This window comes from Mus musculus, chromosome 4 (genome assembly GCF_000001635.26).
Source record: "Mus musculus strain C57BL/6J chromosome 4, GRCm38.p6 C57BL/6J".
Taxonomy (NCBI): Eukaryota; Metazoa; Chordata; class Mammalia; order Rodentia; family Muridae; genus Mus; species Mus musculus.
In genome coordinates, this window is record NC_000070.6 from 138,547,374 (window position 1) to 138,669,269 (window position 121,896).

The following is a 121,896-nucleotide window of genomic DNA, read 5'->3' on the forward strand; positions in this document are numbered from 1 at the left end:
AGTCATGTATTTTTTCCCCCAGACAAACATTTATGTTCAGATTTAATTTTTTATAGTTTTGGGATTCCTGGGCATAGATACAGGCTAGGTCAGAGCAGAGCTGCATTGAGGAGGTGGTGGGTGCACAGAGGACTTGGGGTCCTGCCAGTGCATTCCACGGAGGATGGCAGCCTTCACAAAAGGCTGGCTGATGTTCCTGGCTTCTGGCAAAGGGTCATGATCTAAACCGGAGTTTCTGAGATGCCCTGTTGACCCTTTACCTCATGCTCAGAAGGGAGGTAGTTCTGTTGACCCCGCCCCGCCCCATGCTCAGAAGGGAGGTAGTTCTGTTGACCCCGCCCCCGCCCCATGCTCAGAAGGGAGGTAGTTCTGTTGACCCCGCCCCCGCCCCATGCTCAGAAGGAAGGTAGTTCTGTTGACCCCGCCCCATGCTGAGAAGGATGGTAGTTTCCGGAGGCATCACTGTCTCTAAGAACCTGCCTGGCAGTCAGGTCATCTAGTTCCCCCAAATCTCAGCAGGTGTGCCATTTATCAGGTAGGGCCTGCTGAGGCCCAGCAAAGGTGCTGGACGGCTTTCTGAGTTCCTCTGTTTTGAGGGCAACTCCGCTCTTTGCATAATGTCAGTCGCTTTGCACATTTTTTTTTTTTTTGGTTCCAGGTCATATAATTCTATCCCCTGAGCATAAATAATGAACAGCGATTGCTGGTACCGCGGTCGCCATGGCAACATCATCCCAAATTTCATCCTAGAGGGGCTAAGAGAGGCCTGTGGTGAGGGTGGGGGCTGGCCTGGATGGGACTGGAGTCCACTAGGCTTAGGACGTTGGGATTATATTATCCGGATGCCCTTAAGGAAGCCCCGGGGCTCAGCTCAGAGCTGAAGTGTCACCAGTGACTCTCGGCTCTGTCGCTGGGCTGATGCTCCCATATGAAGAGAGGCAGGATCCAGGCTGCTGTTGCTCCTTTTTTAACCTGAAGATATGAGGCAGAGCTGAGTCCTGTGCAGGCTGAGCCATCTGACAGGGGGAGAGCGGCTGCAGAGAAATTGTGTCAGGCTCATTTGAAGTTCCAGGCAGGGAGCAGGAGTGTGGAGGCTGCAAGCGGTGGGTGACGGACGGGTTTGTTCCCAGCCGTCACAGAAAAGTATCTGGCAAGGAGCTGGACTAGAATGGGGACCAGAGGTGGGAGGGGCTAAGACTCCTGTGCTCCTAGGCAGGACCAATCTCTGACCCTGCCCCAGGCATCTCAGAAGAGCTCTGTGCTAACAGGGTCTCACCTGTTGCTAGGAAGGACACCCGTTAGCTGCTCTAGGCTGGGAGGACAAAGCTGGGACAGGAAGTGTCCTGTATGCAGGATGCTGGGGGTGGGTGGGAGGGGGCAGAGGCTCTTTCTATTTTTTTCTCTCCGTTTTTTTAGAGAGGACTCTGTGAATCAGCATGTCTTCTCTTTTCTTTTGCGTTTTGTCTCTTCTTTCTCTCCTCATGCTCCATCTTGATTCTTCCTACCCATGAATGTCTCCCCTCTTCTCCCTCCACTCTTCCTGTGGCCTCCCTCTCTCCTCTCCTTTCTCTTGCCCCCATCAGCTGACCAGATAGATGCACAGCAGTTCTCCCTGTCACGTGCCACAAAGCCAATCTTAATTAAAATTAATTAATTAGTTAAAAAAACCCACAGGGCTCCTTCTACCTCCCAGCCACCATCTGGGCCTACCCCGATTTGTCCATAATCTAAACATCAACCCAAGGGAAAATTACAGGAAAAAAAATTCATTTGCTCAAAATACCCAGAGCTAAGCAGACACGCATTTAGGCCAACACTTCCCACACTGGCTAGTGTTCTCCAAGGCCTGAGTTGGGAGAGGCCACTGAGCTGAGCTGCAGGAGGCACAGACACCGGAACCTGCCTGAGCAGGTTCATATCTCTGTTTTGTAGCACACTGGACATGTGACTCTGGGCAAGTCTTTTGTTATCCTGTGCTTCAGTTTTCCTTCCTGCAAAATGGGAACGGTGATAGTACCTACTTTTTAGGAGAGTGACGGTGCCTAGCCCTTAAGGAAGGTTCACTACATGTTATCTATTCCTACAAATAATCCATGGGAGGAAGATTGGGAACAGTGAATACTTCCTACCCTTATTTATTTATTTATTTATTTATTTATTTATTTATTTATTTATTTATTTATTTATTTATTTAGTCGAGACAGGGTTTCTCTGTATAGCCCTGGTTGTCCTGGAACTCACTTCAGGCTGGCCTCGAACTCAGAAATCCGCCTGCCTCTGTATCCCAAGTGCTGGGATCAAAGGCGTGCGCCACCACCGCCCAGCCGCTTCCTACCCATTTCTTAGAAATAATAAACACACACAGCAGCACATCATAGGGCTCGGAGGTCCTACGGGCAAAGATCCATTTGGCTAAGTTTACCTCAATCCTAAGACTTACTTTGGCTGCAGGTACCCCTGTTTCTTCTTTGTTCACACCTGTCACAGGGCATTCCTGTTGCGGAGGCCATAGTTTGAGATAGTTGTTCATTTGTTTGAGAACCTGGTGCATGAGACCAATGGAGAAAGCAGTTTTGACTCACTAGACGTACTTGGGACCAAATAGACTCTGTGCCAGATTTCCCCTTTCTGACCACAGGGCGCCCACGGAGGTCACAGCTAGGCTCAGAGAAAGGAAACGGGAACGGTGTTCTAAAGGTCACGCTGTCACCTAGAGGGAGACTCAAGAGTGTTCTGTAGTAGCCGGGCGTGGTGGCTCACGCCTTTAATCCCAGCACTTGGGAGGCAGAGGCATTGTGGATTTCTGAGTTCGAGGCCAGCCTGGTCTACAGAGTGAGTTCCAGGACAGCCAGAGCTACACAGAGAAACCCTGTCTCAGAAAAACCAAAAAAAAAAAAAAAAAAAAAAAAAAAAAAAAGAGTGTTCTGTAGGATTTCCAGGCCAAGGCTAACCCACCTTATCACTCTTCTCTCCTTTGTTATTAAATAAACACAATTCCCTCCCTTCCTTCAAGACTTCGGCTCAGAAAGGGATATGAGAAACCCCTACCTTTCCCTGCCTGTTGGTTTACTTTCTAAATAATTGAATTAATTAATTTTTTTTCTGAGATAAGGTCCCATGTCTGCCAGATGGCCTCCAATGCACTGTATAGCTGAAGATGGCTTTGAACTCCTGTCTCTTCCTCTCTGGTACTAGAGTGACAGTGTGTGCCGCCATGCCCAGTTTACGTGGTTCTGAGGATCAAGTCTGACACCTCTTGTGCATAGTAGGCAACCACTGTACCAACAGATCTATGTACCCCGTCCTATTTTTATTTTTTAAGGCCCCCCCTAAGTTGCCAGTGATGGATTGCCCCTACAGCCAAGGCCTTCCCTCTGTCCGTGGTGCTGAAACACCACAGTTCCCTAGGTAGGGGCCTCCAACCCCAGATCTCACTGAAACCGTTATGATAGAATATTCTGGGTCTTTGGAGGAGGGGCATTCCACTTAATAATATGTCTCCAAGACTTCAAGTCTCACACTATGATCAGAATCCTTGGGGTTCAGTGCTTGTCTCTGTATGTTGAAAGATCTTTTAGGGGTTATGGTTTAAAACTCCACTACCTTGATTGGTGTCTGTGCTGCCCATCTCCACCGCCATGGATCACCGTTTGCCAGTGACATTTATTTCATATGAGTGGCTAAAAGCACAGATCTGTGGGCTGTTTCCTTAGTTTTACAATCGCAGTGCCTTATTCACATCCTGGGAACGCTTGGTCCCATGCGTGTGGTCCTCTGAGGCCCGCAGGAGCTAAGGGAGGCAGCCTTGCTCCGTTGCTCTCCTTGGCCTCCAGGCCTAGTGATTGGCAGCTGGAATGTCCTAATTTTTCTCATGCGTTCCTGGTCCCCATTGTGCACCGTGTGTGTTCTAGAAGGTGCTAGGTTGGTATTGATCATATGCTCTTCTTCCCCCTGGGACAAGAGGGAAATACTCTTCCATGGAGAAATTTATAGTGAGCAGTCTACTACTAAGGATACCATAAGATGGGGCCAGCGGGATTCAAGGCCTGGGAGGAATCTGCCCATCTCTAATGCTGCGGAGAGCAGTGGATTTCTTTTACCCATCGGTCCTGTCTCAGCCTATGATTTGATATCCCAGCACAGGTACCTTTGAGGCCATGAGGAAGTATAGAGAAGTGGTTACAGATCCAAGCGTTGGAACCAGGCTGGGTTCAAACTGTGCCTCTGCCTTTTGCTAGCACTGTGCGGTGGATGGAATAGGAATGGCCCCCACAGTTTCAAGTTTTGAATGCTTTATCTATAACTGGTGGAGCTGTTTGGGGAAGGATTAGGAGGTGTTTTTTTGGAGTAGGTGTGCCACTAAGGTTCTAAAAATCCACATCAGGCTCAGGCTTTCTCTTCCTGACTCAGACTTTTGGATGATGTATAAGCTCCCAGCTGCTGCTCCGGCACGGTGCCTGCCCGTGTGCTGCCATGCCCCCACCTTCTGAAACTGTAAGATCCCAAATGAAATGCTTTCTTTTTCAAGTTGTCTCTGACATGGTATCTCTTGGCAGCAATAGAAAAGTCACCAAGATTCTCTGTGAGCTTGGAGAACCGTGTCAACTTTCTGTGCCCCAGTTGTCTGATGCATTTAATGAAGACAGCACTTTTCATGCCCCAAAAGGCTGACGTATAAGAAAGGTTATGGGGAGAAATGGTGTCTAAGGGGCTCAGGGTGCAGAAGCTTAGGGTTGGTTGTAGTTTTTGATGGGAGTTTGACTCTGTTCCCTACCACAGCTAGGAGCTTTGTTCCCCTATAGCCTCAGAAACCAAGTAAGAAAGGTGACAGAAAATGTTAAGCCACCAACCATCATAGCTGATAGGATCATCTAAGTGAACTTGTACATGAAACTCCTGGAGTCCTGCAAACTTTCACTGCATTTCATGAGAATGAAAACTGGGTTCTAAGAATGAGCTGAGAAACAGGCGTCTGATGGAGGGAGGGCAGGGCTGGACCAGAAAAGGGCATTGCTCACTGCCCTATTTATGGCACCTCCCCTGGGAACCTCTATAGTGCAGCTCAGTAAAGAAGGCCAGGAAGCTATCCTAGGGCCAGAGAAGGTGTCCACATCTGGATCTCTCTGGTCTCTCATATAGGGACATGGTCCAACATGGGTTTTGGAGTTGGCCTGAAAGAGTTGAAATGCCTCTGATAGGAAGACAGAGGCCCAATGTGTTCAAAAGACTTTGCTCAAGGCCACAGGGTGCATTGGCTGCACAACTAGGGTGTGCTTTTCATTGCATCATAGAGCTTGCTAGGTGCTTGCTACCAGTCCATCACTGGCATTAAAAAAAATAAAAGAAGAAAAAAAGACAAGGGGAGAGCAGGGTGACTAGGAAATGGATTGGATGGTTTCTGAGGGCTCAGGGTGCAGATGCTCCACGGTGGCCATAAATAACAATGGAATTTTAACCCTGCCCCCTTTCACTGTTATGCCCCCTAGAGCCTCAGTTTCCCCATCATGCAGTGAGGTGAATAAGAAACCCCATTTCTGTCAGACAATCATGGCGATATCTACAGTGACAAGACTCCAGTGCTGGGTCCCTTCCCAGGCCTAAGCGGCTGAGTGAGAAAGTGCAGAGGTCACAGGGAGGCGGGCAGATGAGATGCAGAACTGGAATGCAGGCTTCCAGTGGTGGTGGTGGGTGCTCCTGTAGGGCAGTGAGTTCCCCGTCACTGGAGGTAAACAAGTCCCTTGTGAGGGTATTGCTCAGAGGATGTGAGGATCTGCAGGAGAAACAGGCCAGCACCTGGATGTCCAACAATGGCCACCCTTCCTGTTTCAATACCCTGGCACCAGCTCACTGGGGGCCTCTGTTTTCCAAAGCAGTAGGCAGCCTGCCTAGTAATTACTTTTGGACTTATTAAGCATAATTATCCCCTAATCACACACAACCAGTAATTACTGTGGCTGTTACCAGGGGGCCTACCCATGCAATGCTGCCTGTAGCATTGGGGTCCAAGTCCCAGCTGGGGCCTGAGGTGGAGTTGGGGCTCCATGCCTTGAGGTTGGGGGGTATCAACAGAGATGCTTCGTTTCAGATCTCCAATCTAGCCCTCTACAGCCAAGGCACCAGGCTGGTGAAGGAATGGCTCACACGCAGCCTCAGAACTATCTCTAGCTCCAACCAGTCCGAATCTGTGCCTGCCCGGCTCACACTGGGCACTTGCCCATGCCACCTGGCCCTTGCCCAGTATGATTCCCCCCACCCCCGCCGCCGGGGAGTCTTTCTCTCTCATTACCCCCTCTCTCCAACCTCATTCTTCTTCTCTCTCTTTCCTTCAAATTTGCAAAATGGGGCTATACTGTGATGCCATCTGGGGAATGTTCCAGAGAGAGGGAACACCCAGTTCTGGAGTGCTAGTGTGGGAACCGGTTTGGCATGATTGAGGAACAGGGAGGATGCTAGGGGGGACTGGAGCTGGAGAGGGAGGTCAGGGTTAGAGGGAGGAGGGGCTGGATTTCCGGGGCCTGGCAGGCCATTCTAAGGACAGTGGCTCTCCCACTGCACTGACCCTCTGAGAGGAATTGTGGGCTCCAGGTCTCTTGTTTTTATAGCTTCACAGAGTGCCCAGGAGGGGTCAAGGTGGGAGCAGGGAGTCCAGGAAGAGCTGTTGTGACTGAAAGTGCTTGGCTAACACCAGGTGACAGAGAAGGAGAGGGGTGGATTCTGGAAGCTTCTCCAAGGCAGAGGCGGCCAGGTGATTGATCTGATGGGCTATGGACATGACGGAAGTCATCAGGAACGATTCTAAGTTGGACATCAGGGGTAGGAAAGTGAAAGCTGTCCACTCACTGAACCCAGAAGTCCCGGGAGGAGGGAGGGGTTTGTGTGTGGGGGGGGCAGGAGCTGTTCATAGCTTGCAAGGGAGGTGTTCCTCCTCATGTCAGAGGAGCTAGATCTGGCTGGAGGGGTCCATGGGAGCCTCTCAAGCCATGGCATTTAAAGCAAGGAAACCTTTGATAGCAATCTGATAGCAAGAGATGTGAGCAGCCAAAAGCCCTGAAGGCTGAGCCCTAAGCCTCCTTGTGTGAATACTGCCTGGGCAGATGTCAGTCTATAGAGAGGAGGAGGGGGAGGGAGAGGGGGAGGGTGAGAAGGGGAGGGGAAGACGGGGATGGGGGGAGGGGGAGGGAGATGGGGATGCACAGGCTAGTCAAGAAGGGAAATTCATCCTTGTCTCCTCCACATCTTCCTTCCACACTCCCTTGCGTCAGTTCATTCTATCTCCCCACCCCCACCCACTCCCACAATTCCCGAGACAAGGTCTCACTATGTAGCTCTGGCTGTCATGAAACTTACTATGTAGACCAGGCCTGCCTTTGCCTCCTGAGTAGCGAGATTAAAGACATGAACCACTACATCCGACCCATTCCGTACTTTTTCTTCTTTAGCTCTGTTTTTCTCTTTTGGCGTCAGTGACCGTCTCTGCTTAACCCCCAGCCGTAGGTCTCAGGCTTCCAGGGTTCGGGGATCCCCACGGGCCTGTGCCATTCTCTGGGAAGTGGAGGCGTCACCACCGGCCTGCGAGTCCTCGTGCCTCCTGCCCGCATAATGCGCTCTAATATTTATTTACATGCCTTTCTGACTATTATTTATTAAGGTGTCGCTGCCAACTGTGCGCAGGCTAATTACTCTTAATGTGCCCCCTTCTGGTTCCCACAGCGACAACAACAACGTCTTCCTGGCTGCAGAGCCAGCGCTGGGAAGCCAAGGACTGAGCCAGGGGACTGCTCAGGACAGTGTGCAGGAGCGCTCAGAGGGCAAAGTCCGGGTGCAATCCACAGGGTGGGGACCCGGACAACACTGGATGGGAGTCTTGAAGCTAGTACTCCTGTCTGGGGTGCAGTTTGGGAGAGGGGCTGCTAGTAAGCTTGGGGTGGGGTCTAGATCTCCAGTCGGGGACTTTGGAATCAGGAATGAATCAGGTCGGGGGGGGGGGGTCCAGTAAGGGCGGAGCTTCTGAGAATCAAGAGGTGGACCAAAGAATCAGAATGATGCCCTGTAGGGTTAGGGGGAGGAGACTTAGGGAGTCAGGAAGAAATGTGGGGGAACCAGGGCTGGGGACCTCAGCACCTTGGGGGTGACACTGGGGGGGATATCGTGGGGATGTGGAGGGTTCCCCCCTCATTAGTTCAAAGCTGGAGGGAATAACGTTCAGACAGCAGTGCTTGGGTCTGTGGGCGGACAGAGGGACAGCATCGCATCGCATCGCATCGCATCGCATCCCCACCCTTCATCCCAGGGGCAGGCGGCTGCGCTTCCCTGCTCCACCCCCTCCACCCACGTAGGCGGCTGCCTCTGCGTTAGTTAGTTTCTCCTCTGCTTTCGTTTCTCCCAGCGTCAGCAGTGGCGCTGGAGCCGGAAGGAACTATTTAATTGGCAGGATTCTGAGTTAAAGACAGCTGTGGGTTCTCTGGGTTCCAAGAGCGCACCGGGGTGGGGACAGGAGGAGGGGGAAAGAGATTGAGAAAGAAACCCCTGGCTTGCAGAGTCTTTAGAAGAACGGTTCCCAACTTTCCTGACACTGCGACCCTTTACTGCAGCTCCTCGTGTTGGGGTGACCCCCAGTCATCAAATTATTTTTCATTACCACTTCAAAACTGTCGTTTTGCTGATGTTAGGAATCGTAATGTGCTTATTTGTGTTTTCCGATGGTTTTAGGCGACTCCTGTGAAGGGGTTGTTCAACCCCCAAAAGGGTCACCATCTATATGTTGAGAACCACTGCTCTAGAGAGAGGAGAAAGAACAGGGATGGGTGACCGACTGGAAGAGAGGAGCAGATGAAGAGGGCAGCTTGGATTGATGGAGGCAGCGGGAGACTCTGGAGTGACAGGCTTGGCCAGGCTGGCCCCTGCCCAGATCTTGTCCCTCTGGGTGAAGGCCCTCGTGTGTCTTCTTTTCTAGGGCCACCTGTCTCCCTGCAGGTTAGAAGAGGACATAGCCTGGGAGTATCTATCCATTTAGTTAAATTACTGGGCCTGTGGTTTAAGGTGTCTACTGGTTTCCAGGCCTTATCCGTTTTACGCTGAAGTCTCTGCCTGAGCTGGGACCTACATATTTATAACACCCAGCGAACTGTGTCCCCACTCCACTCAATAAAGACTGGTCAAAAGGTTTCTGTGCAGGGCCTCTGGGACCTTCTCCTCACCATCCCAGGTCAAGTCCTGGCCAGGGAGGTGTGTTTTTTAGGATGGACCAACAAAGGCCCTGTGAAGGATCTGTCTGGTTAGAGTCAGATGCTGGCTGGCCTAGAAGCCTTTATATTCTTCCCTCCAGGGGCAAACCTCTGGAGAATAGTAGTTGAATTCCATTCAGCTTCTTGCCTAAGGTGAGGATGCCAAGAACCCAGCACCTAGCTGCACTCCAAGCTTTCTGGAATGAAAGCTGCTTGGTTAGCAGTTGCCAGAACACATGAACGCCATTTGCTTTCCACGACCTGGTTCCTCGGAGCACAGTTCTTCATCCCTAGCCCAGATGCATTCAGGTTGGACTCCGGATCCTTAAAGCTGGGGACTATGGTCCAAGGAGGGAAGGCCTGTCCTCAGGAGAGATGACACAACCTTGGGAAGGGTGAGGTGAGGTTGGGAAAGTATTCATTACCCGCTCAATGAGAGCTCAAGGGTCTGGGATCAGGATGTTGAACTCAAGTCAGAGGGCAGGCTTGAGTCCGTCGTCTTCTTTTAAAACATGGGGAAACTGAGGCTCAGAGAGAGGAAGGGACCTGACTTGGGGCATGAAGTCTGTGTCCCTGAAATGCTTCATACAATGACCCCAATGACCTTTGACAGGTAAGAACTGCACCTCATATCTTACTGTGGCATTGTAAGGATTTCAGGGTCAAATTCCTGGTTCCAGCAGTTCCAACAGACAGGGCTCAGCCACGATACACCAGCCAACAAGGAGAGGTGAGAAACAGAGAGATTTAGTCAACGCATATTGAGAAGAGGGGCCGGTAAAGGAAGAGATAAAGGAATCCAGGGATCCCAAGTTCACTGTAAAGGTACCGATGAGAACTCTGGGTTCAAATAGAGGAAGACTTGGGGCAAGGTTAAGAGGTATGCATAATTAAACACACAATTAAGTGATCATGGTCAAGGTGTGGTCTTACCCATAATTCTTTGAGTCCTGTAAGGAGATCTGAAGAGATGTTGTCACATCTTTGTCGTAGAAGAGAGGCCTAGGGTTTAGCTTTTTAAGCTGGTCTGCTCCAGGGTGTAGTCTCTCCATTACAGATGCTTGCTCTTAACTTGGGGTGGTGGGCTGTATCCTGCTTGAAAGACATTGCTGTTTCTTACAGGCTCGAGTAAGGAGTCAATGCTTTTGGACCAAACCAGTTTTGAAGAGTCTGTTATAATATTGGGGGTGGGGGTGGGGCTTTCCACAATTTCGGGACTGACAAGATGTCTCTGTGTACCCCAGCCTTTCTTCCACCAACTACCAGTTCTTGATTTCCCCCCTGGATCTTTCCACCCCGAGCATCTAGCTTCTGCTGTGGCTCCTCTGAAACACCACACTTGTCTGCGCGCGTGCATGCACACCCTCCCTGACCCTCCAACAGTGTCACCAGAGGGTATCCTTGGTTCTTGGACTCCATGGGGATAGTTGTTTGAGAGGATTTGAGTACCTTTGGTCCAGCCTCATCCTTCCTTGGGACCTGTCTTAGTCAGGGTTTCTATTTCTGCACAAACATCATGACACAAAGCAAGTTGGGGAGGAAAGGGTCTATTCAGCTTACACTTCCACATTGCTGTTGATCACCAAAGGAAGTCAGGACTGGAACTCAAGCAGGTCAGGAAGCAGGAGCTGATGCAGAGGCCGTGGAGGGATGTTCTTTACTGGCCTGCTTTCCCTAGCTTGCTCAGTTTCCTCTCTTACAGAAACCAAGACTATCAGCCCAGGGATGGCACCACCCACCATGGGTCCTCCCACCTTGATTGAGAAAATGCCCCACAGCCAAATCTCATGGAGGCATTTCCCCAACTGAAGCTCCCTTCTCTGCGATAACTCCAGCTGTGTCAAGTTGACACAAAACCAGTCAGTACAGGGCCTCAGTGTCTCCAGCTCTAAAGTGCAGTGGCATGGGCACCTGTGCATCTCCTCCAATGCTGGCAGCTTAAGGCTGCCCCTGTGGGAGCAGCTAGGTGCCAAGTTCCCTGGGCCAGGGCCTGTCTGCTGCTTCCTTTGCTTGGAGGCCTCAATGGGAGCAAGTACTGAGCCCCAGGAAGCAGCCTGGCTAGAGCCAAGAGGAAGATCTGCTCCGGATTCTCCTGTGTCCTGAACCTCCTGGTCCCAGATGCCTCCTTCTTAGGGGCTAGGAAATTGTTGGGCTCTGTCTGCCTTCCAGGGACGGTGTAGGGATCAGGCTACTTGTGACTGTGCCTGCGGTCCCAGTAGCTGATCAGGAACAGATTTCCTCTAATTAAACTTGGGAGGAAACAAAAAAAGCTTAAGCTGAGTACAAAAGATGCCTTTTCTAAAAATCCCCGCAACCTCGGCTCATGTAGCTGAGCGGAGGAGTGCTCATGTGGACGCTGTGGGGTCTTGGAGGATGAGCAACCTCGGGTCATTTAGCTGAGCCACCAACACACAGGAGGTAAGGAACGAACATATTGAAGGACACGGAGGACCCAGGGTTGGGCAGACCGGGGTTTGAATCCTTCCCACACATATTTCTAGCTGGGTGACCCTGGACATCTTTAAACTTAAGAGTCCTTATGTGTAATACCAAAATGATACTTCCTAGGGTCCCAGAGGAGCAAAGGGGATGAGAGTGGGGCCGTGCCTGCCCTTCTGACATTTACAGTCCTCCAAAGCTTGATTATTGTTCTTTTAAATTTTTTTTTCTGAAGAAAAAGATGATTTGGTTGACCTTGCACTTGGTCATTAAACAGCTCTGCCTTAGCATCCTGCCCCCTGGCTCTTCCTTCACAGCACCTCACTGAGATGCCCTATCGCCTTTGTGCTGGGCTCTGGTTTGCTGTGATAAACACTATGACCAAAAACACCTTGAGGAGGGAGGGGTTATCTGGCTCACAGGTTGCAGTCTATAGTCAGGGGAAGACAGGGCAGGAGTTCAAGGCAAAAATCTCTCTGAAGCCAGGAGCTGAAGCAGAGATCAGGGCGGAGCTCTGCCCACTGACGTTCCCACATGGCTTGCTCAGTTTGCTTTCTTAGACTACCCAGGACTACCTGCCCAGAGATGGCACTGCCCAAGATGGTCTGGGTCATTCCACATCTATTGTTATTCAAGAAAATGCTCTACAGGCTGGGCTGATGGGGCATTTTTTTAACTGAGGGTCCCTTTCTCAGATGACACTTGCTTTTGTCACGTTGACACACAAAACCAGACACATACTTAACTAGGATACTTCTGTGTATATTGACTTGATTTTGTGTTGTTTGTTCATCTCTCTTTCCTAGAATATCTGCCCCACCGGAGACAGTAGACAGGTTCAAGACTGCTCTCCTCAGTTCCTACGCTAACACCATCTCTTTTTTTCTTTTTTTTTTGGGGGGGGGGAGAGGGGTTCATGTATGTAGTATGTATGCACACACACATTCACACACACTCAGATGCACACACATTCACACATACACTCATACTCACATACACTCACATGCACAGAATTCACATGCACATGCACACACACTCACACATATGCACACACTCACTCATACTCACACACACATGCTCACACACTCACACATGCACACACATTCACATACACACTCACATACATACAATGCACACACTCACTCACACTCACATACACGTGCTCACACACATGCACACACACACACTCACATACAATGCACACACTCACATACAATGCACACACTCACACACACTCACACATGCACACACACTCACATACAATGCACACACTCACTCACACTCACATACACGTGCTCACACACATGCACACACTCACTCACACCCATTCACACTCATGCACACACATCCATACACTCACACACGCTTATAAAATAATAATATTAACACATTTAAAAGGGAGCAACTTAGCTAAAGTGAAGTCATCTGGCTGGGCCCTGACTCAGAGTCTTTGTTAAAAAAAGCGTGCTGGAGATAGGAACCTCTGGGGAGGCTGCACAGCAGTTGCCTGTACTGAACACTCATGCGTGGTGCTTTGCTGTGACAGCCTAGCATGGCAGTGCAGGCAGGGACTTCATTTTGCTTCTAGGTTTAGTAGGTGACATGGCTTGTCAATAGAGGGAAAGATCTCGGGTATGACACATAAGAAGTGACCAGAAAGTGGGACCCCCAGTCCAGATGAGAGATCTTGCCTGTGAGGTTGAGTCCAGACTTTCCCTCTTGAGGCAGAGGGAGCCTAGAGGATGCTTGAGTCTTCCCTGGTTGCAGTGTGGAGGCTGGATATGAAGCCATCATCTGCAGGCAGGGAGAACAGCTGGCATAGCACAGCAGGGATCTGAGCAGAGTCTGGGGTGACGGTGTGGATATGTCAGGGAAGAGTGAAGGGTGGTACGCATGAGAAGCCAAGGTTTCTATTCTCATTCATTCACTCATTCATTTACTCATTCTCTCATTCGCTTTATATCCCGATTGCAGCCTCTCCTCCAATCCCACACTCTCACCTCCATCCTCCCTTGCCCGGCACATCGAGGTGCATCAGGACTAAGCTCATCTTCCTGCACTAAGTCCAGCTAGGGGAGAGGGATCCAAAGACAGGCAACAGAGTCCGAGTCAGGCTTCATCCAACAGCGGATGGAAACAGATGCAAAGATGCACAGCCAGACATTAGGCCGAGTTCAGAGAGTCCTGTGGAAGAGTCGGGAGAAGGATTAGGAGCCCGCAGGCTTAAGGACGACACAAGACCTACAGGGACAACTCACCTGGCCCATGGGGGCTCACAGAGACTGAGACACCAAGCAAAGGTCTCCACTCTTAAAATTCCATCTGTCCCTTCCGTTTCTCGCCCTGAATTTGGTGATGTTTGGTATATCTAACTTTTTATACTCAGTATGCAAAGATCATGGGGCTTGAGTCATTTCAGGTCCCTTCTGGAGTGAATGACAGAAAGGATGGTCCTAACCTGATCACTGACTGAAGCCAGTGCTTACACGGGTGCTATGGGAGTGGGAGAAGCTTTGCCTTGAAGGATGTCATAGCCAATGAAGGAGACAGAGCTCTATTTGAGAACCCCTGTCTGATGAAGGACATAAAATCCCTGCCCGTGAAAGGCCTCCAATCTGATGGGGGCAGGGTGGTATGCAGCAGTACACACACACACACACACACACACACACACACACACACACACACACACACACACACAGAGAGAGAGAGAGAGAGAGAGAGAGTTAGAGTTGGGAGCTCCTAGTCTAATGGAAGACATAGACCACTCCCCCTCACCACTAATAAAATAGGAAGTTACTATTGAGAGGACGTCTGGGCAGTTTGTCTGAAAGAAGTAGGCATTGCCTGAGGTTGTGGGGAGTGGTGCAAATATTTTGGAGGAGAGGAGGAGGAATGGGCCAAGCAGGCAAGGACCACATAGTTACTTTCTCCTGCAAAGGTCAGCCAGCCTGGGGTCTGAACACACAGCTCTGTACATGGCGCCTGTCAGCCGGCTTCTGGGCTGCTACAAAGTGCTTGGTTTTAGCAGAGAGGAGAGAGGTGGTTGACAGGAACAGCCTGGGTCGTGGGGCACCATCCTTACGCTTGCTCCTCAGTTCCCATACCCAGGCTGTGTACAGCCCTGGTCTGGGAAGGCAGTGCACACCCACAGCGCCCTCTGCTGGATGTCAGGATGGCACTGCCAACTTGAGTGCAGAAGAGATCTGGTAAACAGCTCCTGCTTTCCAGCAGGGAGTTCCAGGTTCAGAAGTCACCCAGGCCGGGGTGGGGGTGGGGTGGGGTGGGGGGGTGGGGATGGGGGGTAGTGGGGTGACACAGGGAAGGTGTCAACGCCTGGCAGAACGTGTATCTACCCGCTGGATCTGAGGTCTGAGGCTTTTCTGGGACCAGTTTGTCTTAGGATGGCTGAGAAAGCTATAGCAAACAGCTTCCCTACTGTCGGCTGAGCCGGGTTTTAAAGTGGGGTCTGGCCCACCTTCTAGGTATCTGGGATAGGAAAGGGCCCTTTGCATCACATATCACTAAGATGATCCAGGGCTCATTGTGCAATAGAGCATGTGCGTCCCTTTCTTCTTCCAAGACCCTAGACCTGGGCTGGACGTTGGGTGTGCTCCGGCTGGATGCTCCCAGGGTCACAGTGAGTGAGTGCAGCTGGGGCTTCCAGCAGAATGATGGAGTTTGACAGGGTGGGGCTGGAGTCCTCTTGGTAGACCAGGATGAGGGGACCTGAGAGCTCACGGGGAGCTCAGGCTATGGTGTGATAGGCAACAGTGCCCTGCAGGGTACAGGCTGTTATCATGCCCAGAATCCCGGGTGTGGTCAGTTCCTGTCTTACGGAGATGCTGGAGTTAGCCCAGGAGTCCCTTTTAATCTTTAGTGCATCCTTACCAGTGTGAGGGACAAGGAGGTCCTCACCGCCATCCTGGCCTGGCCTTTACAGGAGGGTCAGTAGAACATGAGGGGGAAGTGCCATCAGGGTGTCACCGACTGCTTTAGCTCAGCCTGTTGGCATTCCTGTGGGAACTGATAGTGCTTCATTGCGATGTTTGGGGGCTGGTGGGAAATTCCTAATTTAGTCAACCACTTCCCCTGCAGTCTGCTAAGGGCTTGTATTGATCACGTTTCCTGTTGCTGTGACCAAAATTCCTGACAAGAAGCAGCTTAAGGGGGTGGGGTTCTTTCTGTCTTACAGTTCAAGGGAGTGCAATTGAACATGGCAGGGGAGTTGTCAGCAGGTCACATGACATTACATCTGTAACCAGGAAGCAGAGGCTCGTGGAAGGTGGTACTTAGCTTACTCACTGTCTTTCATGCAGCCTGGGACATCAGTCCGTGGGGTGTCCTACCTGAAGTGAAGGCGAGTCTCATACTTAAGCTAAGCCAATCTAGAGAACCCCTCATAGACATGCCCAGAGATGCATTTCCTAGGTGGTTCCAGTTCAGGTCACATTGACAATCAATATTGACCACTGTGGGGGTCACCAGTTTGGGGGAAAAGGTGAGTTGCTTTGTGATGTCCAAACGAGCCCCATACTTGTTTGGGGGAGACAAGTTTGGAAGCTGTGGCCTGTTGAATAAACACATTTTATGGATGCTGTTTAATTAAACACAGTTCAGCATCCTAATTTTAAACTATGTCCCATAGGAAGAGAAGGTATTCTATTCTTTGTAAGTTAGAAAGTCTCAGTTGTTAACATCCTTCCTGGTCACTCTCTGTTACAGAAGGCTTGGGATAGCAGGCAACACAGATGAACTCTGCTAGGAGACCATGCGCACATCTGGCTCGGGTCCTCCACTGGATAGTGCCAACATCTGTGTTGGTTTGACTGGCGGCTTTCTCAGGCTGTCGGGCCAGCTCCATGGGTGCACTTGTGATGGCCTGGGCGGAATTGGTACCCCGGGGGTAGTCCCTAGCTAATGCCTGAGTGGCGCTGGTACTCACGTGACCTGTTTCTTTTAAACTTGAGGTTTTTATCACTCTGGGTCCCAGAATTCCTGGTAGGAACTGTGACCAACTTCTCAGGTTTAAAACCTCCCCACGACCTCTCAGTCCCCAGCAAACCAAGACCGTCGGTCATCTTAGGAGAAAGCCTTGCCAAGTCAGGGGCAGCTTACTAAGGAAGGTGAACTGGTCCCTGTCCTGCTAGTTTGGCCTCTGAGAACAAAAGGACCGGACACAAGTCAAATCTTGTCACACCAACAGTTTTATGAGCCAAAAGCCTGGAGAAGAACAGAGCTACCATGACAAAGCAGCCACCCTTTGAAAATATATCCACACACAATTCCGTGGTAGGCACAGCTAGGTGATGGAATTAGACAGCCGGGCCCCAGGACTTCTGCAACATCAATGTAAATGACTACACCAGGCAAGGCGCTAATGTATTTTCCAAGAAGCAGGAAGTGTCTAGGCACTGTGAGGTCATGGGGGCGAGCAGAGAAAGACACAGGGCATCACGTGATAGGTAGGCACTTGAGGCTCTGTCTGACAAGGACAAGCACCGGCCATGCCACTTGAGTCAAAGCCATTTGGGCAAATAGTTGGAACTACACCGGGTGTTACCGCATGGATGCATGGAGACAGCAACTTTGCCTTAGAAGTGGCTGTAAGCCCAGGAGAGCTGGCCCAGGGTCTGAGAGGATTGCAGTGCCCACAGGGGACATCTCACACAGGCATTGCTGCATGGGGAGGCAGTGCTGGTGTGAGGAGAGTCACCAGGCCAAGGCAGAGGTGGACACAGGGGTCAGGACACTCCCCAGTCATGAACTGGATTGGTTGGGCACCAAGTCCCTGGCCTGGGGACAGATCTCTGTGAATCAGCTTGCCCAGCTGCAGGATGCTGGACATGTCCTGTCCCAAGTGTATTCAGCCCCAAGTATCTTCAGTGGCACTGTAGAGAGAGCGGTGTTAGAATGCAGGCCTCTTCCTTGCTGCTGCTGTTCCCAGTTCCTGCTGGGTGGAGGGTTGAGGAGTGGGATAAAATCTTCTCCCAAGGGCAGTAGCAATGAACGAATGCCCTCCCTCTCCCACCTCAGGGCACCGAAGATTTAGAATGCACTGTTGCCTGGATTACTGTGAGATATTACAATATGTTAGAGTTGAAACAGGACTTAGAACCCCACATGACAAGTGTGGGGGGTGTTGTCAGGCAGATTCCAGCCAGGCAGGAGAATGGGGTAGGCAATCTCTAGGGAGAAGGCCACTGCGGTCAGATGGAACAGGCCCTTTCCCACACTCTCTCCTTGTATAAGGGGTCCTGCCAAGGGCAGTGACCAGCAGAGAAATTTTGTCTTTCAAAGATATCAGTGGGGTGCAAGCAAGATTTAGAGGAAACTTCTAGAAACCTTTATTGGCGGGTGAACCAGCAAGCGGGATGGTGGTGGGGTGGTGGCTTGCTTTCTCACTCATCTGAGTGAGCAGACAAAAATCACCAGGAGTTGGTTGGTATTGGGTGTGGTTGATCTACTCCTCAGCCATAACCAGGCAGCTCGGGTCATGGAGGACACTCATTTGGCTTCAGACTTGGGATTGACTGGAAGCCAAGGCCGCATATCTACAAGTGCAGTGTGAGCCAAGGCTGGGCCTTACAGACGGGGTTCACCTATGGCAGGAGGCAGAGCCAGAGAGCATCCTGTTGTAGGCATTCCCTTGCTCCACAGGAAACAGAACCCATGGTGGCCAGCTCTCCTTACACCATCAAGAATGTGTCAGAAATCTGCAGATCAGTGCCTCCAAAACTCAGAGGGTGTTAGCCTGAGGCAATGCCCATGGAAGGCCAGACCATGGGGCTGGAGAACGGTCAGTCAAGATAAACCCAGCCCTGGATGAAGGAGTGCCAGAGGGAGTCACGGAAACTCTTCCATGACTGCTCGCTAAACTCCAAAGGGACAGGGACAGTCACCGGTGTGCTCACAGGGACTACTTCACAGGCTTTACATACAAGCACCCCATAAAGGCTATCTAGATGTTAGTGCTAACTCAGGGAAATGCCCAAAGACAAGTAGTTTTTAACTGGATACCTTTAAGAGAGCTGCATACTGGTAACCTCCTTGGAAACTGGTGATACCATTAACTGGTTAGCATTCTGATCGGCATACATCTGTTTTCTGGGAGGTGTGGGGGGGGGGCGATGTTCCCAGTATGTTTATCACACTGAAAATTTCTGTGGGTGAGCAACAGGCTGGAAGTACACACCTAAAAGAATCCTACCATTCTACAAAGGTAAGAGGGCCTTGGAGGAAGACAGCAATTTTCTGGAAGTCACAGAGTAGAACGGTGGCTGGGTTGGGACCACCCCATAGGCTCCTTAATCTTGGTTCATGTTTTTACTATTGAAGGCAGTGAAGATGCTGGCCAGACAGTCTCAATGGTCATTTCTTCACACAGCAGGGACATTGCTGTCCCTTTGACATGGCCTTGAAAGTAAAGCTGGCTTATCGAACTAAACGGGGTGGATTCAAGTTTGCCTAGATCACTGGGTCAACAGTACACCCCTTGAAGACCTTTGTACCGGTTTTGTTTCTATACACGTGCCCACTACCTATGGCTCCTGTGTTTTCCTTAAGGCCCTACCTTTTGGTCGTCTGCTTGGCGAGCCAGGCAGTGAGTTACCGAAGCTGCAAGTCATCCCAACACCACTGGAACAATTCTACAAATGTTTCTTGTCCAGACACTCCCTCTCCCAGTCCTCGGGTTACTGAAAGCCAAGGGATGTATTTCTTGATACTATGGTGCTCGGGCAGGGGGGTGAGTCCAGGGCTACAGGGATCAACAATCACTTATGCATCAAATACACTGCTGAGCTCTGGCAGCTGACGCGTGGGCAGATTTTTCTAGGGATTGCATAGTGCTAACTCCGCAGTGGGTGAGAGATTGACTGCCCTGAGCCATGACCATTGTCCTGTCCAGGATCAAGCTCATGGGCAGGTGCTGTTTAGACAGTCCAACTTGCTCAGTAACAGAGGAAGAGAGGGGGCTGGGATACAAACACAACATGCTCAAAACCACACAGCACAGAAGTACAGTGAATCCATGCTTACCAAGAGACATGTTAGCAGAAGAACGCTCACTAACTCTAGAACGCTGAGAGAAGGGAACCCCTCACTGCTCGAGGGAACATCAAGACAGGGGCCCAAGTCCTTATGTTCTGATTCATGGCCTGGTCATTTTTCCACTCATAATGACCAGGCATAGACACTACCCTTGCCACCCCGAGGAAGCTTGGGCTGCTGGCTGGGTAGCAAAAGTAGTGGGGGTTTTGATGGGGCAGAGGAGTTAGCAAGTCTTTCCCTTTATCTCCTTGGGACCTTGGGCAAGACAATCTAAATTCCTGTCCCATCTTAGTGACACTGATATTAAGCCAATACCCAAGAATTCCGTCCCATTTGATGTCAGGGTCTGCACGGTGGTTTCTTTCCAGAGGGTGAGTGGCATTAAGTGAAGTAGGGAAGGGACTTTGCCTCTTTAAAAGGGACCCTCTGGGGAGTTGCTGCGGTGTAGTTGGAGGGCCCAGGGCAGAACACGAGGGCTGGGAGTAGAGCATCCCTATCCTGTTAGGTCTGCTTCTTGTCTCTTCCCTTAGATGGTGTTTTGGGGAAGTACCCACCTCCCACCATCCTACTCCAGCTCCCAGGACAGACTGCCTATCCCTTAGAATCTCTGTAGAGCAGTGCACTGGCTCAGAGCCCGTAAGACTCCCATGGGTTGCTTTAACCAAGATTTGTCTCACCCGAAAGGAAATGCTGTAGGGTTTCATATCAGGGTCTCAGGGACTACTTTTGGGAATAAGATATGAGAAGCTAAGACCTTAGGTGTAAGGGATTTATGGGGTCCATAGCTTCTGTCTAGGGATCCGGGCTAGTGTCCTTGGTGAGTTCCAGACACACTTTGCGGGGAAGTGTGAGGGGAGAGAGGCAATGCCTAGGCAGTTTGACACTAGTCTGGGGGTATCATAAAGAGGAGCGTTTAGATTGGGTAGCCCCTCCCCCACCCTCAGCTCCTACTTTGAAATTTCAAGATTCTTTTATTCCCTTCCATGTCCGGACACACTGCAGCCAAATCTGTTTTTCTGCTGTAGAGAAGTTTTCTGTCTGCCAGACAATGTGGTGTGGTCACCTGGCGCTAGAGACTCCACTATCCCAGAATGCAATGCACACAGATGTGCCCCTCTAACCCCTCAATACAAATGGAGGGAGTCACTTTATCCAACAACAGGTGTGTAAGTTACTTACGGCTGGCATTGACTCTGTGAGCTTGTCCATTCTGGACTAATTCTGCAGACTATAGCTACCATCTTCTGTTTTGGCTGGAAGGGAATCTCTCCCCTGTGGTCCTGCTCACATCTTAGACAGGAAGCCAGACTTCATATCATGCATGTGTTCTCAACTACTAGGAGGGATCTCTTGCAAAGTCTTGGGAACAATGGTTCTCTGATTGGCTTGCTAGTGGGATTTGGAGCCTCTAGGCTGTTACCATGGAGACGCAAACCTATCCCACAATGCATAGACAGAGGAGGTCTCTTGGTGCCTGGAGCAAGCTTGTGGTTCTTGTCTTTTATGGGTTTTCTTGTCTACCTTTTTTCCCCCCTGGACTGGGACATTGCTGTCCCTAGTACATGCCGACATGATCTTTCTCCAGGGAAACACTCCTCTCTCCCTCTCTCTCTCTCTCTCTCTCTCTCTCTCTCTCTCTCTCTCTCTCTCTCTCTCTCTCTCTCTCTGTCTGTGTGTGTGTGTTTCTCTGACCATGCCCCAGGAGCAGCAGGACCTGGAGTTTTTTGAAGACCTGGATGGGAAGAATATTAGGTCTATTAAAAAAAATCTACCTCATCCTCTTGTCTTGAAGAAGGGGAAATTGAGGCCCTGATGGGGCAGTGACTGATCTAAAGTTAGTAGGTGGTAGCAAGGCTGGGATTAAATTTAGGCCCACCCACTGCCAGTCCAAGGCACTTTCTAGCAATACCCTATTGGCTACGGCTTTCAAAAAGTTCCCCTAGCAACTCAAACAGCCCATCATCACCCTCCCCATCCCTTACACATAATTGGGGTTGTAACAGAGCATATTGAACTCTAATTTCTCATCCCAGTGTCGCAGAAGCACAAAGAGTTGGCGAGCAGTGTTCTTGAGAGTGCTCAAGGTGCGGCCCTCAGGAACTTTCTGCTTCTCCACCCAGGAGCTGGCCTTGGCAGCCACCAGCTCCCACTCAATGATGTAGTTAGCTGAGCTGTGTTCCAGCCACGCCAGCGCCACCACCGTGGCCCACAGCTTTCCCATGTGCTCCAGCATTGCATTGGACTCCTGGTCTGAGCTCTCTTCAGACTTTAGGGAGATGCCGTCACAGGATGGGGGTGAAGAGGAGAGACTGGTGCAGTCCTGTGGACTCTGGGTCTTCAGATCCTGTCGGCGGGTGACGAGGGACATTCGGAGGCAGGAGAAGGGTGAGGTCCACTTGAGTTTCTCCATGGGGATTTGGATGGTCGTGCAGAAGGCTTCATTGAGCAAAAAGGCTCCCGAGGCCAGCTGCAGAGACACCTGAGGGCAGGGACACATCTTAGTGAACCTCAAACTTCTCGGCCCATGGAGTGCGGGGCCACACGAGATCCAGGTCCACATAGTGTGCTCATTCATCTCATCCTGCCCGCTCTGCCCATCTGGGGTATTTCAAGATACCCCAAGTCAATGGGGCACGCCCTCACTATATTCTCCAGTGTCGAGGGATAATCACTCTCTAAGCCAAATGCACTCACTACCCTGCCTCTAACCTGCCTCTTCCCCTGTGCGGGCCCTGCTTGGCCACTGGGATTTTTCAGGCCTGTCCATCAGACTCTGGCCTGCTCACCCCTGTCTCTGCCTGACCTCCTCACACACACCCCGTCCCCTCTCTCTTTCCTCTTCCGCACCTCTTCCTCTACCTCGCACGCACTCAGAGGAAACTCCCTCCACAAAGTCCAGATTCCACATGCTCTGAAGGACCAGGTCAGTTTCCCAGTCCAGGGTGTGATTCATAAAGCCTTTCACCACCTGGCCCCAATTTCCTGTGCTCTCACCCCATGACCCCTTTCTCCAGACGCCAAGCTGCGTCCTCTCTAGGCCTTTGGCCATGACGCCTGAAGATTCAGGTCTTGGCTCAGCCTCTGCCTTCTTCCGGAAGTCATATACCATTCTGTCAACACTCGGGCCTCAGGGTCACACCACCAAAGCAAGCCTCTCCTCTCACTGTTGCCAAGGGGTAGGATTGCCGGGTTCCTTGTCTGGCTTCTATTGGATGCTTTATCCGAAGAACTACGTTTATCTAATTCAAGGTCATCTCCTCTGCACTGAGCCCGACTCACTCAACCCTGGTGGAGAGACTCTAAGTCTAAGTGCTTGGCTGCCCTGGATAGCTGGGGATTCCAAATGACGTCACGCACGTACCGGGGTGTGAGCAGATAGAGATAATGAGGGGATGTACCCAGACAGCGCCTCTCTTTCATGGTCCTATGAAGCCCAATCTCAGGAACCCCCTAGATGTGGCAGGACCTGCATGCCTTGGTCCTTGGCTCCAAGCAGTGGGCTGTAGAAACAGGCTTCTGTCCCCATCATAGCATACTGGGTCACCTACAGAGCTGCTTATGAAACCAGGGCACGTCCTTGGGATATTACTCTAACTTACCTGGGAAGCACATCACGGCTTGCTTTTATGAACTGAAAACAGACGCATGGGTATTGTAGGACAGTTCCAAGGCAAGGATAGCGAGTGTAGAGGAGTTTCTTGTGACTAATACCCACACTGCAAGTGGGGACACCTGGTAGCTCCCTCTGCCTTGGTGGCCACTTGGGTGGGGTGGGGGGAGTTCTAGAAAGCTCAGGAGAGTTTTGGGTGCTGAGATCCTTCCCTGGGAAGAGGAGAGGGCATGGGCAGGGGCTGAGCTGGGGGGAGGGGGGCTGAGTTCTGGAGCTCACCAGTGGTATGTAGTCAGAGCTCTGGCTGCCTGGGGTTGCCTCTGAAGCCTTGGGCAACGATTTGCTGAGAAAGCCTTTGGTAGCTCGGGTCAGCAGCCTGGATTTGTTGAGATTCAACCTGTGCATACAGAAACAGGTTCTCTGGTTATCCCAGCCCTCTTGGGCCTTCTCAGAAGTCACTGAAAGGTGGACCCAGCAGATGGTGTTCTTCAATCGCCTCACTTGACAGACAGGGAAATGGAGGCCTGGAGACACCTTGAGGTGGCCATCCCTAACTCGTCTCTTAGCAACAATGGGGCAATGAATGGGTCAGCGTTTTCCTGGGCTGTCTATGGATACCATGCCCTTCTGAGTCCAGTGATGGAAAGACTCCTAAGATAGTTGTGACCGTTAGTACTGTGGGCTTGTCAGGATCTAGCATCAATGAAGAGACAACTCTCTGGGCTGACCAAGGAGAGATCTACCCTGAACGTGGGTGGTACCATCCCATTGCCTGGAGCCCTGGACCAAATGGAAGACGAAAGATGAGCACCAGCATCCATCTCTCTCTGCTTCCTGGCTGCAGGTGCCGTGTGACTAGCTGCCTCATGTGTCTGCCTTGGGGCCTTCCTGCTGTGACAGACTACACCCTCAAACCAAATAAACCCTCTGTAAGTTGCTTTTTAACAGAAAAGAAAAAAGGGAAAAGTAACTATTTATTGGCTTTCCCAGGGGTGTTTATGTTTAAAGAGACCTTGGAAAATGTGGGGCATAGTTTGGCTGCTTGAGACCCGTCACACTATGGTATCTCTAGGCCACAGGGCTTTTTAGCATCCCCGAGGTGAGACTGGCCCTGTCTCTGACATCAGGAAAAGGAAAGAAAGTATCTTGTTCTCAGAGGGAAACTCTACTTACTTAGATCCAAAGAGAGTCTCAGTGGCCTTCATGGAGGATGGAGCGCTGGCGGACAGGTTTTGAGGGGGACCTGGAGAGTCACAGAATGATGGAGTGAGAGACTGGATAGGGGCCCTGTCCACTGAGTCACCTCCCAGCTGGGAAAGCTGGATCTGAGTGGGGCGGGAGCTTCACTATGTATAGAAGGCACCAGGATGTGAACTGGTTGCTAAGCAGCTACGTCCCAGGTACAGTGGGTCAGGTGACACAGGTAAGGGGCAGGCGAGCCTCTAAGGTTCTTTCAGGGGGCCCTGGCATCTTCTGGGAGGTGATTGAAGGGGCTGTGACAGTTTCACATCAACCACCCCATTTCCAGATTCGACACTGAGTTGACAACCCTGCCAGAGGATTCCATGCTAAGAGTGATGGGGCGGTGCCCCCCTTCCCCTCCGCTAGAAATAGGGGGTCCCGCTCTATAAAAACCCGCTAAGTGGACCTTGGAAAAAAAGTTCCCTCTTTTAGGCCTCAACTTCTTCATCTTTAAACTGGGGACAGTCCTTGCCATCTCTCGCTAGCTGTTCTGAGACATCAGTGAAGGTCTGGGCACTGATGTCTCTGTTGGTACTGAGACACCTACACCCCCTCCCCACCCCCACCCCCCACCCCCCGTCTCACATTCCACTATCATAATAAGAGTCAGCCCCAGCAGGCTGCTTACCTTCTGCCGTGGTTTGCTTCTCATGGCCGGGGGATGGGGTTTTATTGAAGGTTGAAGTAGGGCTGTCTTGTAGGGCTGTAACAGAGGATGCCAGTGGGGCCTGGGCACCCCTTACCCTTCTCGGCATGCTACCATGCTGGGTTCAAAGTCCTAACACCTCTACTCACTAAGCCATGGGTCCTTGGTAATGTTACCTATCAGACTCTAGTGTACATTGGAGTTAAAGACACATGCCTTACAGAGTCAGTGAGATACTACTCAGATAATGCTTAGTGCTTCACCAAGTACTCACCAAGTACTTAAAGCATGTGCTAAGTGAGACCTCGAACTGCAGACCCCACAGGGAATATGAGGCAAATGAGGGAGAGCTTTGGGATGGGAGTCAGGGTCTGGGTACAGTGGGCACCTCCTCCCCTGGTCTGCGCTCCCTGGGATGTTCATTCCAGGCTTTCAGGAGGCTCCAGTACATGGCCCCAACTTGTTAGAAAGCTTTGAGTCTCAGTATTCCAGTCTGTAAAATAGACTTGATAAGCATGGTTCACAACCATGATCGTAGTTTGAATGAGATGTGTCCCCAGAGACTCGTGGAGTTGAACACTGGGTCCCAGATTGTGGGACAGTTTAGAGGAGATTTTGGAACCTTTAGGCATCAAGTCTATTGGAGGAACTATGTCACTGGGGGGCGGGGCTTCAGGCTTTGTATTCTCACCCTACTTCCTGTTCTCTTTCTTTCTGCATCCTGTGTGTGGGATGAAAGTGTGACCACCCAGCTTCCTGTGCCCATCATGAGAATACCTGGAAAACCCTGCTCTTGTCACCATGATGGATGCCATCCATCTGGAACCACCAACCACAACGAATCCTGTCCTCCCTAAGTGGCTATCCTCAGGCTATCTTATCACAGGAACAGAAATGTCTAACCAAGGCAAGGTTGCATCAAGATGGTGACCATTGGGATTGTCAGTCTGGCGGCGGGACGGTGTGACATAAGGGAGGGTCTAAGTTACAGTAAGGAGGCTCAAATACAAACACATTCAGTCTTTTTCTCCCCAGGCGAGGGGACTGGGCTCATTGCCACAGTCCTCAGCATGAGGACGAACTAGAGACAGCAAGACTGAACGAGGTAACCAGGGCATAAACACAGGCTAAGTTAACCTCACAGTTCACTGCCAGACACCGAGTTCATCATATGCTGGCTGCATGATCTTGTGTGAGTCACTTGACTTCTCTGGGGCTGATTCCTCTTTTTTATTTTATTTTATTTTATTTTATTTTATTTTATTTTATTTTTGGCCAATGTACTGGCTGGTTTTGTGTGTCAACTTGACACAAGCTGGCGGTCATCACAGAGAAAGGAGCCTCCACTGAGGAAACCCCTCCATGAGATCCAGCTGTAAGTCATTTCCTCAATTAGTGATCAGTGGGGGAGGCCCCCAGACCATGGTGGGTGGTGCCATCCCTAGGCTGGTAGTCCTGAGTTCTATAAGAAAGCAGGCTGAGCAAGCCAAGGGAAGCAAGCCAGTAAGCAGCACCTGTCCATGGCCTCTGCATCAGCTCCTGCCTCCAGGTTCCTGCCCTGTGTGAGTTCCTGTCCTGACTTCCTTTGGTGATGAACAGCAACGTGGAAGAGTAAGCTGAATAAACCCTTTCCTCCCCAACTTGCTTCTTGGTCACGATGTTTTATGCAGGAATAGAAACCCTGTCTAAGACAGTCAAAGAAAGTCTCCTAAGAGTGAGGCATTCTGAGTAGTGAGGACAGAGCTGAGCACAAGGACACCTCTCAGCACGGGCCACTGGCAGCCTTTGCTAGGGAACAGAGAGGGATACAGTAAGAGCTGAGGAGCCAAAGGTATGGGGCATGAAGAGAGCATGATAGGAAGTCAGGGGCTCGTGATTACAGTGGAAACCACAGCCTGCCAAGGGCTGAGTCCCAGAGAAGGAACAGTTAGACTGGAAAGTCCCTGTAAACTCAGTGGCTGGGCTCAGCAGGTCCCCCCTGTGGCATGGGGCACAGAGAGACCAAGACATTGTCCTTAATTATGAAGAGCAGCTCTGGGCATCCAGTATTCTCATCTTTTTTTTTTTTTAACTAACTCTCCCCTCTGAGGAAGCATTCTGACAGTGTGGGTGGCTGACTAGGATCAGGGCATGGCCTCTGGTGTCCTCCCCATGTTCAGTAGAGAGCAGGAGGGTTGTAAGGAAGGGGTTGGGATGACTACGGGCGATCTATGGAGAGCCAGAACGACTGGCATGGATGAAAGATGCAGAACGGCCAGTGCTGCATGTCAATCAGCTCAAGGTCACACAAAGGTCATGCCACAGCTCTCTGAGCACCAGGCAGTCAGGTGCAGGCTGGAAGGGCGGGGCTGGCAAACACAGAAAGCAGCAGATGGTGGGACCCCGGGCAGCTGGAATGGCTTCCTTGGTCATCACTTTCTCCTGCTCATTAGGTTTCTCAAAACTTGGTGTCTGGGAGAAGCCAGAGGCTGGAGGGCAGGCAGCTGAGTGTGACGGGTGTGTGTGTGTGTATGTGTGTGTGTGTGTGTGTGTGCTGCAAAGCCAGGCAGAGAGGCTCTGCGCAAAGCCATGTGCTGGAGTTATGCCAGTCCCAGAGGCCTGCCCTTGCCCTCCCCTTGCTTAGGGGTCTAAGACTGCAGACTCAGAGAGCAGCCCGGAGGCCTCAGAAGCAGGGGTGCCCGGGCTCCTGAGCCACCATGAGATGGCATTTACCTAGAGTCTGGAATTTGCTGTCTCCTGCGGCTGAGGAGTGTTCTCTGAGCATAGACTGGGGCCTTCCCAGGCCAGCCGAAGAGCCCCCCCACTGTCGAGTCAGGTTCCGGAAGCTGAGCATGGCACCTTCGTGGAGGACAAGGAAGGACAGGGGATCAGGTGGGTGTGAACCTGTTGGCTCCTGCCCTTTCCCCAATGCCATCAGCCATGAAGGAATGGCTCTTCTGTCTTTCAATTAACCTAAGGCAGCCAAGCATGGCATAACATAAAGACTATGAAGTTTTGGGCCAGGAGGAGCTGAGTTTGAGCTCTGGCCCCATCCTTCATTAGGTGGATGGGATGTGAAACCACCACCCCCAGCCTCAGTTTCCCAATCTGGAGAATGGGGATACTGGTAAATATAACTGCTGTCATACGGTGAAGTGTCCCATGTTCCAGCCCCCTCCTCCTACACAGGTCTGTGAAGCTCCAGACATTGCCAATGGATGGCAGAGAAAGGAAGCTAACTCCCCAAAGAGGGTTGAGGAGGCCTCATTCTCAGAGGACACTAGTCTCTGAGTTGTTCCTGAAATATAAGAGCAGTGTTGTTGGGAAGATGGCATAGTCAGTGAAGTGTGTAAGGATTTGAGTTTGACTCCCAGAGTCCACACGAAAAGGCTTGGTGTGGTAACACACTTTTTTTTAAAAAAGATTTATTTATTTCAGGTATATGAGTACACTGTAGGTGTAATCAAACACACTAGAAGAGGGCATTGGACCCCATTACAGATGGTTGTGAGCCACCATGTGGTTGCTGGGAATTGAACTCAGGACCTCTGGAAGAGCAGTCAGTGCTCTTAACCACTGAGCCATCTCTCTAGTCCGGTGACATAATCCTAATGCAGGGAGGCAGAGGCAGGAGGATGCCTGGGACCCACCATCCATCCATCCATCCAGCCTACCCACTGAGCTTCCAGCCAACAAGCCTGCCTCAAACAAACTGCACTTGAGAAACAACACCTGAGGTTGATCTCTGGCCTCCATACGTGGCCACATACACATGTATGTTACACACACACACCTACAAATCCACAAATAAAAACAAAATAATCGTCTCAGTGGGGAATACATCTGGAAAAGCCACAGCCCAGAGTCCCTTCTCCCAGCCTCTTGATGTGAATTAACACTTTAAGGGCTCTGAGACTTTCTGCATTGGGGAAAGTGTCTAGCTTTATTTAACTGAGGGTCCTTGAATGCACTTCCTGACTTGATAGTTTCTATTTTTTGCACTAGACAGCTATTTACAGGCCAAAACATGAGTGGTTTGTTCCCTAGCACACGTACAAGGAGCGCTGGCGCTTTAGAATTTGGAGTAAGAAGTGGTCCGGGGTCCTCGGTCTCTCACTCTGCACGCTACATGCCAGCCAGATGGATAGAGATGGGTGAAGGGAGATGGAAATGGAGAGGGAGATAGAGAAGGGGAGGGGAGGGGGAGGGGAGGGAGAGGGAGAGAGAGAGAACAGCTTCCCTGAAACAGGAGTGAGGTCACAGCAGGGCCATGGCCTCTGGTCCAGTGCCACTGGTCTGAACTGGAAATGGATGTGGGAATGAGGGATTATTTTGGTAACATGGACAAGGAGACTGGAAGGGTGAGGACGGGCATGCTTGGCTTGTAAACATTTTCCTGGAGGTTTGGTGAGAAAGAAGGAGAAGGAGGAGGAGAGGGGGAGGGGGAGGGGAGAGGGAGATTTGAGGATGTAGCTTAGTGGTAGAATGCCCAGCAAGCCAAGGCCCTGGGCACTAGCAAACAAACAAAGCAAAACAAACCACCAGCCAACCAAGGACAACGTCTTGTAAGTGGCAAGAAAGTATAATTCAGAAAAGAAAAACCTTAGACTTAAAGACAAAGCCGAAAACCATGAAAAGTGTGCCCTATATCTGTGGTTCTCAACCTGTGGGTTGTGACCCCTTGGGGTTGAATGACCTTTTCACAGGGGCTATCAGATATCTTGCTATCAGATATTTACATTACAGTCCATAACAGTAGCAAAATCACAATTGTGAAGTAAAAAAATATATAATTTTGTGACTGGGGTCGCCACACCACGAGGAACTGTATTAAAGGGCCACAGCATTAGGAAGGTTGCTGTCCTACACGGATACACACAGGCACCACAGACAGACACATGGACATCACGGATGACACACATGGACACAGACACCATACACACACACACAGCTTGCCCCTGGGCCAATGTGAAAGTCAGAGAACACAAGAGTCGCTTCTCTCCTAAACCAAGTGGGTTCCAGGGATCAAACTGAGCCCCTTGGGCTTGCCAGCAGGCGCCTTTACCTGCTGTGCCATCTTGCCAGTCCCAAGTTGCAATAGATATAAATACAAATATAAATATAAATAGTATGGAAGAGTGAGTGAGAATGCAGGGTTTGGACCAGGCTACTGGGATTAAAAGCTTAGCTCCTCCAGTCCTGCTGAGTGACCTCAAGCCTCATCATGAAACATCCTCTGCCTCTGTTTCCCATCTGTAAAATGGGGCAGTAACGAAGTTACTTGGCAGAACTGTTTCGAGGGTTGGATGATCTAACATATGCTTTGTGGACCAAGCATAAAACATAAGAGGCAAAGCCAGTTCTAGGGACTGACCCCAGGCTTCCCACACGCCAGGCAAGCACTCCACTGTTATATCCCTGACTCTCCTATTAACTTTTATTTTTGAGACAAGGCCTTGCTAAGTTGCCCAGGCTAGCCTTGAAAACGGAGGATGTAGCTCAAGTAGCCTTGGACCGGCGACCCATGTACCTCCATCGTCTGAGTAGCCAGGGTGACAGGCCTGTGCCACCAGGCTGGGCCTGGTGGATGATGGGATATCCCTGCAGTGGAATACAGTATGTGATCAAAAAGAGCGTTTAAGTATTTCTTCAGGAATAGACTATTTTTCACAGCTTTAATTTGAAAACCATAGTATGTATCGGTGTGTTCCAGCTGAGGTAACTGCACGTGTCACATGATTCCCCTCCTTGTAGACAACCCATCCAAGAGAAGTCAGGATGGGCACAGCAGGGAGGTACAAGCTCTCCTCCTGGGTGACTGTCACTCTGACGCATCTGTCTTAGGTTGCATCATTCTAGACATTTTGGGGCTCTTTACAAAGAACTGGATCGTTTATCGTCTCTCCGGGGGAGAACAAAATACACTGAAGGCATCTTGCTCCCCTCTTCCTCTGTGGCTGAGCCGCCCGCCCGTTGGGAGCCTGCTCTTTCCTGTATCTCAGCTCCTCCCCAAGCCCGCGGGCTGGAGTGTGCCTCTCCCTACACTCACGCATGCGCCTTACCAGAGTTGGGGTACTTGACGACCGTGGGCAGGTACTGCCTCTTGTTTATGTCCACAGGCACAAAGGCCGTGTATTTGCTGATCACGCTGCAGGCCTTGCTGGTGTGCACGGCGTTCACCTGGTATCGGCGATTGGACCCTGTGGGAGGAAGAGCAAGGGTCACGGTCTGGGATCAGAAAGTCTTGCTTGGCGTGGAGACCCTGGAAGCTGAAAGGAGAGCTGGATTAGCAGTCCATCTTTGGGGTCAAGTAGGTCTTGAAATTGGTGGCCTGCCAATGGGCTAATTAAAGACAAAAAAACAAAACAAAACACCACCATCACCACCACCAAAACAAAAAACACCATTTCACAAGATAAAGGGTGTGTTAACATAAAAACTTAAGTCATTATCTTAGAGTAAAAGATAGCTAATTCCTTTAAATAGCATGTTTATTTAAACGGCGTCCTATGTTGTCTATACTGTGTATTTGAATCTTGCAGGTGACTGGCGGGAACCTTGTGACAGGGCTTCATGGGTTCCCTGACTCATGGGACCTTCCACATGGCTGAGAAGATTGGAAAGCCGTGATCTGGGAGATGGCTTCGTGGGCAAGAGCACTTGCTAAGAAAGCGCTGAGTTGTGTCCCCAGCAGAGAAGGAGCTGAGCATGGCTGTGGCCACCTGGAATCCAGGGCTGGAGATGCAGGGAGCTGAGAGACAGGAGGACCCAGGGTGCTTGCCGGCCAGCCAGCCTCGCCAAAAAGCCCCAGGCTTCAGGCTCCGTGAGAGACTCTTCTCCCAAGGGAGCAAGTTAGAGAATGAGAGGGACACACCCTGAATCTTCCTCCGGCTTCTCTGTACACCTATCTACCCCCACCTCCACAACTGGCACAACCCACCCAAAACACACACACACAATGTATGCACACAGACACACACAGAGACATACACACACAGACACACAGTCAGACAGTCTCTCTCTCTCTCCTCTCTCTCTCTCTCTCTCTCTCTCTCTCTCTCTCTCTCTCTCTCTCTCTCCTTCCTCCCTTTCAGATTGAACATTAGAGAGAAGGACTCAATGCTTGGTCACACAGCAAGTTAGTCAGAACCTGAGATTAGGGCTCAGGATGACCTGACCTGTAAGTTCACGCCCTTTCTACCAAACAGTGAGCCCTCTTGATGGCTTGCTGCCTTCTGAGGGCTGTTCAGGGAATCAGGGCAATAAAAGGGGGAGGAGTATTCATGGAAGAAAAGAAGATCATGCGTTACCCCCCAAGTACAAATAAAATATGAACCACATAGTATGCAAATTAAGCATAAACTTAGAACAAAGGAATCCCGTACTTATTGCCACTTATCTCTGTTCTCCAAGTGTGTCCTATTGAGATTTCACTAGTCACGTTCTGGGAAAGGCTGCCCCAGTTCCTGAACTAAATTAGCTCACGACCCATCCCTGCTATACAGGGCTTGGAATTCAAGCGTTTCTGAACAGGACTTATTTAATTAGCTGTGTAATTGTTTGATTAATGCTGGCCTCTCTTAGCCAGTGTCAGGTGCCCCGGGAAAGGATGTGCTCACTTTATTCTATGCTAACCAACCCTCCGGAGGCGTCTGTGGGGCCAAACACCTAGCCTGGCCCCCCGCTGACTGTGGGGGAGTCATTGGGGCTGATGAGAATGGGCAGGATCTAGGCTAGGTCTAGGGGCCCTCTGGGAAGGTTCAACCTCAGAGGATCTCCTATCATTGTTGACCCTCCAGAACCAGATATGAGTCACCCAGAGAAATGCTGGGTATGAGGGAGCATGGGGGTGGGCAAGTGTGGTAGGAGAGGAGGAGGTAGGAAGAGAGGAGGATGGGTCATCTGAAGAGTGGGAGAGATGGACAAATCCAGGGCCGAGGAAGGGAGGGCACCTCAAGTTGAGGATTCAGGCCCAAGCTCCATTTAATATGGGGTGAGACACAGTGGAATGTAGGCTCAGGAAACAGCTAGTGGTACAGAGACTTGACTTCAGCAGAGGTGTGGTAAGGAGGCGAGCTGTGCATAGTGTGGAGCTAGTTGGCGAGGCTAACCTAGGGCTAACCTTAGGTTACTGAGACAGAGCAAGGACTTTGAGGGCTTTGGGTGTGGGTGAGAGTCTGAAAATTAGGGAAGGGATCTTGGGCAGTAGATGTGGCACTAGGTCTCTGGAGGGTGGGTCTTAGGGTGTGGGCGGGGCTTTGGAATGGGTTGGCCTTGGTCAGTGAGAAGGGCACCGTGCTGCCAAAGGGAATCCTGCCACCCTGATCCTGGTGGCTCACCCAGCTCGATCTCGTCCTCGCGCTCTGCCAGATGCTCGAATTCTCGGATGATGGCGCGGGCCGCCAGGTGGTGGAAAGTCTCACTCCACATGTCAGCGTTCTGTGTGTCCCCCCTCTTCAGGGCTGGAGGCTCCAGCTCGAAGCTCACTTCCCACTGCATGCGTTGGTTGGCGCACAGGCCTTTGACCAAAGCCTTGCCCACCACAGGGCTTGGAGTGGCAGTCCTGCAGGGATTGGCTTGCTCCTCGGACTCAGCCATGGGCTCCAAGTCTAAGGATGTCTCCCGTTCAAAGGTTGAAGGACAATGGGCTGGCTCTATGGCTGGAAGAACAAGAGGGCTGAACCTGAGCCCAAACAGGCAGCCATTTGCAGAGAATGTCATCCCTCCCCTGGGGGCAGTCATTTCTAGAAAACACAAAGGCCATCCAGCTTTAAAGACCGATCCTTCCTAATGCGCTAACGCACAGGTGGCTTGGGCTTGTCCCAGAGAGGGACAAATCCACCTTTCTGGAAGCCTGTCCCTGAGGGGATGAACAGATGGGGTGGGCACAGGAAGGTTCTCAGAGCAAGAGTTTCACAAAGACACAGAGACAGGCACTGGTACTCTGTCTCTGTCATCTGAAATTGGGCCACAGCCTTCCTGTCCCCTTGGATCGTGGGCCTTGGTCACTTACCCAGATCTTCAGAGCTTTGGCTGTTAGGGGCAGACGTCCGGCTGGCACCACAATCCAGCTCTCTCACAGGGCCCCAGGCCTGGGGCTTCTGGTCAAAGAAGCGCATGAGCTGGCAGCCTTGAGGCAGTAGGGAAGGCCTGCGGGCTCCTGGGCCATGAAGTTTGGGGCCCTGGCTCAGGTTATGGCCTTCGTTAAGTAGGGTCTATGGAGGAAAGCAAAGGGCAGGGGAAGGGAGGGAGGAGGGAGAATGTAAGAGGAGGAGGGACGAATGAGGGGTAGAAAGAGGAGGAAGAGGAGGAGGAGGAGGGGGAGGATGGCAAGGAAGGGAAAGGGGGATGAGGATGGGATGAAGAGGAAGAAGGGAGAATGGGGGAGGGGATAAGTAGGATGGGAATGAAGAGGAAGGGAAGAGGAGAGGAGGGAGGGAGGAGAAGAGGAGGGGAAGGGAGGAGGGAGGAGGAAAAAGAGAAGGAGGGAAGAAGAAGAGAATTAGGAGGATGGAAGAAGGAGGAGGGGGAAACAAGGGGAGGTGAAGCTCATGATGGCAAGAACCTCCTTCTGCTCCACCCCCCACAGCTCCCTCCTCTCTCTCTCTCTCTCTCTCTCTCTCTCTCTCTCTCTCTCTCTCTCGCCTCTCTCTTTGTCTCTCTCTCTGTGTCTCTCTGTCTCTGTCTCCCTCTGTCTCTCTGTCTGTCTCTGTCTCTGTTTGTCTCTGTCTCTCTGTCTGTCTCTGTCTGTCTGTCTGTCTGTCTGTCTGTCTGTCTCTCTCTCTCTCTCTCTCTCTCTCTCCTTCACAGCACTTTCCAGGTCAGGCCTCTCAGGGACCCAGGGACCCTTGACTTAGTCCCCACCACCCTTGAGAAACAGAAACCAGAAAAATTCCAGGCCACGGGTCAACTGCAAGGCACAGAGAGCCATGTACCTTGGATAATTCCAGACCTACTTTCTTTTCTGGCAGAAAGCTTAAACCCTTTTTTGTGTGCAGTTAAAATTACCAGCCCTTCCCCTTATGTCTCCCCATATGGTGTGCTTAAAAGGTCTTTCCCACCCCCAAGAAAATCTTCTAGAAGTTTTGTTATTTTTGTTTGTGTGTTTTAAGGCTTTGATTCATATGCAATCTATTTTCCTGTGAGGAGATAGGAACCAGCTTTAACTTTGATTTCCCAAATGCCACAGACCTCAGTGCTGTTTATGGAATGCAGCGGGGCTCCCTGTAGCTTATCGGTTCGATACAAGATCCTTACAGAGCTAGCATGTGTGTTTGGCTTTGTTTGTGGACTTTACAGTCTGTTTTGATAATTTCATCTATCTGTTCTTGGGCTTGTTATAAACAAACATCCGAAAGCCAAGGGGTAGATGGGAAATATCCTTGCAACATGTATGATGGAGTTCTTTTTTTTTTTTTTTTTTTTTTTTTTTTTAAAGAAAATGCTCTTGGAATTCAGGATCCTCTGAGTCCCACTCAACCACTGATTTCTGCAAAAACACATGCTTGTTTAGATGTTTTTCTTTCTTTTTTTTGTACCATGTGTGTTTGTGGGCAATGCAGTGCACAGAGGACTCACACGGAAGGAGTTCTTCCACATTGTGTGATTCAGGGATTGTGATGGAGCACCAGGCCAGGCTCCTTAAATGCCACACAACTGCAGCCCAGGGCTGGGTAACAGACCATGACTGCCCTGATTTGCGTGGCAGAAGCCACAAGACTGGGTGGTACTACCATGCTGACTCACACAAAGGTCTAGCATCGTTTACCTGCCTACCCAGACTGCCTTCCTCCTCATGACACAAACTACATCCCCAGAGCTACACACAGGGGATATTTCTTCTGAGCACAGAAAGACATCTCATCCCCCCGTCTTATGTGACTCACTGCCCTAAGCTGCAGGTGGTACCCTAGCTACTGCCCAGCTCACTAGCACTCTCCAGGTGTACTCAATAAACAATTGTTCTTCTTCTGGCCTTGAAAAGAAAAGGAAAAAGAACTCTCTCGCATGTAATTGGAGAGAAAAGACAAAATTAGAATAGTGGGGGCCTTCATCCACAAGCAGTTTTTATTGAACACATCAGTTAGCCAAGTGGAAATGTTCAGAGCCATGGTAGTTAAGACAAGTCACATTTTTTTTCCTTATTAGAGACAGGTAAATATCTAAATGTGTGACGATGCTCAGTGTGTTCAGGTCTCTTATGTCGGCACAGACTGGGGCAGTGGGCTGTGTCCCACAGATTGAAGTCCATGAACTGAGATAATGATCTTACTCTTACAAATTTAACCCTGGGGGAACCACAGGGTTACAGGGTCTGTGTTGTATCTGTTACAAAGTAACACATGCAAGCTGTGCGTATTTGTCACGATATGGATAATCAGAGTAGAAATCTGGAAACAGTGGGGTGACGTGGCACATGCCTTTAGTCCCGGCACTTAGGATCAAGGGAAGCAGATCTGAGTTGCTAAGCCAGTTTGGTCTATGCATCAAGTTCCAGGCCAGCCAGGGGTGCACAGAGAGAGCCTGATGTTAAATAAAAGATTTGGAACCTACATCTCCATCAGTAGGAGAGAGTGAAGAGGTTGCGGTATATCCATGTAACGGAGTATTACACAGCCCCGAAAAGAAGGATCTCCTCATACCTCTGTGGGAAGATACCTGAGGAAAAAAATCACCTTAAACTTATGACAGATCTCAATGTCAGCCACAGACAACTGTTCATCAGGAACAGACTGTGATTTCACTGTATATAAAATTGAATTCAAAAGGCATTAAGAGGGCCAGTGAGGTGTCCCAGTTAGTAAAGGGGCTTGGCGCCAACCCTGACATCGTGAGTTTGGTTCCTTGGACCCACATGATGGAAAGAGAGAACTGACTCCCAGGGATTGTCCTTGAACCTCGGCATGCACGCCTACTTGCTCACCCAGTCATATACACAGAGGAAACAAACGAGATAAAAATGTATTTAAAAAATAACGTTAAGATGATATGCTGGAGGATAATTTGCATAAGCAACTATTAACATATGCAAGTGTTCTGTGTATACGTGCATGCGCATGGTATTTCTAGAAAGACGTCCTCAGAATTAGGTGGGCGTTGGGGTAGCGGAGGGAGACTTCATTTGTACTTTATACCCAACTGAACTGTTTGAAGGATTTAATTCCAAATGCCAAGTATGTATTACTTTTGTGATGGACCATTAAGCTAAAATGAATTTCCTGTTTCTTAGACCGCACACACGTCCTGGTAGGGAATGACGTAACCGCTTACCAGGTGGAATGAAATTTGGGGATATCAGTAAACCTTGGGGGCCTTTTTATGCTATTAAGTATGTATTAGTATGTATTGGGGGTATGCCTCTTCATAAAAGGGATAGTATCTTCCTGTCTCTAGGCCAAGGATGCAGGGCATGGAAGAAGGGAGACTGGCCACTTTTAAAGGTGCCTTTGAGGGGGCAGGTGCCCAGCTACAACTCCCTGACCCTTCCACCCACAAGAGACTGAGATATTCTCTACTGACATCACCATCACCCACACAGGGTCAGAGAGAAATGGACTCTGCTACAGTTTCCATGGCAACAGAGGCTCCTGCACACTAGCCTTTCACCCAACCATTCTCTGGGGAATCTACACACACACACACACACACAGAGAGAGAGAGAGAGAGAGAGGGAGGGAGAGAGAGAGAGAGAGAGAGAGAGAGAGAGAGAGAGAGAGAGAGAGAGAGAACTGATGGGGGCAGGAGAGGAGGAAGAGCTAAGGAGGGAGTTTGAAAGAAAAGCAGCTAGCCTGCCTGTGGCACTCAGCGGGCTCAGCTGCCATTGAGGAGCCTTTGCTACAGCCAGACATTGGGCCGGGACTGCATCCCACACCCATGGTTGCCTCCTCCCACCTGAAGTCAGCTCCCACTCCATATCTGCTGGTGGATGGTGGCTCACCCATCTACATACAATTCTCCTCATTTTGTAGATGAGGCAGTTGAGGTTTAGAGAGGTTCTGAAATGAGGAAGAGTAGACTTGATGCCAAGACTAACATGTCTTAAGTACACCAGGGGTCCCTGGAAAAGCCCAGTGGAGAGCCCCCAGGGGCCAGGTGGTATGTGGGCTCATTTATACGTGGAGAATGGGAGGCATGACGAGGTGGTAGGAAGTGGGCAGGCACACCGGAGAACATGGAAAAGCTGCTTTGACCCACATACTCAGAACAAATCTACATGGTTTCTGTCATTTAGCACAGTGATGTGGTTTAACATAGTGGTCTCAACTGGGTGGTGTTTATTTCCCGACCCTGGAGACATTCTATCATGCCTGAGACCAACCCCCATGGCAGAGCCTTGATAGCAACAATCCCGAGGTTATGGAGGGCTGACCTAGCAGGACACTGCTGACCTTTCCTATGGTGGCTCTGACTCCTGTTTCCTTGGCCTTGAGTGACTGTCCAGCCATGGAAGGAGCATCCGTGTGGTGGAGAAAAAGTAAGGTCCCAGAGGGTAAGGGCTTCCTGGGTCAAATCCACAGGCTGGCTGTGTGGTTCTGGGTAAGTTCTTTGACCTTCAGTTGGTATATCTGTAGCAAGTGAGGGTGGCTGGTCTCCAATCATCCTCCTCTCCCAGGTACCATGAAGCCTAATGACAAGGGTCTATACAGGTACCCTGTCCCAAGGGGGAAGTGCTGTGTGCAGGGACTGGGCAAGCTCGGTGCCCAGCGAGCATCATGATTGGAAAAGCATCATTAGGATTTGGCAGAAGAGGTGCAGCTCAGGATAGAGGGGTGTGTTACTAAGCCAGTGATGATGCAGCCTGAGGGATCATCAATAAACATGCTTCAAATGAAAACTAACACCACCCAGAGGCTTGACATCAGACGAAGCTGTGCACTGCGCTCTACCTGATTCTCAGTGCTCTCATGAGACAAACACCTGTCCTTGTCGTTGTGTGTGGTCATAGCCAAGCGGAGCTCCTCCCAGCTCCCCCGACCCTACCCTTCCTAGGTACCTGCAGATCAGTCTGCCACTTCTGGCTCTCCCAGTCGCTCTCACTGGCAAGGTCTTGCACCTTGGCTTTTCGCAGTGGGTATCTCCTGGCAGTCCCGGTGGGGTCGCTGGCTGTGGTAGCCCTTGGGCAAGTCTTGTGGCTGGAGATCTGGTTAGTGCTGTATGCTCTCCGCCGCCGGGAGACATCCAGACCTGGGCAAGGGTAGTCAGGAGGGAGTTGTCAGGGTCGAGGGTAGTGGGGAACGAAAGGGGCTTAAATGCCCTCTTCCTGCTTTGAGATGTCTTTTTTTCCTTTTTAAAAAACTAGATATTTTCTTCATTTACATGCTATCCTGAAAGTCCCTTATACCCTCCCCAACCCTGCTCCCCAACCCACCCACTCCTGCTTCCTGGCCCTGGCATTCCCCTGTACTGGAGCATATGATCTTTGCAAAACCGAGGGCCTCTCCTCCCATTGATGGCCAGCTAGGCCATCCTCTGCTACATATGCAACTAGATACATAGTTCTTGGGGGTACTGGTTAGTTCATATTGTTGATCCTCCTATAGGGTTGCAGACCCCTTTAGCTCCTTGGGTACTTTCTCTAGCTTCTTCATTAGGGGTCCTGTGTTCCATCCAATAGATGACTGTGAGCATCCACTTCTGTATTTGCCAGGCTGCTTTGAGATGTCTTACATTCCTGTTTTCTTAAAGAAATGTGTGCAGATGCCTCCCTTAGCATCCAAAGCCTTGCCAGGTCTGGCCATAGTTTATCTTCTCAACAACTGTTCTTCCTATCCTCCCCAGTGTGTGTGTGTGTGTGTGTGTGTGTGTGTATGTGTGTGTGTGTGTGTGTGTGTGTGTGTGTGTGTGTGTGTGTGTGTAGATAGGACCTAAAGTTGACATCAGGGATCTTCCTCAATTGTTTTCCACTCAACTACTTTTAAATGGGTTCTGGGGATTCAAACTCTGGTCAGTCCTCTTGCCTGTGTGGTGAGCAATTGATTTGTGGTGAGAAATTGATTCATGGAGCCACTCCCTGAGGCCAAATTGTTGTTGTTGTTGTTATTTCATGTTGAATTTATTCAACATGACGGAATGCTTCATGGATTTGCCTGTCACCTCTATGCAGGGGCTGTGCTAATCTCTTCCGAATCATTCCAACTTTATATGTGAGCTGCTGAATCGAGGCAGGATCTCTCACTGACGGGAGCTCACTCATAAGCTAGATCAGCTTGACGGGCAAGCCCTTGGCATCCCCCTGTCTCTGCCTCTCAGCACTGGGGGGGGGGTGCTAGGGAGCCAAACTCAGATTCTCAACAAGCACTTTACCCACTGACTCATCTCCCAGCCCTTCCCACCCCCTTTTAGAGGCACAGTGTGATTGGAGGACACTGGAATTAGGTAAGTAGCAGATGACCAGTGCCTTCTATGTGCCACGCCTTCACAACTTTGCCTGAGTACTTCTGTAACCAGGAACACCTTCTCCCTTCCCACAACCTTCAGACCATCCTCAGTTGTCTGTGGATCTTGAGCAGATATTTTTTTTTGACTGAAGGGGTCCCTGCTGTGGTCTTTGTTGCTCTGCTCTATCAGAGTTAAGGCCAGTTGTGCCTCTGTGACTAAAGCAAGCTTTTTTTTGGAGGGGGGGCAGGAGCTGTCCTAACTCCCCCCCCCCACACACATACTATGTTCCTTGTCAAACAGCCAGTACATGTTCTCTGAGAATAGCACCACACTCCACAAAAGGCAGCTAGGTCTAGGCTGATCAACTCTTTAGCATCCAGGATCTTAGCCAGTTGCTGAGATCCCAGTCTCTGTCTCCTTGTCTGTACAGTGGGCACCATCACATCCACACCCACAGCTGTTAACTGGTCCCAGAGATTGTCTTCATCAAGTGCTTAGAGCACAGTCAGTGCTCAGTATAAAGCAGCCATCATTATGGCCTCCGTGGCAAAGGGGACAGAACAGGAAGCAGAAGACCAACCGTGATGGGTGGGGGAGTCTCCATTGCATGGATGGGCATCTTTGGTCTGCCCCTGGTTGACGTTCTTGGCACAGTTTCCACTGCCTGGGCTGAGTCCCTCGTCCTGTGAGGGGTAGAAGACGGAGCTGCTGGACTCCTGAGTGTGCAGCATGCCATACTTTCGCCTTTTGTCCTGGCAAGGGGAGAAGGATGAGAGAAGGATGAGAGAGAAGTTAGACTCAGCAAGGACTTCTACGGACAGCAAAGGGCGTTCGGTGAGGCTGGGGTATGAGGCCACCTCTGGGAGTCCATCAGTGTAAAGACGGAGTGCCTCCTTGTTTATTTGGAGAATTGAGGCTGACTTCTGAGCAAGAGATGGTGAACATGGAGCTGGACATTGTGGCTCACATCTGTGATCCCAGAACTATGCAACTGTGGTACAAGGCTAGCCTGGGCTACACAGCAAGTTCTGGGACAGCCTGGGCTACAAAGTACAGTTCTGTCTCAACAACACAACACGAAAGCAAAAGTGTGTGGGGGTGGGGTGGGGGGAGGGGGAGAGGGAGAGAGAATTTCTTCTTATATAGTACAGTGCTATTTAAAAGCACTGACTTCATTCACTGCAAATTTTTAGAAATGTATCTCTAAATGACATTCTTGTCTCCTAATAGATAATCTATGTGTCCTTTGATTCTATTCCTCATAACACACACACACACACACACACACACACACACACACACACACACAGCACACCTTTGGAGGGCATGATTTATTTTATAAAGAAATCAGACCATGCACACTTGTTAGCATCTTGAATTTTGTACTTAAAACATTCTGCCCGCTGACCTCCTCAACATCTGGCTTTCTAATATTCCACTTTTGTGCCATGGCTTTTTGTCTTTATTGCCATAAAATCTGTGGTCGTAAATCCATTACACTGCTATTACATCTCTGGGGCAGCATCCCAGGAGGGACATTTCTGGATCAAAAGATCTGAGTATTTCTAATTTTACAAGATATTTCTAGATGGCCTTCCAGGCAGGTGATGGCAAGTCCCTCTGCCACTAACGGCACAGGAAGGTGCTGCTTACCCAACACCTGCCAGTAGCAGGAGAAAACATGGCCAGTCTCACTTTGAAAAAAATGGTGCATGCATGTATGCACATGTTTGTAAGTCTGTTCACATACACGAGGATGCACATGTGTCGGGGTGAGTGTGTGGAAGTGGAAGGCAACCTTGGGGCCATCCTCAGCAGCACTTGACACTGTCTATCCCTTTGAGACAGGGTCTCTCAGTGTCCTAGTCTGTCAGTAGGCTCAAGTGCCTGATCAGCAAGCCTCAGGGTCTGATCCTCCTGCCTTCACCTCCCCAGTGCTGGGATTAAAAGTGGGTGCCACCATGCTTCCTCAATATGTGGGTTCTGGGGCAGAATGGTTCCGCATACTTGTGAGGCAGGCACTTCTCCTGCCTGAACTATTTCACCAGCCCGAGAGAACGAACTGATGACCTGCTTGGGTCCTTCCTATGGGAATGCGTGTTTTCCGGGGATCCAAGTACATTTAAAAATTAAATAAAACATGATCATTAAAAAGGTGGCCAGTATTTTGTTCAGAAATTTCTCTGCATAGTTGAATAGCCCACTTTCCATAACACATTTGTATTAACAGTTAAAAATCCTGGACACCTGGTATAGCATTCCAATTATTCCTAGAAACCCGTTCAATGCATGGGCCTGGCCTGTGTTCCAGTACAGAAATGTTTCAGTGTGATGAAGGGAACCTGTCCGGTCCAGTCAAGAAACCCCAGGCCGCTGGATATACTCTCCTGTGCTCCTTTTGACTTAACTAGGAGTTCAGTCATGGTTGCTCTCACTCATGCCTTCCCTTTTTCATTTCATTTTATTTTTTTAATGCCTGTTTGTTATTACAAGCAAGAGGGTATGTATGTTCCTGTGTGGGGGGATGCACATAGCAGGTGACATGCATGCACATGTGCACACATGCATGAGAAGGCCCAGAGGACAAGTGCATACCATTGTACCTGGCATTTCTACCCTGGGATAGAACTCAGGTCCTCATGCTAACTCCGTAAGCACTCTACTAACTGGGCCACGCCCCCGGCTCCAGGGCCACGTCCCCGGCTTCTGTCTTTTGATGTACTTAGTCACTTTAGACATTGAGTTTGTAACTCCTTAAAAACCAGACCATAAAAGGAGCGAACGCTTCCTAAAGAGGGACTGAAAGGATGTCCTGAGGGTGCAGGTGGGGCAAGGAGACAGCTCTACAGACAATTCTCATGTACCCAGGGTACTCACAGATCTGGAATTGGAAATGTACAAGGAGGCATCACACACAATGCCATATCCCATCAGCCGTTCCCCAGGGAAAAGGGAGCTGGTGCTGACAGGAGAGATCAGGGCCTCCGTGGTCTCGGGAAAGACCCACTCCACAGTCACGTCACTCAGCACTGGCGCCATGGCCTTCTTCAAGGATTTGACCATCTGTTGGAGAGGGTCAAACAGAACACAGAGTAGACAGATATGTGAGGAAGATGTGGACAGCTGAGGAGATAAAGGATGAGCTTGAGAGGAGGAAGGCACAGCAGGCTTGGGGTAGCTGATCCAGCAGTAGACACCCCTCCTTAGACTCTTAGACTGGATCTTCTCCATTGTCTCTGAGCTTTTATAAAGGAGAAAAGCATTTTATAAAGGCTCAATGGCCCAGCGCAGAGCTCAGATCCAGGGTGAGTGACACTTCAACTTCCCCTTCTGGCCTATGTGAGCTGCTGCTTCTGCAGTACTGGGGGACACTGGAGGCCCTTCTATGTACCTTTGGTTGCAGCCGTTCCCCCTCCATCAGGAACTCTGCGCTGCCCTTGGATACAGATGCCAGCCCTTTGACCAGTCGGTAGCAGACCGTGGGTCCAATTCCAAAGCTATAGCACCTGAGAGACAGGGACAGAGGTGACTCTGTATCATTGTCCCCAGTGGGATAAGAGACAGAGCATGGTCCAGCAGAGGCAGCTTGAAGATGGCCCTGCTTTCAGGCAAAAGGCTAGGGAGGAGGAACTATCATGGGGACAGGGACACACACACACACACACACACACACACACACACACACACACACACACACACACTACAATCAACTCCCAGGGAGCACTATCAGCAGGTTTCCCAAAGCTGCATTTGGACACGCATGCAGAGCTGTGGACAGCTCCTCCTCATCTTGTGAGAGGTTAAAAAATACAAACTTGGGGAGCATCCTGGAAACAAGGCATTCTGGGAACTGTAGGCGCTATCCTCTCCCTCTGGCACAGTGCACAGTTTGTTCTGGTTGGGATTCCCTTAACCTCAGGTAGCCTAGGAGAACTGGACCCGAGACAGACCTGCAGGCTGGGCTGACCTGGTAGAAGAGGCGTGATTCCGTACCAGCTCCAGAACCTTCCCTGTGTTGTTCACGGACCCATCCGTGATCAGGAAGAGGAGCCGTGGGTGACCCCGGCGCAGTGGCTGCCGCAGGACCCACTTGAGGGGGGAGAGCATGTTGGTGCCTCCCATATCAGCCTGCATTCTCTGGATGCAGTCACATGCCATGGTCAAGTTCTCCTGCAGGAAAGAACCACAGTAGGGTAGACAGGTCCTAGGTGGCACGGTGTCTCTAAGTGCCTCCACTCCACCCCAACCCCAAGGTGAACTCTGATCTCTGGCTTGTAGTTCAGCCACACCCCTGTCCACCCAAGGGGAGAAGAGTCAGCCACTTGCTGTAACTTATCCCCAACCAATGTCTAAAATGTCACCATTTGCAGAATAATGATAATAATATCCTTTCTGGATTTTTCTTCAGAAACATAAGCACCTCCGAAAAAGGTGGGGTTTTGAGCTCTTAACTCCTCAGCACAAATAAGCAGGCGACAGGGAGGGGAAAACACAGTTCTGGGCACCCTCAGACATGAACAGTGAGTCTGACTGTGGAACGGACGCCCGTGGCACTTTGAGAAGCAGCTCGCTTTCCCAGCTTGTGCTGTAGACCCTCTCCCTCCTAGGCTGGCCTTGTGGTGCCTGGCTCCCCGAGTATTACTGGTACCAGGTAGATGGTATTGCAATAGGAGTTGATTTCCTCTGGACACAATCTCCCGTCCGTGGCTCAGGAAGACTTTCTTTCTATATCAGTGCTTGGAGGGGACTTGGAAGGGATGGTCAGTCCTGAAGGTGGGGGCGTGGCTTAGTGTGGTGGAGTACTCACCTAGCAGAAAGGAGAGCCCTAGGTTCCATTCCCACATAAACCGGGTGTGGTGGAGTACACCTGTCATCCTCTCTGGAGGAGGAGGCTATAGGATTAGTACTTCAAGCTCATTAGTACTTCACTCAAGAGAGTGTGAGTCAGCCTAGGCTACACAAGACCATATCTTAAAAAATATAGCAATCAATGATAACATTGATAGCAATTGATAATAATCAATGTTGTCAACATCCAGTCTTATGATGAATATGTCGCTTTGAATGCATGCCCAGGAGACAGGCAAAGATGCATGGGAAATTTATAAGCAAAAAATGACTAATTAGAAAAACATGGGGAAGGGGCTGGAGAGATGGCTCAGAAGTTAAGAGCACTAACTGCTCTTCCGAAGGTCCTGAGTTCAATTCTCAGCAACCACATGGTGGCTCACAACCATCTGTAATGGGATCTGATGCCCTCTTCTGGTGTGTCTGAAGACAGCTACAGTGTACTTACATATAATAATAAATAAATCTTTAAAAAGAAAAACATGGGGACCATGGAAAGGCCAGTCTCCAGGCTTCTTAAATAAATCCCACTCTGTGTCGTGGGCGAGGCAGTCATTAAAATGATGTCACAGATGGACATTTTCCATCATGAAAACATCTTCAAGAAAGACTAGCAAAGTAAGTCACGTACAGTATGGAAGACCTAATCTCAACCTGAAATGTGTGTAAATGCACAGAAGGTGATCAAAAAAAGATTCAAGTTTTTTTTTCCTTTTGATTATCTAGATCTAAAAATTAACAATCAATGGTCAACAATCTTATTCTTACTTGTTTGAGACAGAGCGTCATATATCCCAGGCTGGCCTTGAACTCCTGCTCCTCCTGCTTGCACCTTCCCAGTGCGGGGAATTGCAGACATGTGCTGCCACCCCTGGCTTAATGTGGATGTCTCTTTTGTTTTAAAAACCCATCCAATTGCTTTTAGTAGTAAGTAGCCAATCATGTCCCTCCTTCCCTCCCACTCTCCTGCCCTCTCTTCTGTTTCTCCTTTCCCCTCTTCTCAGCTCTGGGTAGAATGGCCCAGGTTGGTTGCTTTTGTTCCTAATAGCAGCTAAGCTTTAGCCTTGTAAGTACCCCACAGTCATCCGCAGCCACTTGGTCACTTAAGTGTTCTGTCTGTCACCATCCACTTCTGTAACTCAGCCTTGCATGAACCCACAGTCTTCAAGAGATAGAGGCTGTGGTGTGGGTGGCAGGTCATGAACATGTGTCCTCTATCCTCTGTCCCTGCTCTCCATCCCCCACGTCCTTGCGGACTCTATTGTAAGGGGCAGAGGATTTCTGAGGGCCTCAGTAACCTCGGTCTTGCTTCAGTTTGCTGCCCCAGCTGTGATTCCGGTTCTCCCTGGGTAGGCAGCATCTGACGATCCCCAGGATAACCTCAGATGCTGTGCCTGTCTCCTTCCTCTGTCCGACACTGCCCATCACCCACCCAGGCTCAGACTTTCTCTCTCCTTACCTCATTGTAGATCCGACTGGAAGCAAAGACTGCCTTAAATGTGGATCCAAAACCAATGATGTTGAAGAAGCACGCTGGCATGAGGCTCTTGAGGGCCACCAGCATGGCCTCCTGCCAGGCAAGAGAGGGATGGATTCTCAGGACTCAGACAGGGGCTCTGTCACTCTGTCACCACACACCAGTGCCAGCATGGAGCCACCTATCTGCCACCCTATGTGCACCTAGCACTCCTACCTCATGTATCATAAAGTCTGCCATCCCAGAGGCTGGCCCATCAAAGTGATGAGCACGCGCCTCTTTATTCAGCTACTCTGCAATGGCCTCAGAGTTCCATCACCTCTTGCTGGCTTTCAGAGGTGAGGAGAACAGAGTCTGCCCATTCCTCTCTGCCAAAGCAAACTTGACATTGAAGGGAGATCACATGGTTGATCCAGTGGTATCTGGCTTTCACCCAAGTCCCCTGCCTTAGCATCATCCTGCCTTTAACCAGTGATGGATCCCATGGAGGTCTCTTTGGCTCATTTTTATTCGATGCAAATGATGTACTTCAAGTGTGTTGCCTTCCTAATTGGCCTCCAGCAAGCAGGTCCATTGGTATGCCCATTCTACAGATGGGAAGATGGACATACAGAGTAGGCAAATGATTGGTGGAAGAGCATCCAGTTAGTAAACGCGGCATCCAGGGTTCAATCATGCCTCTTGACCTCCTGAGTCTGTGAGATCTTTATCATCTGTAGCTATGCACTATCAGAAGACCTTGATACAAGTGCTAAGAGACAGCTGTGGGGCTGGAAAGGAGTAAGGGTGTTTTCTCTGCATGCGAGGGCCAGAGTTCAAATCCAAACAATAATCCGAGCATGGCTGTGGGTACCTGTCACCCTAGCATTGGTGGGTGGAGAGAGGTGGATCGTGAGAAATGGCTGGCTGGAGAGCCTAGCTGAAAAGGTGAGCTTCCAGTTCAGGGAGAGATGCTGTATTAAAGGCGTCAGTCGAGAATGGATAGAGGGAGGCACCCAGGATCCTGCTCTGGTATCTCCATGCATGAGTATAGGTGCATGAGCTTGCATTTCACATAAATGCAACACACACACACACAGACACACACACACAAACACAGACACACACAGACACACACACAAACACAGACACACACACACAGACACGCACACACACAGACACACACACAGACACACACACACAGACACACACACACAGACACATGCACACACACATGCACACACACAGACACACACACAGAGATGCACACACAGACATGCACACACACAGACACACAGACACACACACACACACACACATAGACACTCAGACACACACACACGAAAAAAGAAAGAGAAAGAGAGAGAGAGGGAGAGAGAGGGAGAGAGAGGGAGAGAGGGAGAGAGAGAGGGAGAGAGGGAGAGAGAGAGAGAGAGAGAGAGAGAGAGAGAGAGAGAGAGAGAGAGAGAGAGAGAGAGAGAGAGAGAGAGAGAGAGAGAAAGAGAGAGAGCTCAGCACTGGGGAGTTGAAGGCAGGGTAATTTCTAGCTCATGCCCAGGTTGGGCTATACAGAGACTCTCATGCCAGCCTGGGCTGTGTATCTCAACTCTATACCAAAATACAAAGGAAGCAAGCAAGCAAGGGTGGGCAGGAAAAGCAACAGTGATGACCAGTATGGTGATCAGTGCCCAGAAGCTTCGATGTGCTCACCATAGTATTAAGTCCCTCCAATTAATATTCACATTCAATCTAGAGTGTGACGTCTAGCACAGTGATACCCAGTGATGATAAGTCTGTCTGAGTAGAAACCCCACCTTCCCATTCTTCACTTGACATTGGGTCTGTCTGAGCCTCAGCCTGGCACAGAGGAAACAGTGGGTGGTTGCTATTACCAGCCCAATGACTCTGTAGTAGCACTAATGTGTCTGTCTTGAAGGGAAGGGGATGGAGGCCCAGGAAAGCTGAGGTATTATTCGGGGTTATCAAACCTGGATGTCTGAGTTTGGCTTTCACGAAGACAGCTTTGGGTCTGGCTGGATGGCACCTGAGGCCAATCCCCTAGGTCCTACATGGTGGAAGGAGAGAACTGACCCCCACAAGCTGTCCTCTGACATCCATACACAACCCAGGATGACCACAAAAATATAAATAAAATATAATAAAAAGAAAAAAATCCCCCTAATACATCTCTTTGTTTGCTTTGGCTATGTCTTGGTGCAGAGGCAGAGATGAAAGGTCGCCCCTTAGCCCCCATATGGTATATCCATATTCCCCATCTTCTGGCATCTCAGCATGGTTCCATGGAAACAGGCCATAATACTCTAGGATATAGACGCGAACAGTTGTCAGTTGGTTTTAGCAGTTGCTACACCACACAGATACCATAGCCCTGCAGCACTGTTCCTCTTCTGTCTCCCTCTGCAAACACACACATTAAATGCTTCCACTAATGTCCCATGGCCTCTCTGCACTGCCTGTGTCAATACATTTTGTGTCTCTACAGTGGCAGTCAATATCTGCTTTTTTTATTAGCCACTAATGTATATTCCTGCTGGCAGGAGACTCTGCTGATCCGGACAGATTGTCTTGACTCTCACCTATTAGAATCTGAAAGCCCTGCTTTTGGCAGCAAGCGGTGGCTGAAGAATGGGACCAGCTGCCGGAAATTAAATTGCCTGACCTTTCCCCTTTGGCGTGGGCTGTTTGCATTTCCCTCCCTCCTAAGACTTGCTTTCCCCAAAACTTCTACCCACTGGACCATAATGAATGACTCAAACATCCCGTGCCCAACCACCCTTGGCAAGGCTTTCCCGGAGTAATTTCTGTGCCTTCCTCTGAAAGGGTCATGCTTAGCCGAATGGATTGCGCCAGCCTTGAGACGTTTGTGAAGGGATGACCTTGAGCCCAGTGAGTAGAGCTAGGAAAAAGCAAGGGGAGATTCCACAGGGAAAGGGGTCTGAAGAATGGGCCAGACAAACGCACGGTCAGAGAATTCTGAAGCTCTGAAGGTGGGGGAGGGCTGCCGTCCACAAAGGGGATTTTTTTTTTTTTTTGCTCCTAAACAATTTCATTTTAATGATGATAACTTCCTGGAGTGCTTTCATGAGGAGGACACAGAGACATAGTCCAGGCTTAGCAGGAGTGGGGTGGGGGTGTTGGGAAATAGACAGGATCAGTTATTGATGTCCACCTGGGCTAAGGAGAAGGAAGCAGAGGGCCACGTAGCATACAACACGTGACACACATCACGTGACATACATTTGGCCTCCCTGAATCAACCCTTTCTTCTCTCTTCATAGAAAAGATGAATGAAGTCCAGCATTGAGAATCGGTTTGTCCAAAACCACATAGCAATTGTGACAGAATCGATTCCGGACCCTGGGATTGCTCCTTCAACAATGGCATGTAGTAGAAATGACATACTCAAACAAGAGAGCTTTTTAAAACCAGAGGGCATGTCCCGCTCCTCATAAGCCGTGCATGCGAACTGAGCAGAGATCTGGAAGGCTCGGGGGCCCCTCCGCCAGCCCTGAGAACCTGGGAAAAGCACATCACTTCTTAAGGACTCAATTTCTTTAGCCCAGAAAGGAGGGACAGGGTATGAAATTCTCTCCCAAAGTGCTTTAGGTTTATAATGCTGGGCCACTCTTAGGTGACCATGAGGGTATCTCAGTGTGGCTGCAGAACAGAATACAGAAAACCAGAGGATCAGGAAGGATACTGCGGCAGCACTCCAGCACCATGGACAGCTCCCCACCCGCCTCCACCTCTGGCGGCCCACAGGTAGAAGGTAACCACCCTCATGTCTCACATCCATTCGTGTCAAATGCTTTCAGAGGATATTGGCTTTCATCTATGATGCCTCTGCCGCTTTTCAAGACTAGGAGGGACTAAAAGGCTGGCCTCCTTGATTCCACTCAAGTCCCGCCCCCTTGCTGAGTCTGTTGCCCTGGAAACAAGAGCTTGCTTCATGGGTACAATAAAGGGGAAGGATAGCCTCGGGTGACAGGAGAGCCCAATCTTTTCTTGTCCCCTCCTCAGCTACAGTCTATTACTCAGTCCAGTAAATAGAATGAGGAGTTTTATGCAGAAGTACAGAGATAGGCCACATGAGGACAGATGACGACAAGACAGTCCTCTCTCTTAATGAGTTCATAACTCCAGATGGGGAGACAGACACCCGCAGAATCACAATAAAAGGGAACACTGTATGATTCCATAACAAGATAGTGATTTCCTGACAGGGAAGAGGGGTTTCATGGGCTTTGTGGTGGGTGAGGAGGGCTCTACCATTCTTCTGCAGTTTTATTTAATTTAATTAATTTACTTATACAGACACGCACAGACACACACACACACACACACACACACACACACACACACACACACATTTTTTTGGTGGAGCTTCCAACACAGAGAAAACAAACCAAACTCTCTGACTGGTTATCAAGTTGGTACGCTACACTAGACTGTGAAGTTTGTGAGTCTAGTGTCACTGGACTGTGAATATGTCAATATCTTGGTTTGTTTTTTGTTTTTGTTTTTGTTTTTGTTTTTGTTTTTTCTTTTTCTAAGAAGACTGCATTCAGGGCTCTGCTGCACCATTAGTCATTTGGGAAAAAGAATAACTAAATTAAAAAAAATTTAATGTGTGTGCATGTGCGCACATGTGCGCATACATGCATATGTGTGATATGTGTGTGTGAATCTGTCTGTGTGTGTATATATATATGTATGTATGTGAATCTCTGTGTGTATTTATGTGTGTATATATGTATGTATATATGGATGTATTACATGTGGTCTGTGTGTATGTGTGTGTGTGTGAATCTGTTTGTGTATTATGTATGTATGTATGTATGTATGTATGTATGTATGTATATGTGTGAATCTGTGTGTATTTATGTGTGTACATATGTATGTATGTATATATGTATGTATGTATTATGTGTGGTCTGTGTGTATGTGTGTATATATGTGTGTGTGATGTGTGTGTGAATGTGTGTGTATGTGTACATGCACATGTGTGCAAATGCTCATGAAAGGCAGATGTTCTTGGGCCCTGCTCTCTGGCACTCCCAATCTTAGTTTTTGAGACAAGGTTTATCATTAAACTGAAGCTGGCTTACTAGGCTGACTGGCCAGTGGGTCACAGAGGTCCACCAGCCTCTGCCTCCCAGTGCAGAGATGACAAGTGGGCACCACCACACCTGGAAATTTCTTTTTAAACATGAATTCTGGGAATCTAATTCATGTCCTTGCAAGCACTGACTTAGCTACCTACCCAGAGCAAGCTTAATCATTTCTATTGGGTTCTACTAATATGTAGCAGAGGCTACATCTAGTGACTCTATGATGTCAGATGAGAGAATGGTCAGGCAACCACTGGTTTGATTGCAGATTATGTGTGACCTTGGGTAGGTTACTACAAGTCTGGAGAACCATTTTCTCATGTGGAAACAGTGACAATAGGAATGATTGTTTAGAATAACTGGATTAAACACCAAGCCACACTTTGAGGGTCTAGCACAGTAGCCTGCGTGTTCTAGGCTCACAGAACATGGATGACCCTTCCCCCCTGCCCCTGTCCACCTCCCCACTCAGGCCTTAGGAGAGTGCTTCTTCTAGAACAGGTTTGCAGTACAAGTTTGCAGAGAATGAAGGGCCTCACACCTTGAAAAGACACAGCATCTCTGCCTCTGCTCTCATCACTTCAAGGGGTTTATTTTGGGAGCAAATTGAGTTTAGGTGTCTCTGCTTAAACTGATTTTGAACAAGTGGCCTTTTGGAACAGAAAGTTCTCTGGAAGCCAGGCAGAGGAAAGCACAGCTGAGGTACTTAAGCCCTGACTCGGGGGGGGGGGGCAGGGGGCGGGAGTAGAGTCCCACACACAGTACCTTGATGCACTGGATGTTGGTCTTGCTCATGCTGTTACTCCTATCAATGAGGAAGATAAACTCCCCGTGGGCTTTCCTCGGGTTGGGCTGCACAGACTGGAGGTCAGGACAGAAGTTGAGCATGATGACTGAGTGGTGGGGAATGTCTTTGTGGAGACGCTTCCGGATGACTTCTGTCTGGAGGAGAAGGGAACACTCTTGGATTTGGTGTAGTATAACTTTCCTCCTAACTAAAACATTTCTTTCTATGGGAGAGAGGCTCCTCAAGACTCAGGATGCAAATTAAGCTTACAAGGTTCGGGAAGTCAACACAAGTTACAAGTCTCAGGGAACTCCTGAAACCTACAGGATTCACAAGGCCTCTGCCTGGGGGTTTTAGAAGAAGTATTAACTGCTGGGAGAGGAGACTCTTTAACATGCCCAAGTTGTATAGGGAGCTCCCAGGATGCAGCTTGTGTGAGTCATTGTGCATGCTCAGTTGGGCTGTTCAGTGAGGCAGCTTGCCTTTGAGTCAACCATGCTCCTATAACTCAGTAGTTTACTAGTTGACACTTGAGGTTGAATTACTTTAGTTCATTGTTGGTGGCCTATCTAGGGTGCACAAAAGGTTCCTTGGACTCATGTTAGCCCTTGACCCCCACCACTCACCAAGCACCAAGCACTCACAAAGCTAGATCCAACTTACAGTCTATGCCAAAACCTTCCAGGCTGGCTGTCCCTGGCTCCAGTCACAGGTTGTAACAGTAAGCATAGCTTTTGCACATTTCTGAGTTTGAACCCCATTTCTGATGCCATCCAACTGTGTGATATCAGGTAAGTGCTTCCTCTGGGTATCCCCTCACATGTACAGTGGGATGAAAACATTCACCTCTTACAGTGGTTGTGAGGATGAGCTATATATTAGCACATAAGGGGGGGGGAACCCGCTAACAGAATAATGACCTTTCAAGCTCACACTGGGATTAAGCCCCATCTCTGGTTCACCTTGGTAGAGAGCTTGGCTGTCCCTGCTTTCTGGATCTCTCCCATGGATAAATTTCTTCTTCTCCTTCACATTTTTTATGTTTGGAAAGCTTTCCCCATCCAGAATATACTTGCTTGATATTCTTATCCATGAAATGAGGACATGACACCTTGTGGAATCGCCATGAAGATAGACCACCACCGATAAGACTCTGGCTGCCTGGCAGACGGAATGCCATTGCTGTTGCCGTGACTGCCGTGGCTGCCATGGGGGATTCAGGCACCTCACATGCTGAATACAGCATATGCTGTGATTTTATCCAGCATACTAGCTACTGCACTGCACCCCATCTTCTTGCATCTCCAAGGATCTCCGTGGTGCTCAGTTAGGACACGGATCAGTAAAGGAGGCACAGGAGCTTCAGTCTATCTGTTTGGATTTATCTTTGTATGTATCTCCTTGTGTGTGTGAATGTGGAGGTCAGAGGTCAGCTTTGGGTGTCTTCTGCAACTCACCTCCACCTTAGATTTTGAGACAGAGTCTCTCAACTTGGATATCACCAGACTATACCCATACCTATCAGATACATACATACACACATTACACACATGCATATATCATATATCAATATATATAATATATATGCCCATACCTATCAGACACACACACGTGTGTGTCTATACCTATCAGATATGGGCATATCTAGGATCACAAACCTGTGACCTCTGTGTGCCTGGCTTTTATGTCAGTGCTGGTGATGGGACGTGCACGTCAGACACTTCACTGGACCCTTCGTTAGCCCAGCCTCTACTCTTATTTACCTTTAAATTGTTGCATCATTATTATCGTTGTGTGTGCGTATTCACACAAGGCTGTGCTTGTGGAGGTCAGAGGCTAGCTTGTAGAAACCAGCTTTTACCTTCCATCATGTTGGCTTGGGAGATTACTCTCAGCTTGTCCGGCAAGCGCCCTTACCCTTTGGCCTTCTTTATTTTTATGCTTGGGGTTGGCGGTCTGCCCTGAGACCACATGCCGCTGCAGGCTCCTCTCTCTGACTCTCCACTCAGCCCACGCTGAATTGGATCAATTTCCTTCATCCCCACTCCCTCCACCCAAGGCTGTATCCACACAGATGTGTCTGTGTCTCAATCTCACATTCCCCTTCTCCATCCCGACAGTGGGCATCAGCTTTCACCACCCGCCATAGTCCCAGCAGTTGTCTACAATGTTTATCTCTTCCAGACCCCTCCCAGCCCCTTCTTCAGCACAGACTCCCCTTACCTGACAGACTTCTCAACTTGATCTCCTTTGCTCTCTCTGTGGCACTACCCAAGTTGGGGGTGGGGTCTTCTCTGACCACACCTCCACAGTCACCTTTGGCTGGCCTCACTTTTCTTTCCTGTGGCCCATGTACACACAGCAGCTGGCAACAGCTGCCCCGGGGCCCCATGCTCTAAGCTGTACTTTATGAAGCCCTGGGAGTCTGTGCACCACTGGGCTCTGAACGTTGAGGTCTTATCCCGCTATTCTTGCTCACACTTCCTCTGGCACCTGTGTTCTCTCTGCCCACTCTTCTCCCCGGGGGACTTCTGCCGCCTGGGTTTTGTTCTTAGATGAGCATTTGCCTGGCACCTGTCTAAAGAGCACCCTGCTGACATGTTACTGGGTCCTGTTTCTCCTATGGTACCAACCCCTCTCACAGCCAATGTGTTCACTTGTTGGTCTTCCTGTTCTGAGGGATAAAAGTCCAGGGCTTTTCCTCTAGTACTGGGAAAGAGCCTGGTATCTGTTGGACAATTAGTGTTTGTTAAATGAATAAAGGAAACACTGGACCACTCCTTCTCCCTCTCTCTGTGTCTCTGTCTCCATCACCCCTCCCCTCCCCCCTCCAACCCCTGCCCCGCACTGTGTGTGTGCCTTGTCTGCTTCTGATCTCTGAGCGAATCAGTTTGGTTAGTTTGTTTCAGTCTCTGTCTCTCTTTAGACTTCTACCTTCACACGGGTGTTCTGCCCTTTCTTTGCTAAATAAACTATGGACAGCTCATTGCCCGTCCTTTCTGGGTGTGTTCTGCCCTTTCTTTGCTAAATAAGCTATGGACAGCTCATTGCCCGTCCTTTCTGGTGATGCTCACCCTCTGGTGCCCTGCCCTGACTTCTTTCTCACCTGTGGATCCTCCGCTCCCTCTCACTCAGGGCTCCTTTGCCAAAAGGCCACTGCCCAGAGCTTGGCTTTTTGAATGACAGAGCCCAAAGCAGGACCAGCCACTTCTGTCAGCTGCGGGAACTTCTTCCAGCAACCTGATTTTGCCTTTTAGGGGGAACGGAGTGGGTGCTTGTCTCTGGATTCCCTGACAGCTCCTCAAGCTGCCATTATCCAATTACAATGAACTCATCAGTCCTGAGCAGCTGCCTCTTGATCACGGCCCTTCTCAGAACTCTGGAGAATACGGGCTATCTGCATAACTAACCCAAGGTGGTAAATTAATTCTCATTTGCCACAGAGGTCCCAGAGCTAATTGATTTAAGGTCTGGCAGCTAGGACAGCCATCTCCAGGCCTTGGGGGTGGGGGGTGAGGCTTACCCTCTCCACACCATCATTTGTTCTGGGAACTTGATGGCACCTCTGGCATGCTGTGCCTGTCCTTATCCTTGAAACCTAACTCAGCTTCCCTTTCTAGCAAATTCATCTGGATGACAAATGTCTTGCCTTGCCTTGTCTTCTCTATCTTCTCTGTCCTTCTCTATGTCTGTCTGTCTGTCTCTCATCTTAATGACTACACCAAGTCCCCTATGTCTCCACCAGCAGGGATTTCCCCTGGGGTCCCACAGTGGGGTTGATGCAAGCAGTCAGGTCACCCGTTTCCCTGTCCACTTCCCTTCTCCATCCCTTGTACCGTCAAGGGCATCCAGAAGGCGAGGATCAGCTAAGCACAGTTGCACCACAGCACCCCGTTCCAGGAGTGTTACCAGTCCTCTAGCCCCGGAAGTCCCAGTGTTAACTCTAGAGGCAACACTGGGCACTAGACCTCAGACTCCTCATCAGAAAATGAGTCAGTAGAAAGAGAAGTGCCGCCATGGCATTCAGGATATGCACCATGTGTGGAGGGAGATCACAGGGCTCAGTGTGTGGTTGTGGGTTCAGCACTCCACCTCCTGCAGCCAGTGAGTGCCTCCTTGCCCTTCCATGCAGGGCTTGGGGAATGTAGTGGGAAAAACCTTTCACTCGATTTCCTGCCCCTTCCTTTATCCATTTTGTAAGAGACACCCAAATGTAGTGAGGACCCCAGACAGAGAAAGAACAAGGAGCATACTTAGCAGAGGGAGAGGCTGTAGGGACAGAGTGACCTGGAGAAAGGCCAAGGCGGCATTTGTAGTTAGCTCAAACCCCACCGGGCCCACGGATATTGGGGGATACCAGCAGAAGCTGACCCAGCAGGGGGACAAGCGAGGTGACTGCAGCATCAAATCTACTCCCTCCCCCGTGTGGTGTCCAGGACCCCAGAAGGAAACACTTCTCACTCCTTCTCTAGGCTCTGCCACCAGTTTAGGATGTGACCTCAGGGGAGTCATGTCCTCCACTTTGGGCTAAGTGCCCTCAATGGTTCAGTGAGACTAAGTTCCCGTTGCCACCCTGATCGGCCACCCGTGACTCACCTTCCGCTCCGCGCTGTTGTCCTTCTTTGTCCCCCGAATGAAATCTGCTTTTCCCTTCAAGTGCTGGTCATATTCCCCCAGGGTCATGTCCCCTTTCTCCACCAGGACGTGTGGCATGTGAGGCTCTGCACAGATGAGATCAATGCTCAGCACGTGTCTGGGTGTGAGGGGCGTAGCAGGGGCTGCAGTCTAGGGGTGCTTTCTTCACGGGTGGGGGTGGGTTCCTAATTGGAGAAGAGGGTGACATCTCTGAATGTGAAGCAGCAGGGGTCAGGGAGGCTGAGGGAGCCTAGCGCCACCATCTTTGCACAGGCCTCAGTTTACCCTTATGTAATGGGTACATTATATAAATGGACTGGGGCTGAGCCAAATGCCTGAGGAATCTTTTCAGGGCCAGACATTCTGTGATTTTTTGAGGAGGCAACAGATGACTCCCTGAGGGTGAACTGTTATGAAGCTCCACAGCTTCTCCTCAGGCAGCCTAGGGGTTCAAGGTCTCCCAGGCAGTTGACACCCGGGGCTAGGAATTTGGCTCTGCCAAATAGATAGTTTCCCTGAGGGCAAGTCTCTGATCCCTTCCTGCCCTCCCCCATCTCCCACATGCCCCAACTCTTGCACTGACTAAGACACCTTCCAGAAGGGCAGGGGAACCCCACGTGGGACACCGTACCGCTAGGGTGGAGAAGAATCTCCACTGGCCGGTCAAAGGTATGTTTTTTGGCCAACGTGATGATGATGCTCTTGGCGGAGTGTGCCGATGGGGCTGCGTCTGCTCGGATTTCATGAGTGGGACTCTCCACCCCTGAGTGGTACAAAAGATGGGACAGAGGATGAACAGACTTAGGAGCGCAGGAGAGAAAGGAGATCAGAGCAGGCACAGGAGACTTAGCCTGGGGATGATTGATTGACAGGTCAGTCCTAACATGAACTTCTGTGTGTGAGCATGGTACCCTCTCAGCTCCCCTCAGTGTAGATTAGGTTGAAGATGGTGCCCGGTCGTCTTTCCTTTCCTGACCACAGGACCAATGGAATCACGGAGGGAGGCTTGCTCTTGGGGCACCCCGAATGCTAATAAGCAACAGGAAAGAGTTCAGTGCTCTATGGGTGGATATCTCTCGTGGGTGTTCTTTAGTGGCTTCTTGCATTGCAATAATCTCCCACTGATAAGAAACCAAGCCCTGTACCCTTGGAGAACCCAAGTTGTCTGGGAGGAGAGCCATCCCAGAGTTCTCAGTCCTCTCTGTTTGCATGTTAGAATTACCCAGAGAACTTTATAACATCCTGTAAGCAGGACGCACCCCGGATTCTTTGGGGTGGTAGCTAGGCTGCAGGGAGGGGTTTGAATATTCCCCAGGTGGGAACCAGAGCTTAGCTTTATAGCCATGGCCTTCTGAAGAAGGCTGGGCTACCTACCACTCTCCAGAAGGTATTTCCCCAGGGAAGTCAAGGGCAGGAGCTGGGTTAAGCTGACCTGGGAAGAGATGTATCTCAGGACAGCTTGCCCAGCCAGCTGAGTGGTTCAGCTTGACCTCTGACTTTTATCTGGTTAGGTGGTCTTCCTACGCTCTGCCCCCTCCCACATCTTTCAGGTGACTTCAGGCCCGGAGCCCTGTCTCTCTCTTCTGGCCTTCTTTCTCTCTCTGTGTGTGCCTGGGGCATCTCCCTCTTACCTGCGAGCAGACAGGGCCCACGGATTTCCAGCTGAAATTTGAATTCATATTCCATTGGGTTGGTCACCTTTGTGTCCAGGAGAGTGGCCAGACACAGCCTGTTATAGGAGTCCTTGGTCTGGGTGCCGAAGCAGTGTGGGTCTTTGCTAGAAAGGGTGTGGAGGAGAAGGGGGGAGGAAGCGTAAGGAGGAGGAAGAGAAAGAGGAGGGAGGAAGAGAAAGCCCAGATAGAGGCAAGCCGGCATGAGAAGACCTCAACTCTCAAACTGCTCTGTCTCCTCCCATCCCAGGGCCTTTGCCATCTTATTCATCTGGGGAGGACCTGGATACAGAAAGAAGCTATAACTACCTCCAAGGAGTACCCGGGATGGGTCAAGATGCAGGCATGGGTTCACACCCAGTGCCTCAACCATTCTCACCACAGACCCAAGAGGAGGACACCAGTGCCCAACACCCCCCTCCCACCCCACCCCCAGCTTCCCGAGAGGACCTGAGGCCCAGCAGGCAGAAGTGACTCACCCAAGGGCCTAGGGCTAGAATTTGGCAGAGCTGGCAGCTTGCCTGGTTTGCCTGGTTCTGGTACAAATGACTTGTAGTGTCACACTGCCTTGTGTCGGTGGTCTGTCACGCACCTCAGTGACCCGGTTTCTCCCCTCCCCCATTATGCCTGCATGGCTGTCACTCAGGGAGTTCTTGCTGTTAACACCATGGCAGACAGGGCGATCCATTGGTCTGTGCTCACTTCCCATACACTCACAAATACCACCGCTAATGTAAAATGTACATGCTGTGTCTTCTTTGGCCAGTGATGAGCAGAGTCAAACTGCTTTCCTGGCCTGTCCAGTTCCCTTTTCCCTGGCAGAGAACAGGAATCCTTTCCCTCCTATGGCCCAGCAAACACTGTATCAGCTGGCTTTCTAATTTTCCCTGTGTCAGATTTAGGCATCTGAGAGGGTCATGGGCAGAGGGGTGGTACAGATTGTCAAGAACATAGCCGTCATTTTTGCCAGCTGGAGTGAGGGGCTAGTTCACCAGGGCTCTCAGGTCTGTTACAGTCCAGAATGTCCTAGTGAGGTTCTGCCTTTTGAAATCACACTGTAGCCCCCATGGGCAGTGCTTGCAAACCGACACACGGGCTGGTGATACCTGTCTAGACCGGCATTTTCATAGCTTCCCCAGAAGCAGAGCATTCATATAGTCAATGTAAGCGTCTGGGCTCCATCCCCAGCAGCTCAGGAGGAAGAGTGGGAGGAGGGAGGAAGGAAAAAGGAGAAAGAATGAGGAGGAAGGGGAAGAGGAAGGGGAAGAGAGGATGAAGAAGAGGAGGGGGAAGAAAGGAGGAAGAAGAAGAGGAAGAAGAGGAGGGGGAGGAAGAGGAGGAAGAGGAGGAAGAAGGAAAAGGAGAAAGGATGAGGAAGAAAAGAAGAGGAGAAAGGAGGAGGGGAAGAGGATGAAAAAGAGGAGGAGAGAGAAGAGGAGGAAGGGGAAGAGGGGGAGAAAGAAGAGGAGGAGGAAAAGGAGGAGGAGGAAGAAGGAGGCAGAAAGAGGAAGAAGAACATAACTATTGCTACCCTAGTCTCTTCTAGATAAAACAGCAGCCCCTTTCATTCCGCCTTGCTATCCTAGCCTTGTAGTCTGTCACCTGCTGCCAGAGTCAGGTCCTCCATAGGGACCCCGTCCCCACTGTCAAGTTGTCAGTGAGGTCTGACCTGGTCTCTGGATCCCAGGTTTGGGAGCCCTTCCTCATCCTTTTAGCATAAAGGAGTTCTCCCCAACCACAATGCTTACCCTAGTAGTTATGTGTTTACACACATGCATAAGAAATCACAGGACTGTTGCATGGCAATAATGATCTCTTCAATTTTTGTTGTTGGTTTTGCGGCAGGGTGTCAACCTATGTAGTTCTGGCTTTTGGCGAACTCACAGTGCAGACCAAACTGGCCTTGAACTCACAAAGACCCATCTGTCTGCTTCTGCCTCCTGAGTACTGAGATTGAAGGTGAATGCCACCAACCTTGACTCCCTTCCAAGTTTCTAAACAGCAAGAATCAAGTTGTTTTGTCTCTTCTCTCCCTAACACTTGGTCATAGGTCTTACCACATAGTAAGTCAGAAAAAACCCTCTTAAATGTATTGAAAATTAACCCTTGGGAAGTCTAAAGCCTTGCACTTCTGCCAGAACCAAGATGGGGCTTTTCAGGGATATTTTTCTGGAACTCTGAAAGTAAGAAGGCCAAAAATCTTCCCCTGCCCATCTCTGTCACCTTCTTGCTGCCCCTGACCAGGTCCCAGTCTGGGTAGAGCCTCCTTACCCTTGTGGCTGTGGGCTGGAGGAGCCAAACCTGTGGGTACAGGATGGAGGCACGGTCGGGGCGCAGATGGCCGGCAGAAGAACCCTCACAGCCCCGCTGGGCAGTGTGGGGAGTTCGGAGGAGGTGCTGATGAAGACGGTGACATTCTCCATGGGGGCAATGGTCCCCAGGTTGACCACGAACAGAACCCGCTCCAGATCCTCATCCAAGGTCACCTTTCCTGGTGCGATGGGACTCTCCTCTTCCGGAAAGTTCCCTAAGTGCCAAGTTGGCTTTAGGTGCTGTTCAGACCTCATCTCTGACCCCCTCTAAACTTGATGTGGGCTAGCTTTGGGCAGCCTCCTTTTGCTGATGGGTCAACTGAGGCACAACATGGAGGGTTGCCTTGCCTAAGCTGCTCAGCCAGTTATTAGCTCACTGGCATGGATCTGTGCCCCCATGCATCTGATTGGAGGTTGTGGATGTCCATCAGGAGACCCAGAACCACAGAGCACTCCATTGGAGGATCACATGCCCACCCTGCAACTCCCCCCCCCCCGAGACCTCAGTTGAAGCACTCCGATTCTGCCCATTAACTTTGCTTTCATCTGAAAGGTTCATTTCTCCAAGTCCCATTGGGCTAGTCCTACCCATTCATCAACCCCCCCTCCATCCATCAACCCCCCCCACCTGGTTCCCAGTCAGACTCCCTTCCCATCCTCTGACATCATCAGGACCTTTCACAACAGACACATCAGAAGGCACTATCCTTGTGTACGTCTGGATGCTCAGGTTAACATCTTCAGCTTCCTCTGGATCCACAACAGCCAATGACCTGATTGCATCCTGTGCTTACATCATGGCCTACTTGGCATGGGCCAAGCCACTAACATGCTGTGTGGCCTTGAGTCTGCTACTGTCTCTCTCTGAGCTTCAGTTTCCTCACTAGCAGGAATCATTAGCTATGCTTCCAGAACTTACTATGGTTTAAGTTCTTGGTATGCATCTTTTCAGCTCTGTGTGGGTTTGATTGTTTATTGCATTTTACAGATGTGTGTGTGTGTGTGTGTGTGTGTGTGTGAGAGAGAGAGAGAGAGAGAGAGAGAGAGAGAAAGAGGGAGAGAGAGAGGCAGAGAGAGAGAGAGAGAGACAGAGAGAGAGAGCGTGTGCATCTGTACACAGGTGCATGTACCTGGGAGTGCAAGGCCAGAAGGATGCTGGGTGACTTTCTGTGATATTCTCTCTATATATTCTCCTCCCTCTCTGTCTCTGTCTCTGTCTCTGTCTCTGTCTGTCTCTCTCTATCTCTCTTTCTCTCTCTCTCCAGGCTTTCTGGCTGTGTCCTGGAACTCACTCTAAAGACCAAGCTTTCCCCAAACTCAGAGAGCCACCTGCCTCTTCCTCTCAGGTACTGGGATCAAAGGTGTGTGTCATCACACCTGGCTCTCCACTATTCTCTTGAGACCGGGTCTCTCACTGAGCTTGGAGCCTGATGATTTTTGGCTAAACTGGTTAATCAGCAAACCCTCAGGGAGACTCTGTCTCTGCCGCATCCAGTGCTGGGGTCTTAAGTGCAGACAATCGCACACAACTTTTTATTTGGGCTCTGGGGATCGTGCTATGCAAAAGCCTTCTTAATGGTGGGCCATGTCCCCAGTCCTCAGACAAGCTGTGCTTCTTATCCAAGCTCACACAACCTGTGAAAAACAGGATCAGAGCCAGCCCCTGGTGTGACCCATTCCACACAGCCTCTTAATCCTCATCACGTGCCCTGAAGAACAGCAGGCTGCTTTAGAGACCATGAAGCTGAGGTGTGAAGAAGTTCATGATTGATCGATGGATCGATCGATCGGCTCAAGGTCATACAATTCTATCTCAGGATCTCTGGCTGTAGTTCAGCACTCTCTAACATGCCCCAGGTTGCCTTGCTACTTGCCTGAGGCTCTCTGGCTCAGGTGGCCTCCAACCGGACCCCCCTCGCCATGGTCCTGGGGTCTTCTTACCTGTGACAGTGGCGGGTTGGATATCCAAGTGGCTTCTGTCCAGCTTGGCTTTGTCTCTGAGCTGTATGGTCACAACACGGTCAGCAATGACTGCTTCAAAGCCAACCACTGTGCTATACTCGTCTATTGGATACACGAAGAGACCTGGTGGAGAAGGGACCCAGCATCAAGTGGTGCTTAGCACCATCCTACAGGCCTTGGGCCTGCCAGGTGCCCCTGAGGAGACAGAGCAGAGCTGGGAAGGGGAGAGGCAGGTGGGGGCAGCAGCAGGCAGTGAAGGGTAGCTGTGTTCAGTCCCCACCAGCTCTCAGGCATGTGAGCTGGTGGGGCCAGAAAGTCTGGTTTTCAAGGTAAATAAAAACCAGAGCTGTCACATAGGCTGTGACAGTACACATCTGGGTGGTGAATTTGGTTCACAGCCACTGGTTTGCCACTGGGACCAACAAAGGGTGGGGCTGTGGGAAAGCTAGAGAAGGGTTCAAATCCAAGGGTTCAAATCCAAGCCTTTCTTGTTCCCGACTTTGCTACATTGGACAGGGCACTCATCTCTAAACCTTTAGTAACCCCATCTCCAGACAAGGCAAACAGAGCAAGTCTCATGCTGCCGTCTATTAAGCTATGCCCCACATACTGGCGCCACACATTTTGTGTCCCATTTGTCCTCTGTGGTGCTAAGGGTTGAACCCAGGGCCTTTCACAGGCTAAGCAAGTGATCTACCACCGGCTTACAATCTCACCCCTCTGCTTAGTTTTTATTTTGAGACAGGCTCGCGCTAAGTTGCCCAGGCTAGCCTCGAACTTGCTACATAGCCCAGCTAGACCTTGAATTTTCAATTCTATCTTAGCCTCTGGAGTAGCTGGGATTACCAGCTTGCACCAACAGGCCTGGCTATCTCTCTCTCTCTCTCTCTCTTTTTTAATAGAGCTGAACTTCTGCAGCATGAAGCATGAAGCGTGTGCTAGCCACTTGGAGGTCTTGCTGGCGTTTGTCTTTGAGCTCATTTGGGACAGAGCCTGGGATTCTGCGTTTCTCTTCAGCTTCTAAGGGGTGCTGAGCTTGGCTGTCTCGCGTCATCTCCCTCTACTATGGAAACTACACAGTGCTGGGACCGTGGTGAGACCTCCACAAACCGTGACTTCCTGTCCTCCAGAGACTCAGTTTCCTTATCTGTAAAATGGGCACCCTTGGCCCTTCTGAGGAAAGCTGAGGGGTTTTCTGAAAGCTTCTCAGTAACTTTGTCCCCAGGGTCCCTAGGTGGGCCCTGTTTGCAGTCTCCAACTCTAGTCTCCCTCACACAGAAGAGGGAGGCCAACTTTTCACCCAAATCCTTGAGGGAGGATAAAGTTCCCATGTGGGTTTCTATCAGGTAGTGTTGGCCCCCAGGGCAGCAGTGAAGTGGTGGTGGAGTTTGGGGACAGGGACAGGGAGAATGGGTTAGCCATTAGGAGACTCCATTGCTTCCGATAAGAAGGGATCCTGGTGGGATATGGTGGCATATGTCTGTAATCCCAGCACTTAGGAGGTGAGGCAGGAGGATTGCTGAGGGTTTGTGGTCAGCTAATACCAGAGCTCTAGAGCTATCTAGAGCTATCTAGTAATATACTGTCTACAAAACAAAACAAAACCAACCAACCAACCAACAAAATCCCCCTCCAACCAACCAATCAAATAAGCAAGCAAGCAAGCAAGCAAGCAAGCAAAGGTTTGAGAGAATTAACTCCTGGCTGACCTCTGTCAGTCTTTGCGTAGGGAAGGAGAGGTGTTCAGCAGCCATCCCTGTCTTTACCCTGACAACCCCCCAGTGAGGAGGAGTCTTATCTACATTCCCCACCCATGCAGCTCATCTTCAGGCGCGGCTACTCCTCTACCCCTCCCCCACAAAACCTGCATCTCCGCTCAAATCTCAGTTCTCCTTGCTTTCATCTCTCCTTCACTTTCAGACCTCTGGGTCAGACCTGGAAATCCCACTTTTTGGGCAAGGAAGCCGACACAGAGAGCCCCGTGTTAGCCAGCTAGTGAGGCACAGGAGGAGGCTCAGCGTAGAGGGGAATTACCCAGGAAGTCCACACAGGGGCCTTACCTTGAAAGGGCTGGGCCTCCAGGTTGCCGTAGGTGAGGGAGGCTGTCAGGCCCAGGGCATAGCCACTGACATAGGAGGTGACATCGGATTCCATGAGAGGCAGGGCTGCCCCTGTGAGGCAGTTCAGCAGGCCAGGCATTCTGGGACTTCTCTGCTCAGAGTCTGCAAGAGACAGGACAGGTGCTGAGGGGAGACCCATGGCCTCTCAAGCCTAATTTTCTCATTTGAACGCCTTAAAAACTGGTGTTCCATGCTCTTCATCACCTTGGGACTTCAGAGTTAGTATCTTGAGAGAAGGGGACGTGGTCACCTGACATTTCATGTCATAGATAGTAAAGCCATGAAGCCTTCTGGCATTCACCGACAGTCAGGGCCAGTGTGGAAGGGTCTGATCAAACAATGGAGACTTTATTGTCCCCCTACCCCCTCATGGTCTGTGCTTGGGTGGGAATGAGAGACTCAGTTCTCACCCCATCCCTGTAAATCCTTTGATCTCTGAGAGTCACATTTCTCTTCAAATGAAGGTACTGGGACAGGTCCCCCAGGTCCCCTTCCTCTGGCTGCAGAGGACCAGCTCACTACAGCCAACACTTGATTTGTGAGGGGTCTAAGTCACCAAAGAAACCAAAAAGACATCAGGAGGCTGCTGTCCTTCTGGGTGTGACTTTCTTGCCATGGCTAGGGCTGGGACTTCTCTGGGGAGAGCCCTTGAGTCTCTCCACCCACTTCCTTCTCTATCACCAGCTCCTAGGTCCCAAGGTACCATGTCCTTCTGTACCTTAGCTCTTCCTAGCTGAAGCCAGTGGTCAGCAGGCTAGCCCAGGGCCCCTGCCTAAGCCCTACCCCTCAGCAGTGCAGTTCAAGCATGCTTGGTGGGGCCTGCAGCTCTCCCTCCTCACCCCTGCATTTGCCACACTGCCCGGAAGTCTGGCCCCACTCCCATCTATTAAGAACTATTTATTACATGTATATGAGTACACTGTCGCTGTCTTCAGACTCACCAGAAGAGGGCATTGGACCCCATCACAGATGGTTGTGAGCCACCATGTGGTTGCTGGGAACTGAACTCAGGACCTCTGGAAGAACAGTCAGTGCTCTTAACCACTGAGCCATCTCTCCAGGCCCCACTCCCATCTTTTATCTAGGAACTTTCTTCTCCTCCTTCTGAATTGTAGAGGTCAGACTATCTGTGGCCAGCGTCCTTGAGCAAGCTCGTCTCTCATACCCCCATCTTCTCTCTGATGTGATATTTCTACCAGTTTAGCAAAGAGCGTGTTAAGTCCTGTGAGGTTGTTTTTAAACCTGTGCTCTGTACTTGCGTATGGGTAGGACCTAATTTATTCTCACTTGGTTTCTCAGAGCCAATGGAGAGAAAAAAGTAGCCAATTGTTTCATCCTTTCCACACACAGGCTTTCCGAGTGCCGAGTCTTCTGGAAGGTGAATGGAGAGCTGATGTGGCTCTGAGGACCTCCCATGGAGCCAGGTGGGAAGCAGAGTGGGATACGTGTTGGAGTCAGGGGTCTCTGAGTTTTCCTCTCTATGTCTGAGCCAGGCAAGGTTTCCACGGCTGGTGACCTTTTGCCATCTGTTTGCGAGGTTTATTTGATGAGAGCGATTACTTGGCCCTTTGTTAGGGAAGGCTTTCTTGGTCTCGTCTGTGTCCCCAGTGAGATTGTCAGGTGCTCCATTCTTCCACCCCGATACCCCCTCTCTGCCGAGTCCAGCATCATCTTTTTAATTATGTTCTCCCTTGTGGCTGGAGCCCAGACAGCTCTCAACTGGGCTTATCTCCTGACAGGCTGACTGATAACGGGAGCTGGGGACGCACTGACGGTTCCAGTGTTTTGTCTTCTGCCTTGGTGGCCAGAGCAGAGGCTGGCCTCTTGCAGAAGGCAAACAAAGATGACGGGCTTCATTTCCTGAGTGAGATACATTCCTCCCCACCCCGCCCCCCTCCCCCCTCCCCCTGCCCTGCTCTCTGTGACTCTCTTTCCTCATTCTCTCCCAGTTTCAATACTGTCCAGAATGTCTCTGGGGGAAATGCAGGCAGCACCAGATGTGCAGGGAACTTGGACTTGAGTCCATTCTGGGGTAGAGTGTAGCGAGGGCATCTTGTCCAGCCCACTGCTTCACACCCAGAGAGTGGGTGTGGATGAGAGATCCTGCTAACAGGGGCCAGACTGACTCTAAAAAGACCCCTTCAATGCTGGCCCACAGTAAGGCCAACAGTTGGCAGCTGGGATGCCGGGAGATTAAAAGACTTCTGAACAGCAAAGGAAACTATTGTGTGAAGGAATGATCAAGAAAAGGGGAAGGGGAGAGAAAAATCTATCCATCCAATAGAGAGGGTTAGACTATGCACAACTCAAAACTAAACCACCAGAAATAAAAGGACCCAGTTGACAAGTGGCTGAAAGAAATAAACAGTTCTCAAAAGGTGAAATACGAATGGCCAAAAGAAGTTTTTAAATGTTCAACTCCACCAGAAAAATGCAAGGCAAAACAACACGGTGTTCATCCCTCCTGTCTGTCAGAGTGGCTGTCATCTGGAATGTGTGTGTGTGTGCGTGTGTGTGTGTGTGTAGCACAGTGGGTCATTTAAAATTCATCAAGAAGGATCAAGTCACTCGATGGAAAATGGAGGCAGCCCGAGCTAGTGACATTAAATAAATTAAGCCAGTCACAGAAAGACAGACGCCGTCTTCTCCCACCCGGGGTCCCCAGGTTTTATGTGGCTGTGTACAATCCTCTGTGTGTGTACTTATGTACCAAGAAAGGGGGAGCAAAGTTGTCAACGGAGAGAGGGAGACATGAAACCTTATAGGCCCTTACTCACATGCATTTCCCAGCACTGATAAACACCTACTGTGTTCCAGGTCCTCTAGCAGCCTCTGAGGCTATGAAGACAAGACAGAGATCTATCTCAGGGGCTTATAATCTTGGAACAGAGAAATCCAGAAGGCAAGAAGACACAGCAAGTGACAGCGAGAGTTTATTAGGCACTGACGACGCGCCAAGCACATATACTGTCTGGATCATTCTTTGCAGCACTCAGAAGGTGTTGGTCTTTTGCTGACTGGACACTGAAGCTGGGAGAGAAACATATTTGGACCTCAGTGGCATTAGAAGGTGCTATGATAGATGCCGTGTCTGAGATTCTTTTGGAAGGAGCCAGGGACCATTGGGGTTTGATGTCTTTTCCTGGCTCCTTCCTCAACCTTGGCAACCAGTGGGCAGCAGGCTGCAGGAAATGCTGAGGGTCAGGGACCAAGCCATCCACACATCTCCAGGTTCATGTGTGAGAGACTGTGGCCTGCTCTGAGGATGGGATCTAGGACAGGCTGGGATTTCAGTACACCAGGGTGTGTTAGTCCGTTTGAGGGATTATCTTGATTAGGTTAATTTTTGGTGGGAGAAAACCCACCCCAAAAGGGGGCAGTGTCATTTCTCAAGCACTGATACTGACCAAAATGGAACGGAGGAAGCTGGCTTTACATGAGTACTCGTGGTTTCTGTGAGGTCAAGGCTAGCCTGACCAACACAGAACATTCTAGGCTAGGCAGAACAAGCTAGGGCTTGTGAGACCTTGTCTCAAGGCAAACAACCAACCAAATGACATTTTTTTTCTTTTCTTTTCTTTCTTTCTTTCTTTTTTTTTTAAGAATAGGCTCTTACAGCACCTGCAGAGGCCAGGGAAGGCAGGAAGGAGAGAGAGAGGTGTAATGACCAGACTGGCCTGGTGTGCTAGGCCAGCTGTCTCTGGTGAAACGCTGGATGAGATCTCTACATCAATTCTGTGTGGTTTTCCTTCTAGGGCATCAACACTGGCCTCTGGTAGCTTAGAAATTCCGAATCTCAAATGATGACCTTCTGCCTGGCCGGAACACTGTTTGTATTTATGCCTGGCTCAATAAATATTTATGAAGGAAAAGGGATGAATAAATATCAGCTGTCCCCGAGCACATTAAAGGACACTTGGTACCGGGTTTCTGTGGGGAAACAGGCAGGTGTGACTATAGCTAATAGTGCAAGAGACAGATGGTAAGACGGAACATCTGGAGTCTGACCCCGGTCTTGTCACCTCCACAGCTGGCACCTCATGTTTCCCTGGAGTCGATTTTCAAGGGAGTAGTTGGAATAATTCTTGAAGGTAAGGATCCAGTCATGTGACTACCATGGATCAAATCTCCTGATGTGCTCAGAGGATCCTCAGGCCCTGTTGACTGCTTTTCTTGTGACTCCCGTGTGGTTTCTTCTCTCTGGCTATCCTGTGTCTCGGGTCTTCCGCACTGGCTGTTCCCACACCTAGACATATTCTTCCCTTAGACAACCACACAGCTTCCTCCCTCTTTGGGCCTTTGCTTAGGCAGGTGTATATTCAGAGAGGCCCCCTTTGCGTGCTTCATTCAGTCTTGCAAACCGTTCCCCCACCTTTCTCTCCAGGACTTTCTCTTTGTGCTTTCTGGAGCAGTCTCATCAGCATATACAGATGAATGTTTATTCTGTCTATCCCTTGGTATCTATTTCTCCTCCATAGAGCAGAGGCAGAGCCCAATTGTCCCGTCACCAAATCCCAAGCCCTTGAACCAGCCTCGCCCAGATAAGACATTGAGGAAATATTCATTATGCATTCGTTCAGAATCACAGCGCCAAGCTGGCCACTGGTCTTCCTGAGGGAAAGAAGTAGCCACCAGATTCCTCCGTGACTTCTCTGAGGAACCCTTGAGGCTGAAGTCATTAGGTTCCATTCTCATGTGTGTCACTGAGTCCCTACACTCTGTAGCAAGGCCCAACTCTCTGGCAACAGATCATCATTTCTTAGAGGATGCTTGGTCAGTTTAGGTAAGTCTAAGTCCCCAGACCTGGCCATGACTCATCCCACTGAGTCTCCCACAGAGCCACCACCATGCCCTGCATCCCTTTCAGTTCCCCGGACTCTGCATCCTAGGTTAGACTGTACATAACCTGTACTCTCGGCAGGGAGGGGCCACTGAATCCCCTAGTGGCTCCTCAGTGGCAGGGGGACACAGATATCTTTCCTGGTCCCTCTTACTGCTCTGGGAACACCATTCTTGTGCCCTGAAAAACCTCTCCGAGGGACCCCTGGTACCTTTTGGCTATCCCTTCCTAATGCTTGCTGTGTCCGAGGTCCTAGTCACACATTCTGTGGCCCCTGACTCACAGCCTCTCTTTCCAAGTCCTGCGTCATCCTGGCTCCATTAGCATCTCTGGGGGACAAGAACAGGGCATCTGCTCCCGAATTCTGTCTCGGCCCAGCATCCTTTGCTTCTTTCTTGCTTTGTCTCCCTTTCTGCCCTCACACCTTCAGCTGCAGACCCCACCGGTGACTGCTTGGCCCACTCCTGCTCGCAGCTTTCCAGACTCCCCTGCTGTGTGCTTCGTTCTTAATTCACACACCTGTTCAAATACGTTGCTTTGTTTATCTTGCTTAATGTGTCTCTGCCCTCCTCTCTGTTTAATGTGGCTCTGCGCTCTCCTCCAGTATGATTCTAGAGGGTGGGATTTTGTTTTAGCTTGTTTCGACTGGATCTGTTACCTAGAGAAACATGTCGGCACACAGCAGATGCTCGGTGAATGGATGAAACCTACTCCGGGGGCCTTGAACATATAATTTGGCAGCATGTCTTCGAAGCAGCTACTCTTTCTATCTTTCCTTAAAGTTGTTTATGATGTTTTAATTAGCGTGCGTGTGCACATGCCTGCCCACGGAAGTCAGAGGACAACTTGAGAGGGTTGATTCTCTCCTCCCACCATGTGAGCACCAGGGATCAGACTCAGGTGGTCAGGTTTGGCAGCAAGCACCTTTCGCTCTCTAAGACACATTGCCAGCCCCTTCTATCCCTCTTACAGACAAAATACCAAAGCCCAGAGAGGCGAGAAGCATGTTCAAGATCCCACAGCTGGGAAGTGATGGGGCCTGGAGTTGAACCCAAGTAACTGGACCATGGAGTCTGCATCCTTCACTCCGAGGATGCCACTTTCTGCATTAAGCTTTCCTCTGCACCCGAGTGGTCTCTTGTCTCTACCCCTACCTAAACCTGTTACTTTATTGTGCTCTCTGGATCACCTCCATCTCCTTCTAAGTCAGCAGTTCTCAATTTTCCCAATGCTTGTGTCTCTTTGATGCAGATCCAGATGTTGCGGTGACCTCCAACCATCAAATTATTTCTGTTACTACTTCATAACTGTAATTTTGCTACTGTACATATCTGATATGCAGGATGACTGATATATGACCCCTGTAAAAGTCATTTAACTCCCAAAGGGGCCTTGACCCACAGGTTGAGAACCACTGTCCTAAGTGGTCCTTCAACCCAAGCCTGGTTTCTTTTCAATCCTCTTCATCAGCACACACATGCACACACCTCCATTTTGCCTCAATTGGCTTCCATTGTCTTTGTTCAATGGGGCAAGCCAAAAGCCCTGCACATTCTTCAAGGCTTTCTCCACTGGGTCGTCACCTCTGACCAGTGTCACCTCCTGTACGTCCACCTTCCTCTAGACACTCTGATCTCCTCACTGAAGCCCCCAAAGGCTGATTTTTTGCCACCCTGGAACCATATTCTAGGATAATGGCTGCCACCTTCTCTGCCCTTCTCTGTTCACCATGAAAGCCCTATCCTGATCCCTCCTCCTTCATGAAGCCTGCATGTCGGTGTGTGTGAGGTGTGCGTATAGGTTCAGGTTTGTATGTGTGTGTGTTTGTGTGTATCTGTATGGCGTTTGTGTGCATGTGTGTGTATATCTGTATGGAATATGTGTATATATATGGACTGTGCATGTGTATGTGTATGCCTGTCTGTATTTCTGTGTGTATCTGTATGGAATGTGTGTGTGTGTTATATGAAGTATATGAATCTATATGGAGTGTATGTGTGTGTGTGTGGAATGTGTGTATCTGTAAGGAGTGTGTATATATATTATATGGAGTGTGTATATCTGTTTGGGATGTGTGTATATGTATGTGTATTCATAAGAAGTGTATGTGTATATCAGTATGGAGTATGTGTGTGTATGTTTGTGTGTATATCTGTATGGAGTGTGTGTTTGTGTGTGTCTATATGGAATGTGGTTGGCCAGAGACAACCACAGGAATTGTTCCTGAAGATACCTCTTCTACCTAATTTTTTGAGACAAGGGCTCTCACAGTTACCTGGAAATTATCAGTTTGACTAGGCCAGCTGGCCAGCAAACCCCAGGGTCCTGCCTGTCTGTACTCCCTAAATACTGAGACTGTAAATACAAATCATGATGCTTGAACATTGTCTTACATGGTCTTCTACTTAGGGTTTCATTGCTGTAAGGAGACGCCATGTCCAAGACTACTCTTATAAAGAACACATGACTCTGTGGGGTCATACCTAGCCATAGCATAATGCAAAATACATTTAGTCCAACTTCAAAAGTCTCCATAGTCTATAACGTCTCAACAATGTTAAAAGTCTTAAGTGCAACATCTCTTCTGAGATTCATGCAATCTCTTAACTGTAATCCCCTATAAAATAAAAAGGCAGATCACATACCTCCAACATCACAGGGTATATATATTACCCTTCCAAAGATGTCATAGTGAGGAAATACTGGGCCAAAGCAAGACCAAAATCTGGCTGTGTAGACGCCAAACTCTGCATCTCCATGTCTGATGTTCAACTCCTTTTAGCTTTGTTGGCTGCAATACAATTCTTTCTTTTGGGCTGTTTCTAATTCCTGTTAGCAGCTTTCCTCAGCAGGTATTTCATGACTCTGGAATTTCTAATATATGGTATCCAAGGCAACTTCAATTTTACAGCTTCCTGTTCCAGTGTCTGGTAGCCACACAGGATCTTCTGGGCTCCACCAAAGGGCTGGCGTCACTTCTCCAGCTCTACCCGTTGTAGCACTCTAAGCTCAGGTAGATCCACTTCACTGCCACTGCTGTTCTTGGTGATCATCCCATGGTACTGGCATCTCCAATACCTTGGGGTCTTCCACCTCAACTAGGCTTCACCAATAGACTCTCATAAGCTCTCTTCATGGTGCCAAGCCTCAACTTTTTTTCATGGTCCCTTCAGCCCTGGGCTGTCAACTGCCACTAAGGCTGCACCTTCACCAATGGCCTCTCATGGCCTCTTATAGTACCAAGCCTCAGCTGCTCTCCATGACCCCTTCATGCCTTCAAAACCAGTACTGCCTGGTGATTCTTGCACATTACTAAGTCCAGCTGCCAGAACGATGTCTATCTCTGGAAGACAGCTTCTCTGTGCTTATCAGAAAACACTTCCCAGATTTCACCTCAGCGATGCTAGTCTCTTTTTTTTGTTTGTTTTTGTTTTTGTTTTTTTTGTTTTTTGTTTTTTTGTTTTTCGAGACAGGGTTTCTCTGTATAGCCCTGGCCATCCTGGAACTCACTTTGTAGACCAGGCTGGCCTCGAACTCAGAAATCTGCCTGCCTCTGCCTCCCGAGTGCTGGGATTAAAGGCGTGCGCCACCACGCCCGGCTTTGCTAATCTCTTCTTAATCACTGCAATTTCTTAACTCCAACTAACCAGCATCAATTGTCCCAGTAGTTCCTTCTACTCTTTACTCTAAAGCCAGAACCACATGGCTGAAGCTGCTGAATCCTGCTTGGTGGGGAGGGAATATGCCCCACCCCTTGGTCTATTACATCCTTCACTGTCTAGGTTTGGGTGTCCTAGAACTTGCTCTGTAAACTGACCTTGAACTCAGAGATCTGCATGCCTCTGTGTCTTGAGGGCTGGGATTAAAGGCATGTATGCCATTCCCGGATCTAAGCCTTTCTTTTCCTTCTCACAAGATCTTTATATGTTCTGGGTTGTAGTTTACTTCAGATATAGTCAAGTTGACAGATGACAATAGCCATTACAATCTGTCTGTTGTCAATTCGACACATAATCATATCTCCTTATGTCTAAATGGAAACAATAGCCAGGTCATAACAACACCTAACATGATATAGCTATCCCTTGTTCACCTGCAAACACATAAGCAATAAGCTTGGCTGGGTGGGATCTTGCCCTGAGGCCACCAGTCCATTAATTCCATGTAAGATCCTTGAACACAAGATTTACCTTCATTCTACTTCCTGGAGCCTCTTTACTCTTTGAACCATACTTTTTGTATTTTTCCTTTCTAAGCTTGCTATACTTGATCAAAGCATTCCTCATAAGAGTAAACTACAGGATAAAGTCTAAACTAGGCATTTTTGAGACTTCCTTTGCCAATGCAACTAGTCTAAATCTCTTTACCCAATACTCAGACAGACTCTTCAGACAAGGACAAAAGACAGCCACATTCTTTATCAAAATATCACAAGAAAGCTCTACAGGCAACATACTGAAATTCTCCTCTGAAACCTTTTGAGCCAGGCACCCAGAGTTCAAATGATCCTCAGCATCAACGTCTTCCATATGCCTACCAGAATGGCCTATTAAGTCCCACTTAAAGCATCACATTGCTTTCCAAATTTAAAGTCCCCAAGTCTACATTTCTCCAAACAAAAATACAGTCAGGTCTATCACAGCAATACTCCATCTTGGTACCAGCTTCTTAGTTAGGGTTTCATTGCTATAAAGAGACACCATGACCAAGGCAACTCTTATAAAGACAAATATTTAGTTGAAGCTGGCTTACAGTTTCAGAGGTTCAGTCCATTATCATCATGGCAGTGTGCAGGTAGACATGGCGCTGGAGGAGTCGAGAGTTCTACATCTTGATCTGCAGGCAGCCAGAAGAGGACAATCTCTTGCAGGCATCCAGGAGGATGGTCTCTCCCACACTGGGTGGAGCTTGAGCACTAGAAGCCCTCAGCCTGCCTACACAGTGACACACTTCCTCCAATGAGGCCACACCTCTTAACAGTGCCACTTCCCATGGGCCAAGTATATTCAAATCACCACTCATGGGTTCCAGTAATCAAAACCAGGTCTTTCTGATTGCATGACAAACACTCTACTGGCTGTGCCATCTCTCCAGCCCCATGAAGTCTTTCTGGGCACTCTTGTCCTTCTGATGTTCTCTCTCCATGGCATCCACATTCCATGTCCCCTTGTCTATCACATCCCACATTCCAAGGCACTGCAGTCATTTATCATTTACAAGCTGATGACTTCTTTGAGAGCATTGGGTGTGACTTCTTTGTCTCTATCCCACTGTCCTCTGTCAGACTTGGTTCAGAAAAAGATCTCTCAGAGGGTTACCTTAAAGATCCTCTGTGCCAACTGACATTATTAGGGTTCACTTTACAAGTTCAATCCTAGCATATCACAGCTCACCAGAGGCCAACCTTGATGGGCCTCAGCTCTCTTTCCACAGTCCATTGTCCTGTCCTGGGCTGCTTCTCAGTCTATGCTGAGTATGGGAGAAGCAACGGGAACAGAATGGAGCAGGCAGAAGACTCCTGGAGCATGCATCTCCAGTTGCGACAGGCAGGATGGTGAGCACTTACACAGGGTTTCTGAGGCTCAAGGGTATCCACACTCACTTGCTAGGGGGAGTTTGGCATTTTAAAAAGAGATTTAAAAAGACTGGGGATATAGCATATCGGTAGAGCACTTGCCCAACAGGCACCTTTGTGCTGTTCCTACCACTGCCCCCAAAGGAAAAATAGCAAGTACAAAGACAGGAATTTGCCCTGGATGTGGCTAGGCCCTCCCTGTGTTCAGAACAATGCTGGACCTGTTAGAGGTTATAGCCCAGAGAGTCACTAACAGAGTAACAAATGGCTCTGCTGTTCTGGTGCTGTGTGCCTTGAGTATCTAAGTTAATGCTCTGAGCCTTAGCTCAGAGTAGAGAAGTTCCCATGGATCTCTGCTGAAATATAGGCCTCCAATCAGAATCTCTGTTGGAAGTGAAATCTGTTCAACTGCTATCAGCTTCACCCACTACTGTCCCAGACATGCCAGTTTGTCTCTGTCCTGGCATCCTGGAAGCCTCCCCCACCCCCAACCTGGCCAGATCCTCCCACCCTACATCATGCCTTAAAAGGCTGGCATCCCTTGGCTAAATTGGCTTAGCTTTGCTTATACCAGACAGACCATAAACCCATCACATGAGTCGGAGCTCAAACCTACCCTCTTACCTCAGTTTTGGGGTTCGGTTCCTCTTGTTATCCCTAGAAATCCCTTCATTTCTTTAGGGAGGTTCAAGCCCAAACCACAGACTGGCAGCCAAATCCTTCCATCAAAGTGGGTCACAATTGATACGTTCTTAGAGTCTAAGTCAATTGTACCAAGCTTCTAGAACTCAAGGGTTCTCACATTCTGACTTCCATCCTTGAACTGTCCCACTTCCAGGGTCACACATTCATATGCCGGGCTCCCCGGTGTTGCTGGCTTACCCCAAGCACCTGGAGGAAATCTTTTTTTTTCCCTTTGAGATAGGGTTTCTCTTTTGTAGCCCTGGCTGTCCTAGAACTCACTCTGTAGACCATGCTGGCCTCAAACTCAGAAATCTGCCTGCCTCTGCCTCCCAAGTGCTGGGATTAAAGGCATGAGCCACCACTGAAAGGTCCTGGAGGAAATCTTAGCTGCTCTTAAGGCCCCGCTCAAAGGCTCCCATTTCCTCAGAGCCCTCTGAGTCCTTTCTGCAGAGAGAGCCAGCTGGTTTCATGTCACATGTTTCCTTTGGATGTGTTGTTTCTTGTCAGAAGATGCACAAGGCATGCTTACTGCATGCTGAAGTCTGTCCCAGGCCCAGTGGACAGACAGAGGACAAGACAGACATGGCTCTTGTTCCCATACTTGTCCCATCCAGGACACATTACCCTAGAAAACTAGGGGCAGGGGCTCTGCTGACAGGCATAGGCAGGGCTTTTCTCGAAAGGATCCCAATAGCACAAGAAATAATTGCAAGCGCTGACCAGTAGAATTACACAGAACAATTAACAAAGCGAAGAGACAATGTACAGGGAGGGAAAACATCTTTGCCAATTACACAGCAGACAGGAGAATTAATATGTAGGATATAGAAAGAACTGAAGAAATCAACACTAAAAACTCAATGAGCCAACCAGTACACAGACTAATGAACTGAACAGACATTCCTCATGAGAAGAAACATAAGTGGCCAGTAGACAGTTGAAAAAAACATATTCGATATCCTTAGTTACCAGAGAAATACAAATTAAAACTGCGTTGAGACAGTCTCACCCTAGTCTGAATGGCTACTATCAAGGGAACAAATGACAGCAGACACTAAGGGGGGGGGGTGGAGCGGGGGGGGGGGGCTGTGGGTAGAGAAGAACCCTTCATTGCTCTTGGGAGTATAAACCTACATAGCTGTTATAGAAATCAATACAGAGCATCCTCAAAGACATCCTCAAAGACAGAGCCCAGCCATGCCATTCTTGGAGATTTCCCAGAAGGACTCCAGGGTAACACACCACAGGGACACTTGCACACCGGTGTTGAGACACGTGCACAACCCCATGCTCATCGCTGCTCTATTCGCATGAGTTGGGAAATGGAACCAACCTGAACATCAGCAGATGGGTGGATAATGAAAAGGTGGTATGGAGCCATCATGGAAAGTTATGCAGCCGTAAAGGGCAGTCACGGCGTTTGCAGGAAAAAAAAATCAGTGGTGTAGGATATCATGATGTCAAGTGAAATAAGCCAGACTTGGAAAGACAGACAAACAAATACCTTAACTTCTCACATAGGCACAACCTGGATTTAAAGTTACAGGTGGGTGTCAGTGTGTGTGTTTCTGTATGTGTGTGTGTGTGTGTGTGTGTCGGTCGGTCATGAAACCAGAAAGTATTAAGAGAGGTAGGAAGAGATTGAAATGGAGGTGGGAAATAGAGTGTGATGGAGTATCCATGGGATATGAAAGCATCAAGAAGCTGGGTATGGGAGAGTGCAGGGAGCGGATGGAATAGGGGAACAATGAGGGTGTAATACAGCAACGCATCTGCGTGAAGATACCCAGATGCAGCCCATGACTTTGTATGTGAACCCATCGAATCAATTAAATAATAAAAAGGTCCCTGTCCTCCCCGTCACTGTGGGACCCATAGTCGATACTGAACAGTGGATGGGCTAGATGTGGTATCACGTATCTGTAATTGCAATTCTTTGGAGACAGGGGAGGAAAGATCAAAGTTTGAGGCTAGCCTGAACTACATACCAAGACCCCCATAGCAAACAGAGTGAATGGATGTCACAAGTGGGGCAGGCTACGTTGTCAAGAGGTTAGACCAAGCGAGGCCTTGGCTGTAGGCTCATGTAAACAGCTGATTAGTAAAGAAAAAATGTTCTCTTTCAGCCAAAAGCTCATAGGACTCCCTCTCAGAGGCATCTGTAATCTTCCTTGGAGAAAGAGTCAAAAGACAGAAAATACCCCGCCTCTGTCCTTGCTGTCCTCCTCTTGCCTGGGAGCATGCAGTCCGGCCAGTGCTGATGTCCAGGACAGTCAGCTAAGGAGGCTGGGCCCGGCCTATCCACACTTTCTGAACTTACCAGGTAATAGGGAATGACTGACCTGCTGGAGAAGAAGGGACAAATGGTGGCACCTGGCAACTCCAGAAGAAAGAGGCCCGCTGCAGAGTCTCCATCAAGTCTGAGCTATTCAGAGGCACTGGCTGAAGTGCACGCAGATGTTGCTGGCTGGCAGGTGGCCTGCTCCCTGGGGCCCCCTCTGGAGCGTGCAGTGCTGAAGTCTGCCTATGACGGCTTCTCAAACAAGGAGGACACACGTTGCTAGGAAAATTGGATTCTGTCTCCCCCGATTCAGTTTAAGTCACCCTTCTGCGGTGCCTTTAAAGGTGAACTTGCCCACTGAGCTGCCTGCCTCCCCAGAGCCCCGGGAAGAGGGGCTAAAAGGGGTAAATGGATTCTTACAGGGCTCTCAGATCATTTGCACGGATGTGCTAAAGAAAGTAGAGCTACCATTGACCTGTGTTTTCTCCAAATACCTCTGCATGACGTAAAAAAACCACAGAGAAGTAGGAGGAGAGGGGAGGGAAAAGGGGATTTTCAGAGGGGAAACTAGGAAAGGGGATAACATTTGAAATGTAAATAAAGAAAATATCTAATTAAAAAAAAAACAGACAGGGGAGCTGGTTTCTGCTCCTAGAATCTTCCCTTGTCTTCCTTGTCTACCTCTCTCCAGCTGGGAATGTCTCTGAAATTCTGTTTCTCTACTTGGTGCAATGGAAAATGGCAGGGCTGTGGGGAGGATGCAGGAGAGAGGCTGTGTATAGGATGCTCACTTAGCCTTGGTCCTCAGCAACGGCTCATAGCTGCTTTATCGTTTGTTTTCTTAGGATGCTATCTAGCTCATCCACCCGCTTAGACTCGACCTGGGCCTCTGATCTTCTCGCATTTCCTATGGTGACCCTGATCACCCACAGCCCCTCCCTGCCCACCGCTCTGCATCCAGGCATTCCAGGGCTCATGCCTACGGGTGTGTCGGCATCAGAATACGTTCATCGTCTTGGCTTCCCTCTGAGATCCTAGATCAGTTATTGACAAGCTGTGAGGCCTCTCTCTACCACAGGCTACCCCGTCAGATGGCACAGTGAGGCCATGGGGTTGGCAGAGAACACTGGACAGGCAGTAAAAGGCACCATGCCTGAATATCAGCTCTGCTACTCACTCACTCAGTATCGGTCCCAGGATGGGACTCCTTCCGTCACACAAACTGCAATGCCTAGATCTCGTGGGGCCATACACACCATAGAGTGTGGGGCCTGGAGATTGATGGGTTGCTGGTTTAATGTCTGCCTTTGCCTAATATCTCTAGAAGTCTAAGTTGCTAGGGGTAAGAACCAGGGATGTCCTTGTCTTTGTTCTGTTTCCAGCATACAGCATAGAGCCTGAAACAGTTTAAAAACAAAACAAAACAATGATACACAGGAATGATGCCAGGTATTGCCCTGAACACCTTCCATGAGCAGGTAATCCCCGGGACAAGTCAGGAAAGAAGGCCTAGCCACCGCCCTACCATACCCATTCTGCAGGCAGGAAAACTGAGACATGGAAAGGTTCTATACCCTGCCTAAGGTGACACATCTGTGGGTGGAAGGACCCTGGCTTGAGTGGTCACTTTCTGACTCACATCACCCTACAATGCTTGTTTACAGAATGATTGAGTGAGTGGCTTGGATCGGATGACCCCCCACCAAGCTGTGCCCAGGCCAAACAACTCCCATACCTTCTTCCTTAGTAGGCTGTCCTGGGTCTCAGGGACTTTTGGAGACCCAGCACAGGTCAGGCCAGGAGCCACTGTCTGTATTGTGCCCCCACTGCTCTGCCCTTTTAAGGAGACCACTTGTTCACTGCTTAGTCTAATCCACAGACTGGGGGTGGGCTTCTGAAGGGTCCCCACAATCTCATTTAATTTCTGTAAGGTCAGGTTATGCCTTTATAGTGGAGGAAAACAATATCCAGAGAGGTTAAGGAAGCCTCAAGGTCACACCGCCACTTAGTGATAGAGACAGGATTTGAACCCAGGAACCTACTGATTAGACCATGGCCCTCTGCTTGCTGCTTGCTGCCTTCAACCAGTCCGTGTCTTGTGACCCAGTCAGTGCACCTGTAACCAGCTTGCTGTTACTCAGGTCTCACCTGATTCTGGGGGTGCCCTTAGGATCACCCTGGTTCCCGTCCTTCTGCTGGACTTCACTCTAGGGTGGAGTCAAGATTTCTAGCTGACACTCAGTTCAGCCTCATTGCTCTCCTACTGCAGTGTTCAGCACGGGCCACGTGACCTTTATGGGAGAGCAGGTGAATGAAGGGGAGGGAGGCACTTCAGCTTAGCTCTTCCCAGGCACTAAGCAGCAGAAGAACCAACCTGAGGCATGGCTCGGGGTGCCCCCTTGGCTTGTGTGAACCCTCAGAAAGTTAGAAAGCACAGCTGGGAATCACTGCCCTTGAGATGTGCCTTAGGTACTAACCAAATCTGGGGACTCAGAGCCGCCCCCCCCACCCCCCCCCCGCAAAAATTCCAAAGAGACTATTATGAAGTCAAGCGCTGCATTAATTAGCATACCTGGATCATCACCTGATTCCTCGGGACCCTCATTGTGCGCATCGCTTTGTTTTGATTTACAGATGATTTGAATAAATGCAAGAGAAGTTCAGAAGTCCCCGTGGGTCAGAGAGGTGGTAGTAGCCGATGGTGTGGGGAGAGAACCCTGGCTGTGCCGTGGTTTCCTACGTGTTTCCTACAGTGCCAGAGCTATGGGATCCTTCATCCACATGAGAAGAGGCAGCCTTCTCTTTGAGAGGCCCGGGTACCAACTGGAGGTGTTAGCAATGGAGACTAAGCCAAGCAGAAATGTAGGTGAGAGAGGAGGCAGCTGCCGATGTTCCCACCCAGTCAGCCTGGGAGCCCAAAGCCTTAGATCCCCGAAAGAATTCAACTTGAACATAGGCTCCGGTGTGCGCGCCACCCAGTGAGGTGGCACATTACTTCACTTGGCTAAGCATCTGTTATCTGACCTGTGGAAATGGCACAGTACTCCAGCCTGCTGCCCAGTGCCATCAGGAAGTACAACATGCCTAGAATGTATTACACACAGTGACTAGCTCACTTTTATTTTATTTTATTTTATTTATTTATTTTTTTTTGAGGTAGGGTTTTTCTGTATAGCCCAGAGTAGCTGGCCTTGAACTCATGATCATCTTCCCTGCCTCATCGTCCTGAATGATGGGATGAGAGGCGTGCAGGTCCACACCCATGTTCTGGCATGTGTGTGGCTTCCTGTGTAAGGGGTGATAGGAGAATGGGTCCAAGGTAGCCAGCCAGTGAGCTCAGACCTCTAAAAAGGCTTCCAAGTGAGCTCTTCGAAACGGGCTATCTCAGAAGTCTTTGGCAACTTGAAAGAATAAAAGTGATATGATTAAAAGTTGTCCAGGGAGCTTTGAGCCTGTGACCAATTAACATTTTCAAATTCAGTAGTGAGTCATAAAAGCACCGGTGCTCATTCATAACGCATGCAATTTGTAACCAAAGCCCTTCCGTATCCAGCCACAAATGTTAGCGCACTAAGAACCAGGAGAGAGGAAAAATAAGAAACAAAATCTAGCAGCCAGCCCCGCAATTTTCATCTTAAGGACCAGGAGACTGCAGCTCAGGAGGGGGAACACAGGAGAGTTGAGGCTTCTGGGGACAGATGCTAACCTGTTGCCCTGCTAAGCTTAAACCAGCGGGGAGTCTGACTCTGTTGGCCACAGTGATTGTCATCTGCTGATGAGAGCTGAGAGCCAGTGACTGGGGTTGCCCTTGGGTGCTAAGACCCTGGAAATGACTACCCCAGGTTAATCTCTGCACTCTGCCTCATATTCTGTTAGTGTCCTGACAGGGGCTCCCCTGCTACTCTTTTGATTAAGCATACAGTAATCTCCATGCTGTTGGGCAGACCTGGGCTCTTCTCTTTGTAGAGACAGGGCAGGCTGCATGCCCCAGCCCTCTTTGAAAACCTGAAGTATGTCTTGCCAATGAGCTATGGAAGTAGTTCTCACAACCTCTTTTGGGAGGGGTCACATATCAGATAGCCTGCACATCAGATATTTACATTATGATTCATAACTAGCAAAATTCCAGTTATGAGATTGTAATGAAATGATTTTATGCTTAAAGGACACCATAAAATGAGGAACCATATTAAAGGGTTGCAGCATTAGGAAAGTTGAGAACCACTGAGCTATGCAGTAGTGAAGTCCCTCACTTCTGGCCAGAGGCTTTGAAAGGCAGTGTGTGCTTGGCAGTGTCCTGTTTCCTGCCGTAGCAATCTTGGAAACACATGTGTAGAAGGGATGGCCTTCCATGATGACATGTGACCTGGCTTGTGTTACTACAGCACAATCAAACTTGGCTATTGAATCCACGAATGTTCGGGTCTATAAGCTAAGGTGATGCATGGTCAGGGACGGAGGCCACACTACTAGGTGACAAACATGTGGAGAAAGAGGCACTGGACAGTGTGTCCACTATGATATACACTCCATGAGGAAAGAGCTTTTATTTTCTCAACAGTATTCAGGAAGGTGGCTAGCACCCAGTAGGTGCTCACTAAATGTTGAATAATTGAACTAAAGTGTTTATTACATTTGACTTTTCAGACTTCATTGTAATTAACTCTCTCTCTCTCTCTCTCTCTCTCTCTCTCTCTCTCTCTTTCTCTGGTCAATCACTGGCCTGTCAATGACATTGTATGGGACCAATATCTCCTCTATATCTCCTCATTGAGTCTCATGGCTTCAATGAGACTTCAGTTCTGTGGTGTCATTCTTTGGCATTCTATGGCCATTGTTTTTCCTACTCAACAGCCTCAGAGACACGAATAGGCATAGGTTCTGACAGTTCACAGGAGTTGCTATGCGGCTTGAGCAAGGGCAGGCACTTATGCAGACCACTAAGTACTCAGCTTGTTAGTACTCTACGCCTGGACTTAGGGTATGTGGGTGTATGTGTGCGCTAGTTTCATGTCAACTTGTCACAAGCTAGAGTCATTCGGGAAGAGGACCTCTCAATTGGGAAAATGCCTCCATAAGATTGGTCTGTAGACAGATCTGATGGAATTTTCTTATTAATTTGATTGAGGTGAGAGGGCCAAGGCTGTTATGGATGGTTCCACTCCTGGTCTGGGGGGTTATACAAAAGCAGGCTGAGCAAGCCATGGGAAACAAGCCAGTAAGCAGCATCCCTCCATGGTCCCTGGACCAGTTCCTGCCTCCAGGTTCCTGCCTTGGGTTCCTGTCCTGACCTCCCTCAGTGATGAGTTATAAGCTGAAATCAACCCTTTCCTACCCAAGTTGCTTTTGCTAATGTTTTTTATCCGTGGGATAGAAACACCAAGGCTTGTGCATGCCTAGCAACTCACTGTCTCAGCGTCTCCAAAGGTGAAATTATGAGCACCTTCCACAACACCTGGCATTTTTATGTGGGTTCTGGGGATCCAGTTTAGGTCCTCATGTTTGTGACCCTTCCTCTCAGACCCTGGTGAGAATGACTTTTAAGTCTAGACTCTGGCAAGTGTGCAGTTTCAGGTAACAGCTTAGACCGAGACCTGCATGATGTCTGAACAAAGAGGTGTGGCTACAATGTAAACCTGATAGACCTCCCCTTCCTTGTAGCTATGCCTGACCTGGCCCCATTCTAGGCTGTTCTCTAGCTCCCCACTCTAGCCCCATTTCTGCCGGTCGCCAGTAGTCTCATGAGAAGTGCCTCTGAGCAGTCTCCAGGTCAGGGTTGTGGTTCCCAGTGTGGTCATAAGAAGATGATAACTTTACTATAGGTCTCAGATTGGATACAAAACCAAGAGTCTCCTGATTTCCCCAGATGCCATGGAGGATTCAGAGATCTGATCCCACAGACCCTTCTACCAGGTTTTTATATACATATGCTTGTTTCCAGCCCCGCCGTGAGTCCTGATTGTGCCCTGGCCTATGCTCATTCCTCAACCCCAAGACATGCCACCTACATCCAAGTTTCTCTAAAGCATCCTGCCCTTCTGGGCTCTTTTAAGCTCCACCTCCTCCATGATGCCTACTTAGATTCTCCCTCAGAGCTTTCCTGAGCTATATTTAAGAGTTGCCATTCCAAAGTGGTTTGAACATCTCTAGAGATGGCATGAAGACCATTCTTATTGTCAGTTCTCTCTGATACCCAGCCAATATAGCACCTGCTAAAGAGATGCTGGGCCACCTGCCCCATCCCCAGTTTCATGCTAGTAAAATGGCTTTTCCATTTGCCCTTGACTCTCTAGCTCTTTGAGACCCTCCCCAGATGCCCTTTTAACCTCTGCAAAGTGGGGGTGAACTCAGACACCAGCGTAAGAGCACACTAGCCAATGGCCTCCTCTCCAATTGCTCCCTCTCTTGTGTTTGCAAATTCATCTCCAGGACCAGGAAACAGTGAGACAAGGGACTGGAGGTGAACCTTCCTCGAGTTCTTATCTCAAGCTGTTCCCCTTGCCAACTCTCTGCTCCCTCCCAAAGTGGCTTGCCCTCTCCCAGGTGCAGATGGGTGAGCAGATAATCTATGAATGTGTACAATGGCTTCTGTGCCCCAGATGGTCTCAGCCTTCCTTCACTTGCTTCTTGACCAGCTCATGGAGCTCAGATTCAAGAGCCCTTCTCATGGGCGGTGGTTGACATAAGCTTAGGGGGGAGATTTCCACCCTCTCCTGCTTGAGCCCTCATTTCCTAGAGAACAGAAACCCCACACTCAGTCCAGTACCTGGCATCAGGTAGCATCCAGGGACTCAGTAGATCTCATTCCTTTCACTTTTCCCAACCCACCCTGACTGATCAAGCAAACTGATGCAACCCTCTTAAAGCAATCCTTTTTGCTGCTTCTCCATCAATGTGTGCAGCTTAGCCATATAAAAGACACTTTCTGCTTCTCTTTCCCCACATAGTCATGTGCCTCTGTTGCTTCCTCCACAGCCCTGCGCTAACACCATTTCCCTTAGAAAGCCTTCTTAGTTCCACATTAGGCTCCCTTGACCTCAGACCCCTTTCCTTAAAGAATCTAGTCATGCAGAGAGTTGCAAGTGTCTGCTCTATCACTAGGTAAATCCCCCAGAGGCTAAGGAGAGAAGCTGGGTTTTCAGGAAGGAGCTAACAAGACCAAAAGACTTGTGTACCCCCTCCATGGATTGGAGCCATATGTGGTCCCCTGGCTCAGCTGGTCCATTTCTAGGCCCCCAGAATGTCTAACTGACATTGCTTGGCCTTGCCAAAGCCCCATCCCAAGTTTGGCCAAATAAGGGAGCTTATGAAACCAGGAGAGTCTATAGAGCTTGGCCGTTGGGTTCTGGAACTAAGACCTTGCAAGGGATCATTAGGGAGGCCCTGTGAGAAACAATATCACCCAGCAAAAACCTCAAATGAGTAGGATCCCAAAGCCATGATGTTTATCCAGAGACCCCAGGTTCCTCTTTCTCTAACTCCAGTGTGTCCATACCTCCTCAAGGCTACAGTCAATAGCACTTGTCTGGCCACAAGAGAACAGCCAGTCGGAGAAGGTGCTTACTGGGAGGATAGCAACAGTGAGAGGCACAGAGCGCCAAAGCCCAAAGCTGGCCAGGTTACTTAGTTGGGCTATCTCAATCCCTCTGACCATGGCATATTGTTGCAATCCAGAGTCATCTCCCGGTAGCCTCATGGCCAGGGGCTGGCCAATGTTCTGAGAGCATCATTTGGCCCAGGTTTTGGGATAGTGGTTACGATGAGAGGCCACAGACCCCGGAGCTTTCCAAATCCTAAGCTATGGTGGAAGGATGCTCACAGCCCAAGCCACCCTCATGCCAGGCATCTGGCATGTCTCAAACCAGTAAAGTAGTGGGGTCTGCAGGTTCCCCAGGGAGACACAGTTCCTTTACTGCCTTGAGCCACGGACTATCACCTGGGCTATGGCCCAAGCACTGCCCCCTTGGAGGTAAATGAGTATCCCAAAGCTGAAGGACATTGCAGTCACACGTCAGGCCTTGCGGGTCCTGTTCAGTCAGGCTTAGCTCACAGACTTCACAATCTTAGTTCACACACATGCATGTCCACACACTTTTAATTCCCTTCACATCACACACTACATGTGCACCCCTGAAATGTGAGCATGTTTATATACCTATATCATGACCCCCTTATCTACCCAGGTGGCTTGCTACATACATATCATGACACTACTTCCAGGGATAGCTCCCTCCAGAAGTGTGCCTCCACATACCTCCCCAGGACAAAGCCCACATACATCATGGCTCAGCCCCTCTCTTTAACCCCCATCTGATCCCAGTTAACCTAACCACAGGAGCTTTGTGCCTTCAAGGGCCCCTCCTCCAAGTGAGAGAACTGCAGGACACTCTGTGTGCCCTTTGGCCTCTGCCCAGTTCCCATGACTTGCTTGGTTTAGATGGGTGGATATGGGAAACAGGCTTATGTCCCAGCAGAGAAAGTGAGGAAAGGGAGGGTATTGCCTGCTAAATCAGAGAGAGAGAGAGAAAGAGAGAGAGAGAGAGAGAGAGAGAGAGAGAGAGAGAGAGAGAGAGAGATGCCTGTTGCTCTTCAGAGTGGAGGAGGGGCTACTAAAGGGTTCTGCCCCCCCCCCCAACCTGGGAAGCCTCTTGTGCTACCGATAGGAAAGGAACATCAGAATAAAACAAGGACTTCCTGGGACCCTCGGAGCTGCAGCAGGAGATGTGAGGGAACTTACAGTAAGGTCTTGACATGTTAGCAGAAATCACTGTTCACAATGCCAGGGCCCCTGACAACCACCTTCCACTACCCAAAGATCCCCCTCTCTCTGTTCAGAACCTTCTTACCTCCAGGATCCTAGGACGTGAGAGCTCAAAGAAGAATGTTCACCCAGCCAGCGGCTTTGGAGACAGTCACACGCCAGGCACCCAGAGGGCAGCAGGCAGGAGCCTGAAGCTTGGCAGCAGGGGTGGGCAGACCACAGAGCACTGACTGCCCTGGGTCCCTAGAGGACAGACTTGAAATGATGGGGACAGGGAGATGGTGGAAGGGGGTGGCAGGGATGGGAGGCTGAGACAGAGAGATAAGGAGAGACAGAGAGAAGAGACAGAGACATAGGAAGGAGACTCTGAGAGAATTACATACAGAAAACAGACACCAAGAAAGAGAAGAGACAGGGAGAAGGGAGGGAGAGGGGAGGGAGAGAGGAAGAGAGAGAGAGAGAGAGAGAGAGAGAGAGAGAGAGAGAGAGAGAGAGAGAGAGAGAGAGAGCGCAATAGGAGCAACATGTGGTCACATCACTTCTGATGCTGGAACCTCCTGAGCCCCTCCCCACAGAGCAAGCACACAGCGCAAGTCACTATCACACAAACTCTCCGTGCATGTACATTCAGGCTCACGCTCACCCTCAGCACTTGGGATAAGTCCCCTTGTCCTTGAGCTGCAGGGCATGGATTGCATCAACCCTTACCTTGTCCCAGGAGCAACATGTGCAAGGGCAAACACTTCCTCTCCACGCAGCTGCCTCCCTGTGCCCAAAGCTACTGGAGAGGACTCCCAGGCTGGGCTCTGGTACCCAAGCCCAGTGCCTGGCTGCCCTGGCAGCTGGCTTGATCAATGCCAACATTGCGATGGCTGTTTAGGTGGCCTGCAGGAAGCAGAGCCATTTGTTTTGTCAGAGCGTAACCATGACAATCACCCCAGGCTCACATGGCTGTGCTGCCTTCCCCCCATCCTGCGCCCTCCCTTCCCCCTTCTCCTGAGCACAGGAGGAAGCAGGAGGCCACTTAGCAGGCTTGGCTAACTCCTGCAGGGGCTGATAGCAAATGTCTGGCTTCCAGGGGCATCAGGCTTTTGGGCAGGCCCTCCCAGGGGGAATAAGTCACTTGCCTTGAGGCAATTCAGTGCTGGACAGAGCCCTCAAGGTCCTGACTGGACCTGGCCTCCCCAGATCCCAGTGTTGTTCCTTTGCGAGTCCATTCCGTGAGATAACTAATACAAGCTGTCACAACATTTTCCCCCAAGAGGCCATAATGCAGGCAAGCAGATGGCCCTGGATACTGTGGTCCCAGGCAGTGGATCTGCCAGTGTCTTTGGTAAGTCTCTAGGCATCACTGGCAACCCAGGACCAAGCCAGTCATGGTGGGGTGGGATTTCTAGGTAGCTCCTGGAAGGGAGCACCTCTAGGGTAGCCATTTAGGTAGCCTAGAGGCTTACGAGGATTAGGACCGGTAGATCTTGAATCTGCATGGTCAGACAGTCAGAAGAACCAAGTCTACAATTCTAGACCAAAGTTAAAGGTTCCAAAGATGAGACACGGGGTGGGAGCTAATGATAACACAAGGTGTCCAGGGACACAGCTGTGCATCTTAACTCACTTATTCCATAAGGAAAACTCCAAGAAGGAAGCCTTTCTCCCAATAGTATTGGGAAAGCATAGAGTGAAGTGGCTTGCCCAAAGCACCCAGATAAGCATTGAAAGAACAGAGATGTCCAAGCTCACCTTTCAGACTCTGATGAAAACATTCCATTCTAGCCTATTGGCCGTTAACAGATACCACTATGCACTGGGCACTGTACGCCGAGCTGGGGAGCACTGTGTTCTTATTAACACTGGAAGTGGCTGCTACACTCATTCTGTGAATGGATGCAGAGAGGGCAAGACTCTACGTTGAAGGTGCAGAAAAGGTGGAGAGCTGGGATTCACACTTAGGTCTGTCTGCCTCCATTTCTCTACCCTGCCTCCCCCATCTGACATTTCAATAGACTTAACTTAGGTAGGGTGAGTTCTAGGGGCAACAGGGATGGAGATTGGGTGCTCTGGTGCAAGGATGTCGAGATTTCACTGTTTCCGTCCTAGGTTATGTATGAGCTGCTCTTACCCACAAGCCCTTGCGTCAGTGGTTCCACAATTACACAGCCACATTAGGATTCAGAGGGACTTTAACTAGGCAGGCCACTTGGAGTCTCAGGTCTTTTCCATCCTAATAAGTATGGCCCATCTGAGAGTGACACCCCAGTAGAAGAACTTTGGAGAACAGTCTGGGGAGGGGTTTGACTGACTGCTCGGAAAAGGCAATGGGTGGCTGGGGAAGAAGGAGAGCCTGGGGTGAGACGTACCCTGATCAGAGACCCCTATTCTCCTTAAATGTCCCTGGGGTAGGGGACTGACCTCCACAGAGAAGGAAGCTGCTGTCGTGAGGGAAGGCAAATGGTCTGGAGACTTCCCAGCTTTCCCCAACGTCTGAGGACAGACTGAGGTACAAGACCGAGTTCATTTCGGCTTCTTATGCTCTCCCACCACAAAGCAGCCTGCACTGATGTTTGGATAATAAACAATACAGAGACTCCCAGGAACCTGGAAAAAGTGACAGGGCACTGGTTCCCCAGAGGGCTTCTGTGCCACTCAGCATCTCCCTGTAGCCAGCCTGTCAAATCCTTATCTTCATTCAGAATGAGGCGAGTGTGAGAAGCTGAGAGGAGAAATGACTGGCCCAGCATCCCAGCAAGAAAGAGAAGATTCAAACTCAGTCCACGAGACCCCTGCACCCAGTGCCTCAGGCCTCCCGCAGCCTGGAATGCCCATAAACTCTTATTAGTACATGGGTCCTGGTTCCCTGGGATCCAGGGCTTAGGGACATAGGTGCCCAGAACTCTAAGTCTCACCCACCCAAGCCCAAAGCTCTCCAAGCCCAGTTCTTAGCCCTCATGAAGGTCGAGATCTCTCTTGCAGTCTCTTCAGTGGTACAGTCAATGGTAAGGTGATGTGCTCCTGTAAACAACCCTAAGGAAACACATTGGATCGCACACAAAACATACATGAAAGTAGAAGTGGGGTGGAGGGAGTAGGGGTTGGGGGAGGTGAGGGGTGGGGGTGGAGAGGAAAAGGTTCAACAGGAAGTAGGAGCAAGATGGGGGTGAATATCATCAAAATTCATTATATATGTGCATGAAAATGTCATAATGAAATTCATTATTATGATAATAAAAACATTTACAAATGCTATCCAGGCTGGGAAGGTGCCTCAGTGGCTAAAGCAGTTGCTGTGTGTGGTGGTCTGAAGGAGAATGTCCCAGTGTGCTCATATGTTTGAATGTTAGGTTCCCAGTCTATGGAACTGTTTGGGAAGGATTAGGAGGCGTGGCCTTATTGGAGAAGATGTCAAAGGCCAAAGTCAATCCCAGTTTGATCCCTCTCTGCCTCCTGATGATGATCAGGATGTGAACTCTGCTACTGATCCAGCACCATGTTTGCCTGCCTACTGCCATGCTCCCTGCCATGAAGCTGGAACTGTAAGCCCTAATAAACTCTCTCTCTCTTTTTTTTTTCTCTATAAGTTGCCTTGGTCATATGGCTGGTTTTATATCAACTTGACACCCAAACTAGAGTTATCTAAAGAAGGGAACCTCAATTGAGAAAATGTTGAGGACGGGAGGCAACCTGATGTCACACACATCAGGTTAAGTGTGGCTTGGTGCTGGGCTGATCGGGTTTAGCTGCTGACACATTTTCTAGCTGTGTGCCTTAGGGAAATGGCCTACCCTCTCTGTGCAGCAAAATCCCAGCGGTAAAATGACAATGCTTCGAATCATTGCTCTGATCGTGAAATGAGTTACTATTTGCAATGCACTTAAGATAGCAGGACACTTAGTATGTACCATATGAATGTTTGTTAAACACCAAATGTTCCTTCCACTAATGCTACTGTTTTATAGGTGTGAAAACTGAGACACCAAAAAGGAAAGACACTCCTGATTTCCCTCCCTTCTCCCTAGCCTCCTTTCCCAACAAACCACGGTAGGTATCCTCAGTGGGGGTAGCAAAGGATGAGGTAAGTGGAGAGCAGAGATGGGAATCCCCAAAGAGCATGCCTGTGAACACACACCTCTTTCCTCACCTACCCTCTCCTTTCTAGAATGGAAGCCGTGCATTTGTCTCTGCCCACACAAAGGAAAGGGAGTCTGGGGAATGTGTGATCAACAGAGGTTCAGTGAGAAAAGCTATTCCCTGGGGAAGCACCTTGGCGGATCAGGGCAAGGCTGTTAGAGGATTCAGGGCAGGCCTTGGTAGGGCACCAGGACCCAGGGTACATGCATTTGCGTGTGTGTGTGTGTGTGTGTGTGTGTGTGTGTGTGTGTGTGTCTGTCTGTCTGTCTGTCTGTCTGTCTGTCTCTGTCTCTCTCTCTGTCTGTGTCTCTGTCTGTCTGTCTGTCTGTCTGTCTGTCTGTCTGTCTGTCTGTTTCTCTCTCTCTCTCTCTCTCTCTCTCTCTCTCTCTCTCTCTGTGTGTGTGTGTGTGTGTGTGTGTGTGTGTAGTCCAGGATTCTGGTACAGTTACTGGGGAGTCCATTGGGTGTGACTGTGGGGTTTACAGGGGCTGAGGCTCAAACTTGCAGGCAGTTAAATGGACAAAAGTCACTTTGGGGAGGCAGACAGAACTTGTGAATCCACCCCCATTCAAATATCTTATCTGTATGAAGAAATTGCATAAAAATACTGATTCTTTACCCCTACCTGTATCCATTCTCTTTACTATGTGACATAGTAGTCTTCATCGTAAGGTAGAAGGTGCCTTCTATCCCTTTGACTCAGCGACAGTGACAGCCAGTGGACCACAGGCACATGTGACATAGCCAAAGCCTCATAGAACACTTGCCTGATAGGGCCTATTCTCTCATGCCTCTGGTCCAGTGGTCATAAGAACATGTCTAGATTGCTCTCCTGGCCCCAGGAGGAGGGTGAGAGCTAAACAAAGTGGGACTAAACCAGACCAACCCTCAGCTGGCTGAAGACACACTGATCTGTCTAGCCTATCCAGTCCAATCTTGGGGAGTGTAGCAACCCAGCAGAGCCCCTCCAAGACCCACTATGCTTAGCTGGCCTAGAGACTGGTGAAGTCATTGAGTTTGGGAGTTTGGAGCAGTTTGATAGGCAGTTCTTCCTGGCAATAGCTCATTGACACCCTGTCTTTTACAGAGCCTGCCTCCCAGTATTGCTTAGTCACATCTTCCCAGTCTCTCCTGGTGGTGACTCCAGCCTAACCGCTCCCTGCCTGGTCTCTCTACCCCCAGTCTAAAAGACCCCAGTCTAGTCCCCACACTGTAGCCAGATGTGTGTATTGTCTGATGATGGCTGCCTCCAATTGTCACCCTTCTCTCTAGCCTGAAACCATTCAATAGGAATCCCACGGACTTCTTACAAACTTTTCACTTTCTCAAATAAAATTCCAGGCCTTTTGCTATCTGCTTCACCTTTCTCTCTGACCTGGCTCCTGTCCAGTCCTTCATATGAACCCTTTACTCTAGACGCACCAAATGATGGAATTTCTGGACTCTAGTTGTTTTGTGCTCCTGGGATTTCACTCATGATGAATCCTCTGTCTTGTCAGCAACCATCCTTCTCTATATAACTACCTTCCTTGGGTCATGGCCAATGGAAGTACCACGTCTTCAAGGGAGCTTGGCTGGAGCCACAGTATCTCACTGCCAGCCTAGGGCAGCTGAATTCTTGGTTAAAGGGAACCTAGAAGCCCCGGTGTGTATAGCCTGGGCTTACATGCTTGCTGTGATGCTGCCTGGCTGTATAGCACCACAAAGCCACAGGTGAGACACAGGACACAGCAGGAAGGACATAAAGAATCTGGACTCCCGATGGTGGGATGTCTGAATTTACACTGCCCACTTCTCTCAGGTCCCATTTCCAGCTGGCCTTCAAGCTTGCTCTCCTTGTGGTTATAACTGGTACCTTTTGACTTTGACGGAGGACATAGCATGGTTGGAGGAAAAGCTGGTGCAGGTGGTAGGGACTAGTCAGGCTGGTCATCAACAGAGAAGCCAGAGCCTTAAGATAGAAGCCAGCTCTGGCTAAGTGACACTTCTCACTCACAGCCACTCAGACTTCACTTAAATAATAGTACATGACTTAAATCATTGGTCCCCTGAAATCTGCTTCTCACGGCTGAGTGTGAGTTCTGTCCCCATCGCTGGTTACATATGGGGACTGCTGACCCTTTATGTCCCTGCAATTCTCCGGTAAATAACAGCCTCTCCTCACTGATGTGTGGACAGCCATGTGGATGCTTTCTCAAGTTCTGCCTTCACCACTCCCATTCCATTTTTTACAGTCGGTCACCTGTGTTTTCTCAGGGACCCTGGCCTCTCTAAAAATAACCAGAGTGAACCCTGCACCATACTCAGTCATACCTTATAAATTCCCCCATAAGGCCTGCGCATGGCTTCCTGCTGCTCAGGAGAAGAACAAGACGCCAACTTGACTTCAGCCAATGGGGACCCATGGGTTTTACTTCATAGACGTCTCCAATCTCTTTCCTTGTCTTGTCACCTATTCTGGACCCTAGAAATAATGGATTCCCTTAGGCTTCTGTGGTCTCTGGCTTTGGTCCTCAACTGGAGCTACTCCTTGGGCCTAAATGCTCCTTCTGCTGATCTTCAGTTAGCACTTCTATTTCTTCAGGTGTCAATTCAACCATCTATTGCCCATGGGGCCTCAAGGTCACATCTTCCATTGCAGATTTCCAGGTCTCTTGGTATCCATCCTTTGTAGATTTTTTTATACCATTAAATACGACTACAAGCTAACATTTTATCATGAGATCACATTTTATTATGATCTTCCCCTACCCCAGTGGAAGCTCACTGAAGATCAACACCTAACTTCTTGAACTGCATGTATCTCCATGCCTAGCTTAAATCCTGGCAGAAGGTGAGCACCCAGCACTACAACTGAATAAATGAAGCCAAATGGACCTGTGATGATGGAGACCTTTCTCAAAAACAAAAGACAAGCACTCACTTAGAGTTATAATTGTACCCACACTATAGGGAAGAAATGGAAGGTCAGAAGAGTTAAGGGACTTACCCACTCCCTGGTTAGTAGCAGAGCCAAGGCTACTACTAACCAGGAATCCCTTGCACATCAAAGGAATCATTCCACGCCTACTGAGCTGAAATGAGTTACTACTAACTCCATGCCCAGTTACCTGCACCCTACTCCCTCTGCAGGAGGCAGGCTGCCTAGGGTTTGCAGACAGTGGCTGACAGGGATCAGGGCTGGCAGGAGACAGCTTTCTGTCTGTCAGGCGCCTGTTCCTTATTCATGATCTGTTGCTATGAGTTCAAACAAATAGATGGTGACAACTCTAGGCTTCAAAGCCGTCCTGGGGCAGGAACACAGCTGGCCTTGTGTGGGGTGGGAGCTGGCAGCTTCCCAAGGACGAGGGGATGGAGCAGAGTCGGCTGCCTCTGAACAGGTGTCTGCTAGGGAGCAGTTGGAGTGAGGCAGGAGGCTGCCCAGGGTACAGAGAGGGCCAATCTTTGAAGCTGTCCATCTTATACCATGCTCTACCAGCTTTGTAAAAATAGACACACTGCAAAAAGGGTGAGAAGGGAGAGAGAGAGGAAGAGACTCTCAGATGTTGTGTGGGACTTCCTGCTCCTTGTCTCTTGTGTTTCTTCCCTGCAGGGAAGGACAATGCATTTCTAGCCCCTGTAGTCTTCAGGCTGCCCACAGCATGCTGTGCATGTGTTGATGACCTCCAGTGTACCCAGCATGCCTCATGCCAGGCGCTTTGATCCACACCAACACGTACCATCTTCAGACCAGATCCGGGAAGCCTTTAATGTCCGAATTCAATAAACACGGTGTGTCCTTCAGAGCAGACTCTGGGTTCCAGCAGCCAAGGAGAAGCCACTGTTCCTTCCCTCCTGAGTCCTGTACCACCAAGAGGTGGATAGAGGCTAGAAAGGAAATCACTTGAGTGAAATGTTGTAGTCACTGGAGCACTAAGTGGCCTGTTGAGTTAGGAAGTCTTATTGAGAGTGGGGTGTTCAAGGGGAAATTGCGTGCGTGATTAAATGGGAAGGGTTAGGATCTCAGTTTCTTGAAGACCAAGACAAAGAAGGAGAACCAGGGGCAGCAGTGCAGAGGATGATGGGAGCTCTGCAGAGCCCAGCAGGGAAGGGAGCTTGTGCAAAACAGAAGGGGCCCACAGAGGACTACCGTGCTGAAGATGATGCAAGTCGGTGTTGCATGCTGGGTACACTGGAGTTCATCAGCATATGGGCAAGAAGTAGGGAAGGAGTGAAGGGTCCCTAGAAGACTTGAAATGGATCCTTTTTATAAAATGTTTGTGAAAACACTTGTGGATGCTGTAAAGGAGGTTGGAGCATAAGTTGCGGGGAGGTCAGCAGGGGAGCCACTAGTAAAGAGAAAGAATGGAGGTGTGGCAGGGCTGGGGCTGGGTTGGTGCCTGACTGATGGTCTGGGGGAGGGGAAAAGGAAGGGTGGAGATGCTTCCCAGGGTATGGGCTATGCACTAAAGCACCAAAGTAGACGAAGGAGGACCACGTTGTGTGGTGACCGTGGTGGGAATCTGGGCATCGTGAGTTTATGGCAAAGCACGTATCCAGGTAGACCCTGAGGTTGAATGTGAGTTTGGAGCTCAGAGGATGCAGATCTAGAGAACTGATTGAACACCACTCGTAAGCCCTGTGAGGGTAGGAAGCTTAGCATGTGCTGCTCAATGCTCAATCCAGCCCCTAACACATATCTGTTCAGTCATTGTAAATGCCAGTGGAGAGAGGCAATGGCGGTCCCTCGCTTCAGGGACTCCTTATTAGGTAAGGCCAAATGGAAGCAAACCAGCCACATGGCCAGTCTAGAGTCAGGGTGAGATGGAAATGTCATTGTACTCAACCTTGCAGACCCAACCATGTGCATACCTCCAGGCTAAAGGAGCGTCTGAGGGAAAATGTAGTGAGCCAGAGAAATGCTATTTTTCAAGCCCTTATGGAGTATGTTAACTGGGCAAGATGGTGTTTGCCTTGCAACCTGAGGACTTGGGAAGCTGAAGCAAAAGAATTGAGTTCAAGGCCATCCTGGTGTATATAGTGAGACCCTGTGATACGCTGTTATTAGACCACCTCTGATGAACTGGAGTGCAGTTTGTTTCCCTGGAGTATGCTGTACCTGCCTGCTACGTTGGCTTCTCTAGGTGTCTTAGTTAGGGTTTTACTGCTGTGAACAGACACCATGAGCAAGGCAGCTCTTATAAGGGCAACATTTAATTGGGGCTGACTTACAGGCTCAGAGGTTCATTATCATCAAGGCAGGAGCATGGCAGCAGCCAGGCAGGCATGGTGTAGGAGGAGCTGAGAGTTCTCCATCTTCATCTGAAGGCTGCTAGTGGAAGACTGGCTTCCAGACATCTAGTGTGAGGGTCTTAAGCCCATGTCCACAGTAACATGCCTGCTCCAACAAGGCCATACCTCCTAATGGTCCCACCCCCTGGGCGAGCATACACAAACCATCACACTAGGTTTGCTGATTGTCTTAACTCCATCTCCCTGCTCTTGCCCATCTCTCTCTGAACTTCCAGCTTTGTGAGGAGGGTGTGGCCTGTGTCCATTTTATGTTCCTGGCTCCAGAGGCTGGACAGTGCTTCCCAGGCAACATATATCACACAGCTGATGCCCTTGAATAGACAGTAGAGACTTGCTAGGCTTATGGAATTGATATAAACTTAGTTATTTATTGAAAAGAATTCTCTAAGATGCCTCTTAGGTAATGTTTCTTGGAAGTGTCCTGTATGACTGAGTGGTTTTGCATTTGTAGCTTGGAAATTCACTAAACGGTGTCTGGAGTCAGTCTCTGGGCCTCTCAGGGTCTTGACTTCTATACAAGGCTAGAAATGGTTCTCAATGTCTGTGTCCTGCTCACTGTGACATGTGCCCATACAGGTCACAGGGGTGGGAGTGGGGGAGGGTGTGGCACAGCAGGTCTAGCCTCCACTCAGGAAAGGATGAGTGCAATACAAGCAGCCTTGGGGGCCAATGCCTAGGTTCAGGAGAAGGTTGTAGAGTGCCCGCCCTGGGCATTGGCACATGGGCAAGGTCTGCATTGTGCTGAGAAAGGTCTTGAGCTAGCACAGGCTTGTAGTACAAACATTAGTGTGTGTGTGTGTGTGTGTGTGTGTGTGTGTGTGTGTGTGTGTGTGTGTGTGACATGTGCATGTTTGTTTGGGGGAACATGTACAGGTGTACGTGTGGAGGCCAGAGGTTGACATAGGGTCTTTCTCGGTCACTTTCCATTTGTAAAGGCAGAGTTCACTTGATGAACATGGAGTTCACTGATTCTGCTGGTATAACTAACAGCTAGCCCAGGAAGTCTCCTGAGTACTGAGACTATAGTGGGCTGCCATACCTGCCCACACACGCCAGCTTTTCATATGGGTGGTGAGGATCTGGACTTTGGTTCTTATGTTTCCATAGCAGGTATTTGTCTACTAAGTCCCCTATATAATAATAATAATAATAATAATAATAATAATGATACCAAGTTGCCCATGGCTAGTCCATAGACAAGCATGGTTGGTTCACTTTCCAAACTCCTTTAAATCCATGCTCTTACATGCTCTCCGCCATGGTGGGAAAAGCCCCGCACAGGCATCACCTCTTCCCTGGGCCCTGGTGCAGAGATTCCTTGCTGTTCTTCCCTGAGCTTCCCCACAGTGCGAACTTCTTACTCAGCAGCTGAGAGACATTTTATCGTCGTGAATTAAATCATTCTCCTGCTTTGTTAAAACACTTTGGGGATTAAATGACACTGAATAAAATCCCTCACCATGTTCTTGAAGGACTTAGCCTAGTCTCCCTCTCCAACCTTCCTCCTCCTCCTCCTCTTCCTCCTCCTCCTCCTCCTCCTCCTCTTCCTCCTCCTCCTCCTCCTTCTCCTCCTCCTCCTCCTCCTCTCTTTCTGACCTAGGGTTGAGTTACTTCTTCTTGGCCCTCTGACCCTGTCTTTCCTGCTTGGAACGCTCTGCGCCTCACTCTTTGTCATGGATGAATCCTCGAGGCCTTAGCTTCGACAACACTTCCTCAGAGGATGGAGATATGTCTCTATGGGTGAGAGCATTTGAGTTTGGTTCTTAGCACCTGTGCTAGAAGACTTACAACTGCCTGTAACTCCAGTTCCAGGAAAATCAAATACCCCTTTCTGGCCTCTGCAGACACTGCATGCATATGATGCAATCCAGATAAGCAAGCACACAAATAAAATACATATATAATATATATTTAATTATAATATATAGCATATAATTATAAGTTATTATGTGACTATATAACATGTAAGATATACTTATATGATAATATAAATTTAAAATTATAATATATATTAAATAATTATATATATTAAATTATATTAAAATTTGTATGTGTATATCACTTCCTCAGAAGGGACATCCCTGACCTTGGGCCTGTCACATCATAGAAGCTTAAAGAACTAGGTATCATGTGAACAAATTCTTCTGCTCCATGTGTCCTCAGCAAGGCATCTTACAGTGAGGAAAGGAAGGTGAGACATGATTTGAACATCCTAAGCCTTTACCCTGGTGATACCACGGCTACAGACTCCAGTGTCGGTTCAAGCCTAGTTTGAGCACCCACAAAAATCTGAACACATCCCTCTGTGGGTGACCTAAGTGTGTGCTGCTGCTGTCCAGATAGCGTGGGCTTGTTTGAAAGTACTCAGACTATTCCCACCATGTGCTTGCAGAAATAAAGGAAGGGACTCTTGGGCATTGGAAGTCCCTCCCACCCACTTGTAGGAGGTCCAGGGCTCTGGGGCCTGTGCATCATATTAATGACGTCTTTGAGTGACTGGTCAGCTTCACCATGATCCTTTGCTCTCAGTGGTAGTAAATACATCTATTTTTCTTTCACTCTTGTATTCTGAAAAAGTGATTTAGGCTCAGATTACAGTTCTGAAGTTGGCTTAGACAAAGACAAGGGTCCCCAGAAAACCTTAAAAATTCCTTCTGGGGAATAGACACAAGCACAGCTGGCCCACACAGCAGCACATGTGGGCTGGAAGCAAGATCATCAGCTAGCTGTTGGGGGCCGTTTCTGGCCTGTGCCGCGTCTTAATCCCCGTGAGGTCACGGTGGTGCTCAGGAGCAAGGGGTGACTGTTCACCTAGATGTTGTCCTGGCGCATTCTGTCAGCAGCTCTTGCTCATTTAAGGTTCCTAATCCTTCTGGAGACTTGGGGGAGAGCACACAGGTCAGCCAAGAGAGTTATTCAGGCAAAGGTGACCAAGCCCAGGAGCACTTCAGGCCAATGGTGGCTCACTGTGGCCCTTGGTGGTAAGTGGGTGAGCGGCTTCAATGGCGCCTTCAAGGTTGATTTGGTGAGAATGTCTGATTTCATGGCCTAGCAACCCAGGAAGTTGTTTGAGCTCTCTGGTTCTCACCATCCTGCTTTGGAAAGTGGTTGTGAAGAAAAGCCAACCCCTCCCCAACTCCCCCCTGCAGCATCGACACAGAAACCTCTGCCTGTGCCAAAACTTAAGAAGTTTAATTGGCTAGTCTCCTCTTCTAGGCCGTGTGAGCCACATTGGTCAGGACCCAGAACAGCAGTGTTTCGTCTCCACCTTTTGAGGTCACCAGGCAGGGGACTCTCGGGATGTTGCTGACTTAATGGGAGACTCTACAGAAGGCATCACATGGTCCCTTTTCACAGCATCCTGCTCAGACCAGCAGCACCCTGGCGTTGAAGACAGTTGTGGACTCCCACCCTCTGTGCTCCAGGGTCCTCTCGTAAGTAACAGATCCAGGCCTCATAGTGGCCCCACAAGTCTTGCTTTTGGTCTTCCCTGTATAAAGGAGGACCCTAGACACAGGCAGGTAGAAGGACGTACCGCACCGTCTCCACGACTAAATCTGCAGTCTCTCTGGGACTTATCTGCATGGACAAGGGGAATCCTTCTTGATCTACTCTAAGGCATGACTCCCCACCCTCCAAGGAGGAACCTCAGGCCCCTGAATGAATGTTTCTGTGGACAGATCTATGTATGGGTCCTGCTGATGCAACCGAGGTTTCCCCTGGGCTCTCCCAGGCAATCTGTGACAATGATGCTTTCTTGGTAATTTAAAGGTGCATTTGCTCTTTCAAAGACTTTTGTCATTCTAAACTTGGACCCAGGGCCAATTTCCAGAGGGCAGAGAATACTGATTGGCCATCCCTGGGAGCCTTACTGGGCCTCTGAGGAGCTGCCTGTTGCCATAGAGTCTGCCTTAGCTTCTCTGAGGCTGGGCCCAGCCGGTATGGGCCAGATAAGCATCAGGTCATGCCTGGCTGCTGTTGATGTTGCTAGGGGACACCAGTCCCCAGGAGACTCAGGGGCAGCCAGTGTGTGTGTAGAGCGGGGTCAGGGGGCAGAAGAGACAAGGGTCCATAGTGATGTCACTGCTCTCAAGGCTAACCTCTGGTCCTGTGAGAGGCCCTGCCTGTGTCCTCCACAGTGTTGGACACAGCACCTGGCTTTCAATGTATCCCCCATGGCACCATCCACTCACCTGATGCTTAGTGCCCAGCGCAGTGGCTACGATGAGGAAGTAAAAAACATCCCAGTGCCAGTCATCATGGAGCTTTCTCTTTGGTATTAGAGGGGACTGCTCGTTCATGCCAGGAGAATCAATCAGTGCTCGCTGGCCTGAATTGGGAAATCTATTAGAGTTGAGATGCCAATGGGTGTGTGTTAGCCAGAGGAGGAGAAAAAGCAGCCTCCTCGCAGCGAGGAAAGCATATGCAAAGGTCCTACAGTCTGAGCATGGATGGGCGGAATGGCTGGAGCAGAAGAGCAGGAAACAGCATGGAGCACACTGAGGAATCTGGCTTTACTCTCAGAAAGCGTCTAAGCAGAGACATGTGGTCCCTTCTCTTGAAATGATCATGTGGCCACCAAGGGAAGAGATGGAGGGATAGAAGGTAGGAGTCGGTGGGAGGAACCCTCAATAAATACTCGAAGCCTGCTTTTCAAATCCACCCCTTATCCCTTTCTTGCTGACCCTGCTCCCCTCAGGTCTCTGCGTCACGTCCACACAGCTCTGACCAGCCCCCATGGGACTTGAGATATCCGATCTTGCCTGACTATCATAGCATCTACCGTGCCTGTGGCTGGCAGAGTTCCAGTCTGTCTGAAGCCTGGTTTTGATAGAGCCCCATGGAGTACAAGCTGCGACTCCTTTTTTTTTTTTTTTTTTTTTTTTTTTTTTACAGCACAATGTACAGACTGAGTGGGTACAGTGCCTCTCCATCCCCTGTCTCTCCAACTTCAGGAACACAGTGACGTAATTCCCAGGGGCTGCTTTCTGTCTGAAGCCTGTGCCCTATTCTGCAAGATCCACCTGAAGGGAAAATCCTCTCTGCCTGTCCAGCCCTCCCTGAGGTCTCTCCTGTACAAATCAGGCTTCACTTCCTGTTGCCTTTTTAAAGGGCAGAGGGTAGGTACACCAGAGCATCTACCTAGAGCAGGGTCTTGATTTAACTATGATGTGTCAGTTGATACTGATTATCAACTTGCCAGCATCTTGAATCGCCTAGGAGACAAGCCTCCAGACATATCTGTGAGGGTATTGCTTAGATTTGGCTAATTAATGAATTGACCCACCCTAAATGGACAGCACCACCCCACGGACTGGAGTCCTGAACTGAATAAAAGGGAGAAAGTGAGCTGAGCACAGACATTCGTCTCTCTTCCTGACTTAAGCTCCCGCCATCTTGCATTCTCCGCCATGATGCACTGTGATCCAGAGTAAACCCTTCCTTTCCACAGTTGTTGTCAAGTATTCAGTAACAGTAACTAGAGAAGTCACTAGTCCACTGGCTGGATTAGTTCAGCTTCTCTGGGAGGGGACGGGGGGGGGCGCACAGAACCAATAGAATGAACCTGATGGTTGCTCAATCTGCGAAGCCCACACCTCAGCATCCCAGTGCTAATGACCTGGAATGGTGCTGGTCCTCAGTCCACGTTGGAAGCTGAGAGAGGCTGGTTCCTAAATCAGTGAAGGGATCGGCTGTGGCAGCAACAAGGTAGATGAACTCTCCAGCCAGAGTGAAGACCGAGAAAGCAAAAGGAGGTTTCCTTCTTTCGTGTGCATTTATCTCGTGGGACCTGAAGATGCCACTCGAACTTACAGTGGGCCTCCTCACACCAGTTAACGCAATTAAGACAATCCCCCACCATCAGCCTGACGTGGGTGATCCCCCATCAAGACTGCCCCCAGATGATTCAGGGTTGACAAAGTTACCATAACTCCTGGTAGAAAACATCACATCCAGAACACGATGTCATTTCTATTTTATGGATGGGGAATGCGAGGCTCTAGTTGATGCAGCAGGTGTATAGCTGAGCTGGGGTTTCTACCACACTTCTTACAACATGCTCGCTTTTACAATGTATCTTCTCAAGATGGGTAGGATGATGGTGCCATTTGGTTCTGGGGTTCTTCGGGTTCATAAAGGGAAGGCTCATCAGGAAACCATGCCCTGTTCTTTCTATGTATGCTCTTTCTAGAAGGTTCTCTGCCCCAGATAATGATATCAATAATGCGTGTTTGTGCATTATAAATAGGAGGGTATTTTGATCAAGCATGGCTGCCTGCCTGTCAGACTACACAAACTGCTTAGCTGGCAGGATCTGAAAAGTATTCTAGTACCCTCCAGGGAGGTGTCATGTCTATATCCTTGTTGTGGGGAAGAAAGCAAGGCTCAAGCCCTCATTTACAGTGAACCAGATGGGATTGGTCTGAACTTCAGCCTGCAATTTATACCTCTATGATACACATCTTACATACGTACAAGCAATGACTTATCTGGCCTTGAGGTTGCTAGGGGCTCACCCATGTCAATGGTCCTTATAGCATTTCTCAGAGCCCATGTCTCACTGTGCCCTAAGTCAGAGTCTTATGTACTTATAGAATTCTGTGGCGTGAAATAAGCAATTTTTGCTTATATTCTTAATACTTTGGCCATTCATTAATCTACCCACCTACCCATCCACCTACCCACTTATACATCTATACATCTACCTACAGAACTACCATTCACCTTCCCATCCATCCATCCATCCATCCATCCATCCATCCATCCATCCATCTATCCATCCATCCATCCATTCGTCCATTCGTCCATCCGTCCATCAGTCCACTCAACCCTCACACCCACTCACCGACCCATCAACCTGCCCATCCATCTATCTGTCCACCTATCTACCTACCCATCCATTTATCCATTTACTGAGGCATCCACCCATCCATCCACCAATTAACCTGCCCATCCATCTATTCAGGCATCCATTCATCTAGTACTTATGGATACTCACTGTGTGTCATACTCTACTATATAGGAACAAAACTCAGAATAAAGGATAGGAACCTTATGAAGCCTGAATACCAGAGCTACTCCCTATAAATCCTGCCTGCAAACCAACCAACCAACTATCCAACCAACCAACCAACCAACCATCCATCCATCCATCCATCCAACCAACCAACCAACCAACCAACCAACCAACCAACCAACCAACCAACCAACCAACCATCCATCCATCCATCCATCCAGCCAGCCAGCCAGCCAACCAACCAACCAACCAACCAACCATCCAGCCAGCCAGCCAGCCAACCAACCAACCAACCAACCAACCATCCATCCATCCAGCCAGCCAGCCAACCAACCAACCAACCATCCATCCAACCAACCAACCATCCATCCATCCAACCAACCAAACAAACAAACAACCAAACAAAATACACCAAAACCTCTTGGTGCATTGACAGAAGGCTGTTACAGAATCTGACTTCTAGGAAACCCTGTTAACTTGTCAAAGGTTGGCGGTCCCCCTTGTCCTTATTTTTTCACTATTGGTGAGGGCCGGGCAGATGCTACAACATGATGAGAGGAGGAATGGGCTCAGCTGTTGCGTGTCCCTCAAGAACATTAACATGTAGGTTACATCCTGCAGAGTCTGGGCAGATTGTCAGGGCTGGGTTCCCCTGGGCCAGGCAGCTTGCTGAGAGTTGTTTCTAGAGACAGACTGTCACAGCTCCTGTCAGTGTCAGCTTGGGAGGCATCTCTCAACACTTTGCTCTTTCTAATGACACTTCAGTCAGTGGGGGTGGCTGAAAGGCAAGCTCTACCTTCCTACAGAAGCTACGGAAACAGCTGCCATTTGTTCTGTGTCTTCTGTGGGCTGGTTTTCCTTATATATGATGGCCCTATCTCCCACAGTCATCCAGAATGTAGCCAGTGTGAACCCGTTTTACGGATCAAAAATACTGAGGCTGTTGGAGTGAGTTCACACACCCAGGCAATGGCAGTGCTGGTTTGGGGGTGCCTTGATATCACAACACAAGCCTTTATTTATAAGTGTCATAGTTTTACAGCTAGACTGCCTGGCTTGGGAGTCAACTAGATATCAAACATCTCTGGTCTTTTTGCTTCTGGGGAGAAAGATGGGCTCAGAGAGAGGCAATGGAAGACTTCCAAGTACAGCTTACAGTGTCCAGGGCTTGGGATATAGATTCCACTGGCCTTCTATAAAGTAGATCTTGGGTTCCTAAGCTGGGCATCAATACTTCTGACTCCTAGATAATTGGGGACATGAGCAGTGTGTCAACTTCATCCAGCAACTCTGCAGGTGCAAGAACTTGCTTATGGGGCCTTGATCAGGTCACCACTGTCCCCAAAACAAAAGCTGCACTTCAGAGCCCCACCCCCACCCCTACCCAGAAGGCAAGGCTTAACTCTCTTCCCCATAGGAACTATGGCCTATGGTTAACTGAGTTAACTTCCACACTGGCCACCCCTCCACATGTCTAATAGATTTTTAATAGATGCTTGCAGACAGAGAAGGGGCAGGAAAGAAAAGGAGAAAGGAGTATGGGAGACCAGAGGCAGAAGGAAATAACAAAACTGGGCAGGAATGAACAGCTTTGTTCATTGTTTGGATGGCTTGAGGGGAAGGGGAAGCGTTCACAGGAAACAGCAGGGACCCGAGGGTCCTCAGCTGGGCCAGAGAAGGTGACTCTGGTTCCTCTAGGGGCACAGCCACAGGTTGTGTGAGCAGCAGTGCCCTGGGCCCCAGCTGTAGGGTAGCAGACGTGTCGCTCATGTATTGAAGATGCTCTTTTCTACCCTCTGAGTCCCTTTGCCATTTGCTGATGGCAGAGACTCTGTCTGGCAGACAGGCATCGCTGGGTGTTGCCATGGTGATGGCTATGATGTCATACGGGAGTAAATCAAATTTCAGATCTCAGAGTTGAGCAGCTCTTTTGAGAAATGCCAAGAATTGAGGCAAGACCTTACTGGTAGCAGCCTCTGCAGCCTCCCCAGTCTCCTTCCACTTTGCTCTCTCATCTGGAGGCTCATTCATTCGCTCATTCATTCATTCATTCATTCATTCATTCATACTCATTCCTATGATTTATTTTTATGGAGATGGGGAGCACCTACTATGTGCTGCACACTATGCTAGATAAACAGACAGTGTTCCCACAGCCAGTGAGTGACTGTATAGAATTTTTAGTCTTAAATGAGCAACAGGAACACACATAACTACCATGATTGCTACTGTGATCTAGACTCTGACAGGAACTACTAGAAGTTTGATAGGGCTGCCATCCCAGAATGTCACAGACTGGAGGACATTAACAACAGAACTCTTTGTTCTTATGGTTCTAGAGGCTTGAAGTCTGAGATTAAGGGGCAGCAGGGCTGGCTTCTTCTTTCTGCTTGGCTCTCTGATGGCCTCCTCTTGTAGCACATCTGCTCACCCTGCAGCATTAAAGCAAGTCTGGGAAAGGCATTCTCCCACATAAAGGAAGCCATAGCAATGGTCAGGCAGAAGGAAGAACCTAAGGCCAAAACTACCACCTCCAACATCTGGGCTGCCATGACTGCTTGGGATTTCAACTCAGGGGACAGTCCAGTTTCCCATTGCCACCTTCAGGACCCTGCACACATTTACTGTGCTCACCGCTTACCACTCCACACCAGCCATGCCCATCCCCCTGTGATGATGATGACATGAACTCATCAGGAGGCGTCGCTGTTCTCAGCACTTGGACTTCTGCTCCTCTCTGTTCATGTCTGCCTGCATCCCTGTCTCTTACCTCTTGGAAACCATACCTGTGGGGAAACCACAGCTGGCAGCACCTCTTAGGTGCCAGGTGTTGAATGTCAGAGCAAACATCGAGAGTTTCTTAAGGCAGGAGGAGTCCCTGTCATCACCCATGATGCTCACTAGTCAAAGCAAGTAGGATGGGGACCGATTTCATACCTTGGTGACTGAGGGATATGAAGAACAGGAGGGACTCAGTATCCATCTTCAGAAACAACTGCTACAGGAACCCTGAAGAGTGTGACTAGCACCTCCCAAGTCCTCCCTGTCCTCTGTCAACACCAGGGAATATGGCTGTATTTGGGGACAGGACCACTTATGATTGCTACCACCATAATTGCTACTGTGGCATCCTTGGAGAGCTTCCTCTCAACCTCCTGTTACCTGAGAGCACACGTGCTGGGGCTTCCTGGTCATTCGGGTTTTAAAGGAAACCATCCTTGTCCTGCGCATCTTCGAGTCTTTGGGGGCTCCTGAGAGGTGACTTGGGTATCTGTTCTGTGTCTCAATGTGCCTCATCCATTCCACCTTCTGTGCTGGAAGGGTGGGGGCGGTTGTTGGAAGGGCTGTCAATCACAGGATCCTGACCATCATCCAGGCAACGGGTGGGCACAGTACCTGAGGTTGTGTCTGAGTTTAAATCTACAGGAAAGCCACAGGATGTGAGCGACCGAGCAATCATTATTCATCCACAGACCTGGACAATTCCTGTCTGCTCTGCTTCCTGGACTCCAGGTTCTTGTTCTCGCTAAAGTTTGGTTAGCTTGCTTCCCTTTCTCCTTTGACCTGAAAGCTTCCTTGTGCCCTCTCAATGAGTTCTCTTCCTTTCATTCCTTCCTTATGCCACAAACTCCAGTTTCTATGATTAGCATCTACCCACTGTAAAAAGAAAAAAACAGTAAGTTTCACCGTGACGTATCCACACAGACACACCACATACATTGGTCATACCTCCCCACCCTGTCCTCTCTTGTCCTCCTAGGTCTTTCTGTTCATCCTCTTCCTCTATCCAAATCACCCCACTTCTACTTCCATGCCAGATATAAAGTCCAGAGTTCATACAGGACATTTGCCTTTCTGAGTTAGTTAAGTTAACATGATGGTCACCAGTTCTGTCTACCATCTTGTTCTTCTAATGGTTGACTTGGTTGGTTCCCTTCAGGAACCATGTAGCTGGGTCATGCGGTAGTTCTATTTTGACTGTTTTTGATTTTCATACTGATTTCCATAGTAGCTGTATCTGTGTTTCTGACATTAGTGTATCGGGATTCCTGCCCCACCCCCACCCCACCCTGGCGTCTTCACCAGCATCTGTTGTCTGATTCCTCATCTGATCCCTTCTGACGGGGCTGAGGTGTAACCGCACTATGGGTACCATTTGCATTTTCCTGATGGTTAAGGATGTGAGTTTCATTGTTGCTGTGGTTGTTTCCGTTTGGGTTTTGGGTTGCTGTTGGTTTTCTTGTTGTTGTTTTGTTTTCTTTTGCTTTGCTTTGTTTTGTTTTGTTTTTGTTTTTTCAGTTTTTGTTTTTTGCATGTAGATACCGCCCTCAAATATTACTTTGCTTAAAGGACCCAGTATGGATTCTACTTTGTGTGGCGAATGGTCTCTAACACTGTCTTACCTGCAGGGGTCTGTTGCAGCAACTTATCTGGAGGTATGAAGAGGCTCTGACTTGAGAAAACCTCCCTCCACAGTGTCCTTTCTGGATCACAGTCAGAATGTTCTGGAAGGGTGATTTAGTAGGTAATGTGTCACGTGAGCATGAGGACCTGAGTTGGATTCCCAGACCTACACAAAAGGCCAGTTGTGGTAGTGTCTGCAGTCCCAGTGCTTGGGTGGGGGTGGGAGTGGGGGAACAGGCAGACAACTGGAAGCTCACTGGCTCTAGGTCCTAGTGTTTCAACAAGACAGTGTGGATGGTTCCTGGGAATGACACTGGAAGTCGACCCCTGCTTTCTACATGTTTGCACACACCTGCATGCAACACACACACACACACACACACACACACACTGAAAAGGAGATGTGCTCCTTGCAGACGTGTGGCAGGTACCACATGGCTCTTCCCCTTACAATGTCTAGACTATGCAGACAGAAGACAAGATTGTCCAGTCTTCTCCTAATTTTGATGCTAGAGGGAACAGTTCCCAGACTGTGTATGATTGTGTCAAATATCTTCTCCTTCTCCTCCTCCTCCTCTTCCTCCTCTTCCTCCTCCTCTTCTTCTTCCTCCTCCTCTTCTTCTTATTTATTTATTTATTTATTTATTTATTTATTTATTTATTTTATGTATATGAGTACACTGTAGCTATCTTCAGATACACCAGAAGAGGGCATCAGATCCCATTACAGATGGCTGTGAGCCACCATGTGGTTGCTGGGAATTGAACTCAGGACCTCTGGAAGAGCAGTCAATGTTCTTCCAGCCCTGGCCAGCTCTTCTTGTGGTAGCCACAGTGGAACAGTGATCCTAGGAGATGTTCAGGTGGTATAACCTTGAGTGAGCTTCTCTGAGTCTGTTTCTTTATTTGCCAAACTGAGGGTAACGGTAGCCCTCCACTCCAGAGCTGTAGGATCCATTTCTTAACCAGTCTTAGGCCAGAGTTTTCTAAAATTGGATACACATCACTAACAGAACTAAAGAAATTTGATTCGAACAGTTGTGTGTTGATTTCTGTGGACGTCATTCTGAGTAACAGCATACCAAGGCTATAATTTTCTGGCTATTAGTCTTTAAAATAGGGCCAAATTTTAATGGTCACCAGCGAGAAAAACCTCAAGCAAATAATAGGAAGGAAGCTGAGATGTCGTGAGAGGTGGTGAGCAGGTAAGGGATGAGGTTTGGGCAAAAACTGAGAGAGCTGGATGTGGGGAAGGCAGACACAGCTGAAGAGGTGGACAGGGGTAAGGGGCGCAAGGTCTGGTGGGTCTGAGTTGGGGTCTCCCTGGAGTACTATACCGCAGACCACAGTGAGTGGGTGCAGTGAGCTCCCACACAGCAGAGCTGTCTCTCCATCTTCTGGTGCCTTAACGGCAGTGCTCCCTGTGCCTCAAAAAAGGCAGTCTTGTCTCCATCCCCAGAGACAGAGTTGTGTCAAAGCTGAGTTTTTCCTCCCAGCCCAAGGCTCTAGGAATAATGATTCTGAGACTCCAACATACTTACCAATACCTAGGCCATAAGCTTTGTTCCCCAATTAGATCATCCATTTATTTGAATCTAAGTTCTGACATGTGACTGGGTACCTCTGCTCAGCTCTCATGCTTCTGATCTTCTCCGTGTTCCCGGGAAAATCCTGCTCGCTTTAATGTATCCCAAAATGCCATCTCCCTACCGGATGTCCCACCTTCTATTTCCTGCCTAAGCTTATAGGCCAATCCATCTTTTATTGACAGATGCTGCATCCATACGGCACACAAGAGATTCTCTCTACATATGGCTAAAGGGTCAGAGAGTGAGCTCCATCTGTTACGTCTTCCTCTGAGACTCTCAAGTGTGGGATGGCAGAAACCCCAGGGTTAAGATGAAGTATAGCTGGTTTTTACACTGGCTTTGCCATTTCCTGGTCCTGAGGTTCTGAACAAGTAAGTCTCCCTCATCCCTCAGTTACTTCATCCATAAAATGGGGCAATAAGAAATTTTGAAAAACATATTCTTCACCTAACTCACAAAGACTGGGTACAGAAGAGAGATGGGGTACATGCATAAGATTCTATCCAAGACCCCCCCAAGCCCACAGTCCTGCTTGTTTAACTGTGGGAAAACAGAGGGGGCAGCCCTCCTTTCCTCCCTGCCCACGCACACCCCGCCCAGATTGTTCTGCGAGCTCACTGGGATCCTTCTCTGTGGAGTTCCCTTCTTAGGTCTTGCCTTGTTTTGAACAGAAGGAGGCACAGGGTCAGTCTTAGGGGGTCTTCCGTCTCTGCCTTCCTCCCATCTCATTCTGCAAAGAGCAGAGACATCCATGTTGAAATCCCGGTTGTCAGTAGCTAGCCTGGTGGAAAGCCTGGTGGAAAGCTGCGGATCTTGGTTTCCTTATCTACGAAGTGGACTAAATATACTGGCTCTTTTGAGCCAAGTATGGCAGCCAGTCTGAGCTACATAGGCGTGGGTCTCATATACAAAACCCTGACCCCCAACAAAGAGCACATGAAAATGAAACAAAATAGGACAACAAGCAAAACCTGAGCAATACGCTCCACAAAGGATAGCCTCTTCCTTTTCTTTTTTATTCCTTTTATTGAAAACAGATTTTTTTTCCTCACATAATATGCCCTGATCATGTATTTTTCTCCTTTTACTTCTCCCAGGCCCTCCTGACCACCCCTCCCATCCGGATCCATCCCCATTCTGTCTCTCACTAGAAAACAAACAGGCTTCTATAATAATAATAAATAGAAATAGAAATAAATATTATTATATTTAATAATAATTATTAAATAATACTTATTAATAATAAATATTATTAATAGAAATGAATGATAATTGATAACAAATAATAGACAGGGATAATAATATGATAAAATATAATACAATGAGATGAAACAAAAACCTGTCACATTGGAACTGAACAAAACATACAGAAGGAAAAGAGTCCCAATGAAGGCACAAGAAACAGAGGCACCCCCCCCCTCATTCACACACTCAGGAACCCCCTTGAAAAACCCTGAACTGGAAGCCACAATATATCTGCAAAAGGTCCTCTAGGATAATAAGAGAGAAAAAGATAGTATATAAGTAAAATAAAATAATCTTTAAAAGGGGCATAGGATTTTGATAAAGAAGGAAGGGGAAAGGTGCCATGTTTAAGGGACCCGTGAGCGAGAACACAAGGGTAGAAAGGAATGGGCTACTTTGCCAGATACTAGTGGAAGGCGGAGCATCGGCCGGCCCTATAACGGAGTCCTAATACCTCAGAGTGTGACCTGGATTAGCAAATGTCCTTGCAGGTGTGATTAGTAGAACTGGGGTCCTACTGGGATTGGTGGGTCCCTAGTCCAACATGACAGGTGTCCTTAAGGAAAAGAGACATTAAGAGCACAGAGGTGCTTGAATCAGGAGCAGATCCACCAGTCACTGTCTTCGTGGCCACCCTGGCAAGCCCAGGCAGGGACTCTGTGGGTCTGCACTGTCAGATGGCCCCAAGGCAGGAGGGATGCCATGTACCTAGGAACAGAACAGTCATTTTAGCCACAAGTCACAAAGGGAAGGAATGAAATTCCCATGGGGACCAAGGACCCATTGCCGGGTGTGGTGGCATACACGTGTAATGCCGAGGGAGGCCGAGGAAGGAAAATCCCAAGGTTTAGGGCCCAGTGGGGCTGGATAGCAAAATCCCATCTCAGAGGGAAAAAGAACGGAAGGAGGTGAGAGGAAAATGTGACCCGGCTAAGAGGCCTCCTTCCCACTGGCTTAGAACAACTCCCTCACAAAGCTACACCATGAACTGTGTACTCCTAAGTACTAATGCTGGCACCTGGAGCTTCTCTCCCTAACCGAGGAGGCTGTAGGAGGAAAATGTAGGCCATGAACCCCAAGGTGCAGAGTGCTGCTGTGCAGGACTGTGCCAGCCACTATGTCTTCACTTCAGACCCGCTGCATTCTCAGGAGGAGAGTTTTCTCGGAATCGTCTCAGAAGAAAAGACCAAGAGTCAGAAAGCTTAGTGCACTTGGCCAAGGCCCACCCAGATGGGAGCTAACAGAACAGACATTGGAACCCAGTGATCTAGCTTCTGTCCCTTCTACCTACGGAGTATGTAAGGCTATATAGCACAGGTGACCTGGGGCTGGACTGTGAATCTAGCCTGGGAAGGAGCCCAAGATGAGGAGGAGGCTGGAGAACAAATCCGCCCACAGACTTCTTACTGCTTGAGATAACAGCCCCTCATTGTTCATGCCACTTTTAGATGGGCCTTCTGTTGTTCGTAAGTGAGAGCAGTTTAGTTGAATCTCAGCTTAAAATGAGGAAGGCCCTTGGGTGTGAGATCTTCCTCCGGGGCTGTAACCGAGAAGAGTCCATGAAGCATAACCCACCATCACAGGCACATTTTGAACCAGCTGAGAAGCAAGCCCAAGAGGAAGGCAGATGGAGCCCCGAGCATCACCTACATTAAGACAAAGCTGCCGGTGGGCAGAATGGCTCTCTGTGCAGGGAAGTGGGTTGCCTTATGTTGGACTCAGAATAGGCAGATTCGCCCACCGCGTGTGGGCAGCACTGGGCCATGGCAGGGACTGGAGGAGCCAAACAGAAGTCAGTCCCCCCCCCCCAGGGCAGCTCCAAGAGAAACTGGAGATGTGGGGCTACGGAGGCCCACTTCCTTATCCCAGGCTTCCCCCTGATGGGAGATGAGTGTCCTGTGAGGAGGTCACAAAAGGGTACAGAGACTTTGACAGCAGAGTGGTCCTGGTCGTGTTAAAGGGTGGGGAGGGGGGGGACGGGGGGAGGCCCAACAGGAGCAGAGGAAAAAGTGAGAAAGAGGGAAGGGAAGAAAGGAAATAGGGAGGGGAGGGGAAGGGAGAGGAAGGAGAAGGGATGAGAATCGAGACACTAATTAGATAGTAGGAAGTCATCTCTGCTTAATAATGAGGAAAAGCCAGAGCCAGGAATTGGGGAGTCTATGGCAAAGCTGTGGAAGGGTGAGAGCAGAGAGGAGAGGAAAGGCATTGCAAGATCTTTGGCCACTGCCAGCTGCTTGTCCCTTGGGAAGCTGTCCCCACCCTTTGGGATCTCTCCTGGGACTGAGACCAGTCAGAAGATGAACCTGGAGAGTGAAGATGGTGTGTGGTGTGTGTGTGTGTGTGTGTGTGTGTGTGTGTGTGTGTGTGTGTGTGTGTCTGTGTGTGTGTGTGTGTGTGTGTGTGTGTGTCTGTCTGTCTGTGTGTGTGTGTGTGTCTGTGTGTGTGTGTCTGTGTGTGTGTCTGTGTCTGTGTCTGTGTCTGTGTGTGTCTGTGTGTGTGTGTGTGTGTCTGTGCGTGTGTATGTCTGTGTCTGTGTGTCTGTGTGTCTGTGTGTGTGTGTGTGTCTGTGTGTGTGTGTCTGTGTGTGTGTGTCTGTGTCTGTGTGTGTCTGTGTCTGTGTGTGTGTGTGTCTGTGTGTCTGTGTGTGTGTGTCTGTGTGTGTGTGTATGTCTGTGTCTGTGTGTGTGTGTGTGTGTGTGTGTGTGTGTGTGTGTGTGTGTGTGTTGGGGGGTACTTAAGAGGCTCAGTGGGGTTCACTGAGGAGATGGTGTAGGTTGAGAGGCTGGGAATGTAAACCAAGGCTTCCCAGGGTGCCCTGCAGTCACATCCTTGCCTGTCCCGGAAACACCGGAAGCACAGACCCTTCTCGGAGCTCCACTGAGGCAGAGGGATTTGTGTGGAGTCAGAACCACCTGGCTCGGCTTCTGGATGTCTGTAGCCGTGAGCATCTCAGGCTAAATTCAGTGACCCTCGGGCTCCTTGTGGGAGGGATGGAAGGATTACTCTCGAAACAGAGATAACAATGCAACTCCCTGTACCGAGGTTCAGAGTCGAAAAGTCACGACCTACGGTCGGAAGCAGTGCACGGTTTCTAGTTAGAGCCACTGTGCATCAAGGGCCTGCTACGATTATTCATACCTCCTGTGGTTATTGCTTCACTTTGGGAGCACCCCATGAGGTCAAGCCAGAGACCCTCCTAGCTTAGTTAGCCTCCGTGTCACCATCGCTGGGATTACAGGTGTGTCACAGTCACTGCAGTTACAGGTGTGTGCCACCTCACACAGCTTTTTATGTGAGTTTTAGAGTTCGAACTCTAAGTTGGGCTAAGCACTTTAGCAGCTGAGCCGTCATGCCACCCCCTTTGTCTCTATGCTTCATGTGGCCATGTCTAGAGGCACCATATACATGCAGATTACCCATGGCTAGGGAACTCCCTGCTTCTCTGATCAGGAAAATTGCTAGACACAGCTGAGGGCTGTCAATTCTGAGGCCACCTCTTGTGGGACTTTAGTTTTGCCTCCCAGGCCCTTTGATGGTTGGATCTGCTTCCTAAGCCATCTGGTTGTTCTAGGACCTGGGGTGGGAGCTGGTGGCCCAAGCTCTGGGGGCTGCCTGGGACTGATTGATTGGCCGATATTTGTAGCTGAGTGATTAGATGTTTTCAGAGCAGCTGCTGGCAGAGAGACTGTTCTAAGTGTAAAATATTGTTACTAATTATCCCAATTGCTCTGCTCGCTCAGCTGTAGGTGCTGCGTGTTTGCTCAGAAAGAAGAGATAGGGTATCCTTGCCAAAGTCAGAAAGAAAGAAAGAAAGAAAGAAAGAAAGAAAGAAAGAAAGAAAGAAAGAAAGAAAGGAAGGAAGGAAGGAAGGAAGGAAGGAAGGAAGGAAGGAAGGAAGGAAGGAAGGAAGGAAGGAAGGAAGGAAGAAAGAAAGAAAGAAAGAAAGAAAGAAAGAAAGAAAGAAAGAAAGAAAGAAAGAAAGAAAGAAAGAAAGAAAGAAAAGAAAAGAGAGAGAGAGAAAGAAAGAAAGAAAGAAAGAAAGAAAGGAAGGAAGGAAGGAAGGAAGGAAGGAAGGAAGGAAGGAAGGAAGGAAGGAAGGAAGGAAGAAAGAAAGAAAGAAAGAAAGAAAGAAAGAAAGAAAGAAAGAAAGAAAGAAAGAAAGAAAGAAAGAAAGAAAGAGAAGGAAAGAAAGACTGTTCTGGTCTGGTGGGCTTTTGTCCTCTGAGAGAAGGCTGCAGACAGTTATTCTCTCTGTAATGACTTCTAGACTAGGAATTGAAGGGGGAAAAAAACAACTTAGATTTAATACCTGGCTTGGCACAAGGCTGTGTGACCTTAGGTGAATTATTTAACCTCTCTGAGCTTCAGAGTCTTCATTGCTTAAATGAGCAACATCTATGATTCCTCTAGTCGTTCCCTAGAAATTTCTAGGACAGTGCGGCAAGCAAGGCCTCTGCTGATTAGTTACCTGTGTTCTCCCATCCAACAGAACATTCCTTTTTTTTTTCCTTCCTCTTTTCTGTTTTTCCTGTGTGTAGCATATGTGTGTGTGTGCATAGTTGCGTGTGTGGGGTAGATGTGTGTAGGGGGCTGTCAGGTGCACTTGGGTGCGTGTGCGTGTGGAGAACAAGGCTGATGAATTACCCTCCCCTCCACCTTATTCACTAAGGCAGGGTCTCTCAATCAAACCTAGAACGTGTCTAGTCTTGCTGGTCAAGCTTGCTCTGGTAGTGACATTCCTCCCCAAGACTGGCATTACAGGGAATCTACAAAGTCCACCCAGTTTTATCTCGTGTGTGTGTGTGTGTGTGTGTGTGTGTGATACATGCACGACCCATAGAGGCCAGAAGAGGGCACTGCCCCCAGAACAGAAGTTGTGAGCAGCCATATGAATGCTGAAAATCAAAATCTGCATCCCCTCCAAGTGCAGCCAGTGCTCTTAACCACTCTCGCCCCCCAGAACATTCTTAACTGCTACTGAATGCCCGCCTCCCTGCCTCCATAGAATGTAGGGTTCAGTTTGTCCCTTTTCTGTTGCTATAGCTAATGGGACAGACCACGGATTGTCCTCCCTTCTCTCCAGTTCCTATCAAACATTCAAAGATGTTTGAGATCCCAAGATGAGCAAGAACAAGGATAGCCTTAGCAAACAGCAGCTCTTGTTGGCTGCCTTGGCACCTGGAACCTGGAACTTGGCAACAGTTACCACATTCACTTTGTGGAAATGAATCCTGTCACCTCTCAGGACACATCAAGGCGGGTCACGCTATTCTTGAGCTCCCAGTACTGGTAACAAATTGGACACAGAGTGGGCATGCTGTTTCTCTGAGGTCACACAGCTGGGAAGCAGCCTGGAGCCTCAGAGTTCGAAAGGAGGGGCGGGGCTCCTTACTCTGCTACACAGAAAGTCACTGGGGGAGTTGAAGATGCTGACACCCGAATCTCACACTCTTTGTTTGGATTTTATTTGTTGGGGTGCTGCAGTAGAATATTTGGGAGTTTTATTCTTTCGGATTCTAGTCTATGCATTTCACAAATGAAGGTACTGAGGGTCAAAGATAGAAATGGATTTATCTAGATTTCTTTGTCTCATGTGGATCTGCCCTGTAGCCAAAAGGCAGGAGATCTGGAAAGGGCAGTGTCTGAGTTTGGGGATAGTGTCTTGCTTTTTATGATCCCTCCCAGCCTGGCATCTCGGATCACTCAGGGAGGCAGCTCATAGCCCCACCCCCATCCTTTATCCTGAGTTAGCTTCAGTAAAGCCTGAGGTTTCTGGGGGTGGTGTGGGTAACACACTCCAGGAAAAGTTCCTCTGCAGAAGAGACAGAGACCTGGCTGGGGTTGGCCCTGGGGACTTAATTATCCTTTGACTTCGATGATGGCTTTGTTCATATCCTGTCCACCACAGGATTTCCTGAGCAGATCTGCACAGGTTTGAACCAGCAAAGATCAGCGGCCATGCCCCTCTCCTCTCAAGGAAGCACCCAGGTGACGTCAACTAGGAGGTGACAAATCAAAGCCTCGAAGCCAGGTCACTTGCAGATACCAGCCTCCCTGCCTGTCTCTGGGAAGATTCCGTGCTCCGCAGGGCTCCCCTCTCTGGGTAGCTCAGCGTTCCACAGTGCTCTTGTGTGATGAACTGAGTCTCCAGCAGAGTGGGTGAGAAGTGAGAGAAGGCTCCAGGGGTAAAGGGCTTGCTATGAGGACATGAGGGTCACCACAAGTGATGATCCCAATAGCCACATACGAGCCACGGGTGATAGCGTATGCATGGGACCCAGCACTGGAGCAGGGACAGGCAGATCCCAGGAGCTCGTTGGCCAGTCTGTTAGCTAAAATTCAGCTTCAATGAGGGACCCTGTCTCAAAAATAAAGTGGATGGGCTGGAGGGATGGCTCAGTAGTTAAGAGCACCTGATGCTTTTCCAGAGGTTGCAGGTTCAGTTCCCAGCACCCATGTTAGGTAGCTCACAACTGCCTGTAACTCCAGCTCCGGGGCATCTGATGCTTTTGGCCTCCTTGAGAATCTGACTCACATATACACAGACACACGTGTACACATAATTAAAAGTAATAAAAACCAAATCCCAAGAAATAAAATCGAGAGAGATAAAGGAAGGTGCCTGAAGTTGACCTCTGGCTTCCACATATGAAAGCACACACAGCTGAGCACACACCTGCACACACACATGTACACGTTCATACATACAGTACACACATGCATAGACACACACACACACACACACGCGCGCGCGCACGCGCGCGCGCTCGCACATGCACACACACATACAGAATATTAAGCCCAAGAATAAGAAGCCTAATGAGTCCACTTGAGCGTGCCTTTCCCTAGCCCACTAGAGGCCAGTGTCCAAGCTGAGCAGGCAAGTGATCTGGCCACTGAACTGGGTCATCACAGTTCCCTGAGCGCCATTTATACCAGGACATAGCACTAAAGGCTGCATTTAGCTACCAGAGCAGAGACCCAGGTGCTGGGTCACCTCCGCTGGGGGTTGGTTTTACATTTCAAATCCAGTCTGCGGGAGGGAATTCTGAGGCTGCTGCAGCCTCACACCCTGCTCCTTCCTTGCTGATCTGTGAGTCCGCCTGTGCCCACACAGCTTAACAGTGGAGGTAGAGACCAGCGAGGGTGGGTGGGAATGAAGGACCAAGGGTGACGTACCCATAGGCTTGACCCTTTATCAGGAAAACCATCATTCTACCAAGAGCCCACCCTATGAAATCCAACTTGATCTCATTCTGCAAAACTGCATGGCACTGGAGCTTCCAGAGTGTCTGGGGAATGTGACTATTTTTAATTAAGTTTGTCACTACATTGGGATTCTATTAGGGAGGGAGATGGGGAGAGTGGATGCTGGGAAGGTCCTGTGGCGATAAGTGCTGTGTAGGCTCCATGCTGGTCATGAAGAACAGGAAGATGAGCAATGGCTGGCCACTTTCCTGTCACAGAGCACACTGCCCTATGGGAGAGGCAGGTTCAAAAGAACCTCCACGGAACAACATCCATTTATCAGGAGAGTGGTGAAGACCCAGGAAGTAGAGAAGGCAGAGGATGTAGTTTGACGGAGGGTGGTCCCCTAAACATCCCAGAGAAGGTAGCACTTGGGTCCAATGTCAGTTAAGTTGGGGTCTTCGTGTCAACAGAGCAAGGGCCAGGCTTTCCCAATCTAGACTCAAACACTCCGTGAGGCCTGCTCTTGGGGATGCCCGACTCTGAATTCTTTGTACCCTTCCATCGCAAGCTCTAGTTTTTCTTCGCTGGGATTGGTCTCGAAGGATGTGTTAAGTGTGTACCTGATGAGCAGAGAGATGAAGAGGGAGAGCTAGGACCCCAGTGTATCTCTCAGCCTCAGGCCTTGGGTTGCTACACCCTGTGTCCAGCACACTGTCATCCGCACGTGCTCTATCCCCGCCCCCGCTGTATCTCCGCATCCCACTCCCACCCCCACCCTACCCCCATGCGCCTCTCCTTCCCCTCTGTAAGATATGCCTCTCCTGGGGAAGTGACTCATCCTTGGCCAGCTGTTTAGAGGACAAGAAAGGACATCATCCGAGCAGGCAGGAAGATGGATGTCAGCCTTGGCAGCCACAGAACCTGGCCTTGCGGGACTCAGAAGTAAGGGGGAGGGGTACAGCGTTCTGTGAGTGCTGACCATAGGTGAGAATTCACTGGAGACCCCTCGCCAAGATATGGTGATAGGTAGAGTTTTCTATGCCCTTAGAGCCTGGGAGCCTGGAACTCTGCAACGCTAGGTGATCTGCCCAAACTTGCATAGCAACAAGTGACCTCATACCTGCGCCTTGCCTGTTTAGCGATAACCATGCTCTCTTTCCAGCTTCTTACCCTTACACCAAGCTGGCAGCCGGGTTCTCAATAGAGGTGGGAAGTAGATGGGGAGGGTAGTAGTTGTATAGCCCAGACAGTATCTGGGGAGTGTGGAGACACTGGGGGTTGCTACATCAGGGATGGGGGGGAGTAAATTACTGCTAACACCATAACCATTCAGTATCCTGCCATGACCACCTGCAGCCTCACCAGAGTTACCGAAGACCAGTGCCAGCAGTGAGGAGACAAGAAACTCAAGTTAGAGTCACTCTCTGACATCCCACGGGACACTGAGAGAACAGAGTCTTTCCTGGAAGGTTCCATGAGCAGTTCATGGCACACAACCCTTCCCTTCTTTGAGTCTCGCAAACCTGAGAGCTCACCTGCGATGCTTGATTCTGTTCTTGCTTGCTCTGATTCTTGTGGAAAGCCGGGGCTCCTGACTCAGGTTGTCTAGGGTTCGAACTGTGAGCCTGTGGCTTACCTGGAATACTCATTTAACCCTTATGAGTCTCAAAACCCTCACTTTTTATTTTATTTTATTTCATTTTATTTTTTGACATCTGCATGGAACTCAGAGCCTCCCACACACCAGGCAAGCACTTCAACACCAGGCTGCATCTCCATCCTAGCCTTTATCTCTGAAACTGAGCTAGCCCGTGCTGGAGAGAGAGCTCAGTGGATAAGTGCACTTGCGGCATAAGCTTAAGGATCTGAGTTCAAATCCCCAGCACCTGGAAAGAAAGACTGACCCGGCTGCTCACGTGTGCAGTCCCAGCCACGGGGTGCAGACATGAGTGTGCTTCTGGCCAGCAAGCCTAGCCTAAATGAGAACTTCCCCGAGTGTCGAGAATGGAGCGCAGAACCCTGAGCGCACAAGGCAAGCCCTCTATTTACTTGTACCCCAGACCCTATGCTAGCTCCATGTGCCTGTGTGCATATGCCTGTGCGATGCACACGGATGCGGGTATGCACAGCATACACAGAGAAGCCAGAAGACATGAAGTGTCCCCTTTGCTCCGCTGTCACTTTCTGTCACATTGCTGGGGAGTCTCATACTGTAGCCCAGGCTAACCTGGAGCTTACCATGGTGCCCTCAAACTCAAAGCAACCCTCCTGCCTACCCTCACAGTTGCTGGGATTCTGGGCTTGAGTCACCACATTCAGCTTGGAGCCTTTTGAGCCTTTGTAAAACTTTTCTGGCTTGGTAGACAGGATGAAGAGGCAGGAGCAAGCTGCCTGCAGTTCTGATCCTAGCTCTGCCCGCCTTCTGGCTGTGCTACCTTAGTCAAGTGATGTCCTGATCTCTGGTTTTTTTATCTGCAAAGCGAAGCTCCCTTCAGGTTCCTGCTTTGAATGCTTGTTTCTTAGCTAAGTAACAGAGACGTGCGTGTGTGTGTGTGCGTGTGTGTGCGTGTGTGTGTGTTCATTTGAGTGAGTGTTTACTTGTATGTGAGTATGTGTGAGAGAAAGAGTATGTCTGCATGTGTATGCATGTGTGTTAGTGTGTATGTGTGTGAGAGTGTGTAAGTGTATGTGTGAAAGAGAGAGAGAGTGAGAATGTACGTGTGTCAGTATGTGAGAGAGAAAGAGGGCATGCGTGCACATGTATGACATCTCACTTTTCTTTCTGGTCTGCTGTGAAGTGACCAGTCTTCCATGCCTTCCCCCTCCATGACAGAATGAAACCATGGGTCAAAATAAACCCATTTTTCTTTCTTTCTTTGTTTTGTTTTTCTTGAGACCAGCCCTCATGAATGCTAGGCTAGCTTTGAACTTGCCACTTAGCAGAGGGATGACCTCAACCTTATTATCCTCTTGCCTCCTCCTCCTCCTGAGTACCGGGGTCACAGGCGTGTGCCAGCACCATACCTGGCTTCTGCAGTTCTGACGATGGAACACCAAGGCTCTTCACCTGCCAGGGCAGTGTGCTACCTACTGAGCCACAGCCTCACTTCCCTTTGAAGTCAGACATCGGACAGAGCTGGGATGGTAAGACCACTTGCCATGCCTGTGAGGACTGGGCTAGTTAGCTGTCAGATGTTTAGATGTTCAGTGCACGTGAGCCACCCATACTGTCCATTTATGAATTGCTAGGCATTCAGGAGTGAGCCCCTTTGAAGCATCTCTCATAGAACTTGCCAGAGACCCATGCGGGAGAGCCATCTCTGTGCTAACACCATCAAAGAAGCATTGGGGAAACCCCAAGGCTCACTGGGTGTCTGTGAAGGGTCAGCACTGACAGGA

The 121,896-nt window shown here is 49.5% G+C and overlaps 1 protein-coding gene and 1 long non-coding RNA gene across 11 annotated transcripts; one reads left to right on the top strand and one right to left on the bottom strand.

Moving 5' to 3' along the window:
- Positions 1-16,855: 16,855 nt before the first annotated feature.
- Positions 16,856-88,619, bottom strand: Vwa5b1 (von Willebrand factor A domain containing 5B1). Of its 7 annotated transcripts, XM_017320433.1 has the most exons (23): positions 88,342-88,564; positions 87,719-87,999; positions 65,433-65,594; positions 63,352-63,495; positions 61,370-61,625; positions 59,060-59,205; positions 58,060-58,191; positions 57,390-57,514; positions 52,772-52,948; positions 46,878-46,988; positions 44,538-44,740; positions 43,962-44,076; positions 43,448-43,633; positions 41,151-41,322; positions 39,186-39,376; positions 34,206-34,407; positions 33,532-33,852; positions 31,255-31,392; positions 27,926-28,051; positions 25,196-25,270; positions 24,499-24,568; positions 23,605-23,722; positions 16,856-22,194 (listed from the first exon to the last, which is right to left on the bottom strand). In XM_017320433.1, the coding sequence occupies exons 3-23, from the start codon at positions 65,569-65,571 to the stop codon at positions 21,694-21,696; spliced, it is 3,648 nt and encodes a 1,215-aa protein (XP_017175922.1). In that variant the 5' UTR covers positions 65,572-65,594; positions 87,719-87,999; positions 88,342-88,564; the 3' UTR covers positions 16,856-21,693. The 7 variants fall into 7 exon arrangements, with proteins under 7 accessions (XP_017175922.1, XP_006539304.1, XP_006539306.1 ...); XM_006539241.4 differs by lacking the exon at positions 87,719-87,999 and having other exon boundaries at positions 88,342-88,619; XM_006539243.3 differs by lacking the exons at positions 87,719-87,999; positions 88,342-88,564 and adding an exon at positions 81,021-81,348.
- A 2,985-nt stretch (positions 88,620-91,604) lies between these two features.
- Positions 91,605-110,263, top strand: Gm32662. Of its 4 annotated transcripts, XR_881520.1 has the most exons (5): positions 97,676-97,779; positions 97,986-98,160; positions 99,121-99,241; positions 100,267-100,484; positions 110,244-110,263. It is a non-coding gene; the product is annotated as a predicted gene, 32662 (long non-coding RNA). The 4 variants fall into 4 exon arrangements; XR_881519.2 differs by lacking the exon at positions 110,244-110,263 and having other exon boundaries at positions 100,267-100,813; XR_881521.2 differs by lacking the exon at positions 110,244-110,263 and having other exon boundaries at positions 100,408-100,813.
- Positions 110,264-121,896: the final 11,633 nt, after the last annotated feature.

Coding starts and splice junctions, on each gene's coding strand:
- Vwa5b1 (XM_006539241.4), bottom strand. Junction 63,496..65,432: donor GGAGGCCCAGCCCTTTCAAG/GTAAGGCCCCTG, acceptor CTTCTCCACCAG/GTCTCTTCGTGTATCCAATA. Junction 25,271..27,925: donor CAGCAAATTCCAGACTCTAG/GTAAATGCCATC, acceptor CCTCTGTTACAG/CCCTACAAGACAGCCCTACT.